The following is a 105,377-nucleotide window of genomic DNA, read 5'->3' as shown; positions in this document are numbered from 1 at the left end:
CAATTCTTGGTCAAGGGCACACACAAGGGTTGCAGGTTCCATCCCTGGCCCCGGTTGGGGTGCTTATGTGAGGCCACCACTCAATGGGTCTCTCTCATATGGATGTTTTTTCCTCTCTCTTTCTTTCCCTCTTTCCCTTCCACTCTCTCTAAAAATCAATGGAAAAAATATCCTCAGGCTGAACCGGTTTGGCTCAGTGGATAGAAGGTCGGCCTGCGGACTGTAGGGTCCCAGGTTCGATTCCAGTCAAGGGCATGTACCTTGGTGCGGGCACATCCCCACTGTTGGGCATGCAGGAGGCAGCTGATCGATCTCTCTCATCGCTCATCGATGTTTCTAACTCTCTATCCCTCTTCCTTCTTCTCTGTAAAATATCAATAAAAATATATTTTTAAAAAATATCCTCGGATGAGGATTAACAACAGCAACAACAAAATGGTGGAGCCAAGTTGGCTGCAGGTCATGACTGAAACCTCCCACCCGCGGTCCTTTGCCACCATCTTTCTCAGGGCACCTGTGTGGCCTGTTCTAATGTAGACCATGCAGTTCTGTCCTGTTTGAAAAGCTCATCATTACTTCCATGTGCTGCCTGTACAGCTTTTAACATCCTAGGGCAGCTGTGGGCAAACTACGGCCCCCAGGCCGGATCAGGCCAGTTTGAAATGAATAAAACTAAAAAACAAAAAAGACCGTACCCTTTTATGTACTGATGTTTACTTTGAAGTTATATTAGTTCACACAAACACTCCATCCATGCTTTTGTTCCGGCCCTCTGGTCCAGTTTAAGAATCCATTGTGGCCCTCGAGTCAAAAAGTTTGCCCACCTCTGTCCTAGGGGGAGGGAGCTGACCCCATAGAAGAGCAGCCTGAGTGGCATGAGCCAATGGAGGGTGAGGGCCTAAAAAACGTGAATTTGCACATGGCACCCAATGCAAATGAGCCAGGGAGTATTCTTACACAAGGTACTTCTTCCAGCCTTGCCCCCAGGCTCCCAGTTCCTCTCCCAGGAACAACTTGAGGTTTTCCCAGCAATATGTGTGCACCTATCTCATATACACCAGCCCCACTTCCACAGTTGGTAGCCTACAAAACACCCTTCTTACCTTGCTTTTTACACTATAAAAATAATTTGTATATTATGTTCTAGCCAGAGGCCCAAAGCATGAAATTCTTGCAAGAGTAGGCCTTCCTTCCCCCGGCTGTTGGCTCCGGCTTCCCTCTGGCACCCGGGACCTGAGATACCCTCCAGCCTCCAGCAGGCACCTGGGACCCAGGCTTCCCTTGCAGCCCCAGCTTCACCTGGAAGGTCATCCAGAAGGACTTCTGATCTAATTAGCATATTATGCTTTTATTATTATAGATAGTATAGAAAGAGCCTCTTTAATCCTCATGGGGCTTCACAGATGCCACCAAGGGATGGATGTGGTGTGCTTGTCCCTGCTGATGGGCATAGAGATGGTCTCCAAAATTTTCTAATTGCAAATTTGCATGCATCTAACATCCTTCTGTGATATGTGTGGCGTGTGGGCCTTCTCGCCTGGCCTCTGCCCTAACCCCTGGCCTCCCACTGACCCCCGGCCAACCTGCCCACTCGCTCCTGGGAACCCGGGGAGTTGGATAGGCTGGTCAGGTAGAGGGTGTCACTTTCAGGGCCGGGGTTGGTGGAGCAGGGTTCGCCTGTTGAGCAGGAGTGAGAGCATCACCATTTAATTCTTAGCATTAAGAAATGGCTTCATTTAGCAATTCCCTGAAAAGCTGTGTGACAGGTGTGGTGGGCACTCAAAGGGAACAAGGTGACACCCCAAGGTCCTGAGAATGAGGCAGAAGGAGCTCTCCTTTCCCTTTAGGGGGCGCCTCTCTACTTCCTAGCAGGACAGAGAGCTGGCTTCCTTCCTCTTTGTGTTTCCTAAAATTCTCTTTCCGGAAGCACTGTCCAGCATTCTGAAGCTTGGTCCGCTGCAGTGAAATAGGTCCTTGTCTGAGACCTTGGAGTCTGCCTAGCCCTCAACAACACTGCCGGTGTGGCTCAGTGATTGAGGGTTGACCCAGGAACCAAGAGGTCACCAGTTCCATTCCTGATCAAGGCACATGCCCAGGTTGCAGGCTTGATCCCCTGTAGGGGACGTGCAGGAGGCAGCCAATCCATGTGTTTCTCTTTCATGGATGTTTCTATCCGTCTCCTTTCCTTCTCTGTCTAAAAAATGAATAAAAATATATGTTTTTAAAAAACACAAACTGCAAATTATAGAACAGAGGTTCTCGCCCTCGCTGCATCATAAAATTGACTGGGGAGCTTTCAAAGGAAATCCCTTGCCCAGGCCATCCCCGGGACCAGTAGAAATTTCTGGGGTGGGGCCCACCACCAGTATTTTTTAAAAATCTGTGGGACATGTATAGCCAGGGTTGAGAACCAACATATGTCTCCTTCTAAGAGTCTAAATGGCACTTGCTAATCTTAAGGCTTACTCATTCTCAGAGTGTGATATGGGGCTCCACAAGGGGGCGGAGCTGGCCTTGACTCCCAGCTGCCTCTCTTTCTACCTGTGCTCCCAGGACCAGGGCAGCAGCTGCCTGTGCCTGTCCCCCCACAAACCCCATCGTTCCTCAGTCCCCACTGAGTCGGAGGTCAGCAGTGACAAGGGTGGAATACAAAGCCCTCATGGAAAACCAGGCATCTCCCTGCCTTCCCAGCCTCCCGTCGGGAAAAATAATGACGACTTTACAAAGCTATTTCATAAAATGTTATGTTAAATGAATATCAAATTACTTTTCCTTTTACTAGCTTTAAATGCTAATAGTGCCATTCATTCCTGACCTTCAGGAATATGAGATGTTTTCAATGACAACATAAAGAGAGTTCTTGTTTGAAAACGCAAGCTACTTGGGACCACATCTCATTACATCTAAGTATAGCGTGTGCCAGCATCTCGCACTGCAGCCGACCATCTACACCAGTGATGGCGAACCTTTTGAGCTCAGCGTGTCAAAATTTTGAAAAACCCTAACTTAACTCTGGTGCCGTGTCACATATAGAAATATTCATAATTTTTTTTTTATATTTGCAACCATATTAAAAAAAAGATTTATATTTTTGATATTTATTTTATATATTTAAATGCCATTTAACAAAGAAAAATCAACCAAAAATATGTATAAAATGAACAAAAACAGAAAAACAATGTACATTTAGGAAAAAATAATAATAAAAACAATGATATCAAATGGTGCGAAAACTAGAAATTAGTGACTTTTTTGGTGCTGAAGTTTGTCTGCTAATTCTTCGATTGCAGGTTCATACTTGGTGCACTTCAAGGCCAAGCAAGCACCACTGACTTCATCTGTTAGCCGGTTTCTTTTGTTCCTTTTAATATTATTTAATGCTGAGAACAAAGTCTCACAAAAATATGTTGATGAAAAACTTGTTAGCAAAGACATCGCTAGATTTTTTTGTCGCTAAAAGTGTCAGGTAATTTGTTCCAAGCACTCAAAATTTCTTGTTCGTAGTTGCACTCTTCTTCATTATTCAAAGGATTTCGTTCCAGATTTTCAAGTTTCGACCTTAAGTCGACAAACAGGAGTCCAAAAGCTACCTTGAAAATCTGCAAGTTGCATCTCTAAATCGTTAATTTGCATCCATTGGAAATCCTTTAATTCCAAAGTACTGTAAACAACTACATCCGGATACTTAATTACTTTAATGGTCTGTTCTAGGCTTCTAAATTGGTTGAATCTTTCACTGAACTGTTCAAATAACGAGTTTACTATATTCTGGTACATAAGTATGGACTCCATTACACTTGTTGTAGTGGCCTTCTCAAAATACTTTTTTATCCGAGGAAAATACTTATGTTTTAATTTTAATATCTCGCTTGAAAACTTTAAGTTTACTTTCAAAAGATTTGATGTATCCAAACATAACGTCAATACTTTTGCCAAAACCTTGTAATTTTAAGTTCAGTTCATTCATATGAACAGAGAGATCTGTAAAAAACATCAAATTGCTGACCCACTTATGAGGATTGATCTGAGGAAAGTTTGCCAGATCCTTATTCTCAATAAATACTGTAATTTCTTCAAAGCACTCACAAATCTCTCAAGTACTTTACCCTCCCACTCCTGTCTCCTAACGAACATGGGGATCAAGTGCGTCCATTTGCCGAATACACCCGAACGCACGAGAAGCTTACCCGAGGATCATGTTGACAATAACGAGGCCGTTTCCAGAATTGAGCATTTTGTCACTCGAGTAAAAATAAAAAGTCATGGGTAAAGATTAATCTCTTTATAGTGGAATTCTTAACCTTTTTATATTAATGTCAATATTGGAACAATGTACCTTGGAGGTTTTCACTATGTATCTTTGCTACGCAACACCGATGGACATGTTTACATCCGGTTTTAGAATTGCATTATTGATCATGAGTAACGTGAGTAATAATATTACTCGAGTGATGCCCAACTCTGGCCGTTGCGAGAGACAAATATTTGAATTATGCAAATTTTTGTCTCTGTCTATGCAAAATGAGTTCGCGTGTCACCTCTAACACGCGTGTCATAGGTTCGCCGTCACTGATCTATGCGTAGCTGGTGTATATTTCAGTTGACGTTTATTGTTCTCCTGCATACGTGCCAAATTCCTTAATGATGAATCTGACAAAGACGTAGAGCTCGGTATATAGACATTATATCTGCTACCGTGTAATCAGTGTTATCTATTAGAACGCTATTTGCGACAAATCAAGTTCAAAATAAAAATCAAATTGATTTTTCTGTGATTTTAATATGGTGCCCTCTCAGCAAGGCTTTGATTGAACCTTAAACACTTTCATGCTCCGTTTTTGTTTGAGGACGATCAGGAATGAAGCTTGTGCTATTCACAAAGCTAAAATAATCTTCAAAACAACAAAATCAAATTTCCAAAAGCAGCTTTATTTGCAAGCCCAGGGAATGAACTTGGTAACGCTCTCTTTACGGGCTCGCAAAGCAAGGAGGAGAGCCTCACTCGCACATTTCCACATTGGGTTTCTATGCATCCGTTTCCATCTAAATTAGACTGTAACTGACGCAGGTCTGAGAGGCCTCTGCCAGGCCGTCGTCTCTCCTGTGCTCTCCAGCGAGTGCAGGCTTTTTCCCGGCTAATCCACGCTCCACCTCACCCGGGCCCTCTCTCTCACCAGTGGATTTGGGCTAACGGCACTGTGTCCTGGGCATAGGGGGGTTCTGTCTCCCACATCCCCCAAAGGGGTCTCTCTCAAGGGGGCACCTGCTTGACCATGTTTTGCTTACAATATGAGTCACTTAGGACCATCCCCTTGGGTTAACTCATGGTTAGGAGCAGGGGGTGGTGAGGTAGGGCACAGCCCTCTGTTACAGAGTAGGAAAATTTTTAGGCCTGCTTAATTATCTAGCCACCTCAGCAGCTTGACAGCCTGTACAAAGTTTCTAGGAACTGAGCTCCCACACCTGAGCTATGGCCCACAAAGAACAAACAGATCAACACTCCTGGGCAACAGGCCCATAAAGAACAAACATTCAAAATTAAGAATAGTCCTTACCTTGAAGTTACCCAGAAATGAATAACAGGAGGATGATGAATAGCTTGGCTAAAACTACACAATTAGCTTTTGTAACTTGGCTTTGCCTGCTATGGGAACCTGAACACAAATGTAGTTGTCCCCTTTAAATATTGGACTCTGCAGATGGTCGGGGCCCCTACTCCCTTGGGCTTCCCAAGAGGAGGAGCGGACACTGGCCAGTCAATAAAGGCTCTCTAAATTTTAATCAATCTGCAGTTCTGGTCATTCTGTCGCTCGCACGCCACAACACCCTCCAGCGAATAATGGTCTTCACATTTTTAACTGGTTTTTTTTGTTTTTTTCAAAAAATATTTTGTGATACATGAAAATGACATGAAATTAAACTTTCAGTGTCTGTAAACAAAGCTATATTGGAACACAGCCACCCTCGCTAATTTCCATATTGTCTGGAACTGCTTTCCTGCTAACACGGCAGAATTGCCACAGAGACCCTCTGGCCCATGAAGCCTAAAATATCTAGTATCTGGCCCTTTGCAGAAAAACGTTTCTATCCCTGATTTAGAAGGCGGGGCCATAGTAACTGATGCCAGCCAGGCAAATACAAGTGATTTTAGATAAATTGGAGCTGGGGTCTGGGACTGTGGAGGGCACGGGGTGACATGGCCAGATGGAGAGGCCTGGGGAGAGTTGCCCTTGGTGTGACCTTCACGAGAGCACATACCGGAAACAAGGCCTGTAGGATGTTGGGACTGGGTGCCCAGCTCCTCTAGGCCATGGAGTGCCTGGTGCCCTTTCCTGATGGCACCCCAGGCTGGTCAGGAAAGATGGGGTACATACTCCCTCTCAGCCTTTGGAGCATCTAGACAAATCCTGTTTGAGTCAACATATGGACATGGGTCATGTTGGGAACATGTCAGCCTTGGGTGGGGGGTGCTGTATATTTTCTGGGAAGGGGCTGACTTAGGAAGAGGATGGAGGTTGTCTAGGAGAGGATGGATGGGGCTCTGCCTGCCTGGGCCGTCTCACAGTGACAGCTCCCCTGTGGAATGCTCCCTCTGGGCCGGGCACCAGGGGACACCTGGGATCTTTAGAGAGAAGAGAGTAAAATGCTTAGGGGACCCGAGGCCTTCTGGGAAAGAAGCCAAGACCCCAACTTCTGAAATACTGGGGTGGGGATGGGGTCTGATGAGCAAGGCCTGGGAGCAGGGCAGAGAGGTGAGGGCATCTGGTCTTGAGCCTTAATTGAACTTTTCATGTTTGCCTTTTTATTGTTCCTTTCTGGTACTGTTAGCTGTGCTCAAAAGGAAGCCGAGGGCCTGTGAGATTTATGTTAGCAAAATGCTAGGCTGGCGTGGCTCAGTTGTTGAGGGTCAACCTATGAACCGGGAGGTCAAGGTTTGATTCCCTGTCAGGACACATGCTCAGGTTTCGGGCTCAATCCCCACTGTGGGGTGTGGATGTTTCTCTCTCTCTCTCTCTCTCTCTCTCTCTCTCTCTCTCTCTTTTCCTCTCTGAAATATATATATATATACATATACTTTTTAAATGGTAAGCCACACCGTTTGTGAACATTACCCCATTTAATCCTCCCAAGCAACCTCATGAGGAAGGCATTCTCATTTTATAACTGAAAACTAAGGCTTATGGTGCCTAAGTTTCACATCAAGGACAGTTAGCAGGTATGTGGCACACACCGACATGATGACACCAAAGCCCAGCTCTCAGCATCCTCCCTCCATTGTACTGGCTCTGTCACATTCATTATACCTTTGTGTTTCCTGCTTGTGCTCTTTTCTTTCTTGAACCGATTCGATGTAGAAACCATGGTGCTAGCAGGGGTGGGCGAACTTTTTGACTCGAGGGCCACAATGGGTTCTTAAACTGGACCGGAGGGCCGGAACAAAAGCATGGATGGAGTGTTTGTGTGAACTAATATAAATTCAAAGTAAACATCATTACATAAAAGGGTACGGTCTTTTTTTTTTTAGTTTTATTCATTTCAAACGGGCCAGATCCAGCCCGCGGGCCGTAGTTTGTCCACGGCTGTTAGAGCGAAGTGACAGCCACGGCTGAGAGCCTGTTTAGAACCAGACACTCACCACTCCCGGAGGGGGTGTGAGGACCCAAAACCCGTGCATCCCCTCCCACATCCCGCCTCCAGGGCAACTGTCAGTTTTCACGCCAGAAGAAAGAGGTGACCCCGAAGGATCGTTTTAATTGCCATGGAAGTTAGACTATGCTGACAGGAGGCCCTGATATCAAAGGAAACCATGCAAGTCCGCACACTCCGATTCTTCAGCTCTCCCAGTCCAGGGAATTTTGTCTGGTCAGATAATGGCATTGTCTTCAGGGCAGGAATGAGCTCATTAAGGTGCAGCCTGTGCTAATCATGATAATTTGGTGGGCACTAAAATCATCTCTCTACCAGCCCTGACAGACAATGCTCTGGCAATTATAGCCGAGAGCAGTGATGGCGAACCATTTGAGTTCGGCGTGTCAGCATTTTGAAAAACCCTAACTTAACTCTGGTGCTGTGTCACATAGAGAAATTTTTTGATATTTGCAACCATAGTAAAACAATCACTTATATTTTTGATATTTATTTTATATATTTACATGCCATTTAACAAAGAAAAATCAACCAAAAAAATGAGTTCGCATGTCACCTCTGACACGCCTGTCATAGGTTCCCCATCAGTGGGCTAGGGGGAAACCAAAAGGATAAAGATTAAGGAAAGAATTGCCATGCAGAACGGCTTCAACAAAAGGAGTTACAGATTTGCACATTGAACCTGGTGATCTTAACCTTGAAGTTGTAGAAGAATTAGATACTATTAATCAATTTTTTAAATCGCCTTTATTCAACTTTGGGTAATTGTCATTGGGTGGTTGTTTTTGTGTTTTATAGGAGCCATTTTTATTTTCTTATTTATTATTTTTTAAAATATGTTATTGATTTGTTTAGAAAGAGAGGAAGGGAGAGGGGAAGAGAGAGCGATAGCAACACCAATTGGCTGCCTCCTACACACCCCCTACTGGGGGTTGAGCCTGCAAGCTGGGCATGTGCCCTGACCAGGAATTGAACCGGAGACCTCTTGGTGCAGGGGATGACACTCAACCAAATGAGCCACACCTGCCGGGCCAGGAGCCATTTTGTAAAGATTGGTATCAGATGAATTAGTGGGAGCTTAAATTTTGATGCATGATGTGATCCCATGGATGAGATTAGCACGAGGGCAGTTTTGAGGAACTGCTGTGGTTGTGGGTCCCCTTAATTTCAAGGGCAAAGATCTCAGTAAGGTTGAGCCCAGAGCAGTGATCCTCAAACTCTGTGGTTTGGGAGGGGGGACCAGCCTGCTGCACCTCCCGTGGTTCGTGTCTGAGAGGCCGGAAGGCAGACTCACTGCTCCCGCCCAGGCAGCTGAGGGGTCTGTCTCCTGGTTTCTCTTCTGGGACTTTGTGGGGTCACCCTCCCAGGGCTTCTGGAAAACTGGAAAATATCCCAACTACTTGCTGAGCCTTGCCCCCGCCCTTTGAAGAGAGTGCCAGCTCCCTTGTGTTGAGATGTGACTTTTTTTCTGCAAAGGTACAATCTCTAAAAGATTAAAATATCTCCTAATCAATCCAAATAAGGGTTGTGTTTTAAAATATATTTTTATTGAATTCAGAGAGGAAGGGAAAGGGAGAGAAAATCACTTATTGGCTGCCTCCTGCACGCCCTCTAGTGGGAATGGAGCCTGCAACCCAGGCATGTGCCCTGACTGGGAATCAAACCATGATCTGCTGGTTCATAGGTTTATGCTCAACCACTGAACTACACCAGTCGGGCTCAAATAAGGAATTGAAATAATACTTCTTCCTAATTATGTTAATGATAGCTATTGCCTGTGGAAACTTGGGGAGGGGGACACAACCAAGAAAATAAAAATGACCAATAGCACCATCATCTAAACAACCATTGTTGGCATTATAGTTTAGCTCCGTCTACCCACCCTTTAAAAAAAAAATAGGATTTCTGTGTGAGTACACACATGGGTTTGCTGTTATTATGCCTGTTTTATGCCCGTACTCTATCATATTTTCCACAGGAGCATTTTTCTATCACACTGTTTTGAATAATCAGATAGACTGCAATCCCAGGTCCTGTGGGGTTTGGGCAGTTCTTCTGGCTTGTTTGACACTCACTCTTTACACTCCTCCTTGGTTGTTTTCCTGGACAAGGGTCTTAACCATTTCTGTGCCAGGGGCCCCCTGGCTGCCTGGGGAAAACGTGGGCCTCTTCTCAGAATAATGTTTTTAAATGTAAAATAAAATACAGGAGCTTACAGCTTAAACAAATTATATTGAAATAGTATTAAATAGTAAAAAGAATCCATTTGTGCAATAGCATGTTTCTTTAGGACTGTATTGAATAGCAGCGTGTCAGACAGTGTGGTGGCTCTAAGAATCCCAATCATGGTAGAGTAGTGATCGCAGTAGCATCATCTCCAGCTGTTTGTAATGAATGTCATGAGGTGTGAGGAGGTGTGAGATCTCTATTGGTCTAAGGTGAAAGGTATGGCTGTGGTGTGTTCCCTACATTCATGAAAGCAAGCCTAAGTTTCACTCCATGAACACCAAGATATAACTTCTTTTTCTCATCAAAATTCTCTTTTTCTCATTGAAGATATGACTCCTGGTTTCCACCCAGGGGAAATAGGGGTCCAGGGAGCCTGGTGAACATCCCTGCCCTGGAGGACCCCAGCAGGAGCTGGTGGCTGTTGACCAGATGAAATGCCACTCAGGCCAGCAGTTCCCTGATTCCTGGACTAATCTGTGACGGGAACCAGGAGGGCATGGGTGATGGGACCCACTGACTCTTTGAAGATAATGTGCTAAACCTTTGGCAAAAACTACAACCAAACCTCAGAATAGGTTGGCTGCTACTTGTGTGGGCTGCAAAACCAGAAACCCAACAACTACACAATTCTGAACCCTTCCCTGATAAGGACTGAAATCCTCATTATGGAGTGAGGAAGGAAGGTGCCCTGAGTTTAGCTAATCCCCCCAGATGGACCACAGGCCTCTGAACCATATCCTCCCGCCCTGTGAGGGGCCTCAGAGGCAAAGAGATGGCCCACTCAAAGGGCGTATCAAAGGGACTAGTTACAGAGGTGGACAGGGCTCAGCAGCAGCTGGAAGCTCTGACATCCTGGTGGCCTGAAGCCGGAAGGGAGGGAGGGAGCTGTCATAGGAACATGGAAGGAGGAGCTGGGGCCATAGGAGGGAGCTGCTTGAGAGGAGCTACAGTCCTCAGGACTGAAGTGCAACATTGCCCAACACCAGCACAGATGGGAGGGAGCCTGGGTAGAAATACTCTAACACTTTTCCTACACCTCTGATCTCCCTGAGCATCCCCCATTGGCTGAACCCAACCAGAGGGCCAAGGCCAAGGCCATGGGAGGCCACAGAAGCATCCTCCCGGCAACAGGGCAGGGAGGGGGAGGCAGGAGAGATGTAGAAGTTACCCAGCTCACCAGCCCATGAGTCATTAGCTTCCAAGGTCCCATCCTTTCCTCCCGCAATGCCTGATCCAATGGTGATCAAGGTACCTGCAAGGGGCTGTGCTAGGCTCTGGCCACACAGAAATGACCATCCACACCGAGACCCTCCCACCAAGGCAAGGTCTAAACAAACAGGCACCGAAATATGATGACCAGCTGAAATATGTTCCATAGAAGGAAAATAGGAACATGATTAGAATGTAAAGGAAAAACTGGTCCCACTCTGGGCAGTGAGGAAGGCTTCTTGGAGGAGGGGGATACTTTGACTTAGGTCAGAAGTGAGTGGGGATGGTATGTGTTGGGAAGAGGAAACAATATGCAAAGACCCCGGGGTGGGCACTTTCAAAAAGTTTACACAAGTCCAGTCCGGCTGGTGCTAATGGAATTCGGTGAGCAACAGAGAGAAACTCTGCCCGGCCGGTGTGACTCAGTGGTTGAGCATGGACCTATGAACCAGGAGGTCATGGTGGATTCCAGGTCAGGGCACATGTCCGGGTTGGGGGCTTGATCCCTGATCCTGCAAGAGGCAGGCCAGGCCACCTCAACCTTCTTATCTCCAGGTCAAAGTACAGTGCACACAGTTCAGAAATTATTTGGAAATAGACTATGTGGTTTCCAAACAGAGCTATCTCTTTAAACAGAGTTTGTTTGACTCTTTCTTGCTCATCAAAGGGTTGCCTTTGCTTTTGTTCTCTGTCCAGGTCCTTTGGCGGCAGCTGTCCACCCAGCCTGACCCCGGAGATGAGGACACCTGTGTCTTCATACCCAGGTGCCTTCTAGGAACAGCAAACCTGCAGACCCCATTCCTTCCAACACCTGCAGGCACCAAGACTGGCTTGGGCTCCTGTTACGAAGGGATTCTGAACAGCAGGCTTGGTGTTCCCTGTTCTCACCTCGGAAACACAATCTTTTGGCAGCTGAACCTGTAGATTCAGATTAATGGGGTCCTTTCCTGTGAAGCACAGGCACTCCATCTTGCTCCTGTAACCTCCATGTTGCAAAAACTGCTATTTGAAATTGTCCACTAAAGATAGATGGTCCTTTGTTCTATGAATTAACTCTGCTATTATTGGCTTCTGTAAACATGCTTGCTCAAATAATAGGGAAAAGAAGCTCAATTACCTGGCCTTGCAATCCGCTCTGTTGCCATCCCTGGTAACTGCCATGCCAGGTGTGTTTGAGTTATCTAAATGGTACTGTGCTCAAGGCTACAAGCTTCCTGCAAAATATCTCCCATTACATAGGGCTCTTTGTAAAGTCTGCCAAAGATCCGGAAACCCCATATTTAGGAGACAAAGGAACAGAGAAGGTATAAAGGGAAAGCTTCCTCCATATTAGTTTGCTCAGACTCTGGAGATAACTCATTTGAGACCGCCGGCGTAATGAAGACTCCAAGTTTGACTTATTGATTAAGGTGTCCTCTGTGCAGTTCACTGATTTCCAATGTAACACCTGTCCCAAAGTCTATTTTTTCCCCTCTGATCTCACTTTAAATACCTCTGCTCCCCGCTGAGCTGACTGTATGTGTTTATGATAATCTCGGTGCAAAGGACACTTACCCATCTTCCTGTCCTTTCCTCTAAAAAGTCCAAAGGACAAAGCATGGTTATAAAAGGCCACGGCCACCCGGGGGCTGAGTGGAGCACAGGTGTCTCACAGTAAGTCATGGCTCTGCCCGGGCAGGGCACTTGGCAGGGGTGGGCAGCCAGAGGAACGTGGCCCAGAGGGAGCAGACACTGTGCTGGGAGGATCCGGCATCCGGGTTCCACAGAGGTGCTCCCCTCTCCCTGTGTTGGGAGGCCTCAGCCTCAGGGTCCCGCCTGGAGGGACAGCCTGATGGGACCCAGGACCGGGCTTCCCTGGGCTCCAGGCCCCCTGCCCTGTCTGGGTTGGGCGATGGTCTCCACTGTCTGTGTTTTCATCCATGTAGATGCTGCCCTCCTGGATCGTCGGCCTCCTCCTGCTGGCCACCGTCAGAGGTGAGGGTGCTGTCCCATCCCCGTGGGGAGGAAGGGACCGTGCCTGGGCTGGCCTCTGGGTAAGGCAGATAGAGGCCTCATCATCATTATCATCATAATGAACAGCATTATCATTATTTCAACAAAAACAATTGCCACCTCTTGGGGAGTGTTGATGCTGTAGCAAACACAGGGCAAAGTCTTGGGCACAGATGACCCTGGGGACCCACCTGCCCTTTTCCTCCAGCAACTGGCTGTGATGGGGTGACCCAAGTGGTAGGCTGTTGAGCAGCAGATTGGGGGACTGTGGTCTCGACAGGCCCCCAAGTCCCTCAGTCCCTTGCGAGAACAACTGCATGTCTGAAGCCTAAGCTACACGGATGTGTCCCGGGGAAAACTGTCCTGCCGGGCCTGTGACAGGAGTGCCCCCTCTGGTCCCTCCCTCCCCATCACTCCTCTCTGTTGCCACTTCTCTCTCTCCAGCTCCAACCTGAGCCTTTCTTCTGGCCTCCCTTCTGCTGGGCTTCCTACTGCACCACAAGTCCTACTTTCCTCCACACCTCGCCCAGCCCACTCTTGGCCTCCCTTCCATCTTGGCCATGCAGCAGGACCTGACTCCAGAGAGCAGAGCCCACCTGGGTCTGGCTGTTCCTCAGGCCTTTCAGGCCCCTCTTGGTCTCCTTTGCTCCTCTTCTGCCTCCTCCTGCCCAAAATGTGGGCAGCACAAGGAGATAACTGCCTGCGCTCTCCTCGTCCTTTTCCTGTGGCTTCCCCATGGCCCAGCCTCTGTTACCCTGGCCCCCCTGTATCCCCTCCAATTTCCAGGCAGCTACACCAGGGCCTCTGACCACGCATCATACTTACTTGTCCAGGTTCAGGCACCACTCCCTATCCCATATCTCCACCCTTCCCTTCATTTCCACTGTCACCCAAGACTAGAATGCCTGTTACCTCTCAGACCCACCATCCCGGTACTGCCCCACTCCAACCCCCACCTCTTCCAGGCTCTCCTGCCTCTGAGCCACCCACACTGGGTTCCCGAAAACACCTTCATGGAGCACAAGCCCCACCACACTCACCAGCACCTCCCATTCACTATCCACCTAAAAGCCCAGGTGCCTTACAATGGCCTTCAAGCTCCTGCATTTACCACCTGAAGCAAGACTTGCTTTAGTCTCAGCAGCCCTTCTTCCGGGACTGGTCCCTCTTCCTGGAAGGAAGTCAAGGACATCATGATACCTTTCCTGTTAGATTTCTTCTCTCTCAAGGCTGGGTTTGTACCTGATGTATCTATCTCCTCAGTGCCTAGCTTTATTCCCAATTAAACTCCCCCAGTTCAAATCCTGGCCCCCCCATTGGCTGTGACCTTGGGCAGCTTACTTTGTCTCTCTGTGCCTTGGTTTTCCCATCTGTAAAATGGAAGTAATTCCTTACTCATGGGCTATTTTGAGGCTTAAAGGGAATAATGCTGGTGAAGCGCTAGTGTGGTACCTGGCACAGAGTAAACAGTCTACTCTTGCTTCAGGTGGTAAAAACTGATGACTATTGTCAGTGTTTGAGTGAATGGCCAACCTCTGGCACCATCAGCTTCAGAATTGAGGAAGCCTAAGGGAGAAGAGCCATTGAAATCCTCTGGATTTGAGCATGCGCCCTCAGTGGGCACTCTCTGTGAAAATGCTTGTGCTGTACATAGAGGCAGGACCCTCAGATGTGGACGAGGTTATTTGGATGATCGGTTGCATGTATTGAGCCCCTGCTGTATACAGAATGATGCAAAACTCAGTCATCCCTGGCCTTAAGAAATGTACCTTTGCTGAGAACAACAGGGAAAACCTGAAATGGCAGAGAATAATTGGGGGGACAATGTGCATCTAGGGGTGACATGAAGACAAGGGGATCGGACCGCACCCAGGATCAGCTGCTGTGCTGGGTGTGGCGCCAGCATCAGGGTCCACCCAGCAGCATCTCTGAGCTACAGAATCGCAGGCGCTATCATACCTGATGCCGGGTGATGGCATGTAAAGGGCCGCCTGGGCTCTCCTGGAAGAGGTAGTTTTAAGGCAGAAGGTTGCCAGGAAGCTCAGCCAAACCCCCTCTGGCCTGATGATCAGGGGGAAAACAGCATGAAACAAATAGTGCCCGGTGCCCCCCTGTCCTCCCTGTGAATCAGAATCGCCCAGGGAGGCGCTGGGAGTGTGCACAGGCCATTCTTGTCTCCCTGGGATTTGGGGAGCACTGACAGCAGGTGGAGCCCAGCATTGGCCTCGCCAGCCCGGGCTGCTCCCTGAAACGCCTCCTGTGTAGCTGAGGCGAGGTCGCTCCTCTTCTGAGCTCACAGTGTCCCGTGTGCTGCTCTTTCTGCCCCAGGAAAGGAGGTCTGCTATCCACCTTTTGGCTGCTTCTCTGATGAGAAGCCCTGGACGGGGATCTCAGAGCGGCCCCTGAAGCTATTCCCCTGGTCCCCCAAGGACGTGGACACTCGGTTTCTTCTCTACACAAATGAGAATCCCAACAGCTTCCAAGTAAGAGGGGCCTGGCGGGACAGAGGGCGGGTGGAGTGGGGCGCCCACACTGGAGTCTGCACGGGGTTGTCTAAGGAAAAGGCAGGGCCGTGGGGCAGTCGGGGCGATGCTCCCTCTCCACTGGCAGCCACCTTAGCTCTCAGGATCAGGAACCCCTGATGAGGTCTATGGGTGCCGGGCCCAGAAACGCCTACAATCCACACACTATGCACAGGCCTTCCTGGCACTGACCCCCGGTCCTGGGAGGAAGCGGGTAGGAGCAGCATTTATACGGAATCCAGGCCTGGTGTGTCCATCTTCTTCCTGCCCTGGGGGTGGGAGGAGAGAAGCCGCTCAGGGAATGAGGGTGGGAGTGTAAGTCCTTCCTGATGAGCCAGAAGGCAGGTGTGGGAGAGGGACTTGTTGTTGTTGTTCATCCTCACCAGAGGATATTTTTTCCATTGCTTTTTAGAAAGGGGAAGGGAGGGATGGAAGGGGAGAGAGAGACTGAGAGAGAGAGAGAGAGAGAGAGAAACAGAGAAACATTGATACAATTACATGAGAGAGACACATTGAATGGTTGCCTCCCATATGAGCCCCAACTGGGGCTTGGGATCAAACCAGCAACCCAGGTGCAAGCCTTTGACTGGGAATCAAACCCGTGAACCTTCTTTGCATGGGCCAATGCTCTAACCACTGAGCAACTCTGGCCAGAGTGGGAGGGGCCATCTAACCACAAATGAAAAAAGGGCCTTAGGAGTAACCTCCAGTTCTCAGAAGGCCTGCGGGTGGAGGCAGGACAGGCTCTTCCAGGTGCTTAGAAGTGACCAGGAAGAAGGTGCTCAGAGCTCAGCTGCTCACAGCTCCATCCCTGACAGTTTGGAGAGCAGGTGACTGGCCATCCATCCCTGAGGCCAGCTGCCCTGGGATTGTAGGTGACAAACTCCCCCTTGCAGCCCCCAGCTGGGAGCCCAGTTGGTCTGGTTGTTGGGCTGTTTTTATCTTCTGATCCTTCCTCAGGCGTGGTGCCCAGGGGGCTGGTGAAGGGGCCCCTGGCATGTAGGGGTCAGTTCTTAAGTGCTACAAGCTTGAGGTGCCCCTCATGGCTTCACTGAGCTGCATCTCCCCTCCTTTTGGTGCTTCTGGCCTGGGGTCCTTCACTGTTTCTGTTCCAGGAACCTCTTCCACCATCTGGGGAAGCTGAGGGGTCCCTTCTCGGGATGATGTATTTAAATGTATGAAATAAAACACATTGGATTACAAAGGAAACCAATTAGATTGAAAAACAGTTATCAGGACATTTGAAATGATAAATATATGTCCCAGTCATATTTATGCTGCTTTATTATTATCTCACTAAATATCAAGATCCACGTGTTGGTCTAACTACGGCCACTACAAATAGTAATGAGAATAACTGATTTTAAGACATCTGCGACCACTGTCCTGTGACAGGAAAAATTCCCGTGACTCCCATTGGTGACAGAATGCTGTTCCCATGACCGTGGCCTGTTGCCAATTTCATAATTAACAGAAATGGTAGGAAGTCCATGAACGTGGACCTTGTGAATCCTGTCCTCAAAGCCCAGGGCAGGAACTCCTGTTCTAGCCCCACCCAACTTCGGGGGAGCTGATCCCGTGACCCAGTCTCCCTGGAACTGGCTCTCACAGGCCATTGGCTTGGAAAGGCCAACGTCCCAATTCACCTTTTCCACTTTAACCAGCGGATCTCCTCCACGGACCTGGCCACTGTGAAGGCTTCAAACTTCCGACTGGACCGCAAGACGCGCTTCATCATCCACGGCTTCATAGACAAGGGGGAGGAGACATGGCTGACGGACATGTGCCAGGTAGGGCCCTGCCCCCGGCCACTCCCCGCTGAGACCAGCACCCGGCACCCAGCTTCAAACACTTTCCATGTCACTGCCCTGAGACTGGGAACGCAGACCATCCAGGGACAGATGCTCCATCCTCAAATCTCCGAGGAATCCCCGGGTCCTCCGGAGCGTCCACTGTCAAGTTCTCCCGACCCCCTGACCTCTAGCCCAGCCTCTCTTCAGGAGACCAAAGAGACCCAGAGCCCAATCAAAACGCCCAAAAGCGGAGGCGTCAGCAAATTACCTGGCATTGGTCTCGGGTGGTTTATGTAAAGCCCCCGTGTGACATTAGAAACCCACGTAAACGTGGCCCCTAAGACCCTGCTGTCCCACAGAGCGCCCTGTGAGGGCGGAAAGGCTCCATGGCGTCATGTCCCAACCAGGAGCCACTGCTCCCCTGCGCTCACCCAGCACCTGAAATGCGGGGAGTTGACCAAAGACTTGACTGTTAAATTGTATGGAGTTTCATTCATTGTAAATAGGCACCTGGAGCCAGTGGCCACAGCATTGGATGGTGCAGTTCTGAAGGAATCAGGAATGTTAGTGATAAATCATTATTCATAACATGCATTTTCTGAGGACTTCTTCTGAGCCTGACACTGATCATTATTTCACAGTCTTTGTCTCATTTAACCGTCCACCACCCTCCCCTAGTAACTTTGTGAGAACAGTAGAGTTATTGTTCCCATTTTATAGATGAGGAAATTAAGGCAGCAAAAGTTCAACATTTGTCCAGATTTGAATTCAGAGGTGGGAATGCAAAGCCAGGTCTCCTGTCTATAAAATACCACAACCTTGTGTCTGTAGCTTTAGTTTTTAGGAGGTGCCCAGGGGCATGGCTTTCAGCTTAATCTGCACTGGGGAGACCTGGAGCAGCTTCTTCCCAAGGGTGGGCTGCTCCTCTGGAGGTTTGGGCGTTCACAGGTGTCCCCAAGTCCCAGAAGGACGCCATGTGAATGTGGAGCTGGGACAGTCAGGGGGACGTGTCCATCCCCAGGCCCTCGCCTCCAGGCCACTCCTCCCTGCCTTGCTCCCCGGGGTAGTCCAGGCCATCCTCCAGTGAACACAGGCTCTGCAGTGGCTCTTTCTGACAGTTATTTGGTCCCATCACGGAGCAGTCTGAGTTTAGGCAGCACACGGCGGCCACACCACATAATATAAAAGATGCACATGTGGGGAGAGTTGTAGCTGCCTCCATGTAAATGTCATCTTGTCTGTTAATACCTTCTAGCTCCCCCCTACGCATTGTTGGGAACATAACAGCAGCCCTCCCGTGGCTTCAGCACCTAGTACAGAGTCAGCAAACTTAGTACAAGTGGCAGCCAACTTCCTGTAAAGGACTGGGTAGTAAATAGTTCAGCATTTGCAGGTCATATGGTCTCCACTCAACCCTGTTGTCGCTCCAAAGCAGAGGGAGAGAGAGAATGTAAACAAAGGGGTGTGGCTGTTCCCAATAAAACTTGATTTATATGAGCAGGTGGATCTGGCCCTCCCATAACAGTGGGCTAAGCCCTGATGTAGTAAGCGATCCTTTTTCTGCCTGGCTGTGTCAATAACCATCTGGGAGACCTTCAGCCAATACTTACACCATTCCAGGCCTTAGTGTTCACATCTGTTAAGTGGGGATCAGGTACCGGTTCCTGGTGGAGTGGTGAGGATTAGGACAAGTGGGAGGAACATGAAAACTCTGACACACATGAGATGCTTGGTGGCTGTGAATTCCTGTGTCTGGAGTGTGCGGCCTGTGCCTGTTAATACATTGGATTCTCCCTCTTGTTTTTATTCCCCCAGAGAATGTTTAAGGTGGAGAAGGTGAACTGCATCTGCGTGGACTGGATGGGTGGGTCCAGGACAGAGTACAACCAAGCCGTCCACAACATTCGAGTCGTGGGAGCCGAGGCAGCGTTCTTAATACAAGGGCTGTCGGTAAATCCTCCTGAGCCCCATCCTGTGGGGAGGGACCCGAGGGGGCAGGTAGACCCCGTGCACCCAGAGGCAGCCTGGGGACTGGTGCACAGGGGCCGGGCCTGGAAGCCTGGACACACAGAGGGGCGTTTCCTAAAATGAGATTGCACCGTTCCCCTCCTGGAGTGTCCTGAAGATCCCTAGTGGAACCTGGGGCAAAGGAACCACTTTGGGCCTCAGTTTCCCCTTTTGAAATAAGCCATCCTTGGAGGCTATTCTGGGAATTGTCAGCCCAGAAGATGGGTCTTCTTTCTCAGAAAGGGGAAAGCCCCTTACCACCTTCTGGAAGGTCTATTCCTGAGCACCCAGAGCTGGGCCCGCTACCCAGGCTGTCCAGGCAGGCCCAGGCCCTGCGGGAGGGTACAGAGGATGGGGTGGGTATGGATGGAGCAGGCAGCACCTGGCCAGGCTCCCCAGGCCGCCTGCAGTGGACACAGAGGCCACTGCTCCACACTGTCACCGCCCTCTCCCCCCCTCGCCCCCAACCCCCTTTTTACCTCTCCCCCCCACACCCACACACCCCTCGTCCAGCCTGCACTTCGGAACTGAGGACTCTGGATACTGCGTTGGCCAAGCCCAGGGTTGGGTCACTCTGTCCTAGGGGTTCCAGGAGCCAGGTCTTTCCTCCCAAGACCTGTCCCCATCCCCTTCCGAGAGCCAGGGTGTCCCCACCGTGCCTGGGGTCCCTGATGCGCCATCCTTCCACAGACCAAGATGGGCTACCGCTTGGGGAACGTGCACATCATTGGCCATAGCCTGGGCGCCCATGCGGCTGGCGAGGCGGGCAGGAGGCTGAGAGGCTCCGTGGGCAGGATCACAGGTAAGGGGTGGGGGGGTGGGTAGGAGTGAGAGGGGCAGCCTATAGGGCAATGGAAGCCCAGACACAGGCACTTCTCATGGCCAACGGCGCCCCCACTGGTCATCCAGGGACACTGATTTTAAGTCCTGCCAGACTTAGATTTTAAAAATAAATTGCCATACATTTTCATGTGAATTACAAAAAATATAGGATTGTAAAGAAAAACACATTTATTAAAAAAGAAATATATAACTAGCACATTCAACTCATGACTTCAGGATTATTATTGCTAGAGTACGGCAGATTTTTGAACAGTGAAATGGTTTTTTAATACGAATTCATCAGTTCCACAAATAGTAATTGTCATGGCAGTGCCAGCTACAGGCAGAAAATGAAAGTCGCTGAGACCTGTCACAGGAAGCACGTGGTAGATAATAGAATGAATGAATGAATCACTAGGCAAATGAAGGTACACAAGACATAGACACAGACACCGCTGAGTCCCGTGTGTATGTCACTGTGCACACAGTGTGATGGCTGTCTCCTTTGCCCAGGGCTGTGTGCTAGGCATTGGAGGAAGGATGGGGGATTCATAGATTATGTTTATGGAGACTTTTTCAGATTGCAAAGTTCTTTCTCTTATACCTTTGCGTGGGGCTTTCACAATAGCCCCATAAGGTAGGTTGCTGTTATTCACACATTCCAGATGAGGAAACTGAGGCTCAGGGAAGACATGCCTTTGACCTTGAGCAGAACCTGGGCTAGAATATAGGTCACTGAGTCTGTGGGCCATGCCCCTCCCACCCTCTGCTTCTCTTTGAAGATGAGCTGGGCACAGCCCCTGCTTCAGGCAGAAAGCCGCGTGGATTTTGTGGGTCCAGGGGTTGGAACCTGGTTTGTCACTGTCCACCTCCCCCTTTCAGGACTGGATCCCGCAGAACCATGCTTCCAGGGCACGCCCGAGGAGGTGAGGCTGGACCCGTCAGACGCCATGTTTGTAGATGTGATTCACACAGACACCTCCCCCACAGTCCCTTACCTAGGTGAGTGCCTCATCCACCGCTTGGTGACCAGGGCTGTAACTGGTAAGAGTAGGTCCAGGGGTGGCATTCAACATGGTTAACTATAGTAATAGCTTGGATGCAACCAGTCAAAGTGGGTGCCATCTACAAATAAACAGCCAGCCCTGCGCCAGTGGTATCAGCCTGTGGCCCCAGGCAGGTCACACACACACTGGTGTAGCCTATGGACGGCTGTTGCTCAGTCCTCAAACCCTGTGACCTTCCCTAGGCTCCACTATCCATTTCTGCACTGGTGGTAGTGGGGCGGGGTTGGGAAGGATTAGGGGGGGTTGCGGGTCCTCAGTGCTGCTGCAGAGGCAGGAGAGGCTCCTCCCACCACTGCTGTGCTCACCAGCCAGAAGCCAGGCTCCCTGCACCTAGTGCTGCCTCCCTTGGAGGCGGGAGAGGCTCCAGCACACTCTGCAGCTGTGAGCCCTGCTTCTGGCTGAGCAGTGGTCCCCCCATGGGAGCGCACTGACCATCAGGGGGCAGCTACTGCATTGAGCATATGCCCCCTGGTGGTCAGTGCGCGTCATAGCCACGGGTTTTTTGGCTGTTCAGTCGATTTTCATATTAGGGTTTTATTATATAGCACTAGGGGCCCGGTGCACTAAATTCGTGCACGGGGGATGGGGGGTGGAGACAGATCCCTCAGCCCGACCTGCACCCTCTGTCATGTTCCGGGACTCTGGCCACTCTGGGCCTAGGCACAGGCCTACAGGCTTGGAGCTGCCTGGTTCTCGAGGCCCCATTTTATCAAGAGAACAAAGGAGGTGTTAGTTACAGCCCTCACCAAACCCAGTACAGTGTGTGTGTGCATACAACTGCCTCATTCATGTGCTTGCTTCACCCTACTGAATTACTAACATCTTGAGGACATAGCTCTGTCTTATCCTGTTTCACCTTCAGTGCCTGGCCTGGTGCCAGGGACCTGGGAGTGTTTTCCAAGTAAGTGAGTGAGTGAGTGAATAAATGAGTGAGTGAGCAAGTGAATGAGTGAATGAATGAGTGAGTAAACGAATGAGCAAGCGGCTATGGGGCGGCTATGGGGCGATGGCAGAATACCACCCGCCTACCAGCTGCCTGGAGCCCGCCCTGGCAAGTTCCCACCCTGCCTCTCGGCTGCCTGGCGCCTGCCCTGGGAAATTCCCCCCCTGCTCCCAGCAGCCCAGTGCCCAGCTCCCAGCTGCGTAGTTCCCGCCCCACTCCTGGTGAACCAGGCCCCCAGCCACTCCTTTAGTGAAAGCCAGGGCAGGCACGAAGCTTGGCTTCCTTCATTGGTCACTGGGACAACCCAAGCCTCCAGCTCCATAGCTGCTGCTATCTTTGTCGGGTTAATTTGCATATCACTCTGACTGGCTGGTGGATGTGGCTTGAACATAGTGGAGGGAGAGCTAATTTGCATGTTTCTCATTTATTATATAGGATGCATGACCTATACTTGCAAAATGCAATGTTAATGTTTGAATATTTTGCTCACTTCTTTTGTGGAAACTTTGGTTCTAGTTTGTGTTGTTGGAAACAAATTATATTCCTTTATTTAATGCTTCTAAAATAAAATGGGTGAGTTGTTGTTAGTTTAAGGAAATGAAAATTTAAAATAAATAATATTATGTAAAAAGTTAATATTACATAAACTCAATGTTCTTTTTTCAATATTTTCTTATGTAACCCTTCATGAAACAAGCCAACAAAGGGTATGTTTTTATTTATTTTTTAAAAATATATTTTTATTGATTTCAGAGAGGAAGTGAGAGGGAGATAAAAACATCAAAGATCAGAGAGAATTATTGATCAGCTGCCTCCTGCATGCCCCCCACTGGGGATCAAGCCCACAACCTGGGCATGTGCCCTTGACCGGAATTAAACCTGGAACCCTTCAGTCCGCAGGCCAACACTCTATCCACTGAGCCAAACTGGCTAGGGTAGGGTATGTTTTTAATAATAGTGATGGTTACCATGGGCTGCATTGAACATTTTGTACATACTCACTTGTTAATCATGGTAACAACCCTAGAAAGTGGGCATTATTATAACTGTTTCATAGCTGAGGAGACTGAAGCTTGAAAAGCTGTAGTAATTGCTCGAGATCACAGAGTATGTAAATAGGACCAGGATGTGATCACGGGTCTGTGTGCTTAAAAAGCCAAAGCGTCCAGCCATTACGCTGGGCTTTCAATACAATAATGAGATCTCATTATAACCTTCTAACATAGAAATCAAAATTTCAGAATGAGTAAAGGAATGGGAATTGCACCAGTCCTGATAGGTGTCTATGATGCATCATGGTATCAGGTTATATTAGTATTGTTCACAGCCTCCCAGGACAGATAGACAGACAGACACACATGCAAATACACATGGAGGCATGCTCCCTGCCTCTGCTTGCTCCCCCTTCCTTGTCTTGCTATGGGCTCATGTTGGAGAGGGATCTGCAAAGCCCGGTGGGGTGGCAGTGCTGAGGGGTCAGTTCGCCAAGAAGATTCTCATTCTTGTCCGAAGGAGTCGGACGCTCTCTGGGGCCATGACCTGGCCTTGGGACCCCTTCCTTCCCTGCTCACCGCCGCTTCCGATGTTTCAGGTTTTGGAATGAGCCAGAAGGTGGGCCATTTGGATTTCTATCCAAATGGAGGAGAGCAAATGCCCGGATGTGCGAAAAGTATCCTTTCTTCCATTGTTGATAAGAATGATTTCTGGGAAGGTAAGTGCATTAGCAAAGCAAGACGACAGTTCTGTTTTGGGGGAGAAGGCAGGATGCGTGGCCGGGCCCTGGTAGCAGTGAATTTGCCTCCACGTACTGCCTGCTCATTCTGTCCCAGGCATTGTCACAGCACCATGAGGGAATTACTCTGCTTATCCCCAGTTTACAGCTGAAGAAACTGGGTCCGAACAGTTATCAAACTTGCCCAAGGCCACCGTATATTAAAGTTCAATTTCTGGCTGCAAAGTCCCAACCTCATACCCAATAAAACCTGGGACCCTTGAGTCCACAGCCTGTGTCATCCCCCCTCATGAGGATGCTGAGGCCTGAGCTGGACGGGCACGTTGGCAAATACCAGTTCTAACTGTGCCCACCCCCACCCCAGCTGCTTGCACCGCTTGCTCCTTGAAGGGTGCCCACAAAGGTTTGGAGGGCTTTGACGTTCTTACCCTTTGCTGTGGGCAGGTGCTAGGACAGAAAAGGGACTGAGCTGGTAAAAGGACCGAGTGGGGACACGCTCCGTGGGTTTGGGGAGCTCGTGCATGCAGCGGGAGGCCTGGAGGTCTAGGGAGGATGAGGCCTGTGCGTGTCAGTGTCAGAAATTCCAAACCTGTAGAGAATTTGTATGCGTTTATTGGAGCCAAACGGACAACAATTGCTGGGCAGCAAAATCTCAACAGACTCAGAACATGCTCCGGAGATCGGCAGTTTTGTGTCTTATTTTAAACATTAGAATAAAAAGAGGAGACATAGGGGTTCCATGAAATCCACGGGTGGTAGATTAGGGAGGGGCAGGAAAGTAAAACTGGAAACCTCTGGAATTGGATAAACAGTAAAATAGAGGGCACATTCTTTTACATTGGTGGGAACAGGATAGCTAATGATCAACACTGACAGCACATAGAGGTGGTATTTGGGGAACAAGGTCACAGTGAGGGGTTCTGGGGTCTGGTGCTCTTATAAGGGGGTGCCCTGAGGCATCTGGAAAAGATGACTCTGATATGTAAAAGGTGTGTTTTCTTAGATGCAAAAAGAAAACAGTTTCACTTAAGGTAAAGGTTCCTTGTCTCCCTGGCCGGATGGCTCAGTTGGTTGGAGCTTGGTCCTGTATACCAAAAGGGTTTTGGGTTTGATTTCTGGTCAGGGAGCATTTGGGGTGAAACTGATTGATGTTTCTCTCTCTCCCTTCCTCTCTCTCTCTAAAATCAATAAACATATCCTTGGGTAAGTCTTAAAAAAAATATATATATATTGAACTTTGTCAAGGAAGCTATAGGCCTGGGACAGGACTACCCTCCATAACCAGCTTTTAATTAGGAATTTTTATGTTCAGCCCACCCCACGTGGTTACATTCAGCCTCTGAGTTTGTAAGGCCACCATGCAGGCCTCCCCTGAGTTTGTCAGGTTTAGTATGTGGCCCCTTTTTTGTCCGCATGAGGTCTGCGTTTACATGAGAGACAGGCTCAGTCCCCCTATGGTTAGGTGACTTACAGTGCCACCTCCATTACCTGTCCTTGTCTGGCCTCTGCTCTTCTCCTGTTGCCTCTCCCTGGAGACCAGGCTTCATCTCCCCCTGCACATGGAGGTTTGAGTCTGCCATCATTTCATTTTAGTGTTTGTCTCCGCTGGGAGTTTCCCGGGCATCCCAGACACCCCAGTACCCTGCTCAGGGCTGGCCCAGAGCAGGCGCTCAGTACAGCCCACTCCACTGAGCAGAGAGGCCTCTGTGGCATTGAATATTCCATGTGCTTAATGTGAACGAATAGAGTGGATAAAGCAGTAGCCCACATCCACCGTCAGCCAATGGAGCCTTTGAGCGCTCTGCCTAGAATCAGGTAACTCCAGGGAAGACCCAGCTGAAGGAGCGCTGAGTCACAATGAGGCTGCCCCTCCCAGAAGCCACCAGCAGGGCCCACATAGTAGCAAGGAGCCCAGCTTTAATTAAAGAGGCAATTCAGAGTGAAGAAGCCCAGAGTATGTGCGTCTATTGTGTAGGCTTCCAGTCACCCAGGCGCTGGGCTGGAGGAACAATTAAATCCACTTGCCCCTCTATTATGGATCCCAGGGCAGCAATTCTGGATGAAAGAAACAATTAAGGTGGAAACAGGTTGTGTTGTCTGGTGATGAGTGCTGGTGCAAGAGTCCCTGGGCCAGGGGCAGGCAGAGCTAATCCACCAGCACAAAGAGGACCCCAAACCTCCCAGAAGTGGTCCCAGGTATGTCTGGGTCACTGTGCATCACGCCATGGGAGGTTTTGTACCAAGGAGCTGGAGAAATGAAAAAAACTAAAACAAAACAAAACAAGAAAAAAAATTTTTTTTAAATAAGAGGACTTGGGTTTAAAGGAAAGGGTGGTAGATAAAATGCAGTGACACAGTAGCCTAGGGCTCAGGGGACCTTGGTCTCCACTGCTTTGACCTCAGGCTTTCCAAGGAGGAGGAATTTCTCAGCCTGGGGCCATGGGCACAGAAAACTGCATTCCTGGGACAGGCCCTGCAGGGATGGTCCTTGGTTCTCAAACTGGGGCCCTCTGGCCCAGCCCTGCCCACAGTAGCAGGAGGTCGGCCTTCAAAGGGACAGGTTTTAAAGAGGGAATGCACTGCTGTCATGTAAGCATGAAACATTGTCATGTCAAAGTCAAGATGCAGGTTTCTCATGAAAAATCAGAAGACCAAGCAATCTGGGCCTTAACATTCAACAACTGGCTGACAGTGTAAGATTCCTTTTGAAAACTATTGCCTCTCTCTCTCCCTCTCTCTCTTCCCCCTGCCTCTCTCTCTGTCTCTGTCTTTCCTTACTGTATATATTTTTCTCACTCTTCCTAAGGCCACCAGTCCTCATCCTTCACTTCTGTCAGATGCTTGGCCGCTGGAGGATAGAACACATGTCCTTGTTAGAACTCGTCCCTCCCCAGGACATGCACAGCTCCAAGCAAGCCCTGCTCAGCACACGGGCACGTGGTGGGTAGAGGAAAGCGACCAGAGCCAAACCCCAGGACTAAAGAAGCCCCCAGATACCACCTCTATGTGCTGTAAATGTTGATCATTAACTATTTGCCCAAAAGTATGTCAAAGTCAATGAGAACTTGGAATTGTGACCGAGGCATTCGGGAATGCTGACACCCCTCTGAAATGAGGAGGTGACTCCTTATTCAGATCAGAACTTTCAAGCTTCAAAAGTGAGAGTCTCCTGTGAGCTCCTGTGGCTTTTGCTTCCTCAGGAACCCGAGACCTTGTATCCTGCAATCACCTGAGAAGCTACAAGTACTACTCCAGCAGCATCCTCTATCCCGACGGCTTCCTGGGCTACCCGTGTGCCTCCTACGAGGAGTTCCAGGAGGTGGGACTCCCCAGGGGCCTGGGGAGGGTGGGGTGGCTCTGTGGTTGTTGGTTTTGTCTCTGTGGCTTGGAACAGAGCAGAGATGTAACTCCACGACTAGTAAGAGGAGGTGCTGGTAACGCTGAGCCTCGCAGAGCCTTCTTCCTCCGGGGGGCGGGGTGGGCAGGCGGCGCATGGCACAGACCTGAACCTGGGGGGCCTTCCCTAGATCCCCAATTTTTCATTCTGAAAAATTCTCAAAGGATACCTGGACAGCATGGGTGAGATGGATGCATTAATCAATGGATGGAGAGTAGATGGACAGATGAATAGAAAGATGATTAGATGGATGAGTCGAGGATTGAAGGAGGGAGGGAGGGATGGATGGGAAGATGAATTGATCAATTGAGTGAGTGAATGAGTGAAAGGCCTACCACTCACACACAAATTTTTGTTTTTCCACTAGAATGGCTGTTTTCCTTGTCCAGTCACAGGATGCCCCAAAATGGGGCACTATGCTGACCAATTTCAGAGGAACACCAGCGCCGTGGGACAGACGTTTTTCCTGAACACAGGAGAGAGTGGTAACTTTACTAGTAAGTTTCCACTGTACCCATTTAAAAACTGCAAATGATTTTAAAAGGTGTATCAACCATCTTAGTTAGGACCCTTGGTAGCAATGGATAGAAACTCAACACCAGCCAGCTTCAATGATAATGGAAGGACGGTAGGATGGCATTTGTCTTGCCTCTCACGTTCACCCCGTTAACCGATAATCCTGACCAGTGGAGTAGGTGGACCGTGAATGGCCCAGGCTGGTCACATGTCCACCCAACCCTGTGGCAGGAAGGACAGATCCATGAACCGAAGAAGGCAAGATGGGGCAAAGGCACCCCGTGATTACCCTCCATGCTAGACCCCCTGTTTACACACACGTGAGCATGCTGTGGTTTTTGGTGTTATTTTCCCCAGCTTTCACTTAAAAAGAAGATAGTAAAAGCAACAAGTTTTGCTTGATATAATTAATATTACATGATGGCTGAACAGAAGAGCATGTATTTTCAAAGGGAGATTTACATTGAAAAACATTAATGCAGCACTTCACAGAACACTGTTTACACACAGTATTTCATGTAATACGACACCTAGCATACACAATAACAGTTAGGGGTATCTATAAAGTCTTACATGCATATTCCTTTAAATCAGAATGCACCTTAGGAAAATGCTTGCATGTTTGTGGGAGAAGGTATTCAAGGATGTTCACCTCAGCATTAATTTTAATACAAAAAGAATGTTGGGAGAAAAATAAATATCCACCACTTGTTAACCATCAAATCCTGTATGTAACCATTCAAGGAAGGATCTAGAAAACCTCTAGGGCATGTTAAGTAAAAAGGCAAATAGCAAACCATCACGTAATATATCCTCTTCCAGTCAGGGTCTCTGCAGAAGACAGAGCTCATTCAAGTGGTTCAAATGAGGAGCCCTCACTGGAGGGCCCACTTTTGGAGGAGTGGACGGGGTTGAAAGAACAAAGGAGGGATCCTGAGGTGCCCAGAATCTAGTGGCTGCGAGGCTCCAGGAATGGAATGAAGGCAGCTACTGCCAGAACCTGGTACTAGAGCAAGGAGGCTGCAGGGGAGCAAGCACCTCCATCTCCCTCCTCCTGCTGCTGGCCACCCGTGCAAGCCTCTGATGGGCTGAACCCAAGGGAAAGCTAGTGGCAAGGACCCCTGGGGAGGCCGACCTTATGGAGCACAGGACAGGACAGGGAAGTGCGGTGAGTCAGTCTGGCGTGGGGATAAAAGAAGAGAATAGAGAAGAGCAGTGCATACTCTTTACAGAAGGGGAAAAAGCCTATGTATTTTTAGGGATTTCAAAGAGGAAGGGAGAGAGAGGAAAATATAGAAACATCAATGATGAGAGAGAATCATTGATCAGTACACCCCTACTAGGGATCGAGCCTGAAACTCGAGCTTGTGCCATGACCAGGAATCAAACTATGACCTCCTGATTCATGGGTCAACACTGACCCATTGAGCCATACCATACAGGCAAAGCCTAACTTTTTTTTTTTTTTTTTTTTTTTAATTTTTCTCTTAAAGTATTACAAAGGGTATTACATAAGTATCCTTCCCCCCCCCCCTTGACAAACCCCTACCCTCCCTTACCCCCCAGTGTCTTATGTCCATTAGTTATGCTTATATGCATGCATACAAGTCCTTCGGTTGATCTCTTACTCCCCTCCCTCCTGTCCCCCAACTCTCTCTGGCCTTCCCACTGCAGTTTGACAATCAGTTTGAGGCAGCTCTGCCTCTGTATCTATTATTGTTCAAAAGTTTGTAATGGTCTTTATTATCCATGAATGAGTGAGATCATGTGGTATTTTTCCTTCATTGACTGGCTTGTTTCACTTAGCATAATGCTCTCCAGTTCCATCCATGATGTTGCAAATGGTAGGAGTTCCTTCTTTTTAACAGCAGCATAGTATTCCATCGTGTAGATGTACCACAGCTTTCTAATCCATTCATCTACTGATGGGCACTTAGGCTGTTTCCAGATCTTAGCTATGGTGAATTGTGCTGCTATGAACATCTGGGTACATATATCCTTTCTGATTGGTGTTTCTGGTTTCTTGGGATATATTCCTAGGAGTGGGATCACAGGGTCAAATGGGAGTTCCATTTCCAATTTTTTGAGGAACCTCCATACTGCCTTCCATAGTGGCTGCACCAGTCTGCATTCCCACCAGCAGTGCACAAGTGTTCCTTTTTCTCCACATCCTCTCCAGCACTTGTCGTTTGTTGATTTGTTGATGATGGCCATTCTGACAGGTGTGAGATGGTACCTCATTGTTGTTTTGATTTGCATCTCTCGGATGATTAGTGACTTTGAGCATGTTTTCATATGTCTCTTGGCTTTCTGAATGTCCTCTTTTGAAAGGTGTCTATTTAGATCCTTTGCCCATTTTTTGATTGGATTGTTTATCTTCTTTTTGTTAAGTTGTATGAGTTCCCTATAAATTTTGGAGATTAAGCCCTTATCAGATATGACGTTGGCAAATATGTTTTCCCACGAGGTGGGTTTTCTTGTTGTTTTGTTGATGGTTTCTTTTGCTGTGCAGAAGCTTTTTATTTTGATGTAGTCCCATTTGTTCAGTTTCTCTTTAGTTTCAACTGCCCTAGGAGCTGTATCAGTGAAGAAATTGTTTTGGCATATGTCTGAGATTTTGCTGCCTTTGTATTCTTCTAGAATTTTTATGGTTTCCTGTCGTACATTTAAGTCCTTTATCCATTTTGAGTTTATTCTTGTGTATGGTGTAAGTTGGTGGTCTAGTTTCATTTTCTTGCATATGTCTGTCCAATTTTCCCAACACCATTTATTGAAGAGACTATCTTGGCTCCATTGTATGTTCATGCCTCCTTTGTCAAAAATTAATTGAGCATATTGGTTCGGGCTAATTTCTGGACTCTCTATTCTATTCCACTGATCTATATGCCTGTTCTTGTGCCAGTACCAGGCAGTTTTGAGAACAGTGGCTTTGTAATACAGCTTGATATCTGGCATTGAGATCCCACCTACTTTGTTCTTTCTCAGGATCGTTGCAGCTATTCTGGGTCTTTTTTTATTCCAGATGAATTTTTGGAGAGTTCGTTCTAGATCTGTGAAGAAGGCCATTGGTATTTTAATGGGAAGTGCGTTGAATGTATAGATTGCTTTGGGTAGTATGGACATTTTAATGATGTTGATTCTACCAATCCAAGAACATGGTATGTTCTTCCATCTGTTTATGTCTTCCTCTATCTCTTTTTTCAACGTCCTGTAGTTTTCTGAGTAGAGGTTTTTAACCTCTTTAGTTAAGTTTATTCCTAGGTATCTTAATTTTTTTGGTGCGATGGTAAATGGGATTGTTTTTCTGATCTCCCTTTCTGAAAGTTCACTATTGGTGTATAGAAATGCCTCAGATTTCTTGGGGTTAATTTTGTATCCTGCTACATTGCCAAATTCATGTATTAAGTCTAGTAGCTTTTTGATGGAGTCTCTAGGGTTTTGTATGTATAATATCATGTCATCTGCAAATAAGGACAGTTTTACTTCCTCTTTTCCAATTTGGATGCCTTTTATTCCTTCTTCTTGCCTAATTGCAATGGCTAATACTTCCAGTACTATGTTGAACAGGAGTGGTGAGAGTGGGCATCCCTGTCTTGTTCCTGTTCTTAGGGGAAATGGTGTTAGTTTTTGTCCATTGAGTATGATGTTGGCTGTGGGCCTGTCATATATGGCTTTTATTATGTTGAGGTATGATCCTTCTATTCCCACCTTTCTGAGAGTTTTTATCAAAAATGGGTGTTGGATTTTGTCGAATGCTTTTTCTGCATCAATTGATATGACCATGTGGTTTTTTTCTTTCAATTTGTTTATGTGATGTATCACATTTATTGATTTACGGATGTTGTACCATCCTTGCATCTCTGGGATGAATCCTACTTGGTCATGGTGTATGATCCTTCTGATGTACTGCTGGATCCGATTTGCTAAGATTTTGTTGAGGATTTTGCCATCTATGTTCATGAGGGATATTGGCCTGTAATTCTCTTTCATTGTGATGTCTTTACCTGGTTTTGGTATTAGGGTGATGCTGGCTTCATAGAATGAGCTTGGAAGCGTTCCTTCCTCTTGAATTTTTTGTAGTAGTCTGAGGAGGGTAGGTTTTAGTTCTTCCTTGAATGTTTGGTAGAACTCCCCTGTGAAGCCGTCTGGCCCTGGGCTTTTGTTTGCTGGAAGCTTTCTGATGACTGCTTCAATTTCTTCCATAGTTATTGGCCTATTGAGGTTTTTAGATTCTTCCTGATTGAGTTTTGGAATGTTGTATTTTTCTAGGAATTTGTCCATTTCCTCCAGGTTGTCCAGTTTGTTGGAGTAGAGTTGCTCGTAGTATTGTTTAACAATCATTTGTATTTCTGTGGGGTCTGTTGTTATTTCGCCTCTATCATTTCTGATTTGGTTTATTTGGGACCTCTCTCTTTGCTTCTTGGTGAGCCTGGCTAGGGGTTTGTCAATCTTGTTTATCCTTTCAAAGAACCAGCTCTTGGTTTCATTGATTTTCTGTATTGTTTTTTTGGTCTCTATTTCATTGATTTCTGCTCTAATCTTTATTATCTCCTTCCTTCTGCTCACTCTGGGGTTTTCTTGTTGCTCTCTTTCTAATTCTTTGAGTTGTAGAGTTAGATGATTGACTACCATTTTTTCTTGTTTTTTGAGATAGGCCTGTAGAGCTATAAACTTTCCTCTCAGGACTAAAGCCTAACTTTTTATACAGTCATTTGTGTGTGTGTGTAAATGCTCATAGAGAGCTCTAGTTCATGGTATCCCAACCTCAGCTCTACTGGAATCCGGGACTGGATCACTTGTTATTGGGGGGCTGTCCTCTGCATTGCAGTATGTTTAGCAAATCGGTGACCTCTACCAGCCAGATGCCAGGAGCCCTGCACCTACCCACCCCATTCCCTGGGTGTGACAATCACGAACATCTCCAGACAATGCCAATTGTCCCCAGGCAGCAAATCACCCCGCGGGGCTCAGTTAAGTCTACAGACCAAACTGGGAAGACCCTGAGATGGAGGGCAGGTGGACAGAGCACTGAGAAAGGGTTTATTCATTTTTAAAAATTGTCTGTGTTATTTTTCCACTGAGAATATGTCCATGGCATGGGAAAATAACAAAAATAAAAACAAAGAAGGCAACAGTAAGTGATTTATCCAAATGTTGTAGCCCAGACATCTCCCTCTCCCAGTGGTCTTTCTGGTACAGTCCGTGGTGGGCACCTGGGTACACGGGTATAGTAACCAGCCGCCCTCCATCCATCAGAACACATACCTGACTGGGTTGGGAAGAGATTATGCTGAGCTGCAATATTTACTTCCCCCTGAGTCCCTCACCCCACCTACCACCAGAATTCCTGGGACCCCAACTGAATTGAAGGAAACCATTCGTTATATTTGCCCCTACCTCCCACTCATGGGGGATTCAGAGCTTGGAACAAGGATGCTCCCATGGGTCATTTTCCCCCAACAAGATGAGTTCATTGAACTGATAGTACTTTTCTTTGCACAGGTTGGAGATACAGGGTCGCAGTCACACTGGCTGGAAAAAAGGAAATGAGTGGGTCCATCGGGATTGCTTTATATGGAAGCAATGGAAACTCAGGGCAGTATGAAATCTTCAAGTAAGTCTGATAGTAAAGCGAAATGACCACACTTTCCCTAATAGATTATTAATGCAAGATTGGGCATACACTTCTACATACATCTAGCCAAACAGAACCTTTGAATCCTAGAATGTCAGAGCCAGAAGGAAGTCTCTTAGCATCTAATTCAATCACCCCATAGGAGAAGAGGGAGGACCAGGGAGGAAGCACTCGCAATTTTAAAAGCTGACTCCTTCTGGATGGCCAATCACTGCTTCCTCCTGCTGAAGTTGTGGGATTGCTGTTGTTGTTCTTTTAATTTTTTAAAATTTTATTTCAGAGAAAGGGGGAGGAAAAGAGAGAATCATCAATGATGAGAGAGAATCATTGATCAGCTGCCTCCTGCAGACCCCCTACTGGGGATCAAACCCACAACCTGGGCATGTGCCCTGACCAGGAATTGAACTGTGACCTCCTGGTTCATGAGTCCACACTCTACCACTGAGCCACACCAGCCAGGCCCTGCTTAAGTTTTATGAATATCATGTTCTCCTTAGACAAAGCACATTTATATGGCAACTCCTTCCCATCCCACACACACTCCATCCCCCACTCAGACTGTGTTCCATGAGAAGCCTGAAGCTAGCTTCCTATTGCTATGGCAGACTCAGCTTCTAACTCTTGTGGGTATATGAGGCGATTGGTAAAATGTATTGGAATAACTGTGCTGTAAAATTAGATTCTGTTTTTGCACTAGGTTTGCATAATAATTTTCATGTTAAGTAAAAGTTCTTTGACTACTTGCTATGCTACATATGAGATGCCCACAGATGACCCCGGTTGAAGCACATGCATCCTTAAAAAAACATAACAAGTCCTGCAGTGAAATTAAAGGGTCAATATGCCGCCCCAAGTAGTTGACTTCCCTCTAGGTACCAATCAAGACAGTGGACATCTAGAGTCCAGTATTATTCTAAAGGTGTGTTCTTCACAGATACGTTTGTGTTTTAGCGGCCCTGGGTGTGTATGGAGGCAGTGAAGGGAATTGCAGAAAGCCAACAGCAGCCATTATTTGGAGTAACAACAGGTTGCTATCACCCTGGTATTCATCTATCCAGCTGATAGAACACTTTATGTCTATGTTTGCAGAGGATCCCTCAAACCACGTACAAAATATGTGCGTGACATTGATGTGGACATCAACGTTGGAAAAATCCACAATGTTACGTTCCTCTGGAAAAAACGTTGGCTAAATATCTTCCAATACAAACTGGGGACTTCGAATATCACAGTGCAAAGTGGAGAAAATGGGACTAAGTGAGTATCTTTCATTGCACCTAAGTCTTGTTTCTCTATTTCCTTATCAATCTATCCCTGCAAACATACATGCATACATTCCATCACCCACCCATCCACCTACATATCCTTCTACCCACCCATTCCTTCATCCCTTTCTCTCCATCCACTTAACCACTGACCTATCCACTTATTCATGCAGACATTCATCTACTCAACTGTTCCTCTCAACTCTGCATCTTTCCAACTATCCATCTTATTTACTTGGAAAAATCAATCTTCGTTTTCCTTAAGCCAAATTCAACTTGGCTGGAGCAAGACATCAATTTTAAGGCATGGGTTCAAGAAACAGGACAATAGGAGACTCTATTTTATCTCAGACAAGAAGGAAAGCACCAGGCAGTAGCTGTAGGAAATCTCGGGGTTAATTTTTTTGGGGTGCATTTTTTCATACAAATTGTTTTGTTTGGAAACTGTGGCCTGAGAGGAATACAGACTGTGTGAGGATCTAGCTCACAGTGGCAAGCTCTTCTCTTGCTGAGAGGATAGAATCTTACTTGGTGAGAGTAGGGAGAGAACATAACAGTGTTTACAATATGGCAAGAAAAAAGGCTACCTTAATAGAGGATGATACAAAACAACAGATGTCACCGCCTTAAGGAAATTCAATCACCGTTCAACTGCTCTCATGTTAAGGTGAGAAGAGTGGGTTTGCAGAGTCACACAATGTGTCTAAGGCCACTCAGGAAAGCTAGAGGGTAGAGTTTTTGCAAACTATTTTCAAAAATACATATGAAGACCTTGCTCAACTGCATGACTTAGCTGTGCTGACAGTACATGGTCATAGTCCCCATTCCTGGGCGTGGTGCTGGAAGGGTCAGAGGTCACTGAAGCTGTGTCAGTACTTTGTTTATTCAAGAGCAGAGCTTGAGCCTGAGGCACAACCAGGACTTGACCTCAGTCCTCTGACCTCCAATCCAGCCACATTCTGAAGCTGAGCCCTGAGGGAGGCTCGTCTTTAGCAAAGACGCCCACAGGAAAAGGAGGAGGCCAGGTGTCCTGCATCTCATGGCTGGGTTGTTGCCCCAACTGGGCGGGCTTCACCCTCTTCAGGAGTGACACCCCTCCATGGTCTTTCCCCCCCAACATCTCTATGGAGATATAATTTTCATAGCCTGTGTTCACCCATTTAAAGTATACACTTCAGTGATTTTCAGTATATGTGCAGAGTTGTGGAATCATTTCTAAAGTCAATTTTAGAACATTTCATCACCCTTCCCAAAAAACCCACACCTATCAGCCATCATCCCATAACCTCCCACCCCTTTTCTCCAGCCCTGGGCAACCTGATTTCTATTTGGATAGATGTTCCTATTCTGGACATTTCGTATAAATGGAGTCATACAATATATATGGTCCTTTGTGACTGGCTTTTTTCACGTAGCATAATATGTTCAAGGTTCATCCATGTGGTAACATGTATCAGTACTTTATTCCTTTTTACTACCAAATAATATTCTCTTATATGGATATACCACCTTTTATTTATCCATTTAGAAGTTGATGGACATCAGGCATGTTACCACTTTGGGGCTATTATGAATAATGCTGCTGTGAACATTTATGTACAAGTTTTTGAGTGGACATGTGTTTTCATTTCTCTTGGATACATACCTAAGAGCGGAATTCCTAGGTTATGTGGTAACTACTATGTTTAACCTTTAGAACAGCGGTTCTCAACCTTGGCTGCACATTAGAATCACCTGGGAATCTTTTTAAAATCCTGATTTCTGGGCCTCATCTGCTTTAGAAGAACGGCCAGACTGTTTCCCAAAGTGGCTGGCACATTTTCCATTCCCAGAAGCAATGTATGAAGGACCCCCCAGGTTCTGAACTCTAGGGAAAGTCCCCTCTTGGCTGGTGGGGGCACCCGAGTGCCTAAATTCATTGCCAGGCCCACCCAAATCCACAGGTTTTGAAAATCTGTGGTTAACACAGCTGATTCACTTTCAGCTTGTTAAAAGGCCACGGGAGGAGAGCGTGTTCTTTAAGGGGTTTTGCTTAGTAAGAACCACCTGGAATGTGGATGGTGTAGCCCAGCCTTTCAGTCAAAAAGGTGTGAACTCCAGGGTTTGGCTAAATGCTGTTTACTCACCTGAGGGGACATTTCCACGAGCTGCCAAGCCTCACGCTGAACATGTTCTCCTCCGCAGGTATCATTTTTGCGGTGATGAAACTGATAAAGGAAACCAGTTACAGACCCTTCTTCCTTGTTGAGAATGTGGTGCTCTTGCCCTAACCGGTTTGGCTCAGTGGATGGAGTATTGGCCTGCAGACTGAAGGTTCTCAGGTTCGATTCCGGTCAAGGGCATGTAACTTGGTTGTGGGCACATCCCCAGTAGTTGATTGTGGGCACATCCCTAGTAGCAGGAGGCAGCTGATCAGTGTTTCTGCCTCTCTATCCCTCTCCCTTCCACTCTGCAAAAAATCAATAAAGTATATTTAAAGAAAAAAATGTGGTGCTCTCTTGTATCTTTGTGGTAATAAATGTTTAATGCCCTCGGGTTGACATTGAGGTGTTGGTTTGCCATCCTCCGGGTTCTGAGGTCACGTTTTGGAAATGATTTTTCGGACTAGAGCCCAGGCCCTGGCCAGTGTTCTCAGTGACTAGAACACCAAAGGGTCTCGGGTTCAATTCTTGGTCAAGGGCACACACAAGGGTTGCAGGTTCCATCCCTGGCCCTGATTGGGGTGCTTACGGGAGGCCACCACTCAATGGGTCTCTCTCATATGGATGTTTTTTTCCTCTCTCTCTCCTTCCCTCTCTCCCTTCCACTCTCTCTAAAAATCAATGGAAAAAATGTCCTCAGATGAGGATTAACAACAACCACAAAATGGTGGAGCCAAGGTGGAACCTCCCACCCGCGGTCCTTTGCCACCATCTTTCTCAGGGCACCTGTGTGGCCTGTTCTCATGTAGACCATGCAGTTCTGTCCTGTTTGACAAGCTCATCATTACTTCCATGTGTTGACTGCCCAGCTTTTAACATCCTAGGGGGAGGGAGCTGACCCCATAGAAGAGCAGCCTGGGGGTGGCATGTGTACCTCTGAGCCATTGGAGAAAGTGGACCTTAAAAACGTGAATTTGCACATGGCACCCAATGCAAATGAGCCAGGGAGTATTCTTACACAAGGTACTTCTTCCAGCCTTGCCCCCAGGCTCCCAGTTCCTCTCCCAGGAGCAACTTGAGGTTTTTCCAGCAATATGTGTGCACCTATCTCATATACCCCAGCCCCACTTCCACAGCCGGTAGCCTACAAAACACCCTTCTTACCTTGGTTTTTACACTATAAAAATAGTTTGGAAATTATGGTCTAACTAGAGGCCCATAGCATGGAATTCTTGCAAGAGTAGGCCTTCCTTCCCCCGGCTGTTGGCTCCGGCTTCCCTCTGGCACCCGGGATCTGAGCTACCCTCCAGCCACCAGCAGGCACCCGGGACCCAGGCTTCCCTTGAAGCCCTAGCTTCATCCAGAAGGTTATCCAGAAGGACTTCTGATCTAATTAGCATATTATGCTTTTATTATTATAGATAGTATAGAAAGAGCCTCTTTAATCCTCATGGGGCTTCACAGATGCCACCAAGGATGTATATGGTGTGCTTGTCCCTGCTGATGGGCATAGAAATGGTCTCCAAACTTTTCTTATTGCAAATTTGCATGCATCTAACATCCTCTGTGATGTGTGTGGGGTGTGGGACTTCTAGCCTGGCCTCTGCCCTAACCTCTGGCCTCCCACTGACCCCCGGCCGACCTGCCCACTCACTCCTGGGAACCCGGGGAGTTGGATAGGCTGGTGAGGTGGAGGGTGTCACTTTCAGGGCCGGGGATGGTGGAGCAGGGTTCGCCTGTTGAGCAGGAGTGAGAGCATCACCATTTAATTCTTAGCATTAAGAAATGGCTTCATTTAGCAATTCCCTGAAAGGCTGTGTGACAGGTGTGGTGGGCGCTCAAAGGGAACAAGGTGACACCCCAAGGTCCTGAGAATGAGGCAGAAGGAGCTCTCCTTTCCCTTTAGGGAGCGCCTCTCTACTTCCTAGCAGGACAGAGAGCCGGCTCCCTTCCTCTTTGTGTTTCCTAAAATTCTCTTTCCGGAAGCACTGTCCAGCATTCAGAAGCTTGGTCCGCTGCAGTGAAATAGGTCCTTGTCTGAGACCTTGGAGTCTGCGTAGGCCCCAACAACACTGCCGGTGTGGCTCAGTGATTGAGGGTTGGCCCAGGAACCAAGAGGTCACCAGTTCCATTCCTGATCAGGGCACATGCCCAGGCTGCAATATGATCCCTAGTTGGGGGGCAAATTATAGAACAGAGGTTCTCGCCCTCGCTGCGTAATAGAATTGACTCAGGAGCTTTCAAAGGAAACCCCATGCCCAGGCCGTCCCCAGGACCAGTAGGAATTAATGGGGTGGGGCCCAGCACCAGTATTTTTTAAAAATCTGTGGGACATGTATAGCCAGGGTTGAGAACCAACGAGTGTCTCCTTCTAAGAGTCTACATGGCACTTGCTAATCTTAAGGCTTATTCATTCTCAGAGTGTGATATGGGGCTCCACAAGGGGGCAGAGCTGGCCTCTACTCCCAGCTGCCTCTCTTTCTACCTGTGCTCCCAGGACCAGGGCAGCACCTGCCTGTGCCTGTCCCCCCACAAACCCCATCGTTCCTCAGTCCGCACTGAGTGGGAGGTCAGCAGTGACAAGGGTGGGATACAAAGCCCTCATGGAAAACCAGGCATCTCCCTGCCTTCCAAGCCTCTTGTTGAGAAAAATAATGACAACTTTACAAAGCTATTTCATAAAAAGTTATGTTAAATGAACATCAAATTACTTTCCCTTTTACTAGCTTTAAATGCTAATAGTGCCATTCATTCCTGACCTCCAAGAATATGAGATGTTTTTGATGACAACATAAAGAGAGTTCTTGTTTGAAAACGCAAGCTACTTTGGACCACATCTTATTACATCTAAGTATAGCGTGCGCCAGCATCTCGCACTTCAGCCGCACATCTATACGTAGCTGGTGTATATTTCAGTTGACGTTTATTGTTCTCCTGCATACGTGCCAAATTCCTTAATGATGACTCTGACAAAGACGTAGAGCTCGGTATATAGAAATTACATCTGCTACCATGTCATCAGTGTTATCTATTAGAATGCTATTTGTGGCAAATCAGGTTCAAAATAAAAATCAAATTGATTTTTCTGCTGTTTTAATATGGTGCCCTCCCAGCAAGCCTTTGATTGAACTTTAAACACTTTAATGCTCTGTTTTTGTTTGAGGGCGATCAGGAATGAAGCTTGCACTATTCACAAAGCTAAAACGATCTGCAAAACAACAAAATCAAATTTCCAAAAGCAGCTTTATTTGCAAGCCCAGGGAATGAACCTGGTAAAGCTCTCTTTACGGGCTCGCAACTCAAGGAGGAGAGCCTCACGCACACATTCCCACATTGCGTTTCTACACATCCGTTTCCATCTAAATTAGACTGTAACTGATGCAGGTCTGAGAGGCCTCTGCCAGGCCTTCCTCTCTCCTCTTCTCTCCAGCGAGTGCAGGCTTTTTCCCGGCTAATCCACGCTCCACCTCACCCGGGCCCTCTCTCTCGCCAGTGGATTTGGGCTAACGGCTCTGTGTCCTGGGCATAGGGGGGTTCTGTCTCTCACATCCCCCAAAGGGGTCTCTCTCAAGGGGGCACCTGCTTGACCCGTTTTGCTTACAAAATGAGTCACTTAAGACCATCCCCTTGGGTAAACTCATGGTTAGGAGCAGGTGGTGGTGAGTTAGGGCACAGTCCTCCAGCGAATAATGGTCTTCACATTTTTAACTGTTTTTTTTTTAATTCAAAAATATTTTGTGATACATGAAAATGACATGAAATCAAACTTTCAGTGTCTGTAAATAAAGCTTTATTGCAACACAGCCACCCTCGCTAATTTCCATATTGTCTGGAACTGCTTTCCTGCTAACACAGCAGAATTGCCACAGAGACCCTCTGGCCCATGAAGCCTAAAATATCTAGTATCTGGCCCTTTGCAGAAAAACGTTTCTATCCCTGATTTAGAAGGCGGGGCCATAGTAACTGGTGCCAGCCAGGCAAATACAAGTGATTTTAGATAAATTGGAGCTGGGGTCTGGGACTGTGGAGGGCACGGGGTGACATGGCCAGATGGAGAGGCCTGGGGAGAGTTGCCCTTGGTGTGACCTTCACGAGAGCACATACCGGAAACAAGGCCTGTAGGATGTTGGGACTGGGTGCCCAGCTCCTCTAGGCCATGGAGTGCCTGGTGCCCTTTCCTGATGGCACCCCAGGCTGGTCAGGAAAGATGGGGTACACACTCCCTCTCAGCCTTTGGAGCATCCAGACAAATCCTGTTTGAGTCAATATGGACATGGGTCATGTTGGGAACATGTCAGCCTTGAGTGGGGGGGGGGGGGGTGTATTTTTTCTGGGAAGGGGCTGACTTAGGAAGAGGATGGAGGTTGTCCAGGAGAGGATGGATGGGGCTCTGCCTGCCTGGGCCGTCTCACAGTGACAGCTCACCTGTGGAATGCTCCCTCTAGGCCTGGCACCAGGGGACACCTGGGATCTTTAGAGAGAAGAGAGTAAAATGCTTAGGGGACCCAGAGGCCTTCTGGGAAAGAAGCCAAGACCCCAACTTCTGAAATTCTGGGGTGGGGATGGGGTCTGATGAGCAAGGCCTGGGAGCAGGGCAGAGAGGTGAGGGCATCTGGTCTTGAGCCTTAATTGAACTTTCCATGTTTGCCTTTTTATTGTTCCTTTCTGGTGCTGTTAGCTGTGCTCAAAAGGAAGCCCAGGGCCTGTGAGGTTTATGTTAGCAAAATACTAGGCTGGCATGGCTCAGTGGTTGAGCGTCAACCTATGAACGGGGAGGTCAAGGTTTGATTCCCAGTCAGGACACATGCTCAGGTTTCGGGCTCGATCCCCACTGTGGGGTGTGGACGTTGCTCCCTCTCACTCTCCATTCCTCTCTGAAATCAATACATATATCTTACCTAATAATAGACAAACATGATAATTGACTATACCTTCACCACGCCTCCCATTGGCTAATCAGCACGATACGCAAATTACCCGCCAACAAAGATGGTGGTTAATTTGCATACTAGGTTCCAAGCGGTGGAGCGAAGTCTGTTGGCCCAGGCCAGAGCAGCGAGGCCTCACAATCTGGTGCCAGGCAGAGCAGCAAGGCCTCACGGCCCAGGGTGGGCATAGCAGCAAGGCCTCATGGCCTGGTGCCAGGAGGAGCAGCAAGGCCACAGGGCCCCGTGCCAGGCGGAGCATAGAGCCTCATGGCCCAAGGGCCTGGCGATCGGCGAAGCCTGATGGCTCCAGGGTGGCTCCGGCCAGAACCCATCCAAAGTGAAGCCCTGGGTTCTCGGTGCCGGCAGCCAAGGGAAGGGAAGGCCTATTGCACGAATCTCTTCGTGCAACAGGCCTCTAGTATATATATATATATATATATATTTTTTTTAATGGTAAGCCACACTCTTTGTGAACATTACCCCATTTAATCCTCCCAAACAACCTCATGAGGAAGGTATGCTCATTTTATAACTGAAAACTAAGGCTTAGGGTGTCTAAGTGTCACCTCAAGGACAGTTAGCAGGTATGTGGCACACACCGACATGATGACACCAAAGCCCAGCTCTCACCATCCTCCCTCCATTGTACTGCTCTGTCCCATTCATTATATCTCTGTGTTTCCTGCTTGTGCTCCCTTCTTTCTTGAACTGATTCCATGTAGAAACCATGGTGCTAGAGCGAAGTGACACCCATGGGTGAGAGCCTGTTTAGAACCAGCCAGTCACCACTCCCGGAGGGGGAGTGAGGACCCAAAACCATGCATCCCCTCCCACATCCGGCCTCCAGGGCAACTGTCAGTTTTCACGCCAGAAGAAAGAGGTGACCCCGAAGGATCGTTTTAATTGCCATGGAAGTCAGACTATCCTGACAGGAGGCCCTGATATCAAAAGAAACCATGCAAGTCCGCACCCTATGATTCTTCAGCTCTCCCAGTCCAGGGAATTTTGTCTGGTCAGGTAATGGCATTGTCTTCAGGGCAGGAATGAGCTCATTAAGGTGCAGCCTGTGCTAATCATGATAATTTGTCGGGCACTAAAATCATCTCTCTACCAGCCCTGACAGACAATGCTCTGGCAATTATAGACTAGGGCAGTGGTCGGCAAACTGCGGCACGCGAGCCACATTCGGCTGTTTAGCCTCTTGAGTGTGGCTCTTTCACAAAATACCGACTTCTGCGCATGTGCCAGGAAGTTTCAATCGCACTGTACGTGCGCGCCCACATGTGGTATTTTGTGGAAGAGCCACACTCAAGGGTCCCAAGAGCCGCATGTGGCCCGAGAGCCGCACGCAGTTTGCCAACCACTGGAGGGGGAAGCCAAGAGGATAAAGATTAAGGAAAGAATTGCCATGCAGAAGGGATTCAACAAAAGGAGTTACATATTTGCACATTGAACCTGGTGATCTTAATCTTCAAGTTGTAGGAGAATTAGATACTATTAATCAATTTTTAAAATCGCCTTTATTCAACTCTGGTAATTGTGATCGGGTGGTTGTTTTCTTCTGTTTACAAGAGCCATTTTTTATTTTCTTATTTATTACTGTATTTTTTTAAATATGTTATTGTTTTGTTTAGAAAGAGAGGAAGGGAGAGGAGGAGAGAGATAGCAACACCAATTAGCTGCCTCCTACACACTCCCTACTGAGGGTTGAGCCTGCAAGCTGGGCATGTGCCCAAACCAGGAATTGAACCGGAGACCTCTTGGTGCAGGGGATGACACTCAACCAGATGAGCTACACCTGCCAGGCCAGGAGCCATTTTGTAAAGATTGGTATCAGGTAAATTAGTGGGAGCTTAAATTTTGATGTGATCCCATGGATGAGGTTAGCACGAGGGCAGTTTTGAGGAACCACTTTGGTCTCGGGTCCCCTTAATTTCAAGGGCAAAGATCTCAGTAAGGTTGGCCCACAGGAGTCATCCCCAAACTCTGTGGTTTGGGAGGGGGGACCAGCCCGATACACCTCCCGTGGTTCGTGTCTGAGAGGCCGGACGGCAGGCTCACTGCTCCTGCCCAGGCAGCTGAGGGGTCTGTCTCCTGGTTTCTCTTCTGGGACTTTGTGGGGTCACGCTCCCAGGGCTTCTGGAAAACTGGAAAATATCCCAAATACTCGCTGAGCCTTGCCCCCGCCCTTTGAAGAGAGTGCCAGCTACCTTGTGCTGAGATGTGACTTTTTTTCTGCAAAGGCACAATATCTAAAAGATTAAACTATCTACTAATCAATCCAAATAAGGATTCTTTTTTAAAATATATTTTTATTCATTTCAGAGAGGAAGGGAAAGGGAGAGAAAATCACTTATTGGCTGCCTCCTGCACGCCCTCTAGTGGGAATGGAGCCTGCAACCCAGGCATGTGCCCTGACTGGGAATCAAACCATGATATGATCTCCTGGTTCATAGGTTCATGCTCAACCACTGTGCTACACCAGTTGGGATCAAATAAGGACTTAAAATAACATTTCTTCCTAATTATGTTAACGATGGCTGTTGCCTGTGGATAATTGGGGGCGAGGGACGAAAACAAGAAAATAAAAATTACCAATAGCTATGGGGGTACGTTCTCTCTTCCCGTGACCAGCGCCAAAAGAGAAATGAACTGGTTCTTTGAGTAGAGGCGCTTGGGATTGAGAAATGAATCAAAGAGACAAGACACAAAAATAGAAGAAGCTGGGACCGGGTGGGCTTCTGCCCTCTGATGGAAGGACAGGAATTGTCCAGCACCGGAAACTCGTGTTTAATTTATACCCAAATACCAGGAAGTTTGTCAGTTCTGGTTGGGCCCAGCTGATGAGCCTAAGGAGCACTCAGGAACCTGAGGGCGTGGGTCCACCTCAGGGCACCTCCCACAGGGCAGGGCCAGTCAGAGGGAGGAGAGTCCTATTTGTTCCTAGTGCTTGGCTGGATCTACATCTCAAAAACCCAGTCCCCAGCATCTGGGCTGCAAAGATAAGAGTCAATAATGAGAACACATCGCCCCCTTGGTTAGATGTATAACCAAAGCTAGGCTCTGCCAGTCACCTTGTGTTCAGGTGACAATATTTTAAGAAGCATTCCCATGTGTCTTCCCTGGCAGGGGGCCCTCTACACATAGCACCATGATCTAAATAACCATTGTTGGCATCATGGTTTAGCACCCTCTACCCACCCTTTAAAAAAAATAGGATTTGTGTGTGTGTGCACACATGGGTTTGCTGTAATTATGCCTGTTTTTTCCCTGTACTGTATCATAAATATTTTCCACAGCAGCATTTTTCTATCACACTGTTTTGAATAATGAGGTAGACTGCAATCCCAGGTCCTGTGGGGTTTGGGCAGTTCTTCTGGCTTGTTTGACAATCACTCTTTACACTCCTCCTTGGTTGTTTCCCTGGACAAGGGTCTTAACCATTTCTGTGCCGGGGCCCCCTGGCTGCCTGGGGAAAATGTGGGCTGCTTCTCAAAATAATGTTTTTAAATGTAAAATAAAACACAGGATTTTACAGAGAAAACGAATGTTATTGAAATAGTATCCAAATAGTAAAAAGAATCCATTTGTACAATAGCATGTTCCTTTAGGCCTGTATTGAACAGCAGCATGTCAGACAGTGTGGTGGCTCTAAGAATCCCAATCATGGTAGAGTAGTGATCGCAATAGCATCATCTCCAGCTGTTTGTAACGAATGTCATGAGTGTGAGGAGGTGTGAGATTTCTACTGGTCTAAGGTGACAGGGTTGGCTGTGGTGTGTTCCCTACATTCATGAAAGCAAGCCCAAGTTTCACTCAGTGGACACCTAGATATAACTTCTTTTTCTCATCAAAGTTCTGTTTTTCTCATCGAAGATATGACTCCTGGTTTCCACACAGGTGACACAGGAGTCCAGGAGCCTGGTGAACATCCCTGCCCTGAGAGGACCCCAGCAGAAGCTGGTGGCTGTTGACCAGATGAAATGCCACTCAGGCTAGCACAGTGATGGTGAACCTATGACAGGCGTATCAGAGGTGACACACAAACTCATTTTTTTGGTGATTTTTCTTTGTTAAATGGCATTTAAATATATAAAATAAATATCAAAAATATAAGTCTTTGATTTACTATGGTTGCAAATATCAAAAAATTTCTATATGACACACAGCACCAGAGTTAAGTTAGGGTTTTTCAAAATGCTGACACGCCGAGCTCAAAAGGTTCACCATCGCTGGTCTAGCAGTTCCCTGATTCCTGGACTAATCTGTGGTGGGAACCAGGAGGGCATGGGTGATGGGACTCACTGAGTATCTGAAGAGAATGTACTAAACCTTTAGCAAAAACTACAACCAAACTACAGAACAGGTTGTCTGCTACTAGTGTGGGCTGCAAAACCCAACAACTACACAATTCTGAACCCTTCCCTGATAAAAACTGAAATCCTCATTATGGAGTGAGGAAAGGAAGGTGCCCAGAGCCTAGCTAATCCCCACAGATGGACCCCAGGCCTCTGAACCACATCCTCCTCGGGGGGGGGGGAGGGGGATCCAGTGTCCAGCTGCACCTGTGAGGGGCCGCAGAGGCACAGAGATGGCCCAATCAAAGGGCATAGCAAAGGGAGTAGTTACAGAGGTGGACAGAGCTCAACAGCAGCTGGAAGCTCTGACATCCTGGTGGCCTGAAGCCCGGAGGGAGGGAGGGAGCTGTCATAGGAACATGGAAGGAAGTGGGGCAATGGGAAGGAGCTGCCTGAGAGGAGCTGCAGTCCTCAGGACAGAAGTGCAACATTGCCCAACGCCAGCACAGATGGGAGGGAGCCTGGATAGAAATACTCTAACCCTTCCTCTGCCCCTCTGAGCTCCCTGAGGCGCCTCCCATTGGCTGAACCCAAACAGAGGACCAAAGGCCAGGCAAAGGGAGGCCACAGAAGCATCCTTCTGGCCACAGGCAAGGGAGGGGGAGGCAGGAGAGATCTAGAAGTTACCCAGCTCACCAGCCCATGAGTCATTAGCTTCCAAGGTCCCATCCTTTCCTCTGGCAATGCCTGATCCATCAGTGATCAAGGTACCTGCCAGGGGCTGTGCTAGGCTTTGGCCACACAGAAATGACCATCCACTCCGCAACCCTCCCACCAAGGCAAGGGCTAAACAGTCACTGAAATACGATTACCAGCTGGGATATGTTCCATGGAAGGAAAATGGGAACATGATTAGAATGTAAAGGAAGAACTGGTCCCAGTCTGGACAGTGAGGAAGGTTTCTTGGAGGAGGGGGACACTTTGACTTAGGTCAGAAGAGAGTGGGGATGGTATGTTTTGGGAAGAGGAAACAATATGCAAAGACCCCAGTGTGAGTAGTTTCAAAAACTTTACACAAGTCCAGCCCAGCCAGTGTGCCTGGAATTCAATGAGTAACAGAGAGAAACTCTGCCCGGCCGGTGTGACTCAGTGGTTGAGCATGGACCTATGAACCAGGAGGTCACGGTCGATTCCAGGTCAGGGCAGATGTCCGGGTTGCAGGCTTGATCCCCGATCCAGCAAGAAGCAGGCCAGGCCACCTTCACCTTATTTCCAGTTCAAAGTACAGTCCACCCAGCTCAGAAATTCATGGGAAACAGACTATATGGTTTCCAAACAAAGCTATCTCTTTAAATAGAGTTTGTTTCACTCTTTCTTGCTCATCAAAGGGCTGCCTTTGCTTTTGTTCTCTGTCCAGGTCCTTTGAAGGTGGCTCTCCGCCCAGCCCAACCCCAGAGAAGAGGACACGTGTGTCCTCATACCCAGGTGCCTCCCGGGAACAGCAAACCTGCATACCCCATTCCTGACAATACCTACAGGCACCAAGACAGGCTTTGGCTCCTGTTTCCGAAGGGATTCTGAACAGGAGGCTGGTGTTCCCTTTTCTCACCTCGGAAACACAATCTTTTGGCAGCTGAACCTGTAGATTCAGATTAATGGGGATGTTTCCTGTGAAGCATAGGCACTCCATCTTGATCCGGTAACCTCCATGTTGCAAAAACTGCTATTTGAAATTGTCCACTTAACATAGATGGTCCTTTGTTCTATGAATTCACTCTGCCATTATTGGCTTATGTAAACATGCTTGCTCAAATAATACGGAAAAGAAGCTCAATTACCTGGCTTTGCAATCCGCTCTGCTGCCATCCCTGGTTACTGCCATGCCAGGTGTGTTTGAGTTATCTAAATGGTACTGTGCTCAAGGCTACAAGCTTCCTGCAAAATATCTCCCACTACATAGGGCTCTTTGTAAAGCCGGCAAAAGTTCCAGAAACCCCATATTTAGGAGAAAAAGAAACTGGGGAGGTATAAAAGGAAAGCTTCCTCCATATTAGTTTGCTCAGACTCTGGAGATAACCCATCTGAGACCGCCGGTGTAATAAAGACTCCAAATTTGGCTTACTGATTAAGGTGTCCTCTGTGTAGCTCACTGATTTCCAATATAACATCTGTCCCCAAAGTCTGTTTTTTTTCCCTTTGATCTCACTTTAAATACCTCTGCTCCCTGCTCAGCTGACTGCATGTGTTTATGATAATCTCGGTGCAAAGGACACTTATCTATCTTCCGGTCCTTTCCTCTAAAGAGTCCAAAGGGCAAAGCCTGGTTATAAAAGCCCAGGGCTACTCCGAAGCTGAGTGGAGCACAGGTGTCTCACAGTAAGTCATGGCTCTGTCCGGGCAGGGTGCTTGGCAGGATTGGGCAGCCAGAGGGACATGGCCCAGAGGGAGCAGCCACTGTGCTGAGAGGATCCTGCATCCGGGTTCCACAGAGGTGCTGCCCTCTCCCTGTGTGGGAGGCTTCAGCCTCAGCGTCCCGCCTAGAGGGACAGCCTGATGGGACCCAGGCACCGGGCTTCCCTGGGCTCCAGGCCCCCTGCCCTGTCTGGGTTGGGCGATGGTCCCCACTGTCTGTGTTTTCATCCATGTAGATGCTGCCCTCCTGGATCGTCGGCCTCCTCCTGCTGGCCACCGTCACAGGTGAGGGTGCTGTCCCATCCCCGTGGGAGGAAGGGACCATGCCTGGGCTGGCCTCTGGGTGAGGAAGCTAGAGGGCTCATCATCATTATCATAATGAACAGCGTTATCATTATTTCAAGAAAAACAACAATTGCCACCATTCAGGGAGTGTTGGCGCTGTAGCAAACACAGGGCAACGTCTTGGACACAGATGACCATGGGGACCCACCCGCCCTTTTCCTCCAGCAACTGGTTGTGATGGGGTGACCCAAGTGGTAGGCTGTTGGGCAGTGGAGTTGGGGGAGGGTGTTCTCCACAGGCCCCCAAGTCCTCAGTCCCTTCCGTGGACAAGTTTGTGTCCGCAGCCTAAGCTACATGGTTGTGTCCCTTGAAGAACTGTCCTGCTGGGCCTGTGACAGGAGTGCCCCTTCCTGTCCCTCCCTCCCCATCATTCCGCTCACTGTTGCCACCTCTGTCTCTCAGGCTCCAATCTGAGCTTTTCCTCTGGCCTCCCTTCTGCAGGGCTTCCTTCTGCACCAGGAGTCCTCCTTTCCTGCTCACCTCGCCCAGCCCACTCGTGGCCTCCCTTCCATCTTGGCCATGCAGCAGGACCTGACTCCAGAGAGCAGTGCCCACCCGGGTCTGGCTGCTCCTGGGGCCTTCCTGGCCCCTCTTGGTCTCCTTTGCTCCTCCCCTGCCTCCTCCTGCCCTAAATGTGGGCATCCCACAGAGGTCACTCCCGGCGCTCTCCTCGCCCTTTTCCTGTGGCTTCCCCTTTGCCCAGAGTCTGCTCCCCACACCCCCCCCCCCCGCCCCGCCCATACCCTCCCGCCCCCTCCAATTTCCAGGCAGCTCCACCAGGGCCTCCCACCACGCCTCAGACTCACTTGTCCAGGCTGAGGCACCTTCCCTACCCCGTCTGTCAATCCTTCCCTTCATTTCCACTGTTACCCAAGCCTAGAATGCCTGTTTCCTCTCAGACCCACCACCCTGGTACTGCCCCACTCCAACCCCCACCTCTCCCAGGCTCTCCTGCCTCTGAGCCACCCACACTGGGTTCCCAAAAACAGCTTCATGGAGCACAAGCCCCACCACACTCACCAGCACCTCCACTCACTATCCACCTCACAGCCCTGGTGCCTGACCCTGGCTTTCAAGCTCCTGCATTTACCACCTGAAGCAAGACTTGCTTTAGTCTCCACATCCCTTCGTCTGAGACTGGTCCCTCTTCCGGAAGGAAGTCAAGGTCATCATGATTCCTTTCCTGTTAGATTGCCTCTCATTCAAGGCTGGGTTTGTACCTGATGTGTCTTTCCATCCCCTCAGTGCCTAGCTTTATTCCCAATTAAACTCCCCCAGTTCAAATCCTGGCCCCACCATTGGCTGTGACCTTGGGCAGCTTACTTTGTCTCTCTGTGCCTTGGTTTTCCCATCTGTAAAATGGAAGTAATTCCTTATCATGGGCTATTTTGAGGCTTAAAGGGAATAATGCTGGTGAAGCGCTAGTGTGGTACCTGGCACAGAGTAAACAGTCTACTCTTGCTTCAGGTGGTAAAAACTGATGACTATTGTCAGTGTTTGAGTGAATGGCCAACCTCTGGCACCATCCGTTTTGGAGCTGGGGAAGCCTAAGGGAGAAGAGCCATTGAAATCCTCTGGATTTGAGCATGCGCCCTCAGTGGGCACTCTCTGTGAAAATGCTTGTGCTGTAGACTAGAGGCAGGACCCTCAGATGTGGACGAGGTTATTTGGATCATCAGTTGCATGTATTGAGCCCCTACTGTATACAGAATGATGAAAAAATCTGTCATCCTTGGCCTTAAGAAATGTACCTTTTCTGAGAACAACAGGGAAAACCTGAAATGACAGAGAATAATTGGGGAACAATGTGTATCAAGGGGTGACATGAAGACAAGGGGATTGGACCGCACCCAGGATCAGCTGCTGTGCTGGGTGTGGCGCCAGCATCAGGGTCCACCCAGCAGCATCTCTGAGCTACAGAATCACAGGCGCTGTCGTACCTGATGCCGGGTGACGGCATGTAAAGGGCCGCCTGAGGTCTCCCAGAAGAGGTAGTTTTAAGGCAGAAGGTTCCCAGGAAGCTCAGCCAATCCCCCTCTGGCCTGATGATCAGGGTGAAAACAGCATGAAACAAGCACTTCCAGGTGCCTACCCTGCCCTCCCTGCGAATCAGAATCGCCCAGGGAGGCACTGGGCGTGTGTACAGGTGATTCTTGTCTCCGTGGGATTTGGGGAGCACTGACAGCAGGTGGAGCCCAGCATTGGCCTCGCCAGCCCGGGCTGCTCCCTGAAACGCCTCCTGTGTAGCTGAGGCGAGGTCGCTCCTCTTCTGAGCTCACAGTGTCCCGTGTGCTGCTCTTTCTGCCCCAGGAAAGGAGGTCTGCTATCAACCATTCGGCTGCTTCCCCGATGACAAGCCGTGGACGGGGATCTCAGAGCGGCCCCTGAAGCTATTCCCCTGGCCCCCCAAGCTCATCAACACCCGGTTTCTCCTCTACACAAATGAGAATCCCAACAGCTACCAAGTAAGAGGGGCCTGACCGGACTGCAGGGCGGGTGGAGTGGGGCGCCCACACTGGCGTCTGCACGCGGTTGTCTAAGGAAAAGGCAGGGCCTTGGGGTGGTCGGGGCGATGCTCCCTCAGCACTGGCAGCCACCTTAGCTCTCAGGATCGGGAACCCCTGATGAGGACTATGTGTGCTGGGCCCAGAAACGCCCACATTCCACACACTGTGCACAGGCCTTCCTGGCACTGACCCCCGGTCCTGGGAGGAAGCGGGTAGGAGCAGCATTTATGGGGAATGCAGGCCTGGTGTGTCCATCTTCTTCCTGCCCTGGGGGTGGGAGGAGAGAAGCCGCTCAGGGAATGAGGGTGGGGGTGTAAGTCCTTCCTGATGAGCCAGAAGACAGGTGTGGGAGAGGGACTTGTTGTTGTTGCTGTTAATCCTCACCAGAGGATATTTTTTCCATTGCTTTTTAGAGACGGGAAGGGAGGGATGGAAGGGGTGAGAGAGAGAAAGAGAGAGAGAGAAACATAGATACAATGATGTGAGAGAGACACATTGAATGGTTGCCTCCCATATGAGCCCCAACTGGGGCTTGGGATCACACCTGCCACCCAGGTGCAAGCCTTTGACCAGGAATCAAACCCCTGACCCTTCGTGCATGGGCCCATGCTCTAACCACAGAACCACTCTGGCCAGAGTGAGAGGGGCATCTAACCACAAATGAAAAAAGGGCCCTGGGAGTGACCTCCAGTCCCCAGAAGGCCTGCGGGTGGAGGCAGGACAGGCTCTTCCAGGTGCTTAGAAGTGACCAGGAAGAAGGTGCTCAGAGCTCAGCTGCTCCCAGCTCCACCCCTGACAGTTTGGAGAGCAGGTGACTGGCCATCCATCCCTGAGGCCAGCTGTGGTGGGATTGTAGGTGACAACCTCCCCCTTAGAGCCCTCAGCGGGGAGTCCGCTTGGACAGGTGATTGGGCTGTTTTTATCTTCTGGTGATTCCTCAGGCGTGGTGCCCAGGGGGCTGGTGAAGGGGCCTCTGGCATGTAGGCGTCAGTTCTTAAGGGCTACAAGCTAGAGGTGCCCCTCAGGGCTCCATTGAGCTGCATCTCCCTTCGTTTTGGTGCTTCTGGCCTGGGGTCCTTCACCATTTCTGTTCTAGAAACATCTTCCACCATCTGGGGAAGCCGAGGGGTCCCTTCTCAGGATGATGTATTTAAATGCGAAATAGAACACATTGGATTGCAAAGGGAACCAATTATATTGAAAAACAGTTATCAGAACATTTGAAATGATAAATATATGTCCCAGTCATATTTACGCTGTTTTATTAGTATCTCACTAAATATCAAGATCCACAGGTTGGTCTAACCACGTCCACTACAAATAGTAATGAGAATAACTGATTTTTAAGACATCTCCGACCACTGTCCTGTGACAGGAAAGTACCTGTGACTCCCATTGGTGACAGAGTGCTGTTATGATGACGGTGGCTTGCTGCCCAATTTCATAATTAACAGAAATGCTAGGAAGTCCATGAACGTGGACCTTGTGAATCTTGTCCTCAAAGCCCAGGGCAGGAACTCCTGTTCTAGCCCCACCCAACTTCGTGGGAGCTGATCCCGTGACCCAGTCTCCCTGGAACTGGCTCTCACAGGCCATTGGCTTAGAGAGGCCAACGTCCCAACTCACCTTTTCCACTTTAACCAGCGGATCTCCTCCACGGACCTGGCCACTGTGAACGCTTCAAACTTCCATCTGGACCGCAAGACGCGCTTCATCATCCACGGCTTCATAGACAAGGGGGAGGAGAGATGGCTGACGGACATGTGCCAGGTAGGGCCCTGCCCCCGGCCACTCCCCGCTGAGACCCGCACCCGGCACCCAGCTTCAAACACTTTCCAGGTCACTGCCCTGAGACTGGGAACGCAGACTGTCCAGGGACTGATGCTCCTTCCTCAAATCTCCGAGGAATCCCCGGGTCCTCCGGATCGTCCACTGTCAAGTTCTCCCGACCCCTTGACCTGTAGCCTGTCCTCTCTTCAGGAGACCAAAGAGACCCAGAGCCCAATCAAAACGCCCAGAAGCAGAGGCGTCAGCAAATTCCCTGGCATTGGTCTCGGGTGGTTTATGTAAAGCCCCCGTGTGACATTAGAAACCCACGTAAACGTGGCCCCTAAAACCCTGCTGTCCCACAGAGCTCCCTGTGAGGGGGGAAAGGCTCCATGGCGTCATGTCCCAACCAGGAGCCACTGCTCCCCTGCGCTCACCCAGCACCTGAAATGCTGGGAGTTGACAAAAGACTTGACTGTTAAATTGTATGCACTTAGATTCATTGTAAATAGCCAACCAGGTCCAGTGGCCACAGCATTGAATGGCACAGTTCTGAAGGTATCAGGAATGTTAGTGGTGAATCATTATTCATAACATCCATTTTCTGAGCCTGACACTGTGATCATTATTTCACAATCTTTGTCTCATTTGACCGTTTCTCTCCCCGACCCCCCTCCGCACGCTTACTCAGCAATGTTGTGAGAAAGGTAGAGTTATTGTTCCCATTTTATAGATGAGGAAATTAAGGCAGGCAAAGTTCAACACTTGCCCAGACTTGAATCCAGAGGTGGGAATGCAAAGCCAGGTCTCCTGTCTATAAAATACCACAACCTTGTGTCTATAGATTTAGTCTTTAGAGGTGCCCAGGGGCATGGCTTTCAGCTTAGTCTGCACTGGGGAGACCTGGAGCAGCTTCTTCCCAAGTGTGGGCTGCTCCTCTGGCAGTTTGGGCGTTCACACGTATCCCCAAATTTCAGAAGGACGCCATGTGAATGTGGAGCTGGGAGAGTCAGGGGGACGTGTCCATCCCGATGCCCTGGCCTCCGGGCAACTGCTCCCTGCCTCACTCCCCAGGGTAGTCCAGGCCATCCTCCAATGAACACAGGCTCTGCAGTGGCTCTTTCAGTCAGTTATTTGGTCCCATCACGGGACCAGTCTGAGCTTGGGCAGCACACGGCGGCCACACCACATAATATAAAAGATGCACATGTGGGGAGAGTTGTAGCTGCCTCCATGTAAATGTCATCTTGTCTGTTAATACCTTCTAGCTCCCCCCTACGCATTGTTGGGAACATAACAGCAGCCCTCCCGTGGCTTCAGCACCTAGTACAGAGTCAGCAAACTTAGTACAAGTGGCAGCCAACTTCCTGTAAAGGACTGGGTAGTAAATAGTTCAGCATTTGCAGGTCATGTGGTCTCCACTCAACCCTGTTGTCGCTCCAAAGCAGAGGGAGAGAGAGAATATATAAACAAAGGGGTGTGGCTGTTCCCAATACAACTTGATTTACATGAGCAGGTGGATCTGGCCCTCCCATAACAGTGGGCTAAGCCCTGATGTAGTAAGCGATCCTTTTTCTGCCTGGCTGTGTCAATAACCATCTGGGAGACCTTCAGCCAGTACTTACTCCATTCCAGGCCTCAGTGTTCACATCTGTTAAGTGGGGATCAGGTACCGGTTCCTGGTGGAGTGGTGAGGATTAGGACATGTGGGAGGAATATGAAAACTCAGACACACATGAGATGCTTGGTGGCTGTGAATTCCTGTCTCTGGAGTGTGCGGCCTGTGCCTGTTAATACATTGGATTCTCCCTCTTGTTTTTCTCCCCAGAGAATGTTTAAGGTGGAGAAGGTGAACTGCATCTGCGTGGACTGGATGGGTGGGTCCAGGACAGAGTACAACCAAGCCGTCCACAACATTCGAGTCGTGGGAGCCGAGATAGCATTCTTAATAGAAGGGCTGTCGGTAAATCCTCCTGAGCCCCATCCTGTGGGGAGGGACCCGAGGGGGCAGGTAGACCCCGTGCACCCAGAGGCAGCTGGGGACTGGTGCTCAGGGCCTGGGCCTGGAAGACTGGACACACAGAGGGGCATTTCCTAAAATGAAACTGCAGCCTTCCCCTCCTGGAGTGTCCTGAAGATCCCTAGTGGCGCCTGGGGCAAAGGAACCACTTTGGGCCTCGGTTTCCCCTTTTGAAATAAGCGGTCCTTGGAGGCTGTTCTGGGAATTGTCAGCCTAGAAGATGAGTCTTCTTTCTCAGAAAGGGGAAAGCCCCTTACCGCTTTCTGGAAGGTCTATTCCGAGCACCCCAGAGCTGGGCCAGCTACCCAGGCTCTCCAGGCAGGCCCAGGCCCTGCGGGAGGGGAGGGAGGTCTTGATGGGTTGGGATGGAGCAGGCAGTGCCCAGCCAGGCTCCCAAGGTCGCTTGCAGTGGACACAGAGGCCCCTGGTGCGCACTGTCACCACCATGTCTCCCTCCTGTCCGCTCCCCCATCCCAGCCTTCCCTCCCCCCACTCCGCCCCCGCCCTGCAGCCTGCACTCCGGACTGGGGACTCTGGAGACTGTGCTGGCCCGGGGTTGGGTCAGGCTGTCCTAGGTGGTCCAGGAGCCAGGTTGTTCCTCCTGAGACCTGACCACATCCCCTTCCGGAGCCAGGGCGTCCCCACTCAGGCCTGGGGTTCCTGACACGCCATCCTTCCACAGACCAAGATGGGCTACAGCTTGGAGAACGTGCACCTCATTGGCCACAGCCTGGGCGCGCACACGGCTGGAGAGGCAGGCAGGAGGCTGGGGGGCGCCGTGGGCAGGATCACAGGTAAGGGGTGCGGGAATGGTGTGACAGGAGAGGGCATATAAGGCAATGGAAGCCCAGACATAGGCACTTCTCATAGCCAAGGGCGCCCCTACAGTCCTCCGGAGACACTGATTTTAGGTGCTGCCAGACTTAAATTTAAAAAATAATTGCCCGTACATTTTCATTTAAATTACAAAAAATAGTATAGGATTGTAAATAAAAACACGTTTATTAAAAAAGAAAAATATACTAGTACATTCAAATCATGACTTCAGGATTATTATTGCTAGAGTACGGCAGATTTTTAACAGTGAAATGGTTTTTTAATACGAATTCATCAGTTCCACAGATATTAATTGTCATGGCTGTGCCAGCTACAGGCAGAAAATGAAAGTTGCTGAGACCTGTCACAGGAAGCACGTGGTAGATAATAGAATGAATGAATGAGTCACTAGGCAAATGAAGGCACACAAGACATAGACACAGACACCGCTGAGTCCCGTGTGTATGTCACTGTGCACACGGTGTGATGGCTGTCTCCTTTGCCCAGGGCTGTGTGCTAGGCATTGGGGGAAGGATGGGGGATTCATAGATTATGTTTACGGAGACTTTTTCAGATTGCAAAGTTCTTTCTCTTACATCTTTGCATGGGGCTTTCACAATAGCCCCATAAGGTAGGTTGCTGTTATTCCCACTTTCCAGATGAGGAAACTGAGGCTCAGGGAAGACATGAATTTGACCTTGAGCAGAACCTGGGCTAGAATATAGGTCACTGAGTCTGTGGGCCATGCTCCTCCCACCCTCTGCTTCTCTTTGAAGATGAGCTGGGCCAGCCCCTGCTTCAGGCAGAAAGCTGCATGGATTTTGTGGGTCCAGGGGTTGGAACCTGGTTTGTCACTGTCCACCCCCCCTTTCAGGACTGGATCCGGCAGAACCAGGCTTCCAGGGCACGCCCGAGGAGGTGAGGCTGGACCCGTCGGACGCCATGTTTGTGGATGTGATTCACACAGACACCTCCCCCACAGTCCCTTACCTAGGTGAGTTCCTCACTCCACTTCTTGATGACCAGGGTTGTAACTGGTAAGAGTAGGTCCAGGGGTGGCATTCAACATGGTTAACTACAGTAATAGCTTGGAAGCCAACCAGTCAAAGTGGGTGCCAGCTACAAATCAACAGCCAGCCCAGTGCCAGTGGTATCAGCCTGTGGCCCCAGGCAGGTCAGACACACAGTGGTGTAGCCTATGGAAGGCTGTTGCTCAGTCCTCAAACCCTGTGACCTTCCCTAGGCTCCACTATCCATTCCTGCTCTGCTGGTAGGGGGGTGGGGGTGGCAGGGGGTAGGAGAGAGGTTGAGGGTCCTTAGTGCTGCTGCAGAGGCAGGAGAGGCTCCTGCCACCACTGCTGTGCTCACCAGCCAGAAGCCAGGCTCCCTGCTCCTTAGCGCTGCCTCCCTTGGAGGCGGGAGAGGCTCCCACATGCTCTGCAGCTGTGAGCCCTGCTTCTGGCTGAGTGGTGCTCCCCCCATGGGAGCACACTGACCACCAGGGGGCAATTCCTGCATTGAGCGTTTGCCCCCTGGTGGTCAGTGCGCATCATAGCCACCAGTTTTTCCACTGTTTGGTCGATTTTCATATTAGGGTTTTATTATATAGCACTAGGGGCCCGGTGCACTAAATTCATGCCCGGGGTGGGTCGCAGATCCCTCAGCCCAACCTGCACCCTCTGTCATGTTCCTGGACCCTGGCCACTCCGGGCCTAGGCACAGGCCTACAGGCTTGGGGCGGCCTGGCTCCCGAGGCCACATTTTATCAAGAGAACAAAGGCAGCGTTAGTTACAGCCCTCACTGAACCCAGTACAGTGCGTGTGTGCATACAACTGCCTCATTCATGTGCCTGCTTCACCCTACTGAATTGCTAACTCCTTGAGGACATAGCTCTGTCTTATCCTGTTTCACCTTCAGTTCCTGGCCTGGTGCCAGGGACCTGGGAGTGTTTGCCCAGTGAGTGAGTGAGTGAATATTTGAGTGAGTGAGTAAATGAATAGGTGAATGAATGAGCGAGTAAGTGAATGAGCAAGCGTCTATGGGGCAGGAACTTCTGCAGAGTTGACATGGCGAGGTGGCAGAAGTCCCCACCCCCTTCCAGCTGGCTGTCGCCCACCCCAGGAAGTTCCCGCTCCACTCCCGGCTACCTGGCTCCCTTCTCCCGGCTCCCTGCTCCCGGCTCCCTGGTGCCCCACACCTGGCTGCGTAGTTCCCGCCCCACTCCCAGCGACACAGGCCCCCAGCAACTACTTCAGTGGAGGCCAGGGCAGGCAGGAAGCCTGGCTTCCTTCGTTGGTTGCTGGGGGCAACCAAAGCCTCCAGCTCCATAGCCACCGCCATCTTTGTTGGGTTAATTTGCATGTCACTCTGATTGGCTGGTAAGTGTGGCTTCAGTGTAGTGGAGGGACAACTAATTTGCATGTTTCTATTTTATTATATAAGATGCTTGACCTGTACTTGCAAAATGCAATGTCAATGTTTGAATATTTTGCTCACTTCTTTTGTGGAAACTTTAGTTCTAGTTTGTGTTGTTGGAAATGAATTATATTCCTTTATTTAATGCTTCTAAAATAAAATGGGTGAGTTGTTGTTAGTTTAAGGAAATGAAAATTTAAAATAAATAATATTATGTAAAAAGTTAATATTACATAAACTCAATGTTCTTTTTTTCAATACTTTCTTATGTAACCCCTTATGAAACATGCCAACAAAGGGTATGTTTTTAATAATAGTGATGGTTACCATGGGCTGCATTGGACATTTTGTACATACTCGCTCATTAATCATGGTAACAACCCTAGAAAGTGGGCATTATTATTAGTGTTTCATAGCTGAGGATACTGAGGCTTGAAAAGCTTTAGTAAGTGCCATAGATCACGGAGTGTGTAAATAGGACCAGGATGTGATCAGGGGTCTGTGTGCTTAAAAAGCCAAAGCGTCCAGCCATTATGCTGGGCTTTCAATACAACAATGAGATCTCAACATAACCTTCTAACATAGAAATCAACATTTCAGAATGAGTAAAGGAATGGGAATTGCACCAGTCCTGATAGGTGTCTATGATGCATAATGGTATCAGGTTATATCGGTATTGTTCACAGCCTCCCAAGGACCGACAGACAGACAGACAGACACACATGCAAATACACATGTAGGCATGGTCTCTGCCACTGATTGATCCTCCTTCCTTGTCTTGCTACGGGCTCATCTGGGAGAGGGATCTGCAAAGCCTGGTGGGGTGGCTGTGCTGAGGGGACAGTTTGCCAAGAAGACTCTCGCTCTGGTCTGAAGGAGTCGGACGCTCTCTGGGGCCATGACCTGGCCTCGGCACCCCTTCCCTCCCTGCTCACTGCCGCTTCCAATGTTTCAGGTTTTGGAATGAGCCAGAAGGTGGGCCATCTGGATTTCTATCCAAACGGAGGAGAGCAAATGCCAGGATGTCACAAAAATATCCTTTCACCCTTCTTTGATGTAAATGGACTCTGGGAAGGTATGTGCATTAGCAAAGCAAGAGAGCAGTGCCCTCCCTGGGGAGAAGGCAGGATGCATGGCCCGGCCCTGGTAGCACTGAATTTGCCTCCAGGTCCGGCTCATTCTGTCCCAGCATTGTCACAGCGCCATGAGGGAATTACTCTGCTTATCCCCATTTTACAGCTGAAGAAACTGGGTCTGAACAGTTATCAAACTTGCCCAAGGCCACCTTATATTAAAAGGTCAATTTCTGGCTGCAAAGTCCCAACCTCATACCCAATCGAACCTGGGACCCTTGAGTGCGCAGCCTGTGTCGTCCCCCCTCATGAGGATGCTGAGGCCTGAGCTGGACGGCACGTTGGCAAATACCAGTTCTAGCTATGCCCCACCCCCACCCCAGCTGCTTGTACTGCTTGCTCCTTAAAGGGCGCCCACAAAAGCTTGGAGGGTTTTGACGTTCTTGCCCTTTGCTGTGGGCAGGTGCTAGGACAGAAAAGGGACTGAGCTGGTAAAAGGACCGAGTGGGGACACGCTCCGTGGGTTTGGGGAGTGCATGCATGGAGTGGGAGGCCTGGAGGTCTAGGGGGGATGAGGCTTGTGCATGTCAGTGTCAGAAATATTCAAACCTGTAGATAATTTTTATGAGTTTATTGGAGCCAAACTGATGACAATTGCTGGAAAGCAAAATCTCAATGGACTGAGAACATATTCCAGAGAAAGGGAGTTTTGTGGCTTATTTTATACATTAGAATAAAAAGAGGAGACATAGGGGTTCCATGAAATCCACGGGTGGTAGATTAGAGAGGGGGAGAAGAAAGTAAAACGGGAAATCTCTGGAATTGGATAAACAGTAAAATAGAGAGACACATTCTTTTACATTGGTGGGAACAGGATAGCTAATGATCAACACTGACAGCACATAGAGGTGGTATTTGGGGAACAAGGTCACAGTGAGGGGTTCTGGGGTCTGGTGCTCTTATAAGGGGGTGCACTGAGGGATCTGAAAAAGATTACTCTGATATTTAAAAGGTGTGTTTCCTTAGATGCAAAAATAAAACAGTTTCACTTAAGGTAAAGGTTCCTTGTCTCCCTGGCTGGATGGCTCAGTTGGTTGGAGCTTTGTCCTAGATACCAAAACGGTTTTGGGTTTGATTTCTGGTCAGGGCACATATGGGAGGGAACAGATTGATGTTTCTCTCTCTCCCTTCTTCTCTCTCTAAAATTTATAAACATATCCTCAGGTAAAGATTTTTAAAAAAAGAAAACATTGACCTTTGTCAAGGAAGCTACAGGCCTGGGACAGGACTACCCTCCATGACCAGCTTTTAATTAGGAATTTTTATGTTCAGCCCACCCCACGTGGTTACTTTCGGCCTCTGAGTTTGTAAGGCCACCATGCAGGCCTCCCCTGAGTTTGTCAGGTTTAGTATGTGGCACCTTTTTCGTCCGAATGAGGTCTGCGTTTACGTGAGGGACAGGCTCAGGCCCCTACGATTAGGTGACTTACAGCGCCACCTCCATCACCTGTCCTTGTCTGGCCTCTGCTCTTCTCCTGTTGCCTCTCCCTGGAGACCAGGCTTCATCTCCCCCTGCACATGGAGGCTTTGAGTCGGCCATCATTTCATTTTAGTGTTTATTTGTCTCCGCTGGGAGTTGCCCGGGCATCCCAGACGCCCCAGTACCCGGCTCAGGGCTGGCCCAGAGCAGGCGCTCAGTACAGCCCACTCCACTGAGCAGAGAGGCCTCTGTGGCATTGAATATTCCATGTGCTTAATGTGAACGAATAGAGGGATAAAGCAGTAGCCCACATCCACAGTCAGCCAAAGGAGCCTTTGAGCTCTCTGCCCAGCACCAGGTAACTCCAGGGAAGACCAAGCTGAAGGAGCACTGAGTCACAATGAGGCTTCCCCTCACATAAGAGACTAGCAGGGCCCACATAGTAGCAAGGAGCCCAGCTTTAATTAAAGAGGCAATTCAGAGTGAAGAAGCCCAGAGTATGTGTGTCTATTGTGTGGGCTCCCAGTCACCCAGGCGCTGGGCTGGAGGAACAATTAAATCCACTTGCCCCTCTATTATGGATCCCAGGGCAGCAATTCTGGGTGAAAGAAACAATTAAGGTGGAAACAGGTTGTGTTGTCTGGTGATGAGTGTTGGTGCAGGAGCCACTGGGCCCTGGGGCAGGCAGAGCTAATCCACCAGCACAAAGAGGACCCCCAGACCTCCCAGAAGTGGTCCCCAGGTATGTCTGGGTCACTGTGCATCACATCATGGCAGGTTTTGTACCAAGGAGCAGGAGAAATGAAAAAACAACAACAAAACAACAAAAATAAACCCACAATTTTTCAAATAGAGGACTTGAGTTTAAAGAAAAGAGTGGTAGATAAAATGCAGTGACACAGTGGCCTAGGGCCCAGGGGACCTTGGTCTCCACTGCTTTGACCTCAGGCTTTCCAAGGAGGAGGAATTTCTCAATCTGGGGCCCTGGGCACAGAAAAGCTGCATTCCTGGAAAAGGCCAGGCAGGTATGGTCGTGGTTCTCAAACTGGGGCCCTCTGGCCCAGCCCTGCCACAGCAGCCTGTGGTTGGCCTTCACAGGGACTGGTTTTAAAGAGAGAATGCACTGCTGTCATGTAAGCATGGAACACTGTCATGTCAAAGTCAAGATGCAGGCTTCTCATGAAAAATCAGAAGACCAAGCAATCTGGGCCTTAACATTCAACAACGGGGTGATGGTGTAAGATTCCTTTAGAAAGCTATTGCCTCTCTCTCTCTTTCTCTCTCTCTCTCTCTCTCTCTCTCTCTCTCTCCCCGCCCCCCCCCCATCTCCTTCTCACTCTCCCTCTCCCTCTCCCTCTCTTTCTCCTTCTTTCTCTCCCTCTCCCTCTCCCTCTCCCTCTCCGTCTCCCTCTCCCTCTCCCTCTTCCTCTCCCTCTCCCTCTCCCTCTCCCTCACCCTCTCCCTCTTCCTCTCCCTCTCCCTCTCTCTCTCCCTCTCCCTCTACCTCTCTCTCTTATCCCTGACTCTCTCTCTCTGTCTCTACTTACTGTATAATTTTTCTCACTCACCCCAAGGCCCCCAGCCCTCATCCGTCACTTCTGTCAGAGGCTTGGCCACTGGAGGATTGGACAAAGGTCGTTGTTAGAACTCGACCCTCCCCAGCACATGCCCAGCCCCGAGCAAGCCCTGCTCAGCACACGGGCACATGGGGGACAGAGGAAAGCAACCAGAGCCAAACCCCATGACTAAAGAAGCCCCCAGATACCAACTCTATGTGCTGTAAATGTTGATCATTAACTATTTGCCCAAAAGTATGTCAAAGTAAATGATAGGAACTTGGAGTTGTGACCGAGGCATTCAGGAATGCTGACTCCCCTCTATGAAATGAAGAGGTGACTCCTTATTCATGTCAGAACGTTAAAACTTCAAAAGTGAGAGTCTCCTGTGAGCTCCCGTGGCTTTTGCTTCCTCAGGAACCCTAGACCTTGTAGCCTGCAATCACCTGAGAAGCTACAAGTACTACTCCAGCAGCATCCTCAACCCTGACGGCTTCCTGGGCTACCCGTGTGCCTCCTACGAGGAGTTTCAGGAGGTGGGACTCCCCAGGGGCCTGGGGAGGGTGGGGTGGCTCTGTGGTTGTTGGTTTTGTCCCTGTGGCTTGGAACAGAGCAGAGATGTAACTCCACGACTAGTAAGAGGAGGTGCTGGTAACGCTGAGCCTCACAGAGCCTTCTTCCTCTGGGGAGCGGGGTGGGCAGGCGGCACATGGCACAGACCTGACCCGAGGGACCTTCCCTAAATCCCCAATTTTTATTCTGAAAAATTCTCAAAGGATGCCTGGACGGCATAGGTGAGATGGATGCATTAATGAATGGATGGAGAGTAGATGGATAGATGAATAGAAAGATGATTAGATGGATGAGTGGATGATTGAAGGAGGGAGGGAGGGAGGGAGGGAGGGAGGGATGGGATGGGAAGATGAATTGATCATTGAGTGAGTGAATGAGTGAAAGGTCTACCACTCACAGACAAATTTTTGTTTTTCCATCAGAATGGCTGTTTTCCTTGTCCAGTCACAGGATGCCCCAAAATGGGGCACTATGCTGACCAATTTCAGGGCAACACCAGCGCCGTGGGACAAACGTTTTTCCTGAACACAGGAGCGAGTGGTAACTTTGCTCGTAAGTTTCCATTGTACCCATTTAAAAGCTGCAAGTGATTTTAAAAGGTGTATCAACCTTGTTAGTTAGGACCCTTGGTAGCAATGGATAGAAACTCAACACCAGCCAGCTTCAATGATAATGGAAGGACGGTAGAATGGCATTTGTCTTGCCTCTCACGTTTACCCTTTAACCAATAATCCTGACCAGTGGAGTAGGTCGACCGTGAATGGCCCAGGCTGGTCACATGTCCACCCAACCCTGTGGCAGGAAGGAGGGATCCATGAACAGAAGAAGGCAAGATGGGGCAAAGGCACCCCGTGATTACCCACCATGCTAGTCCCCCTGTTTACACACACGTGAGCATGCTGTGTTTTTTGGTCTTATTTTGCCCAGCTTCTCACTTATAAAAAGATAGTAAAAGCATCAAGATTTGTTTGTTATAATTAATATTATATGATGGCTAAACAGAAGAGCATGTATTTTCAAAGGGAGTTTTACATTGAAAAACATTCATGCAGCACTTCACAAAACACTGTTTACACACAGTATTTCATGTAATACGACACCTAGAATACACAATAACAGATGTGGGTATCTATAAAGTCTTGCAAGCATATTCTTTTAAGTCAGAATGCACCTTAGGAAAATGCTTGCATGTGTGCATGAGAAGGTATTCAAGGATATTCACTGCAGCATTGATTTTAATACCAAGAGAACACGGGGAGAAAGCTAGATATCCACCACATGTTAACCAAATCCTGTATGTAACCATTTAAGGAAGGATCTAGAAAACCTCTAAGGCATATTAAGTAAAAAAGCAAATAGCAAAATATCACTTAATATATCATGTTCCAGTCAGGGTCTCTGCAGAAGACAGAGCTCATTCAAGTGGTTCAACGAGGAGACCTCACTGGAGGGCCCGCTTTTGGAGGAGTGGACAGGGTTGAAAGAACAAAGGAGGGATGCTGAGGCGCCCAGAATCTAGTGCAGTGATGGCGAACCTATGACACGCGTGTCACCTCTGACACGCAAACTCATTTTTTTTGTTCATTTTTCTTTGTTAAATGGCATTTAAATATATAAAATAAATATAAAAAATATAAATCTTTGTTTTACTATTGTTGCAAATATCAAAAAATTTCTATATGTGACATGGCACCAGAGTTAAGTTAGGGTTTTTCAAAATGCTGACACACCGAGCTCAAAAGGTTCGCCATCACTGATCTAGTGACTGCGGGGTACCAGGAATGGAGTGAAGGCAGCTACTGCCAGAACCTGGTACTAGAGCAAGGAGGCTGCAGGGGAGCAAGCACATCCATCTCCCTCCTCCTGCTGCTGGCCTCCCGTGCAAGCCTCTGATGGGCTGAACCCAAGGGCAAGCCAGTGGCAAGGACCCCTGGGGAGGCTGACCTTATGGATCACAGGACAGGACAGGGGAGGGCGGTGACTCAGTCTGGCGAGATGGATGGGGAGAATGAAGAAGAGCAGTGCATACACTTTACAGAAGGAAAAAAAAGCCTATATATTTTTAGGGATTTCAAAGAGGAAGGGGGAGAGAGGAAAAAATAGAAACATCTATGATGAGAGCGAATCGTTGATCGGCACACCCCCTACTGGGGATCGAGCCTGAAACTTGGGCTTGTGCCATGACCAGGAATTGAATCATGACCTCCTGATTCACGGGTCAACACTGACCCATTGAGCCATACCATACAGGCAAAAGCCTAGCTTTTTATACAGTCATTTGTGTGTGTGTAAATGCTAATAGAAAGATCTAGGTCAGGATATCCCAACCTCAGCTCTACTGGAATCCGGGACTGGATCACTTGTTACTGGGGGGCTCTCCTGTGCATTGCACTATGTTTAGCAAATCCGTGCCCTCTACCAGCGAGATGCCAGGAGCCCTGCACCCACCCACCCCATTCCCTGGGTGTGACAATCAAGAACATCTCCAGACAATGCCAATAGTCCCCGGGCAGCAAATCACCTCACTGGGGTTGGTTAAGTCTACAGACCAAACTGGGAAGACCCTGAGATGGAGGGCAGGTGGACAGAGCATTGAGAAAGGGTTTATTCATTTAAAAAAAATTATCTGTGTTGTTTTTCCACTGAGAATATGTCCATGGCATGGGAAAATAACAAAAATAAAAACAAAGAAGGCAACAGTAAGTGATTTATCCAAATGTTGTAGCCCAGACGTCTCCCTCTCCCAGTGGTCTCTCTGGTACAGTCCGTGGTGGGCACCTGGGTACCTGGGTATAGTAACCAGCCGCCCTCCATCCATCAGAACACATACCTGGCTGGGTTGGGAAGAGATTATGCTGAGCTGCAATATTTACTTCCCCCTGAGTCCCTCACCCCCACGAACCATCAGAATTCCTGGGACTCCAACTGTATTGAAGGAAACCATTCGTTACACTCGCCCTTACCTCCCACTCATGAGGGATTCAGAGCTTGGAACAAGGATGCTCCCATGGGTCATTTTTTCCCCCAACAAGATGAGTTCATTGAACTGATAGTATCTTTTCTTTGCACAGGTTGGAGATACAGGGTATCAGTCACACTGGCTGGAAAAAAGAAAATGAGTGGGTCCATCAGGATTGCTTTATATGGAAGCAATGGAAACTCAAAGCAGTATGAAATTTTCAAGTAAGTTTGATAGTAAAGCGAAATGACCATACTTTCCCTAATAGATTATTAATGCAAGATTGGATGTAAACTTCTACATACATCTAGCCAAACAGAACCTTTGAATCCTAGAATGTCAGAGTCGAAGAATGTCTCTTAGCATCTAATTCAATCACCCCATAGGAGAAGAGGGAGGCCCAGAGAGGAAGCACTCGCGATTTTAAAGGCTGACTCCTTCTGGATTGCCAATCACTGCTTCCTTCCTGCTGGAGTTCTGGGGTTGCTGTTGTTTTTAATTTTTACAATTTTATTTTAGAGAGTAAGGGAGAGGAAGAGAGAGAATCATCAATGATGAGAGAGAATCATTGATCAGCTGCCTCCTGCACACCCCCTACTGGGGATCAAACCCACAACCTGGGCATGTGCCCTGACCAGGAATTGAACTGTGACCTCCTGGTTCGTGTGTCCACATTCTATCTCTCAGCCACAGGAACCAGGCCCTGCTTAAATTTTATGAATATCATGTTCTCCTTAGACAAGGCACATTTATATGGCAACTCCTTCCCATCCCACACACACACTCCTTCCCCCGCGTGAGCTGTGTTCCACCTGAAGCATAAGCTAGCTTCCTGTTGTGATGGTAGCCTCAGCACCTAGATTTTGTTGGTATATGAGGAGCTTGGTAAAAATGTGTTGGATAACTGTGCTGTAAAATTAGATTCTATTTTGCACTAAGTTTGCATAGTAATTTTCATATTAAGTTAAAGTTCTTTGACTACTTGTTATGCTACATATGAGATGCCCACAGATGACCCCTGGTGGAGCACATGAATCTTTAAAGAAAGATAAGGAGTCCTGCGGTGAAATTAAAGAGTCAATATGAGCCCCAAAGTAGTTGACTTTCCTCTAGGTACCAATCAAGACAGTGAGAATCTAAAAGTTTTATTCTAAAAGTTTTTTCTTCACAGATACGTTTGTGTTTTAGGGTCCCTGGATGTGCATGAAGGCAGTGAAGGGAATTGCAGAAAGCCAACAGCAACAGCTATTGTTTGGAGTAACAACAGGTTGCTATCACCCTAGTATTCATCTATCCAGCTGATAGAACACTTTATGTCTATGTTTGCAGAGGATCCCTCAAACCAGATGCAAAACATGTGCGTGACATTGATGTGGACATCAACGTTGGAAAAATCCAGAAGGTTACGTTTCTCTGGAAAAAGCATTGGCTAAATATCTTCCGGTACAAACTGGGGGCTTCAAATATCACAGTGCAAACTGGAGAAGATGGGACTGTGTGAGTATCATTCATTGCACCTAAGTCTTGTTTCTCTATTTCCTTATCAATCTATCTCTGCAAACATACATGCATACATCCAATCACCCACCCATCCATCTACATATCCTTCTACCCACCCATTCCTTCATCCCTTTCTCTCCATCCACTTAACCACTGACCTATCCACTTATCCATGCAGCCATTCATCTACCCAACTATTCCTCTCAACTCTGCATCTTTCCATCTATCCATCTGATTTACTTGGAAAAATCAATCATCGTTTTCCTTAAGCCAAATTCAACTTGGCCAGAGGAAGACATCAATTGTAAGATATAGGTTTGAGAAACAGGCCAATAGGAGACTCTGTTTTATCTCAGACTAGAAGGAAAGCACCCGGGCAGTAGCTGTAGGAAATCTCGGGTTTATTTCCGTTGGGTGCATTTATTCATACAAATTGTTTTGTTTGGAGACTGTGGCCTGAGAGGAATACAGACTGTGTGAGGATCTAGCTCCCAGTGGCAAGCTCTTCTCTTGCTGAGAGGATGGAATCTTACTTGGTGAGAGTAGCTAGAGAACCTAACAGTGTTTACCATATGGCAAGAAAAAAAGCGACCTTAATAGAGGGTGATACAAAACAACAGAAGTCAGCTTCTGAAGGAAACTCAATCACCGTTCAACTGCTCTCATGTTAAGGTGAGAAGAATGAGATTCACAGAGTCACACAATGTGTCTAAGGCCACCCGGGAAAGCTAGAGGGTAGAGTTTTTGCAAACTATTTTCAAAAACATATAGGAAGACCTTGCTCAGCTGCATGACTTAGCTGTGCTGACAGTACATGGTCATAGTCCCCATTCCTGGGCTTGGTCCTGGAAGGGTCAGAGGTCACTGGGGCTGTGTCAGTACTTTGCTTATTCAAGAGCAGAGCTTGAGCCTTAAGCATGACCAGGACTTGGACCCCAGTCCTCTGACCTCCAATCCAGCCACATTCTGAAGCTGAGCCCTGAGGGAGGCTCATCTTTAGCCAAAGGCGCCCACAGGAAAAGGAGGAGGCCAGGTGTCCTGCATCTCATGGCTGGGTTGTTGCCCCAACTGGGCGGGCTTCACCCTCTTCAGGAGTGACATCCCTCCATGGTCTTTCCCCCCAAACATCTCTATGGAGATATAATTTTCATAGCCTGTGTTCACCCATTTAAAGTATATACTTCAGTGATTTTTAGTATATGTGCAGAGTTGTGTAATCATTTCCAAGGTCAATTTTAGAACATTTCATCTCCCTTCCCAAAAACTGCACACCTATCAGCCATCATCCCATAACCTCCCACCCTTTTTCTCCAGCCCTGGGCAACCTGATTTCTATTTTGATAGATGTTCCTATTCTGGACATTTCATATAAAAGGACAATATTTATAGTCCTTTGTGACTGGCTTTTTTCATGTAGCATAACATGTTCAAGGTTCATCCATGTTGTAACATGCATCAGTACTTTATTCCTTTTTACCACCAAATAATATTCTGTTATGTGGATATACCACCTTTTATTTATCCATTCAGCAGTTGATGGACATCAGGGATGTTACAACTTTGGGGCTATTATGAATAATGCTGCTGTGAACATTTATGTATAAGTTTTTGAGTGGACATATGTTTTCATTTCTCTTGGGTACATACCTAGGAGCGGAATTGCTAGGTTATGTGGTAACTACTATGTTTAACCTTTAGAACAGCGATTCTCAACCTGTGGGTCTCGACCCCTTAGGCCAGTGATGTCGACCCTATGACACGCGTGTCAGGTAACACGCATGTCAGAGGTGACACGTCAACTCATTTTTTTGGTTGATTTTTCTTTGTTAAATGGCATTTAAATATATAGAATAAATATCAAAAATATAAATCTTTGTTTTACTATGGTTGCAAATATCAAAAAATTTCTGTATGTGACACAGCACCAGAGTTAAGTTTGGGTTTTTCAAAATGCTGACCCGCTGAGCTCAAAATGTTTGCCGTCACTGCCTTAGGCGGTCAAACAACCCTTTCACAGGGGTCGCCTGAGACCATCCTGTATATCAAATATTTACATTATGATTCATAACAGTAGCAACATTAAAGTTATGAAGTAGCAACGAAAGTAATTTTATGGTTGGGTCACAACATGAGGAACTGTATTTAAAGGGCCAGAAGGTTGAGAACCACTGCTTTAGAAGAACCACCGGACTGTTTCCCAAAGTGGCTGCCACATTTTCCCTTCCCAGAAGCAATGCATGAAGATCCCCCAGGTTCTGAACTTTAGGGAAAGTCCCCTCTTGGTAGGTGGGGCACCCGAGTGCCTAAATTCATTGCCAGGCCCACCCAAAGCCACAGGTTTTGAAAATCTGTGGTTGACACAGCTGATTCACTTTCAGCTTGTTAAAAGGCCACAGGAGGAGAGGGTGTTCTTTAAGTGGTTTTGCTTAGTAAGAACCACCTGGATTCTGCATGGTGTAGCTGAGCCTTTCAATCAAAAAGGTCTGAACTCCAGGGTTTGGCTAAACGCTGTTTACTCACCTGAGGGCACATTTCCACAAGCTGCCAAGCCTCACACTGAACATGTTCTCCTCCGCAGGTATCGTTTTTGCAGTGGTGACACTGTGAAAGGAAACCAGTTACAGACCCTTCTCCCTTGTTAAAAATGTGGTGCTCTTGCCCTAACCGGTTTGGCTCAGTGGATAGAGTGTCAGCCTGCAGACTGAAGGGTTCCAGGTTCGATTCCGGTCAAGGGCATGTACCTTGGTTGTGGGCACTTCCCTAGTAGCAGGAGACAGCTGATCCATGTTTGTGACTCTCTCCCTCTCCCTTTCTCTCTGCAAAAAATCAATAAAGTATGTTTGTTTAAAAAAATGTGATGCTCTCTTGTATCTTTGTGGTAATAAGTTTTTAATGCCCTCAGGTTGACATTGAGGTGTTAGTTTGCCATCCTCCTGGTTCTGGGGTCATGTTTTGTTGGGAACATGTCAGCCTTGGGTGGGGGGCTGCTGTATTTTTTCTGGGAAGGGGCTGACTTAGGAAGAGGATGGAGGTTGTCCAGGAGAGGACGGATGGGGCTTTGCCTGCCTGGGCCGTCTCACAGTGACAGCTCACCTGTGGAGGGCTCCCTCTGGGCCCGGCACCAGGGGACACCTGGGATCTTTAGAGAGAGGAGAGGAAAATGCTTAGGGGACCCGAGGCCTTCTGGGAAAGAAGCCAAGACCCTAACTTCTGAAATTCTGGGGTGGGGATGGGGTCTGATGAGCAAGGCCTGGGAGCAGGGCAGAGAGGTGAGGGCATCCGGTCTTGAGCCTTAATTGAACTTTTCATGTTTGCCTTTTTATTGTTCCTTTCTGGTGCTGTTAGCTGTGCTCAAAAGGAAGCAGAGGGCCTGTGAGGTTTATGTTAGCAAAATGCTAGGCTGGCGTGACTCAGTGGTAGAGTCAACCTATGAACCAGGAGGTCAAGGTCTGATTCCCGGTCAGGACACATGCTCAGGTTTCTGGCTCGATCACCACTGTGGGGTGGGGATGTTTCTCTCTCTCTGGCTCTCCTTTCCTCTCTGAAATCAATATATATATTAAATGGTAAGCCTCACCCTTTGTGAACATTACCTCATGTAATCCTCCCAAAGAACCTCATGAGGAAGGCATTCTCATTTTATAACTGAAAACTAAGGCTTAGGGTGCCTAAGTTTCACATCACTGACGTGATGACACCAAAGCCCAGCTCTCAGCATCCTCCCTCCATTGTACTGGCTCTGTCACATTCATTAAACCTTGTGTTTTTCCTGCTTGTGCTCTCTTCTTTCTTGAACCGATTCGATGTAGAAACCATGGTGCTAGAGTGAAGTGACAGCCATGGCTGGCAGGCTGGTTAGAACCAGCCAGTCACCACTCCCGGGCCCCCAAAATCATCTGTCTAACGGCCCTGACAGACAATGCTCTGGCAATTATAGACTGGAGAGGAGAGAAACAAAAAGGATAAAGATTAAAGAAAGAATGGCCATGCAGAACGGCTTCAACAAAAGGAGTTACAGATTTGCACATTGAACCTGGTGATCTTAATCTTGAAGTTGTAGAAGAATTAGATATTATTAATCAATTTTTTCAAATCACCTTTATTCAACTCTGGTCATTGTCATTGGGAGGTTGTTTTCTTGTGTTTTACAGAAGCCATTTTTTTAAAATATATTTTATTGATTTTTTACAGAGAGGAAGGGAGAGAGATAGAGAGTTAGAAACATCGATGAGAGAGAAACATCGATCAGCTGCCTCCTGCACATCTCCCACTGGGGATATGCCCGCAACCAAGGCACATGCCCTTGACCGGAATCGAACTGGGGACCCTTCAGTCCGCAGGCCGACGCTCTATTCACTGAGCCAAACCGGTTTCGGCACAGAAGCCATTTTTTATTTTCTTATTTATTACTGTATTTCTTTAAACATTTTATTGATTTGTTTATAAAGAGAGGAAGGGAGAGGGGGAGAGAGAGATAGCAACACCAATTGGCTGCCTCCTCCACACCCCCTACTGAGGGTTGAGCCTGCAAGCTGGGCATGTGCCCTGACCAGGAATTGAACCGGAGACCTCTTGGTGCAGGGGATGACACTCAACCAAACGACCCACACCTGTCGGGCCAGGAGCCATATGGTAAAGATTGGTATCAGATGAATTAGTGGGAGCTTAAATTTTGATGCATGATGTGATCCCATAGATGAGGTAGTACGAGGGCAGTTTTGAGGAACCACTTTGGTCTCGGGTCCCCTTAATTTCAAGGGCAAAGATCTCAGTAAGCTTGAGCCCAGAGCAGTGATCCCCAAACTCTGTGGTTTGGGAGGGGGACCAGCCAGCTACACCTCCCTTGGTTCGTGTCTGAGAAGCCGGAAGGCAGGCTCACTGCTCCCGCCCAGGCAGGTGAGGGGTCTGTCTCCTGGTTTCTCATCTGGGACTTTGTGGGTCACACTCCCAGGGCTTCTGGAAACTGGAAAATATCCCAACTACTCGCTGAGCCTTGCCCCCGCCGTTTGTTGAGATGTGACTTTTTTTCTGCAAAGGTACAATCTCTAAAAGATTAAACTATCTCCTAATCAACTCAAATAAGGATTCTTTTTTAAAATGTATTTTTATTGATTTCAGAGAGGAAGGGAAAGGGAGAGAAAATCACTTATTGGCTGCCTCCTGCACGCCCTCTAGTGGGAATGGAGCCTGCAACCCAGGCATGTGCCCTGACTGGGAATCAAACCATGATCTCCTGTTCATAGGTTCATGCTCAACCACTGAACTACACCAGTCGGGCTCAAATAAGGACTTAAAATAACATTTCTTCCTTAGTATGTTAACGATGGCTGTTGCCTGTGGATAATTGGGGGGAGAAGGGGGACAAAAACAAGAAAATCAAAATTACCAATAGCTATGGGGGTACGTTCTCTCTTTCCGTGACCAGCAACAAAAGAGAAATGAACTGGTTCTTTGAGTAGAGGCGCTTGGGATTGAGAAATAAATCAAAAAGACAAGACACAAAAATAGAAGAAGCTGGGACCGGGTGGGCTGCTGCCCTCTGATGGAGGGACAGACAGGGGGCCCAGCACCGGAACCTCGTGTTTAATTTATACCCAAATACCAGGAAGTTATGTCAGTTCTGGTTGGGCCCAGCTGATGAGCCTAAGGAGCACTCAGGAACCTGAGGGCGTGGCTCCACCTCAGGGCACCTCCCACGGGGCAGGGCCAGTCAGAGGGAAGAGAGTCCTATTTCTTCTTAGTGCTTGGCTGGATCTACATCTCAAAAACCCAGTCCCCAGCACCTGGGCTGCAAAGATAAGAGTCAATACTGAGAACACATCGCCCCCTCGGTTAGATGTGTAACCAAGGCTCGGCTCTGCCAGTCACCTTGTGTTCAGCTGACAATATTTTAAGAAGCATTCCCATGTGTCTTCCCTGGCAGGGGGCCCTCTACACATAGCACCATGATCTAAATAACCATTGTTGGCATTATGGTTTAGCACCCTCTACCCACCCTTTAAAAAAAAATAGGATTTGTGTGTGTGTGCACACATGGGTTTGCTGTTATTATGCCTGTGTTTTGCCTGTACTGTATCATAAATATTTACCACAGCAGCATTTTTCTATCACACTGTTTTGAATAATCAGATAGACTGCAATCCCAGGTCCTGTGGGGTTTGGGCAGTTCTTCTGGCTTGTTTGACACTCACTCTTTACACTCCTCCTTGGTTGTTTCCCTGGACAAGGGTCATAACCATTTCTGAGCCAGGGGCTCCCTGGCTGCCTGGGGAAAATGTGGGCCTCTTCTCTGAATAATGTTTTTAAATGTAAAATAAAATACAGGAGCTGACAGAGGAAATGAATGTTATTGAAATAGTATTAAATAGTAAAAAGAATCCATTAGTGCAATAGCATGTTCCTTTAGGCCTGTATTGAACAGCAGCGTGTCAGACAGTGTGGTGGCTCTAAGAATCCCAATCATGGTAGAGTAGTGATCGCAGCAGCATCATCTCCAGCTGTTTGTAACCAATGTCCTGAGGTATGAGGAGGTGTGAGATTTCTACGGGTCTAAGGTGACAGGGATGGCTGTGGTGTGTTCCTTACATTCATGAAAGCAAGCCCAAGTTTCACTCAGTGAAAACCAAGATATAACTTCTTTTTCTCATCAAAATTCTCATCATTGAAGATTTGACTCCTGGTTTCCACCCAGGGGACACGGGGGTCCAGGGAGCCTGGTGAACAGCCCTGCCCTGGGAGGACACCCAGCAGGACCTGGTGGCTGTTGACCAGATGAAATGCCACTCAGGCAAGCACAGTGATGGTGAACCTATTACACGCATGTCAGAGGTGACACGCAAACTCATTTTTTGGGTTGATTTTTTCTGTGTTAAATGGCATTTAAATATATGAAATAAATATCAAAAATATAAGTCTTTGATTTACTATGGTTGCAAATATCAAAAAGTTTCTATATGTGACACGGCACCAGAGTTAAGTTAGGGTTTTTCAAAATGCTGACACCCCGAGCTCAAAAGATTCGCCATCACTGGGCCAGCAGTTCCCTGATTCCTGGACTAATCTGTGGCTGGAACCAGGAGGGCATGGGTGATGGGACCAACTGACTATTTGAAGATAATCTGATAAACCTTTGGCAAAAACTATAACCAAACCTCAGAATAGGTTGGTTGCTACTACTGTGAGCTGCAAAACCAGAAACCCAACAACTACACAATTCTGAACCCTTCTCTGATAAGGACTGAAATCCTCATTATGGAGTGAGGAAAGGAGCCTAGCTAATCCCCCCAGATGGACCCCAGGCCTCTGACCCACATCCTCCCTCCCTGTGAGGGGCCTTAGAAGCAAAGAGATGGCCCAATCAAAGAGCATATCAAAGGGACTAGTTACAGAGGTGGACAGGGCTCAGCAGCAGCTGGAAGCTCTGACATCCTGGTGGCCTGAAGCCCGGAGGGAGGGAGGGAGCTGTCATAGGAACATGGAAGGAGCTGGGGCCATGGGAGGGAGCTGCTTGACAGGAGCTGCAGTCCTCAGGACAGAAGTACAACGTTGCCCAACCCCAGAACAGATGGGAGGGAGCCTGGGTAGAAATACTCTAACCCTTCCTTCCCCCCTCTGACCTCCCTGAGGCGCCTCCCATTGGCTGAACCCAACCAGAGGGCCAAGGGCAAGGCCAAGGGAGGCCACAGAAGCATCCTTCCGGCCACAGGCAAGGGAGGGAGAGGCAGGAGAGATCTAGAAGTTACCCAGCTCACCAGCCCATGAGTCATTAGCTTCCAAGGTCCCATCCTTTCCTCCAGCAATGCCTGCTCCAATGGTGATCAAGGTACCTGCAAGGGGCTGTGTTAGGCTCTGGCCACACAGAAATGACCATCCACACCGAGACCCTCCAACCAAGGCAAGGGCTAAACAGTCACTGAAATATGGTTACCAGCTGGGATATGTTCCATGGAAGAAAAATGGGAACATGATTAGAATGTAAAGGAAGACCTGGTCCCACTATGGGCAGTGAGAAAGGCTTCTTGGAGGAGGGGGATAGTTTGACTTAGGTCAGAAGAGAGTGGGGATGGTATGTGTTGGGAAGAGGAAACAATATGCAAAGACCCCAAGGTGGGCGTTTTAAAAACTTTACACAAGGCCAGCCTGGCTGGTGCGCCTGGAATTCAGTGAGCAACAGAGAAAAACTCTGCCCGGCCAGAGTGGCTCAATGGTTGGGCGATGACCTATGAACCAGGAGGTCATGGTTTGATTCCAGGTCAGGGCACATGCCCGGGTTGAAGGCTTGATCCCCGATCCTGGAAGAGGCAGGCCAGGCCACCTCCACCTTCTTATCTCCAGGTCAAAGTACAGTCCACACAGCTCATAAATTCTTTGGAAATAGACTATATGGTTTCCAAATAAAGCTATCTCTGTAAACAGTGTTTGTTTGACTCTTTCTTGCTCAACAAAGGGTCGCCTTTGCTTTTGTTCTCTGTCCAGGTCCTTTGGAGGTAGCGCTCCACCCAGCCCAACCCCAGAGAAGAGGACAAGCGTGTCCTCATACCCAGGTGCCTTCTAAGAACAGCAAACCTGCAGACCCCATTCCTGCCAACACCTACAGGCACCAAGACGGGCTTGGGCTCCTGTTTCCGAAGGGATTCTGAACAGGAGGCTGGTGTTCCCTGTTCTCACCTCAGAAACACAATCTTTTAATGGCTGAACCTGTAGATTCAGATTAATGGGGTCCTTTCCTGTGAAGCACAGGCACTCCATCTTGCTCCGGTAACCTCGATGTTGCAAAATCGATGTTTTCAAACTGCTATTTGAAAATTTTCACTAAACATAGATGGTCCTTTGTTCTATCAATTCACTCTGCTATTCTTGGCTTCTGTCAACACACTTGCTCAAATAATAGGGAAAAGAAGCTCAATTACCTGGCCTTGCAAGCCGCTCTGCTGCCATCCCTGGTTACTGCCATGCCAGGTGTGTTTGAGTTACCTAAATGGTACTGTGCTCAAGGCTACAAGCTTCCTGCAAAATATCTCCCACTACATAGGGCTCTTTGTAAAGCCTGCAAAAGATCCGGAAACCCCATATTTGGCAGACAAAGGAACCAGGAAGGTATAAAGGGAAAGCTTCCTCCATATTAGTTTGCTCAGACTCTGGAGATAACACATCTGAGACCGCCGGTGTAATAAAGACTCCAAATTTGACTTATTGATTAAGGTGTCCTCTGTTCAGATTGCTGATTTCCAATATAACACCTGTCCCCAAAGTCTGTTTTTTCCCCTCTGATCTCACTTTAAAAAGCTCTGATCCCCGCTGAGCTGACTGTATGTGTTTATGATAATATTGGTGCAAAGCACACTTACCCATCTTCCTGTCCTTTCCTCTAAAGAGTCCAACAGATAAAGCCTGGTTATAAAAGGCCACGGCCACTCTGGGGCTGAGTGGAGCCCAGGTGTCTCACAGTAAGTCATGGCTCTGTCCGGGCAGGGCGCTTGGCAGTGTTGGGCAGTCAGAGGGACATGGCCCAGAGGGAGCAGCCACTGAGCTGAGAGGATCCTGCATCTGGGTTCCACAGAGGTGCTGCCGTATCCCTGTGTGGGAATGTCTCAGCCTCAGGGTCCCTACCTGGAGGGATAGCCAGATGGGACCCAGGCACCGGGCTTCCCTGGGCTCCAGGCCCCCTGCCCTGTCTGGGTTGGGCGATGGTCCCCACTGTCTCTGTTTTCATCCATGTAGATGCTGCCCTCCTGGATCGTCGGCCTCCTCCTGCTGGCCACCGTCAGAGGTGAGGGTGCTGTCCCATCCCCGTGGTGAAAAAGGGACCGTGCCTGGGCTGGCCTCTGGGTGGGGTAGCTGGATGCCTCATTATCATTATCATCATAATGAACAGCGTTATCATTATTTCAACAAAAACAACAATTGCCACCATTGGGGGAGTGTTGACGCTGTAGCAAACACAGGGCAATATCTTGAACACAGATGACCATGGGGACACACCCGCCCTTTTCCTCCAGCAACTGGTTGTGATGTGGTGACCCAAGTGGTAGGCTGTTGGGCAGCGGAGTTGGGGGAGGATGCTCTCCACAGGCCCCCAAGTCCCTCAGTCCCTTGGGTGGACAAGTGTGTGTCTGCAGCGTGAGTGCCCCCTCCTGTCCCTTCCTCCCCATCACTCCTCTGGCTGTTGCCACCTCTGTCTCTCCAGCTCCAATCTGAGTCTTTCCTCTGGCCTCCCTTCTGCTGGGCTTCCTTCTGCACCATAAGTCCTCCTTTCCTCCTCACCTCGCCCAGCCCACTCTTGGCCTCCCTTCGATCTTGGCCATGCAGCAGGACCTGACTCCAGAGAGCAGAGCGCACCCAGGTCTGGCTGCTACCTGGGCCTTTCTGGCCCCTCTTGGTCTCCTTTGCTCCTCCCCTTCCTCCTCCTGCCCTAAATGTGGGCGTCCCACAGAGGTCACTTCCGGCGCTGTCCTCGCCCTTTTCCTGTGGCTTCCTCTTTGCCCAGCCTCTGTTCCCCTGGCCCCCCTGTCTCCCTTCCAATTTGCAGGCAGCTCCACCAGGGCCTCCCACCACACCTCACATTGGCTGAGCCCTTGGGCAGCTTACTTTGTCTCTCTGTGCCTTGCTTTTCCCATCTGTAAAATGGAAGTAATTCCTTATCATGGGCTATTTTGAGGCTTAAAGGGAATAATGCTGGTGAAGCGCTAGTGTGGTACCTGGCACAGAGTAAACAGTCTACTCTTGCTTCAGGTGGTAAAAACTGATGACTACTGTCAGTGTTTGAGGGAATGGCCAACCTCTGGCACCATCCGTTTTGGAGCTGAGGAAGCCTAAGGCAGAAGAGCCATTGAAATCCTCTGGATTTGAGCATGCGCCCTCAGTGGGCACTCTCTGTGATAATGCTTGTGCTGTAGACTAGAGGAAGGACCCTCAGATTTGGACGTGGTTATTTGGATGATCGATTGCATGTATTGAGCCCCTGCTGTATACAGAATGATGCAAAACTCAGTCATCCCTGGCCTTAGGAAATATACCTTTTCTGAGAACAACAGGGAAAATCTGAAATGGCAGAGAATAATTGGGGGGACTATGTGCATAAAGGGGTGACTTGAAGACAAGGGGATTAGACAGCACCCAGGATCGGCTGCGGTGCTGGTTGTGGCACTGGCAACAGGATCATCACAGCAGCATCTCTGAGCTACAGAATCGCAGGTGCTATCGTACCTGATGCCGGGTGATGGCATGTGAAGGGCCGCCTGGGGCTCTCCCGGAAGAGGTAGTTTTAAGGCAGGAGGTTCCCAGGAAGCTCAGCCAATCCCCCTCTGGCCTGATGATCAGGGTGAAAACAGCATGAAACAAGCACTTCCCGGTGCGCCCCTGTCCTCCCTGTGAATCAGAATCGCCCAGGGAGGCGCTGGGAGTGTGCACAGGCCATTCTTGTCTCCGTGGAATTTGGGGAGCACTGACAGCCGGTGGAGCCCAGCATTGGCCTGGCCAGCCCGGACTGCTCCCTGAAACGCCTCCTGTGTAGCTGAGGCGAAGTCACTCCTTTTCTGAACTCACAGTGTCCCGTGTGCTGCTCTTTCTGCCCCAGGAAAGCAAGTCTGCTATCAACCTTTTGGCTGCTTCCCCGATGACAAGCCGTGGACGGGGATCTCAGAGCGGCCCCTGAAACTATTCCCCTGGCCCCCCAAGCTCATCAACACCCGGTTTCTTCTCTACACAAATGAGAATCCCAACAGCTTCCAAGTATGTGCGAGCCTGGTGGGACTGCAGGGCGGGTGGAGTGGGGCGCCCACACTGGCGTCTGCACGCGGTTGTCTAAGGGAAAGGCAGGGCCGTGGGGCGGTCGGGGCGATGCTCCCTCTCCACTGGCAGCCACCTTAGCTCTCAGGATCGGGAACCCCTGATGAGGTCTATGGGTGCCGGGCCCAGAAACGCCCACATTCCACACACTGTGCACAGGCCTTCCTGGCACTGACCCCCGATCCTGGGAGGAAGTGGGTAGGAGCAGCATTTTTGGGGAATCCAGGCCTGGTGTGTCCATCTTCTTCCTGCACTGGGGATGGGAGGAGAGAAGCCGCTTAGGGAATGAGGGTGGGGGAGTAAGTCCTTCCTGATGAGCCAGAAGACAGGTGTGGGAGAGGGACTTGTTGTTGTTAATCCTCATCAGAGGATATTTTTTCCATTGGTTTTTAGAGAGTGGAAGGGAGGGATGGAAGGGGAGAGAGAGAGAAAGTGAGAGGGAGAAACATTGATACAATTACGTGAGAGAGACACATTGAATGGTTGCCTCCCATATGAGCCCCATCTGGGGCTTGGGATCACACCTGCCACCCAGGTGCAAGCCTTTGACCGAGAATCAAACCCGTGACCCTTCGGTACATGGGCCAATGCTCTAACCACGGAGCCACTCAGGCAAGAGTGAGAGGGGCATCTAACCACAAGAGCAAAAAGGGCCCTGGGAGTGACCTCCAGTCCCCAGAAGGCCTGCGGGTAGAGGCAGGACAGGCTCTTCCAGGTGCTTAGAAGTGACCAGGAAGAATGTGCTCAGAGCTCAGCTGCTCACAGCGCCACCCCTGACAGTTTGGAGAGCCAATGACTGGCCATCAATCCCTGAGGCCAGCTGCCCTGGGATTGTAGGTGACAAACGCCCACCTTAGAGATTCCAGCTGGGAGCCCAGTTGGACTGGTGGTTGGGCTGTTTTTATCTTCTGGTGATTCCTCAGGTGTGGTGCCCAGGGGGCTGGTGAAAGGGCCCCTGGCATGTAGGGGTCAGTTCTTAAGTGCTACAAGCTTGAGGTGCCCCTCAGGGCTCCACTGAGCTGCATCTCCCCTAGTTTTGGTGCTTCTGGCCTGGGGTCCTTCGCTCTTTCTGTTCTAGAAACATCTTCCACCATCTGGGGAAGCTGACGGGTCCCTTCTCAGGATGATGTATTTAAATGCAAGAAATAAAACACATTGGATTACAAAGGAAACCAATTATATTGAAAAACAGTTATCAGAACATTTGAAGTGATAAATATATGTCCCAGTCATATATATGCTGCTTTATTATTATCTCACTAAATATCAAGATCCACAGGTTGGTCTAACTACGGCCACTACAAATAGTAATGAGAATAACTGATTTTTACGACATCTGTGACCACTGTCCTGTGACATGAAAATACCTGTGACTCCCATTGGTGACAGAGTGCTGTTACGATGACCATGGCTTGCTGCCCAATTTCATAATTAACAGAAATGCTAGGAAGTCCATGAACGTGGACCTTGTGAATCCTGTCCTCAAAGCCCAGGTCAGGAACTCCTGTTCTAGACACACCCAACCTCGTGGGAGCTGATCCCGTGACCCAGTCTCCCTGGAACTGGCTCTCACAGGCCATTGGCTTGGAAAGGCCAATGTCCCAATTCACCTTTTCCACTTTAACCAGCGGATCTCCTCCACGGAACTGGCTACTGTGAACGCTTCAGACTTCCGACTGGACCGAAAGACGCGCTTCATCATCCACGGCTTCATAGAGAAGGGGGAGGACAGATGGCTGACGGACATGTGCCAGGTAGGGCCCTGCCCCCGGCCACTCCCCGCTGAGACCAGCACCTGGCACCCAGCTTCAAACACTTTCCAGGTCACTGCCCTGAGACTGGGAACACAGACCGTCCAGGGACAGATGCTCCATCCTCAAATCTCCGAGGAATTCCCTGGTCCTCCGGAGCGTCCACTGTCAAGTTCTCCCGACCCCCTGACCTCTAGCCCAGCCTCTCTTCTGGAGACCAAAGAGACCCAGAGCCCAATCAAAACACCCAGAAGCAGAGGCGTCAGCAAATTACCTGGCATTGGTCTCCGGTGGTTTATGTAAAGCCCCCGTGTGACATTAGAAACCCACGTAAACGTGGCCCCTAAGACCCTGCTGTCCCACAGAGCTCCCTGTGAGGGCGGAAAGGCTCCATGGCTTCATGTCCCAACCAGGAGCCACTGCTCCCCTGTGCTCACCCAGGACCTGAAATGCGGGGAGTTGACCAAAGACTTGACTTTTAAATTGTATGGACTTAGATTCATTGTAAATAGGCACCTGGGCCAGTGGCCACAGTATTGGATGGCGCAGTTCTGAAGGAATCAGGAATGTTAGTGATGAATCATTATTTATCACATCCATTTTCTGAGCACTTTCTCTGAGCCTGACACTGTGATCGTTATTTCACAGTCTTTGTCTCATTTGACCGCCCCTCCCCTCCAAGCAACTTTGTGAGAAAGGTAAAGTTATTGTTCCCATTTTATAGATGAGGAAATTAAGGCAGGCAAAGTTCAACACTTGCCCAGACTTGAATCCAGAGGTGGGAATGCAAAGCCAGGACTCCTGTGTACAAAATACCACAACCTTGTGTCACCAGATTTAGTTTTTAGGAGGAGCCCACCGGCATGGTTTCAGCTTAGTCTGCACTGGGGAGACCTCGAGCTGCTTCTTCCAAGGGTGGGCTGCTCCTCTGGCGGTTTGGGCAGTTTCACACGTGTCCCCAAGTGCAAGAAGGACGCCATGTGAACGTGGAGCTGGAAGAGTCAGGGGGATGTGTCCATCCCGATGCCCTGGCCTCCGGGCAACACCTCTCTGCCTCAATCCCCGGGGTAGTCCAGGCCATCCTCCAATGAACACAGGCTCTGCAGTGGCTCTTTCTGACAGTTATTTGGTCCCATCACGGGACCAGTCTGAGCTTGGGCAGCACACGGCGGCCACACCACATAATGTAAAAGATGCACATGTGGGGAGAGTTGTAGCTGCCTCCATCTACATGTCATCTTGTCTGTTAATACCTTCTAGCTCCCCCCTACGCATTGTTGGGAACATAACAGCAGCCCTCCCGGGGCTTCAGCACCTAGTGCAGTGGCAGCAAACTTAGTACAAGTGGCAGCCAACTTCCTGTAAAGGACTGGGTAGTAAATAGTTCAGCATTTGCAGGTCATATGGTTTCCACTCAACCCTGTTGTTGCTCCAAAGCAGAGGGAGAGAGAATATGTAAACAAAGGGGTGTGGCTGTTCCCAAAACAACTTGATTTACATGAGCAGGTGGATCTGGCCCTCCCATAACAGTGGGCTAAGCCCTGATGTAGTAAGGGAGCCTTTTTCTGCCTGGCTGTGTCAATAACCATCTGGGAGACCTTCAGCCAGTCACTTACTCCATTCCAGGCCTCAGTGTTCACATCTGTTAAGTGGGGATCAGGAACCGAGTTCCCGGTGAAATCGTGAGGATTGGGACAAGTGGGAGGAATATGAAAACTCTGACACAAATGAGATGCTTGGTGCTGTGAATTCCTGTCTCTGGAGTGTGCGGCCTGTGCCTGTTAATACATTGGATTCTCCCTCTTGTTTTTATTCCCCCAGAACATGTTTAAGGTGGAGAAGGTGAACTGCATCTGCGTGGACTGGAAGCGGGGGGCCAGGACAGAGTACAACCAAGCCGTCCACAACATTCGAGTCGTGGGAGCTGAGATAGCGTTCTTAATACAAGGGCTGTCGGTAAATCCTCGTCAGCTCAATCCTGTGGGGAGGGGCCCGATGGGGCAGGCAGACCCCGTGCACCCAGAGGCAGCCTGGGGACCGGTGTGCAGGGGCTGGGCCTGGAAGCCTGGACACACAGAGGGGCGTTTCCTAAGTTGAAACTGCAGCCTTCCCCTCCTGGAGTGTCCTGAAGATCCCTAGCGGCCCCTGGGGCAAAGGAACCACTTTGGGCCTCGGTTTCCCCTTTTGAAATAAGCCGTCCTTCGAGGCTGTTCTGGGAATGGTCAGCCCAGAAGATGGGTCTTCTTTCTCAGAAAGGGAAAGCCCCTTACCGCCTTCTGGAAGGTCTATTCCTGAGCACCCAGAGCTGGGCCCGCTACCCAGGCTCTCCAGGCAGGCCCAGGCCCTGCGGGAGGAGAGGGAGGCCGCTGTGGGTGTGGATGGAGCAGGCGCCAGGCCAGGCTCCTCAGGCCGCCTGCAGTGGACACAGAGGTCGCTGATCACCACTGTCACCGCCCCCTCCCACATTCCCTCTCCCCCGCTGCCCTCCCAGCCTCGGACTGGGAGCCTTTGATGGCCCAGGGTCCGGTCACACTGTCCTTGGTGGTCCCAGAGCCAGGTCATTCCTCCAGAGACCTGTCCCCATCCCCTTCTCCTGGCCAGGGGGTCCTCATCAGGGCATGGGGACCCTGACACTCCATCCTTCCGCAGACCAAAATGGGCTACAGCTTGGAGAGCGTGCACATCATCGGACACAGCCTGGGCGCGCACGCGGCTGCTGAGGCAGGCAGAAGGCTGGGGGGCTGTGTGGGGAGGATCACAGGTAAGGGGTGCGGGGGTGGGGTGGGGTGACAGGGACAGGCCTGTAGGGCAGTGGAAGCCCAGACACAGGCACTTCTCGTGGCCAAGGGCGCCCCCACTGGTCCTCCAGGGACACTGATTGTAAGTCCTGCCAGACTTAGATTTAAAAAATAAATTGCCATACAATTTCATGTGAATTACAAAAAATATATTTATTAAAAAAGAAAAATATAACTAGCACATTCAACTCATGATTTCAGGATTATTATTGCTAGAGTACGGCATATTTTTGAACAGTGAAATGGTTTTTTAATACGAATTCATCAGTTCCACAAATATTAATTGTCGTGGCAGAGCCAGCTACAGGCAGAAAATGAAATTAGCTGAGACCTGTCACAGGAAGCACGTGGTAGATAATAGAATGAATGAATGAATCACTAGGCAAATGAAGGCACACAAGACATAGACACAGACACCGCTGAGTCCCGTGTGTATGTCACTGTGCCAACAGTGTGATGGCTGTCTCCTTTGCCCAGGGCTGTGTGCTAGGCATTGGGGGAAGGATGGGGGATTCATAGATTGTGTTTACAGAGACTTTTTCAGATTGCAAAGTTCTTTCTCTTATACCTTTGCGTGGGGTTTTCACAATAGCCCCATAAGGTAGGTTGCTGTTATTCCCACTTTCCAGATGAGGAAACTGAGGCTGAGGAAAGACATGCCTTTGACCTTGAGCAGAACCTGGGCTAGAATATAGGTCACCGAGTCTGTGGGCCATGCTCCTCCCACCCTCTGCTTCTCTTTGAAGATGAGCTGGGCACAGCCGCTGCTTCAGGCAGAAAGCCGCATGGATTTTGTGGGTCCAGGGGTTGGAACCTGGTTTGTCACTGTCCACCTCCCCCTTTCAGGACTGGATCCGGCAGAACCAGGCTTCCAGGGCACCCCTGAGGAGGTGAGGCTGGACCCGTCAGACGCCATGTTTGTGGATGTGATTCACACAGACACCTCCCCCACAGTCCCTTACCTAGGTGAGTGCCTCACTCCACCGCTTGGTGACCAGGGCTGTAACTGGTAAGAGTAGGTCCAGGGGTGGTATTCAACATGGTTAACTACAGTAATAGCTTGGATGCCAACCAGTCAAAGTGGGTGCCAGCTACAAATAAACAGCCAGCCCTGCACCAGTGGTATCAGCCTGTGGCCCCAGGCAGGTCACACACACACTGGTGTAGCCTATGGAAGGCTGTTGCTCAGTCCCCAAACCCTGTGACCTTCCCTAGGCTCCACTATCCATTCCTGCACTGGTGGAGGGTCGGGGCGAGTGGAGGGTAGGGGAGGTGTTGAGGGTCCTTAGTGCTGCTGCAGAGGCAGGAGAGGCTCCTGCCAGCACTGCTGTGCTCACCAGCCAGAAGCCACGCTCCCTGCTCCTAGTGCTGCCTCCCTTGGAAGCCGTAGAGCAGCAGTTCTCAACCTGTGGGTCGCGACCCCTTTGGGGGTTGAATGACCCTTTCACGGGGGTCCCCTAAGACCATCAGAAAACACATATATAATCACATATTGTTTTTGTGATTAATCACTATGCTTTAACTATGTTCAATTTGTGACAATGAAAATACATCCTGCATATCATCAGATATTTATATTACGAGTCATAACAGTAGCAAAATTACAGTTGTGAAGTAGCAACGAAAATAATTTTATGGTTGGGGGTCACCACAACATGAGGAACTGTATTAAAGGGTCTGGCATTAGGAAGGTTGAGAATCAATGCCATATAGGCTCCTGCTACTGGCTGAGTGGTGCTCCCCCTGACCCCTCCACCCAGTGGGAGCCCACTGACCACCAGAGGGCAGCTCCTGCATTGAGCGTCTGCCCCCTGGTGGTCAGTGAGTGTCATAGCGACCAGTCCTTCCACTGTTTGGTCAATTTGCATATTAGGGTTTTATTATATAGGATGCTTCACCTATACTTGCAAAATGAAATGTTAATGTTTGAATATTTTGCTCACTTCTTTTATGGAAACTTTGGTTACAGTTAGTGTTGTTGGAAATGAAATATATTTCTTTATTTAATTCTTTTAAAATAAAATGGTGAGTTTTTAGTTTAAAGAAATGAAAATTTAAAATAAATAAAATTATGTAAAAAATTAATATTACATAAACTCGATGTTCTTTTTTTCAATACTTTCTTATGTAACCCCTTATGAAACATGCCAACAAAGGGTATGTTTTTAATAATAGTGATGGTTACCATGAGCTGCATTGGACATTTTGTACATACTCGCTCATTAATCATGGTAACAACCCTAGAAAGTGGGCATTATTATTACTGTTTCATAGCTGAGGACACTGAGGCTTGAAAAGCTTTAGTAAGTGCCCGAGATCACGGAGTGTGTAAATAGGACCAGGATGTGATCGCGGGTCTGTGTGCTTAAAAAGCCAAAGCATCCAGCCATTATGCTGGGCTCTCAATACAACAATGAGATCTCAACATAACCTTCTAACATAGAAATCAACATTTCAGAATGAGTAAAGGAATGGGAATTGCACCAGTCCTGATAGGTGTCAATTATGCATAATGGTATCAGGTTATATCAGTATTGTTCACTGCCTCCCAAGGACCGACAGACAGACAGACACACATGCAAATACATGTAGGCATGCTCACTGCCTCTGCTCGCTCCCCCTTCCTTTCTTGCTATGGGCTCATGTTGGAGAGGGATCTGCAAAGCCCGGTGGGTTGGCTGTGCTGAGGGGACAGTTCGCCAACAAGACTCTCGCTCTGGTCAGAAGGAGTCGGATCCTCTCTGGGGCCATGACCTGGCCTCGGGACCCCTTCCCTCCCTGCCCACCGCCGCTTCCGATGTTTCAGGTTTTGGAATGAGCCAGAAGGTGGGCCATCTGGATTTCTATCCAAACGGAGGAGAGCAAATGCCAGGATGTCAGAAAACTATCCGTTCTTCCATCGATGATGTAAATGGACTCCGGGACGGTACGTGCATTAGCAAAGCAAGACAGCAGTGCCCTCCCTGGGGAGAAGGCTGGATGCATGGCCCGGCCCTGGTAGCACTGAATTTGCCTCCAGGTCCGGCTAATTCTGTCCCAGCATTGTCACAACATGAGGGAATTACTCTGCTTATCCCCAGTTCACAGCTGAAGAAACTGGGTCCAAACAGTCATCAAACTTAATTTCTGGCTGCAAAGTCCCAACCTCATACCCAATCAAACCTGGGACCCTTGAGTCCACAGCCTGTGTCGTCCCCCTCATGAGGATGCTGAGGCCTGAACTGGACGGGCATGTAGGCAAATTCCAGTTCTAGCTGCACCCACCCCCACCCCAGCTGCTTGCACCACTTGCTCCTTGAAGGGCAGGCACAAAGGCTAGCAGGGCTTTGACGTTCTTGCCCGTTGCTGTGGGCAGGTGCTAGGATGGGAAAGGGACTGAGCTGGTAAAAGGACCAAGTGGGGACATGCTTCATGGGTTTGGGGAGCGTGTGCGTGGAGAAGGAGGCCTCGAGGTCTAGGGGGGATGAGGCTTGTGGGTGTCAGTGTCAGAAATGTCCAAACATGTAGAGAATTTTTATGAGTTTATTGGAGACAAAGTGACGACAATTGCTGGGAAGCAAAATCTCAATGGACTGAGAACATGCTCCAGCGAAAGACAGTTTTGCGGCTTATTTTATACATTAGAATAAAAAGAGGAGACATAGGGGTTCCATGAAATCCATGGGTGGTAGATTAGGGAGGGGGAGGAAAGTAAAACTGGAAACCTCTGGAATTGGATAAACAGTAAAATAGAGGGCACATTCTTTTCCATTGGTGGGAACAGGATAGCTAATGATCAACATGGACAGCACATAGAGGTGGTATTTGGGGAACAAGGTCAGAGTGAGGGGTTCTGGGGTCTGGTGCTCTTATAAGAGGGTGCCCTGAGGGATCTGGAAAAGATTACTCTGATATTTAAAAGGTGCGTTTCTGTAGATGCAAAAATAAAACAGTTTCACTTAAGGTAAAGGTTCCTTGTCACCGTGGCAGGATGGCTCAGTTGGTTGGAGTTTTGTCCTAGATACCAAAACGGTTTTGGGTTTGATTTCTGGTCAGGGCACATATGGGAGGCAACTGATTGATGTTTCTCTCTCTCCCTTCCTGTCTCTCTAAAATCAATGAACATATCTTGAGATAAGGATTAAAAAAAAAAAAAAGATTGACCTTTGTCAAGGAAGCCACAGGCCTGGGACAGGACTACTCTTCATGACCAGCTTTTAATTAGGAATTTTTATGTTCAGCCCACCCCACGTGGTTACATTCAGCCTCTGAGTTTGTAAGGCCACCATGCAGGCCTCCCCTGAGTTAGTCAGGTTTAGTATGTGTCCCTTTTTCGTCCCCATGAGGTCTGCGTTTACGTGAGAGACAGGCTCAGTTCCCTATGATTAGGTGACTTACAGTGCAACCTCCATCACCTGTCCTTGTCTGGCCTCTGCTCTTCTCCTGTTGCCTCTCCATGGAGACCAGGCTTCATCTCCCCCTGCACATGGAGGTTTGAGTCTGCCATCATTTCATTTTAGTGTTTGTCTCCGCTGGGAGTTTCCCGGGCATCCCAGACACCCCAGTACCCTGCTCAGGGCTGGCCCAGAGCAGGCGCTCAGTACAGCCCACTCCACTGAGCAGAGAGGCCTCTGTGGCATTGAATATTCCATGTGCTTAATGAAAGAATAGAGTGGATAAAGCAGTAGCCCACATCCACCGTCAGCCAATGGAGCCTTTGAGTGCTCTGCCCAGCACCAGGTAACTCCAGGGAAGACCCAGCTGAAGGAGCACTGAGTCACAATGAGGCTGCTCCTCCCAGAAGCCACCAGCAGGGCCCACATAATAACAAAGAGCCCAGCTTTAATTAAAGAGGCAATTCAGAGTGAAGAAGCCCACAGGATGTGCGTCTATTGTGAGGGTGGGCAAACTTTTTGACTGGAGGGCCACAATGGGTTCATAAACTGGACCGGAGGGTGGGAACAAAAGCATGGATGGAGTGTTTGTGTGAACTAATATAAATTCAAAGTAAACATCATTACATAAAAGGGTACCGTCTTTTTTTTTTTTTTTTTTTTTTTTTTAGTTTTATTCATTTCAAACTGTCGGATCCAGCCTGCAGGCCGTAGTTTGCCCATGGCTGGTCTATTGTGTGGGCCCCCAGTCACCCAGGCGCTGGGCTGGAGGAACAATTAAATCTACTTGCCCCTCTATTATGGATCCCAGGGCAGCAATTCTGGGTGAAAGAAACAATTAAGGTGAAAACAGGTTGTGTTGTCTGGTGATTAGTGTTGGTGCAGGAGTCCCTGGGCCCTGGGGCAGGCAGGGCTAATCCAGGAGCACAAAGAAGACCCCCAGACCTCCCAGAAGTGGTCCCCAGGTATGTCTGGGTCACTGTGCATCACGCCATGGGAGGTTTTGTACCAAGGAAATGGAGAAATGAAAAAAAAAAAGAAACAAAAAAAAACAGTTTTTCAGATAAGAGGACTTGGGTTTAAAGAAAAGGGTGGTAGATAAAATGCAGTGACACAGTGGCCTAGGGCCCAAGGGACCTTGGTCTGCACTGCTTTGATCTCAGGCTTTCCAAGGAGGAGGAATTTCTCAGCCTGGGGCTCTGGGCACAGAAAAGCTGCATTCCTGGGAAAGGCCAGGCAGGTATGGTCCCTGGTTCTCAAACTGGGGCCCTCTGGCCCAGCCCTGCCCACAGTAGCTAGTGGTCGGCCTTCACAGGGACTGGTTTTCAAGAGGAAATGCACTGCTGTCATGTAAGAACAGGACAGGACAGGGAAGGGAGGTGACTCAGTCAAGCATGAAACATTGTCATGTCAAAGTCAAGATGCAGGTTTCTCATGAAAAATCAGAAGACCAAGCAATCTGGGCCTTAACATTCAACAACTGGCTGACAGTGTAAGATTCCTTTGGAAAGCTATTGCCTCTCTCTCTCCCTGTCTCTCTTCCCCCTGCCTCTCTCTGTCTCTGTCTCTCCTTTCTGTATAGATTTTTCTCACTTTCCCCAAGGCCCCCAGTTGTCATCCTTCACTTCTGTCAGACACCTGGCTCCTGGAGGATTGGACACACGTCCTTGTTAGAACTTGTCCCTCCCCAGCAGGTGCCTAGCCCTGCGTAGGCCCTGCTCAGCACACGGGCATGTGGGGGGTAGAGGAAAGCAACCAGAGCCAAACCCCATGACTAAAGAAGCCTCGAGATACCACCTCTATGTGCTGTAAATGTTGATCAGTAACTATTTGCCCCAAAGTATGTCAAAGTCAATGACAGGAACTTGGAATTGTGACCCAGGCATTCGGGAATGCTGACTCCCCTCTATGAAATGAGGAGGTGACTCCTTATTCAGATCAGGACAGTTCAAGCTTCAAAAGTGAGAGTCTCCTGTGAGCTCCTGTGGCTTTTGCTTCCTCAGTAACCCGAAACCTTGTATTCTGCAATCACATGAGGAGCCACAAGTATTACTCCAGCAGCATCCTCAACCCTGACGGCTTCCTGGGCTACCCGTGTGCCTCCTATGAGGAGTTTCAGGAGGTGGGTCTCCCCAGGGGAATGGGGAGGGTGGGGTGGCTCTGTGGTTGTTGGTTTTGTCCCTGTGGCTTGGAACAGAGCTGAGATGTAACTCCACGACTAGTAAGAGGAGGTGCTGGTAACACTGAGCCTCGCAGAGCCTTCTTCCTCCTGGGATCTGGGTGGGCAGGCGGCGCATGGCACAGACCTGACCCTGGGGGCCTTCCCTAGATCCCCAACTTTTCATTCTGAAAATTTCTCAAAGGATGCCTGAACGGCATGGGTGAGATGGATGCATTAATCAATGGATGGAGGGTAGATGGACAGATGAATAGAAAGATGATTAGATGGATGAGTGGATGATTGAAGGAGGGAGGGAGGGATGGATGGGAAGATGAATTGATCATTGAGTGAGTGAATGAGTGAAAGGCCTACCACTCACAGACAAATTTTTGTTTTCCACCAGAATGGCTGTTTTCCTTGTCCAGTCACAGGATGCCCCAAAATGGGGCACTATGCTGACCAATTTCAGGGCAACACCAGCGCCGTGGGACAAACGTTTTTCCTGAACACAGGAGCGAGTGGTAACTTTGCTCGTAAGTTTCCATTGTACCCATTTAAAAGCTGCAAGTGATTTTAAAAGGTGTGTCAACCTTGTTAGTTAGGACCCTTGGTAGCAATGGATAGAAACTCAACACCAGCCAGCTTCAATGATAATGGAAGGACGGTAGAATGGCATTTGTCTTGCCTCTCACGTTCACCCCTTTAACCAATAATCCTGACCAGTGGAGTAGGTCGACCGTGAATGGCCCAGGCTGGTCACATGTCCACCCAACCCTGTGGCAGGAAGGACAGATCCATGGACAGAAGAAGGCAAGATGGGGCAAAGGCACCCCGTGATTACCCACCATGCTAGTCCCCCTGTTTACACACACGTGAGCATGCTGTGATTTTTGGTGTTATTTTGCCCAGCTTCTCACTTAAAAAGAAGATAGAAAAAGCGTCAAGATTTGTTGGTTATAGTTAATATTACATGATGGCTGAACAGAAGAGCATGTATTTTCCAAGGGAGTTTTATAATGAAAAACATTTATGCAACACTTCACAGAACACTGTTTACACACAGTATTTCATGTAATACGACACTTAACATAAACAATAACAGATGAGGGTATCTATAATATCTTGCAAGCATATTCTTTTAAGTCAGAACGCACCTTAGGAAAATGCTTGCATGTATGCAGGAGAAGGTATTCAAGGATATTCTTGCAGTATTGATTTTAATACCAAAAGAACACAGGGAGGAAGCTAGATATCCACCAATTGTTAAACAACCAAATCCTGTATGTAACCATTCAAGGAAGGATCTAGAAAACCTCTAAGGCATATTAAGTAAAAAGACAAATAGCAAACCATCACGTAATATATCCTGTTCCAGTCAGGGTCTCTGCAGAAGACAGAGCTCATTCAAGTGGTTCAACGAGGAGACCTCACTGGAGGGCCCGCTTTTGGAGGAGTGGACAGGGTTGAAAGAACAAAGGAGGGATGCTGAGGTGCCCAGAATCTAGTGGCTTCAGGGCTCCAGGAATGGAGTGAAGCCAGCTACTGCCAGAACCTGGTACTAGAGCAAGGAGGCTGCAGGGGAGCAAGCACATCCATCTCCCTCCTCCTGCTGCTGGCCTCCCATGCAAGCCTCTGATGGGCTGAACCCAAGGGAAAGCCAGGGGCAAGAACCCCTGGGGAGGCCAACCTTATGGAGCACAGGACAGGACAAGGAAGGGCGGTGACTCATTCTGGCGAGGGGATGGATGGGGAGAATAGAGAAGAGCAGTGCATACACTATACAGAAGGGAGAAAAGACTATATATTTTTAAATATGTTTTTATGGATTTCAAAGAGGAAGGTAGAGGGAGGAAAGAGTGGAAACATCAATGATGAGAGAGAATGATTGATCAGCACACCCCGTACTGGTGATCGAGCCTGAAACTTGGGCTTGTGCCATGACCAGGAATCGAACCATGACCTCCTGATTCATGAGTCAACACTGACCCATTGAGCCATACCATATAGGCAAAAGCCTAACTTTTCATACATTCATATCAGTGTGTAAATACTCAAAGAAAGCTCTAGTTCAGAGTTTCCCAACCTGGGTCTACTGGAATCCGGGACTGGATCACTTGTTATTGGGGGGCTGTCCTGTGCATTGCAGTATGTTTAGCAAATCTGTGGCGTCTACCAGGGAGATGCCAGTAGCCCTGCACCCACCCACCCCATTCCCTGGGTGTGACAGTCAAGAACATCTCCAGACAATGCCAATTGTCCCCGGGAAGCAAATCACCCCGCGGGGCTTGGTCAAGTCTACAGACCAAACTGGGAAGACCCTGAGATGGAGGGCAGGTGGACAGAGCACTGAGAATGGGTTTACTCATTTTTAAAAAATTATCTGTGTTATTTTCCCACTGAGAATATGTCCAAGGCATGGGAAAATAACAAAAATAGAAACAAAGAAGGCAACAGTAAGTGATTTATCCAAATGTTGGAGCCCAGACATCTCCCTCTCCCAGTGGTCTTTCTGGTACAGTCAGTGGTGGGCACCTGGTTGGCAAGAGATTATGCTGAGCTGCAATATTTACTTCCCCCTGAGTCCCTCACCCGACCTAGCATCAGAATTCCTGGGACCCCAACTGCATTGAAGGAAACCATTCGTTATATTTGCCCTTACCTCCCACTCATGGGGGATTCAGAGCTTGGAACAAGGATGCTCCCATGAGTCATTTTTCTTTCAACAAGATGAGTTCATTGAACTGATAGTACCTTTTCTTTGCACAGGTTGGAGATACAGGGTCGCAGTCACACTGGCTGGAAAAAAGGAAATGAGTGGGTCCATCGGGATTGCTTTATATGGAAGCAATGGAACCTCAGGGCAGTATGAAATCTTCAGGTAAGTCTGATAGTAAAGCGAAATGACCACACTTTCCCTAATAGATTGTTAATGCAAGATTGGGTACACACTTCTACATACATCTAGCCATACAGAAGCTTTGAATCCTAGCATGTCAGAGTCGAAGGAAGTCTCTTAGCATCTAATTGAATCACCCCATAGGGTAAGAGAGAGGCCCAGAGAGGAAGCACTCGCGATTTTAAAGGCTGACTCCTTCTGGATGGCCAATCACTGCTTCCTTCCTGCTGAAATTGTGGGGTTGTTGTTGTTTTTAATTTTTTAAAATTTTATTTCAGAGAGGAAGTGAGAAGAAGAGAGAGAAACATCAATGATGAGAGAGAAGAATTGATCAGCTGCCTCCTGCACACCCCCTACTGGGGATCAAACCCACAACCTGGGCATGTGCCCTGACCAGGAATTGAACTGTGACCTCTTGGTTCATGAGTTCACACTCTACCACTCAACCACACCAGCCAGGCCCTGCTTAAGTTTTATAAATATCATGTTCTCCTTAAACAAGGCACATTTATATGGCAACTCCTTCCCACCCCCCACACACACTCCTTACCCCGCCTGAGCTGTGTTCCACCTGAAGCATGAAGCTAGCTTCCTGTTGTGATGGTAGCCTCAGCACCTAGCTTTTGTCGGTATATGAGGAGCTTGGTAAAAATGTGTTGGATAACTATGCTGTAAAATTAGATTCTGTTTTTGCACTAAGTTTGCATAATAATTTTCATATTAAGTTAAAGTTCTTTGACTACTTGTTATGCTACATATGAGATGCCCACAGATGACCCCAGCTGAAGCACATGCATTGTTAAACAAAGATAAGGAGTCCTGCGGTGAAATTAAAGAGTCAATATGCCACCCCAAGTAGTTGACTTCCCTCTAGGTACCAATGAAGACAGTGGGAATCTAGCGTCCAGTATTATTCTAAAGGTGTGTTCTTCACAGATACGTTTGTGTTTTAGCGGCCCTGGATGTGTATGGAGGCAGTGAAGGGAATTGCAGAAAGCCAACAGCAGTAGCCATTGTTTGGAATAACAACAGGTTGCTATCACCCTAGTATTCATCTATCCAGCTGATAGAACACTTTATGTCTATGTTTGCAGAGGATCCCTCAAACCAGATGCAAAACATGTGCGTGACATTGATGTGGACATCAACGTTGGAAAAATCCAGAAGGTTACATTCCTCTGGAAAAAGCATTGGCTAAATATCTTCTGGGACAACTTGGGGGCTTCGAATATCACAGTGCAAAGTGGAGAAGATGGGACTATGTGAGTATCATTCATTGCACCTAAGTCTTGTTTCTCTATTTCCTTATCAATGTATCTCTGCAAACACACATGCATACATTCCATCACCCACCCATCCACCTACATATCCTTCTACCCACCCATTCCTTCATCCCTTTCTCTCCATCCACTTAACCACTTACCTATCCACTTATCCATGCAGCCATTCATCTACCCAACTATTCCTCTCAACTCTGCATCTTTCCATCTGTACATCTGATTTACTTGGAAAAATCAATCATCGTTTTCCTTAAGCCAAATTCAACTTGGCTGGAGCAAGACATCAATTGTAAGGTATAGATTCAAGAAATAGGCCAATAGGAGACTCGGTTTTATCTCAAACAAGAAGGAAGGCACCCAGGCAGTAGATGTAGGAAATCTCAGGTTTATTTCCGTTGGGTGCATTTATTCATACAAATTGTTTTGTTTGGAGACTGAGGCCTGAGAGGAATACAGACTGTGTGAGGATCTCGCTCACAGTGGCAAGTTCTTCTCTTGCTGAGAGGATGGAATCTTACTTGGTGAGAGTAGGGAGAGAACATAACAGTGTTTACCATATGGCAAGAAAAAAGGCGACCTTAATAGAGGATGATACAAAACAACAGAAGTCAGCGTCTGAAGGAAACTCGATCACCGTTCAACTGCTCTCATGTTAAGATGAGAAGAGTGGGGTTCGCAGAGTCACATAACTTGTCTAAGGCCACCCAGGAAAGCCAGAGGGAAGAGTATTTGCAAACTATTTTCAAAAACACATATGAAGACCTTGCTGAGCTCCATGACTTAGCTGTGCTGACAGTACATGGTCATAGGCCTGATTCCTGGGCGTCCTGCTGGAAGGGTCAGAGGTCACTGGGGCTGTGCCAGTACTTTGCTTATTCAAGAGCAGAGCTTGAGCCTGAGGCACAACCAGGACTTGGACCCCAGTCCTCTGACCTCCAATCCAGCCACATTCTGAAGCTGAGCCCTGAGGGAGGCTCGTCTTTAGCCAAAGACGCCCACAGGAAAAGGAGGAGGCCAGGTGTCCTGCATCTCATGGCTGGGTTGTTGCCCCAACTGGGCGGGCTTCACCCTCTTCAGGAGTGACATCCCTCCATGGTCTTTTCTCCCCAACATCTCTATGGAGATATAATTTTCATAGCCTGTGTTCACCCATTTAAAGTATATACTTCAGTGATTTTTAGTATATGTGCAGAGTTGTGGAATCATTTCTAAAGTCAATTTTAGAACATTTCATCACCCTTCCCAAAAATACCCACACCTATCAGCCATCATCCCATAACCTCCCACCCCTTTTCTCCAGCCCTGGGCAACCTGTTTTTTATTTTGATAGATGTTCCTATTCTGGACATTTCATATAAAAGGACAATATTTATAGTCCTTTGTGACTGGATTTTTTCACGTAGCATAATATGTTCAAGGTTCATCCATGTTGTAACATGTATCAGTACGTTATTCCTTTTTACTGCCAAATAATATTCTCTTATATGGATATACCACCTTTTATTTATCCATTCAGCAGTTGATGGACATCAGGGATGTTACCATTTTGGGGCTATTATGAATAATGCTGCTGTGAACATTTATGTACAAGTTTTTGTGTGGACATATGTTTTCATTCCTCTTGGGTACATACCTAGGAGCGGAATTGCTAGGTTATGTGGTAACTACTATGTTTAACCTTTAGAAGAACTGCCAGACTGTTTTCCAAAGTGGCTGGCACATTTTCCATTCCCAGAAGCAATGTATGAAGGACACCCCAGGCTCTGAACTCTAGGGAAAGTCCCCTCTTGGCAGGTGGGGGCACCCTAGTCCCCAAAATCATTGCCAGGCCCACCCAAACCCACAGGTTTTGAAAATCTGTGGTTGACACAGCTGATTCACTTTCAGCTTGTTAAAAGGCCACAGGAGGAGAGGGTGTTCTTCCCAGGGTTTTGCTTAATAAGAACCACGTGGACTCTGCATGGTGTAGCCCAGCCTTTCAGTCAAAAGGTCTGAATTCCAGGGTTTGGCTAAACGCTGTTTACTCACCTGAGGTGACATTTCCACAAGCTGCCAAGCCTCACGCTGAACATGTTCTCCTCCGCAGGTATCATTTTTGCAGTGGTGACACCGTGAAAGGAAACCAGTTACAGACCCTCCTCCTTTGTTAAAAATGCTGTGCTCTTGCCTTAACCGGTTTGGCTCAGTGGATAGAGTGTCGGCCTGCAGACTGAAGGGTTCCAGGTTCGATTCCGGTCAAAGGCATGTACCTTGGTTGTGGGCACTTCCCTAGTAGCAGGAGATAGCTGATTAATGTTTGTGACTTTCTATCCCTCTCCCTTCCTCTCTGCAAAAATCAATAAAGTATGTTTTTTTTAAAAAAAATGTGGTGCTCTCTTGTATCTATGTGGTAATAAATTTTTAATGCCCTCGGGTTGACATTGAGGTGTTTGTTTGCCATCCTCCAGGTTCTGGGGTCACGTCTTGTTGGGAACATGTCAGCCTTGGGTGGGGGGTGCTGTATTTTCTCTGGGAAGGGGCTGACTTAGGAAGAGGATGGAGGTTGTCTAGGAGAGGGCCGATGGGGCTCTGCCTGCCTGGGGCGTCTCACAGTGACAGCTCCCCTGTGGAGGGCTCCCTCTGGGCCAGTACCAGGGGACACCTGGGATCTTTAGAAAGGGGAGAGTAAAATGCTTAGGGGACCCAGAGGTCTTCTGGGAAAGAAGCCAAGACCCCAACTTCTGAAATTCTGGGGTGGGGATGGGGTCTGATGAGCAAGGCCTGGGAGCAGGGCAGAGAGGTGAGGGCATCTGGTCTTGAGCCTTAATTGAACTTTCCATGTTTGCCTTTTTATTGTTCCTTTCTGGTGCTGTTAGCTGTGCTCAAAAGGAAGCAGAGGGCCTGTGAGGTTTATGTTAGCAAAATGCTAGGCTGGCGTGACTCAGTGGTTGAGCGTCAACCTATGAACCAGGAGGTCAAGGTTTGATTCCCGGTCAGGACACATGCTCAGGTTTCAGGCTCGATCACCACTGTGGGGTGGGGATGTTTCTCTCTCTCGCTCTCCTTTCCTCTCTGAAATCAATATATATATTAATGGTAAGCCACACCCTTTGTGAACATTTTTGTAAAGGTTGGTATCAGATGAATTAGTGCAGTGGTTCTCAACCTTCTGGCCCTTTAAATACTGTTCCTCATGTTGTGACCCAACCATAAAATTATTTTCGTTGCTACTTCATAACTGTAATGTTGCTACTGTTATGAATCATAATGTAAATATCTGATATGCAGGATGGTCTCAGGCGACCCCTGTGAAAGGGTCGTTCAACCGCCAAAGGGGTCGCGACCTACAGGTTGAGAACCGCTGAATTAGTAGGAGCTTAAATTTTGATGCGTGATGTGATCCCCTGGATGAGGTTAGCACGAGGGCAGTTTCGAGGAACCGCTGTGGTCGTGTGTCCCCTTAATTTCATGGGAAATGATCTCAGTAAGCTTGAGCCCAGAGCAGTGATCCCCAAACTCTGTGGTTTGGGAGGGGGACCAGCCAGCTACACCTCCCTTGGTTCGTGTCTGAGAGGCCGGAAGGCAGGCTCACTGCTCCCGCCCAGGCAGCTGAGGGGTCTGTCTCCCGTCTGGGACTTTGTGGGGTCACGCTCCCAGGGCTTCTGGAAAACTGGAAAATATCCCAACTACTCGCTGAGTCTTGCCCCCGCCCTTTGAAGAGAGTGCCAGCTCCCTTGTGTTGACATGTGACTTTTTTTCTGCAAAGGCACAATCTCTAAAAGATTAAAATATCTCCTAATCAATCCAAATAAGGATTCTTTTTTAAAATATATTTTTATTGATTTCAGAGAGGAAGGGAAAGGGAATCATTTATTGGCTGCTTCCTGCACGCCCTCTAGTGGGGATGGAGCCCACAACCCAGGCATGTGCCCTAACTGGAATCAAACTGTGACTTCCTGGTACATAGGTTCATGCTCAACCACTGAGCTACACCAGTCAGGCTCAAATAAGGACTTAAAATATCATTTCTTCCTGATTATGTTAATGATAGCTGTTGCCTATGGAAAATTGAGGGTGGCGGACTCAAACAAGAAAATAAAAATGACCGATAGCACCATCATCTAAATAACCATGGTTGGCATTATGGTTTAGCTCCCTCTACCCACCATTTAAAAACACACACACACAATAAATAGGATTTGTGTGTGTGTACACACATGGGTTTGCTGTAATTATGCCTGTTTTATGCCCGTACTCTAACATATTTTCCACAGCAGCATTTTTCTATCACACTGTTTTGAATAATCAGATAGACTGCAATCCCAGGTCCTGTGGGGTTTGGGCGGTTGTTCTGGCTTGTATGACACTCACTCTTTACACTCCTCCTTGGTTGTTTCCCTGGACAAGGGTCTTAACCATTTCTGTGCCAGGGGCCCCCTGGCTGCCCGGGGAAAAACGTGTGCCTCTTCTCAGAATAATGTTTTTAAATGTAAAATAAAATACAGGTGCTGACAGAGGAAATGAGTGATATTGAAATAGTATCCAAATAGTAAAAAGAATCCATTTGTGCAATAGCATGTTCCTTTAGGCCTGTATTGAACAGCAGCATGTCAGACAGTGTGGTGGCTCTAAGAATCCCAATCATGGTAGAGTAGTGATCGCAGTAGCATCATCTCCAGCTGTTTGTAACGAATGTCATGAGGTGTGAGGAGGTGTGAGATCTCTACTGGTCTAAGGTGACAGGGATGGCTGTGGTTTTCCCTATATGGTTGTTCATTCATCAATGAACACAAGCCCAAGTTTCACTCAGTGAAAACCAAGATATAACTTCTTTTTCTCATCAAAGTTTTTTTTTTTATCGAAGATTTGACTCCTGGTTTCCACCCAGGGGACACAGGGGCCCAGGAGCCTCGTGAACATCCCTGCCCTGGGAGGACCCCGGCAGGAGCTCCCCACACGTCGTCGGGCTCCGGGTATCTTCGAGCCTTTTCATGCCGAGGCCTCACTGCCCGGCAGCCGCTTCCATTTCTTCTGAGTGCCCACGAGGGCGGGCAGAGAGCACCTGGCAGCGGCAAGAGGCAGTTAGCCAGTGTTAGGGGTAGAATTGTGTCCCCCAAAACAGGTATGTTGAAGTCTTACGCACTGGTACCTCAGAATGCGACTTATTTGGAAACAGGGTCCTTGCAGACCTAATGAGCGAAGTTTAGATGAGGTCATACTGGAGAAGGATGGACCCTAATCCATGGTGACCAGCGTCTTCGTAAGAAAACACAAAGACACAAAGCCATGTGAAGACACGAAGACACAGGGGGTGCCTACTGGAGCCCCAGCCGGTTTGGCTCAGTGGATAGAGCGTCGGCCTGCGGACTGCAGGGTCCCGGGTTCGATTCCGGTCAAGGGCACATGCCCGGGTTTCAGACTTGATCCCCAGTAGGGTGCGTGCAGGAGGCAGCCGATCAATGATTCTCTCTCATCATTGATGTTTCTAACTCACTCTCTCCCTTCTTCTCTGAAATCAATAAAAATACATTTAAAAAAAATTCCCACTGGAATTATGCACCAAGGACTACCGGCACAGCTTCAGGAGCTGGGAAGAGGCAAGGGAGGATTCCTCGTTAAGGTTTCAGAGGGAGCCTGGCCCTGCCAACTCCTTGAGTTTGGAGACTTCCAGAAATTTCTGCTGTCTGACGTGGCCCAGTTTGTGGCCCTCCACTGCCAACGGGGCTCTCCTGGGGACGGGGATGCCGCACACCCAGGGTAGGGGTGGGTGTGGCCTCTGTGACAGCCTGGGGACTCCCAGGTCAGGATGCTGATGGGGACCGCCAGGTTCCAGGGCTGGCAGGGCTTCCATCACAGCCTGGCTCAGGGGCACCGTGTTGCCTCCGGGTTAGGAAGACATGGGCCCCACCTGGCTCTTCTCCGGGTCGGAATCAGGGAAAACCTGATCAGGAGGTCAGAAGCCGCTGGGATGCTGAGAAGTACACTCTTTATTCCCACAGGACAATAAAAGGTCTTTATCGCTCATGACACCCACTCCAACCAGTCAGGGTGAAAGGGATTCTCAGGTACAAATCTCCCTAGTCCTGCTGGGGGGTGGGGGGGGACGGGTTCTCCTGGGAGACTGGGAGCTCCTGAGCGCCCCCTAGAGTCCACTCTCCCTGGGCGGCTCTCCAAGGTGGTTCTTGGCTGACAGTGGCTCCAGATAGAGCTTCCTGTTGCACCACTGATTTGGTCTCTGAGCCCAGCCGCACGTCCCCGAAGGCTGGGGGTGCTCGGTCAGGGGTATTCCAAGGCCAGGGCAGCTGCTGTCTGCAAGACAAAACGTCCGTGGGTGCAGGCAGGTGCCCGGCGGTGCAGACGCCTGTGCCAACATGCCACCCCCATCCCCCTCCCTCCTCCACCCTCCCCCCTCCCCCTGTTTTAAAAACAGCAGGAAGGGCCTCGGGCCGGTTTGGCTCGGTGGATAGAGCATTGACCCGTGGGCTGAAGGGTCCAGGGTTCGAATATAGTCAAGTGAAAGGTCCAAGGTTTGATTCTGGTCAAGGGCATACCTGGGTTGCAGACTCAATCCCCGGCCCCGGTCGGGGCGCATGCGGGAGGCAGCCAGTCAATGTGTCTCTCACATCAGTGATCCATGTTTGCCTCTCTCTCTCTCTCTCTCTCTCTCTCTCTCTCTCTCTCTCTCTGTCTCCCTCTCTTCTACTCTCTCTAAGAATCAATGGAAAAATATCCTCGGGTGAGGATTAACCAAAAAGAAAAAAAAAACAAAAGCCAGCAGGAAGGGAGGAGAGCCCTGGCTCACCTGGTACGGAAAGGTCCGGGTATTTCGGCAGCCATTCGTGCTGCAAAACTTTTGGAGAAGGAGCAGGAGGAGGCTGCGTGGACCTCCCTCCGTATATTCTAAAACAAGGACAAAAGTCATGGAGTCACTCCTCTGATTAGTGATGGAGATAAGAATAAACAGAACCTACGCCGTTTCCGTGTGAGCCAAGATGTTTATTTCCAATCCTTACCATTTGCCCTAAAGGTAAGGATTATCATCTCCATTTTACAGAAGGGAAAACGGAGGCCACACGAGCCACCCTGTGCGGTGCCCTGCCCCTGCCCTCCCTCGGCACCCCGGGGCCTTAGGCTGCTGCCAGGAGGGTGACCCCGTCGGTTTTCACTCCCAGCCTCTCCCTGTAACCGGCAAGGACCACAAGCAGGACTTGCGGAGAACGCTGGGCACGGACGGGGAACGCGGGGTGGCTGGCCACGAGGAAGGCCGGGCAGTTACAGACGAGGCCCGTGGAAAACAAACCAGACACCACATCGTCCTGGTGCTGGGATGGGGCAGCCGGGAAGCCCTGCCCCTCGTCGCCTGCGTTCCGCCCGCCCGAGCCAGACTTACTCCGCATAGGGCTTCAGGTGCGCTCTCTCGGACCGCTCCAGGAGGTCCAGGAAGTCCCGGTAGCAGTTCTTGGCCATGACCGAGTACCGGGTGGCGCAGCCCAGCTCGGTGACCCTGGCTCTGGGCAGGTAGCCCGCCCAGCCGGGGATCGGGGGCTCCTCCAGCGGCTTCCTCAGGTGTCGGTATTCTGTACAGAGAGACCCACGCTTCCTGAGGGCTCGGAGAAGCCACCCCTGGGCCGGTCCCCCGAGTTGGCTAGCACCCCAACAGTTAGCCCCGGTGAACCCCTAGGCCTGTAGGTGTCCTAATGGCAGCTGCCACTGGCTGGTGGACTCTCCGTGCCAGGCACCTTGGTTGGAGTTACGCATACAGCCTCCCATTTCATTCTCTCACAAGCCAGGAGAAACTGGTGCTATTACTACCTCCACTTTATGGAGGAGGAAACGGAGACTTTAAAGAGGTGAAGAGGCCGGCCGGCGTGGCTCAGTGGTTGAGCGACGACCTATGAACCAGGAGGTCACAGTTCAATTCCTGGTCAGGGCACATGCCCGGGTTGCAGGCTCCATCACCAGTGGGGGGGCATACAGGAGGCAGCCAATCAATGGTTCTCTCTCATCACGGGTGTCTCTATCTCTCCCTCTTCCTTCCTGTCTGAAATCAATAAAAAATATATATTTTTAAAAAGAGGTGAAGAGCCCAGCCAGCATGGCTCAGTGGTTGAGCATTGACCTATGAACCAAGAGGTCACAGCTCGATTCCCGGTCAGGGCACATGCCCAGATTGTGGGCTCCATCCCCCGTGTGAGGCATGCAGGAGGCAGCTGGTCGATGATTCTCTTTCATCACTGATGTTTCTATCTCTCTCTCCCTCTCCCTTCCTCTCCCTGAAATCAGGAAGGAAGGAAGGAAGGAAGGAAGGAAGGAAGGAAGGAAGGAAGGAAGGAAGGAAGGAAGGAAGGAAGGAAGGAAGGAAAGGGAGGAAAGGAAAGGAAAGGAAAGGAAAGGAGAGGAGAGGAGAGGAGAGGAGAGGAGAGGAGAGGAGAGAGGAGAGGAGAGGAGAGGAGAGGAGAGGAGAGGAGAGGAAAGGAAAGGAAAGGAAAGGAAAGGAAAGGAAAGGAAAGGAAAGGAAAGGAAAGGAAAGGAAAGGAAAGGAAAGAGGGAGGGAGAAAGGAAGGAAGGAAGGAAGGAAGAAAGGAAGGAAGGAAGTCAGTCAGTCCTGGGAACCTGCCTGCAGGTTTGACTGCCTGGCTGGCTGACCTCGGGCACTTGCACATTTGTGAGGTAAAAGGTTACTGCCCCATCAGCCTCCTCCAGTGGCTGTAAAAATCCAATGAGGCCACTGAGTCCCGTAACCTCAGAGCTGGAAGGCACCCTAGGGAACATCTAGTCCATCCTTCCAGGCCCTGGATGTAAGAATTGGAGCCCGGAGAGGGGAAGCAACCTGCCTTCGGTCCCACAGCAAATAGTTGCAGAGCTGGACTAAATCACAGCCTCTTCGGCAAATGCTCTCTGCGATGTCTTACCAGGGGTCCTCAAACTATGGCCCAGGGGCCACATGCGGCCCGCCGAAAACATTTATCCGGCCCGCTGGGTGTTTTTGCAGCCGCTGTGTGCATAGGAATTTGTTCATAGTTTTTTTTTAAACTATAGTCTGGCCCTCCAACGGTCTGAGGGACAGTGAACTGGCCCCCTGTTTAAAAAGTTTGAGGACCCCCTAGACAATTGTGAAGCACAAGAATCGTGTGCTTGAAAGTCCTCAAACAGTAGTAATAATAATAAAGACAATCAGTCCATTACGTTCCCTATAAGCCTTTACCCCTGAAAAATGGTCCCGGGCAAATCACTGTTGTGATGATTAACAGGAACAATTCTATTCTCAGTGGGTTCTGTGGTCATCAGCACAAAGCCCTGTCCCACCCAGCTGGTACCTGGAGGAGCTGCGTTCAAACCCAGGTCTGACCTGCCGGAGCCTCACTTCCCCATCTCTGAAATGGGAATGACAGCATCGCCCCTCGCAGGGCTGCTGTGGATGGTGGGAAACAATGGTGCCTGGCACAGAGCCGGCCCAGAAAGCAGCGGCCTGACCTTTGTGGTGTCTTACTCAGGGGCTCCTGGTGCCCAGCACCCTGTCCCCAGACTTGCACCCGTCTCTTTCTTATTTTAAGAATCTGGGCCTTGCCATTTTCACTGCCGCTTGGGGCTTTGCGCTGCATGCTGAGCGCTCTGAGGCAGCTCCGTGGGCCTGCCGGGCCCTGCACTTGGGCCCCAGGGGTGAAGGGGGCTGCCTTCGGGGAGCCAGTACCCAGAAGCAAGGGGTGGTGCTCCTGGTAGTACTGGTGCAGCGCCCGCAGGACCGTCTCCTCCCGGCAGATGGGCTTCAGTTTGGGGGCAGTGGCCACCGCGTGGCAGAATTCCTTCTGCTGGTCCTTGTAGCGCTGTGTTTTCTCCCGGAAGGCCTGCAGGCAGCGGGACATGTGGTCCTCACTGGAGGTGCCCTCGCAGCTCAGGTAGGGGACGAAGCCTGCGGGAGGGGAGGGGAGCAAGCCTTCAGCAAGCGCGGCCCAGGCTCTCGGCCCAGAGCTTGCCATGTCTTCCTGGGCCCAGGGCGCTGCATTTCCCTAAAGGCCATTCAGACAAGCTGGGCTGCTGTTCGAGGTGGGGTGACCAATTGTCCAGGTGCCAAGGCATTTCCTGGAACACAGGACTGTCTGTGCTAAAAGAGGGGCCGTTCTGGGCAGCTGGTCATCGTCCCTCACGAGGACACGAGGAGGAACGGGACCGTAGGCACAGTCCATCAGAAAACTCCAGAGAGCCCAGCTGGGGAGGAGGCCAGGGCCTCAGCACTGTGTCCAGTCTGGTCCGGATGCATTTGGTGACCGTTAGCTCAGTGCTCCCTGCACACCGGGTCCCGTCCTGGGAGATTTGGCCTAAGCTGTAGCTCTCGCTTATCAGAGCCCAGTGATCAGCCACCGTCAGCAACGGCGCGCTCTTACCCCGTATCTTAAAAGCCCAAGCACTTGTACTGGCCCCGTCTGCCAGACACACGCGGACAATGGGCCAGAGCAGGGCCAGGAACCAGGACTCCGGCTCTCGTGCCAGGCCCGTCTCTGCACCACTTACCACACCACTTACCACTGTAGCCTGGGGTGACGGGCAGCTGCCTCATGAAGACCTGGGGCGGGTCCATGGCGTTGCACTCGGCTAACAAAGGGAAGACGGGATGGAATTTGCACCCAATGTCCCTGCGTTAAGAAGTCACGTCAAGGGAGCTGGAGCCTTGGGAGTAGAGTGAGCTTGCCAGGGGGCCGGGAAGGAGAGGCAGCTCCGCCAACGTAACCAGGACTCGGACGTGAACTTAGATCACAGGTGTGCAGACCTCCACCCACCAGTGTCCCT

General features: G+C 49.0%; 4 protein-coding genes across 5 annotated transcripts; 3 read left to right on the top strand and 1 right to left on the bottom strand.

The window, feature by feature from the left end:
- The first annotated feature begins 12,995 nt into the window (after window positions 1-12,995).
- Window positions 12,996-37,173, top strand: LOC139021426 (pancreatic lipase-related protein 2-like). Its single transcript, XM_070431808.1, has 12 exons — window positions 12,996-13,059; window positions 15,406-15,560; window positions 17,264-17,389; window positions 19,208-19,342; window positions 20,090-20,201; window positions 21,104-21,223; window positions 23,823-23,942; window positions 27,164-27,282; window positions 27,728-27,857; window positions 33,379-33,490; window positions 34,601-34,768; window positions 36,961-37,173. The coding sequence occupies exons 1-12, from the start codon at window positions 13,011-13,013 to the stop codon at window positions 37,022-37,024; spliced, it is 1,410 nt and encodes a 469-aa protein (XP_070287909.1). The 5' UTR covers window positions 12,996-13,010; the 3' UTR covers window positions 37,025-37,173.
- An 11,339-nt stretch (window positions 37,174-48,512) lies between these two features.
- LOC139021425 (pancreatic lipase-related protein 2-like) lies at window positions 48,513-70,420 on the top strand. The gene is made up of 13 exons (XM_070431807.1): window positions 48,513-48,519; window positions 48,792-48,840; window positions 51,211-51,365; window positions 53,052-53,177; window positions 55,003-55,137; window positions 55,877-55,988; window positions 56,885-57,004; window positions 59,382-59,501; window positions 62,953-63,071; window positions 63,531-63,660; window positions 66,180-66,291; window positions 67,397-67,564; window positions 70,146-70,420. Exons 2-13 carry the CDS (start codon window positions 48,792-48,794, stop codon window positions 70,207-70,209), a joined length of 1,410 nt encoding a protein of 469 aa, XP_070287908.1. The 5' UTR covers window positions 48,513-48,519; the 3' UTR covers window positions 70,210-70,420.
- Window positions 70,421-77,272: 6,852 nt separating this feature from the next.
- On the top strand, window positions 77,273-96,886 carry LOC139021424 (pancreatic lipase-related protein 2-like). 2 transcript variants are annotated; one of them, XM_070431804.1, is made up of 13 exons: window positions 77,288-77,336; window positions 79,143-79,297; window positions 80,983-81,108; window positions 82,927-83,061; window positions 83,755-83,866; window positions 84,750-84,869; window positions 86,710-86,829; window positions 87,356-87,366; window positions 90,291-90,398; window positions 90,841-90,970; window positions 93,204-93,315; window positions 94,428-94,595; window positions 96,700-96,886. In XM_070431804.1, the coding sequence occupies exons 1-13, from the start codon at window positions 77,288-77,290 to the stop codon at window positions 96,761-96,763; spliced, it is 1,410 nt and encodes a 469-aa protein (XP_070287905.1). In that variant the 3' UTR covers window positions 96,764-96,886. The 2 variants fall into 2 exon arrangements, with proteins under 2 accessions (XP_070287906.1, XP_070287905.1); XM_070431805.1 differs by lacking the exon at window positions 87,356-87,366 and having other exon boundaries at window positions 77,273-77,336; window positions 90,280-90,398.
- A 3,848-nt stretch (window positions 96,887-100,734) lies between these two features.
- Window positions 100,735-105,168, bottom strand: SPMIP5 (sperm microtubule inner protein 5). Its single transcript, XM_070431803.1, has 5 exons — window positions 105,114-105,168; window positions 104,284-104,502; window positions 101,983-102,169; window positions 101,395-101,492; window positions 100,735-100,901 (listed from the first exon to the last, which is right to left on the bottom strand). The coding sequence occupies exons 1-5, from the start codon at window positions 105,166-105,168 to the stop codon at window positions 100,735-100,737; spliced, it is 726 nt and encodes a 241-aa protein (XP_070287904.1).
- Between the last annotated feature and the right edge of the window lie 209 nt (window positions 105,169-105,377).

The sequence above is a fragment of the Myotis yumanensis genome, unplaced genomic scaffold, assembly GCF_028538775.1.
Source record: "Myotis yumanensis isolate MYYU_CA2020_CCGP unplaced genomic scaffold, mMyoYum1.0.hap1 SCAF_13, whole genome shotgun sequence".
NCBI lineage: Eukaryota > Metazoa > Chordata > Mammalia > Chiroptera > Vespertilionidae > Myotis > Myotis yumanensis.
This window is presented reverse-complemented; position numbering and strand designations above follow the sequence as displayed.

What these genes read in the sequence shown, in the direction of transcription:
- LOC139021424 (XM_070431805.1), top strand. Translation starts at nt 77,288, where the DNA reads ATGCTGCCCTCCTGGATCGTCGGCCTCCTCCTGCTGGCCACCGTCAGA. An exon ending in GGCTGACGGACATGTGCCAG is followed by an intron (nt 81,109 to 82,926) that starts GTAGGGCCCTGC and finishes TTATTCCCCCAG; the next exon opens with AACATGTTTAAGGTGGAGAA. An exon ending in CTGTGTGGGGAGGATCACAG is followed by an intron (nt 83,867 to 84,749) that starts GTAAGGGGTGCG and finishes TCCCCCTTTCAG; the next exon opens with GACTGGATCCGGCAGAACCA.
- SPMIP5 (XM_070431803.1), bottom strand. Translation starts at nt 105,168, where the DNA reads ATGGACCCGCCCCAGGTCTTCATGAGGCAGCTGCCCGTCACCCCAGGC. An exon ending in CGTCACCCCAGGCTACAGTG is followed by an intron (nt 104,503 to 105,113) that starts GTAAGTGGTGTG and finishes CCCCTCCCGCAG; the next exon opens with GCTTCGTCCCCTACCTGAGC. An exon ending in GCACCACCCCTTGCTTCTGG is followed by an intron (nt 102,170 to 104,283) that starts GTACTGGCTCCC and finishes CTCTCTGTACAG; the next exon opens with AATACCGACACCTGAGGAAG.
- LOC139021426 (XM_070431808.1), top strand. Translation starts at nt 13,011, where the DNA reads ATGCTGCCCTCCTGGATCGTCGGCCTCCTCCTGCTGGCCACCGTCAGA. An exon ending in GGGCAGTATGAAATCTTCAA is followed by an intron (nt 33,491 to 34,600) that starts GTAAGTCTGATA and finishes CTATGTTTGCAG; the next exon opens with AGGATCCCTCAAACCACGTA. An exon ending in AGTGGAGAAAATGGGACTAA is followed by an intron (nt 34,769 to 36,960) that starts GTGAGTATCTTT and finishes TCTCCTCCGCAG; the next exon opens with GTATCATTTTTGCGGTGATG.
- LOC139021425 (XM_070431807.1), top strand. Translation starts at nt 48,792, where the DNA reads ATGCTGCCCTCCTGGATCGTCGGCCTCCTCCTGCTGGCCACCGTCACA. An exon ending in AGAATCCCAACAGCTACCAA is followed by an intron (nt 51,366 to 53,051) that starts GTAAGAGGGGCC and finishes CACTTTAACCAG; the next exon opens with CGGATCTCCTCCACGGACCT. An exon ending in CGCCGTGGGCAGGATCACAG is followed by an intron (nt 55,989 to 56,884) that starts GTAAGGGGTGCG and finishes CCCCCCTTTCAG; the next exon opens with GACTGGATCCGGCAGAACCA.